The sequence below is a fragment of the Colias croceus genome, chromosome 13 (genome assembly GCF_905220415.1).
Source record: "Colias croceus chromosome 13, ilColCroc2.1".
NCBI lineage: Eukaryota > Metazoa > Arthropoda > Insecta > Lepidoptera > Pieridae > Colias > Colias croceus.
This window is the reverse complement of record NC_059549.1, coordinates 8,315,015-8,459,193: the sequence shown is the minus strand read 5'-3', so window position 1 is coordinate 8,459,193 and position 144,179 is coordinate 8,315,015. Positions and strand designations below refer to the sequence as shown.

Below are 144,179 nucleotides of genomic sequence, written 5' to 3'. Positions count from 1 at the left end.
GAAATATAGAGCCTTCATATTAATAATACTTCTATTCTTATAATAAAAAGATAAAGAGTTTGTTTATTTGTTATTTAAAACGTTAATCTCGGGAACTAATGGTCCGATTTGAAAAATTGTTTTATTGTTAGATTAGGTCCATTTAAGGAAGAAAGCCAAAATCTTTATAATTTCTTTATTTAAATAAACGACGTGGGTGAAACCGTGAGACACAGCTAGTATTGGTATACAACGTTTTTATGTTGTCGAAGAACATAATATGAGAGAGCTTATTCGTAAATCCAAATTCCAAAAGTTATGTCTAAATATTTTTAATAATTAATAATAAATAATAATCGAAAACGATTATCAGCGTTTGCCGTGGTAAATCTCGTTTTCATGAATCAGGATGCTTTATTTCCTGTATTTTAATTATTATTTGGATATTTAATCGCTATCGAGTAATCACAATCTATTAATAGTGCGGATAATTGTTTAGGGAAGTAATTGTGGGTTCCGGTATTGATTATAATATAATATTTTACTCGAAATTCATTATTTATATGATGTAATGTATTTTTATTCAATGTTCTCTTTAATATGCGTGTTGCTGAATAAGGTAATATCCATAGAATTATAGGCATGTGATACTAGACGGCGTTATCACTTAATAGCGATCTCTGGCGAGCCTCGCTTAATTTGGTGAGGTGAAATGATATGGCGTTTATTTTGGATAATAATATAATATCCAAACCCACAACCTTATACATCGATATGTATCTATATTATTTTTGAATGAAGATAACATAGTGTATGTGGAGCCGAGACTCCGTCCGGGACAAATATAGAGCTCTATGGCTATTAAGCTTCCAAGCCTTTTAAAGTTTAAATCAATGAAAAACAATCAAACATTAATTATTGCATTAATTATCAGCGACAAAGGAAATGAATATTATGAAGAGATTCAGGGTATTCGAATTAAAATGACATCGTAAACCCAATTACTAAGTTGCCTAACTAATAACTAACATTTAATTAAGGTTAGTTACGACTAGCCACTTAAAAAAAAGTTAGTCGTAGATAAATCGATTTAAAATCGAACTCTTACACCATTCTATTTTCACCAGACCAGCTGTAGACATTTAAATTAATAGCGTTAAATATAGAATGGGTGAAAGATTAATTTACATTAAACAATTTTGGCAGATTTATGTGTATCATAATAACTTCTATAAGTACTGAATTTATCTGCGTAGCATCACTTTGGCAAGAGAATCTTTCGTAGTGTATAATACAGATTACAGATGATTATTTGAATTCTTATAATATGATCTCTATCCAATATATACAAATACTTGCTGTCATGGTAAATGTTTTCTGCCTTCCTCTTATGTATGTTAGAACGTGGTTGTATTACGTATTGAAATACTGACATAATATTTCGTAGACATCTTCACTCGACTGAAGTCGGTACAAGAATGACTCGCAACTGTAGACGACTTAATTATTATTAAAATAATTAATTAAGTTCATCAATTGATTTTCTTTTAAAATATAATTTTATCGCTAAATGAAACGCGCTAACATGTTTGAAATAGATTTAGACCGATTTTTAGAACTTGGGTAGATCTGATAATCGGCACACAAAACTTCATGAGAATAGAATCAGTCAAGCCGTTTCTTATTTACCCATTTTCTCAAATCTACGTTTTATTTTACAGGGAAAAGTCCTCAATTCGATTGAGAACGTCTTCCGATAAACGATAGCGCCGGGTGCTGTCAATAAATTCAACCAAGGACAAACTTGTTTTATTTTCATATCATTTTACTTAAAACATCGTCAAAAATATGGAGAGAATATCAAAAAATTTAACACCACTCTTAGCAAAATACAAAATTAGACTATTACTTGCTAAAGCATTGATAAAATTATTACATACTAGCTTTCCGCCTGCGGCTTCGCCCGCGTTTTCAAAGAAAAACCCGCATAGTTCCCGTTCCCGTGGGATTTCCGGGATTTAAAACCTTGCCTATGTTACTCGTGGATAATGTAGCTTTCGAATGGTGAAAGAATTTTTAATATCGGTCCAGTAGTTTATGAGCCTATTCATTACAATCAAACAAACAAACAAACAAAGTTTTTCTCTTTTTAATATTAGTGTAGATATTTATAGATATGATAGATGTGCATCTTATTTTAATATATTTTTAAAATATGACAATTAGATGCACTTAGTATTACAGCAATTATAACATATTTGTTCTAATCTATGCAAAACTTATTTTTCCACTGATATTAAATATATTATACAGATTAGAAGAGATTAGAACTTACCTAGCAATATTTCTTCTTTGGATTCTCGAAAGATTCTTAGATTTATATGCGAATATGTTTGTATAGTAAAAGGTAACTTCAAATTAACCCTCACCTTACAAATAACGAATGGTGTCAGTTCTAAATATAAAATAGATTTTATTTAAACGGCGACTCTGTGCCGGATTTTAAAAGGTTTCTTTACAAAGTGTTCAAGTGTTGTGGCAATCACAGAGAGTGCTTTTCTAATCAATTTATAAGGAGGTTTCTAGGGTTTACAGTGAAAATTTTATTATATATTTTAAACTGCTATTAAATTATCCAATTGCTTACATAACTTCCAGATCTTTCTCTAATGGATTTATGATTTAAATATTGGAAGAATAGGTACGCAGAGAGGTGTTTATAGTCTTCCAATGATTGACAATTTTCAATTGCTCTGTAGACTGCATCTATATTCACATATAAATAATAAATAAATAAATATTAGATAGTTGAAAAACTCTTTCATACAATCAAAAAAGTAATTTAAACGCGTGAAAAGACAACCTATAGGTACTTGTACCAAAGATAATTTATCCTAACATCTAACAGCACTTCGAAGTAATTAAAAAGAATTGAAGAGAGCCACCCAGCTGACCCATTTCCGTTCACGACACAGTCGGGTCAAATTACACGATTTAAACTGTATTGAACTCTATTGATTGAATGTTAAAGCACAAATTGGGTTACTAAATGATTTCGCTTAATTGATTCGCGAGACGTTCCACATATGCAAGTCGATTGTGTAATTATTGAAATAGTTTTGCGGTATTTTAATTTATGGTAAAACGTTTTATGTTATATATTAAATAATTTAGCTAAATATATTATGAAATCTTCACAATTAGTAATAGTAGTAGTATTATATCTGTGGTATCTGGGAGACACCTGTTAACTCCAAAAAGTTAAATTTTCAGGAGAAGCAATTTAACATATTATTGGCTGCTAAAAATCGGATATAAGATATAAATGAATTATGTCATATTATAATGAAATATCATATATTAACCCTTTTTTTGCATGTACAGTTTACAAAATTGACGCAGTAGTTTAGCGAATAATGTGACTTATCAGATTTTCACCAAAAAAAAATATGGCAGTGGAATGGACTTATCTCAAAATGAGCAAAATAAAAATAATGATTATTTCATTGCTATTCATTTAATTAAAACAATTTTATGTTATTTTTGTTATATTTCTTTATTTATAAGTTAATTTCACAATGGAATCACTCTTATGGCTAATTTTAATAAAAGTATGGACTTAACAGGAGTGTACATGCAACAAAAATTTAAATAAAGGCACATATCAAATAAATACCAAAACAAAAGAATCACTCATTTGGATACTAATCGTAATCTTCTTCGCTATCTGAGTAGTTTTCCAAAACAGAAGCTGATTGGTTTAAATTAGAATAGAAATCGCGATAAACTGGAACAATGAATTGCATAAGATCCATTAAATCTTTAAACTTTTTGGTTTCAATCGCCAATCCTCCTACATATGCCTGTTCAGGGCGTAATGTTTCTAAACAGATACTTTGCCTTCCTCTTCTTTTCATTGAAAATGTCCTAAAAGGCTCTGATTTCTCCAATGAATACTTACTTAAAACTTACTTCCTCTGATTTTTTTAAAAATTTTAGCCAGAAAATACTATTCCAAGCAAAAGATTGTTTTGAAGTGTCAATATTTTTTTTGACAAAATTCTTAGTCAGTAGTTTCGAAAAACCGTAAAATTCGGTTTGTGTCATAAATTTCACCGATAAATTTTTGCTTGTCATTTTTATATCATTCACCCAATCCTGAGGAACTGCAATATTCGGGTTGTACTCTTTAACAAATCTTTCTATCAACGCATGATCACCGTCACACTCTAAATGAGTGTGACCTGGCACGAGAAACTTGTGGTGGATTTCTTTGAGGGTAGATTTTTGAGCCAATGCAATACAAAAGATAACAGGAAATTACGTTGACAAATTTGAAAATAATAAATTTAAAAAATGGGACTTGCGTTGCTTTTATTTTTTAATAATTATTTTCACATGATTTGGCGCCAACTTAAAGTTATTTGTGAATAGAATAAATTAGAAATAGTAATTGTTTGCAATAATATCCTTATATGAGGCTGGTAAGCGGCAGTGCGAGATACTGCGACTTCTCGGTATCAGTCGGCAGTTAGTTTCTTCTGCTATTAAACGCTACGATGAGCTTGGCCATCTTGGTGATCTTCCGGGAAGAGGCAGAAAAAGAACTGTGAGGATGCCTAGGCTTCGACATATCGTCAAATAAAGATTGACCCGCAATCCACAAGCCAAGGTAATAAAAATGGCTTGAGATTTAGGTGTAACGTTGTATTCAACGTTGCAACGAGTTGTTAAAAATGAGCTCAAGTTAACAGCATACAAGCTGCGAAAAGCGCAGCGATTTGGATGATAAAGATAAAAAAATACGCCTTGAAAGATGTCGCTTACTGAAAGCGCGCTCCGCTGGTGGAGCGTGGAAAAATATTTTTTTCACAGATGAAGAAATTTTTCCGATTGAACAGTCTCATACCCTCCAAAACGATAGAGTTTACTCTTCTAGTCGCCCTGGAGCCACATCAATTATCCACCATCGGTAAAAACCTGATGCAGTCATGGTTTGCCGTGGCATTTGCTCAACAGGAAAACCTCCTCTCGTTTTCGTAAAAAATTCGTTTCGTGAAAATGAATCAAGAAATATACCGACGCGATATTTTGGAGAGTGTAGATCTTCGTTGGAGCCAGCAGCACTTTGGTGACCAACCGTGGACTTTTCAACAGGACTCTGCTCCATCTCACAGGGCCTCAAATGTGCAGCAGTGGTGTATGGACCATTTCCCAGAGTTCATAAGTTCCAAGCCCAACGCCCTCTATAATTATTCATTAGACCTTAATGAAATGGATTATAGCGTATGGTCAATTCTAGAGGCGAGGGCCTGTGCAACTTCACACAGAAGTGTAGACGCGCTGAAGGCTGGAACACTTACTCGTGAGTGGAACAAAATATCTGAAGAGGAGCTACGGAAAATCGTCGAAAACTTCAGGAAACGTTAGCCTTTGTATTAAAGCTAAAAGTGGTTATTTTGAAAATATAATTAATGAAAATAAATAGATATTTACATTAAAATAACACTGTATTTTTGTTATTTAGTAGTCACCGTTATATGTACCAAATTGGAAATATAAATCCAAATCTGATAAGTTTCAATAATTAACATGTAGGTATCTCATTTTTTTGGTACATACGCGGTAACTGGGACTTAACAAGTTTTAATCCATAGGCATAAAGCTTGGAATTAACATTTATGTACTTGTTATATTAGTTATCAGGTTTGGCATCAAAAGTTACTATGATATATTAATGATAATTATAATATATCTTGATTGTAGCAAAAAATCTTGGATTTAACAGGAGTGTACCATTTTTTTCACCTGCTTCCCGTGGTCGTAGAGATATCACGCCTGGATCAAAAAAATCTGCGCTTTCTGTACTTATCAAACATGTATCTAACAAAATTTTGCCAAAAATGGAGTTAACAGGTTTCTCCCAGATGCCACAGATATATTCTTTCTCAGAAATGTGTCAGTTCTTAAATTCATAGTGTATTACATATTTGTAAATAACATACTTAATTTTATCTTTATCGATAGTTCTGCGGTTTCTCGACACTCTCTCTTTGGCAAGTAATTAATTGAATTTGGGATACGAACTTCAAGTGAACTTACTACGAATTAAGGTTTAGCGAATTCAATCTACTTTGAAAATGAATAATCAAATAAGTGTGATATTAACACATATCTAACATAATTAATAGCACATAGCGAAACAATTACATATTATCAAAGCCAATTACTTACATAGACATTTATTGCATAAACACTTCGCCAAAATAATCTTAATATAGTGAGTATAATATTATTCGTGTTTGTAAATTTATCATGACCTACGGCATCGTTTACAGATATTTTGGTCTGTCCTATTTCGAATCCAGGGCTATCTTGACCTTTTGCTTTGACAGTATTAGCACAGATAGTATAATAGTATACTGTATTAGCAAATATGAGGCCAAACTCGTCTAATTTCGTCCAAACTATGAGTAAAGTTGCTGTCATACCGTAATGATGTTGTGCTTGAGGATTGACATTGTTTATGTTACCTAGTTATTAGGAATCTGAAGGACGTAGACGAAAATGTAATAAATATAAGTATATAAGGAAGTTAAGATTACATTAAACCGCATATAATATACTAATTAAATTTATACTTATGTTTGAAATTATTACGAACTATTTATTAGATACAGTAGATTCTTAATGACATTGCAATACATATATGTACTTACTTATTAATTATTTATACAATGTGAGTATTTGAAAAAAATGTAATCTCAATTTAAAATTTAAATAAACATCGATGGTTACTTTGGTTGGATTGGTGTTGATGATTGTATGATCCATTCTTCGAAGTCATCCCGGACAAAGATATGATCGAGCGTTTTCTAGAGGTAGTGTGTAGGCGGCGGAAAATAACTAGCAAGAAACCCTATGAATATGTGTATATGATATTGTGTATATCAAGCAGTCAGGGATAATTTATTCATGTTGAAAAGAATCGGGACTTTCGAAAATATTTTTTGTTTGTGTTAAATATAAATAAAAAATGAGTAACAAATGCTGATAGTTTAAAAATCCGTATAATTTTCAGTAAAACAAACTAACAAAAATTCATTACTGTTAATTCTGGGCATTGCGGAATTATTGAGGAGTAAGTATTTGCGCATACAGATTAAAGAATTTTGGCGTTTGCTTGTTGTTGTTGGTAGGCAGAGAATCGAATTTTCATGTCAGGTAAAGTCTAGATTAATTATTCTTAACTTAATACGTATATTTTCATATTCCCTTTGTTGTTTACCATAAATACGAATACACATTTGTTGTTTTTAGTCCTTTTAATGTATTGGAATAGCATTTAATTCAATTCAAGAGGTTGATTACAAATATATCGCTTGTTAAATTTTACTATCGCATACAGTTTTCATGATTCACTTGTTTTAAGATTTCTGATGAATCACGGCTTACCTTCCATACGTTGCTGATAAAATATTTATGCCTCTGGCTATTTACCTATAACTCTTTAAAATTCAAATCGATACATTCACTTATCGTTCTAGATGTAAACTTGAAGAAAATGCTTAATTTTTGTATGATATTCCAGTTTAAATAATTTTAATATTATGTATATAGAGTACATAACTAATATAAAAGTACATAACACTTTCAGTCGGTTAACAGTCATATATATGTAGGTTTACAGGTAACAGTTATATAAACAATTTTTAATTTCTCACACTAACATAATGCTATTAATTAAAATAATTAAAACGTATAGATACATTATAAAATTACACATCAGCGAGGTTAGAGCTACGGAAGTGTGTGAAATAACCAAGCGCGTTTCAAGAATTTAATTAAAAATAAAATAGTCTTAGATAATCACAACCTACTCAAATATGTATTAACGTCCCAGCCAACATTAAAACGAGTTCATTATCCCGCTAATTTTCGAGACATTATCAAACTTTTCTAAATTTAGAAGCAGAATATTCGCCCTTACGGCATAATAAAAGATTCTTTGTCAAGGTCATATCTTCACATCCCTCACAATTTGTACCTTTCAAATTTCAAAACACAATATCTGGTTTCGTATTCGCTAAGTTATTTTAGAGGTAAAAGCAATTTGTTTGCAAAACGAACGCGACCGAAAAATGTAAAATAAGCTTTCGGAAATGGGCTTCAGTTTTGAGATAGACTAGATGGAATTCTGAACGAATTCAGCACTACGTATGTGCATTTAAATTTCAAAACACGGCAAACAGCGATGTCTGACGGTTTTATTTGTAGTTTACATAATAAGAGTTCGTTATTTTAATAATTAACTAGGTTTTCGCCCGCGGCTTCGCCCGCGCAGTCAAAGAATAATCCGCATAGTTCCCGTGGGATTTCCGGGATTACGTCATTTTCCCACGATAAAAAGTAGCCTATGTCCTTTCTCGGGTATCGAAATATCTCCATACCAAATTTCATGAAAATTGGTTCAGTAGTTTAGGCGTGATTGAGTAACAGACAGATAGACAGAGTTACTTTCGTATTTATAATATTAGTATGGATAAAATAACTATTATGTATTTCCACAATGAAGCAACAAATTTGAAGCTACAAGTAGTATTTTATGATACAAATCTCAGTTTCACGAAGAGCAAACATTACGTAGTGCAATTAATTGGATTCGGGCAGCTAATGACCGAAATCCGTTATTTCCTACCTTTTTCTGCAATCAAATCAGTGCTTTCCGGGTAACTTTGGTTTTTGTAATACTCGTGTTTACTTTCTTTTATAAGGAAATGTGGTTTATATTATCTATTTGTTTCACTTATTATTTAGATAACGTTTATGTCCATAAAAATTTATTAATCAAACTGAAATAATATTAAGAGAGAAGCGTAAAAGATAATTTGGAGCTTTTACTTAGGCGATGTGTTATATCTATCCCTATAAATTAAGTCTATTTCAGGTTATTTGGCTAGTGTAAACTTGTTTGTACGTCCGAAGTCATCAAATCTATGAGACAGTCTTTAATGGTGCTGTCATTAATTATAAGCTTTAATGGGAGCATAATAAATGCGATAAACGTGTTACTGAGAGCGCTGTCGAGTTATTAATAGATACTTTATTAGTGCACACAATTTAAAGGACGTTGCCCGGACCTAATTTTCATCTTCCTTTTAGATTAAAAATGTTTTTAAAATAATACGTGATAATAACCGGAAGGAAGTTAGCGCGGAAAGTTTTTTTTTTTTAATTATTAATATCTCAAAAAATTGCTCCTTAAATGCTCCATCAGAATCAGTAATTGCTCCACTTCTATAATTATTAGTTTATTTATAATTAATTTAAAAAAAAATCCAAATACTGAAAACTTGATTTCCCTATAGAATGAAAAATATACACTTTTCATAAAAAATTTTTTTGCAAAAAAATTGCTCCTTAAATGCTCCATTAGAATCAGTAATTGCTCCACTTCTATAATTATTAGTTTATTTATAATTAATTTTTTAAAAAATCCAAATACTGAAAACTTAATTTCCCTATAGAATGAAAAATATTCACTTTTCATAAAAAATTTGTTTTGCAAAAAAATTGCTCCTTAATTGCTCCATCAGAATCAGTAATTGCTCCACTTCTATAATTATTAGTTTATTTATAATTAATTTAAAAAAAATCCAAATACTGAAAACTTGATTTCCCTATAGAATGAAAAATATTCACTTTTCATAAAAAAATTTTTTCCAAAAAAATTGCTCCCGATTTGCTCTATCAATTACAAAAAAAAATATTTAATTTTGATAATTTTTACAATAATTAACTGAAAAACTATGTTTGCATAGTAAACTACTGCGCTGTGACGTCATCAATTATTGTCGTTGCGACGCATAAGGGCCATATTTACATGTATCAGCACTGCAGCGATATGTATAGACCTTAATGTTTATGTTTTCTTATTTATATTATTCACTAGATTTCCGCCCGCGGCTTCGCCCGCGTTTTCAAAGGAAAACCCGCATAGGTAGTTCCCGCTAACGCAAACGATAGCAACTTGACACCGAAAGATGAAACAAACGACTGAAACACAAATTAATTGATAATTACTTGAAGTTTTAATAATACGAATAAACGTACGAGTTTAGGGATGGGTAGGGAAATGTTTATAAAAATACCTATAATAAGAATGATTTAAATAGGTACATAATAATATCTGTTCCTTGAAATTTTGCTAGATGAAAACTCAATAATTAAAATATGGCGCCTAGATATTCTTAGAGTATAATTAATAGCAACATAAGGTAAGTACTAAGTATTAAATAATAATATTATTATTCCCAGCATAAAACTTATTAATGTCATTTTAATGTAATTAATCATATTAAATAGTTGCTCTTTTAAAATCATGTCAATATTACATAATCTGTAACTTATATCTAACTTCATAATATATCATTTTCATCTTCCATATATTCCTTAATGCTATAATAGGCTCTCTGAACTAATATATTTTTTACATGAGTTTTACTTGAATTTAGCACTACCAAACTCTTTAATACAATGTGGAATTCTGTTGTAAAAGCGTATACCTAGACCCATAAATGAATTTTTAACTTTGGCTAACCGGTAAAATGGCATTTCAATTTTATTTCTGTTCCTTGTGCCATAACAGTGTTTATCTCCTACTCTTGTGTGTAAGTCGGCGTTTTTGTGTACATGCAAAATATTATTAAATATATACTGTGATGGTACAGTAAGGATACCAGTATTCTTAAAGAGATCTCTTAGCGAGTCCCGAGCACGTAAATTATATATAGAGCGAATGGCTCTTTTCTGTAAGATAAATATAGTTTCTATATCTGCTGCCCTGCCCCATAGTAGAATTCCATAGGACATAATACTTTTTATACACCATTACAATTAATCTAATATTGATTGTGTTCATTGGTTACATTTTTAAAATCTTCGTGTTTTATAAATTTATAAAGAATAGAAAAAATTCGATCACGAGGCGGGACTCGAACCCGCATAATTTCGTGATCGAATGTTTATATTCTTTATATTTATAAATTTATATTTATAAAGCATTTGAATGTCATATAACCAAAAATATCAAATTCAATCTTCGTGTTTTGTGAATTATTTAATAAATCATTTACGTGATTCTTTTTTTGTTCGATGCGGGATGGTGTCGAATTGGTCCCATAAAAATTTTATTAGGATAGGCCCAGTATTTTATTTTATGAGCATTTTTGTCTGTATTTGTAAATGTTGCAAGTGCAAGTTTGAAGTCGGTTGTTTTTAACGCAGTTATGTCTTGTTTAAAAAACCTTTTTTTATTTAATTAGCACATATTTTATTATTTATACTCTAGTGAAAAATTTTCAGGTGATTATATAAAAGTAGGGCTCAATTTTTTCGCGACCCCACTTCTAAATAATTACCACTCTTCAATAATTTAAAACTCCTTGACTGAATCCCTTCACACCCTAAAATAAAAAGTGCCTATTAATTTTTCTTATAGTAAACAGAAATTCAAATTCAATTATAAAAATACTTATTACCGATTTAATACTTTGATGATAATTGATAGTAGAAATATTTATTACTAACCTTGATATTGTTGTGGACATGATGAAATGTCTCCATATTATGTTATATGTAATATATACGATGGTATACAAAAATTATTATCATTCGAACCTGCAATCCTAACTTGAAGACTCAATAAAACAAAAATTATAATTATTTCTTATTATTCTTATCATCAGAACCCTTTAGTTTCTGTGATCTGTGATCAGAACCAAATAATTACATGATAATAATTAATAACCTTTTAAGTAATACCATCCTACTAATCTATACTTCTATACTAATATTATAAAGAGGAAAGGTTTGTATGTATGTATGTATGGTTTTCACGCATAAACTACTTTACCGATTTTGATGAAATTTGGCACAGACAATCTTTAGACCCTGAGAAAGAACATAGGCTACCTTTTATTGCGAAATATGTACCACGGGCGAAGCCGGGGCGGACCGCTAGTAATATAATAAATGCGAAAGTTTGTGAGGATGTGTGTGTGTTTGTTACTCATTCACGCAAATACTACTGAACCGATTACAATGAAATTTAGCACACATATAGACCGTAACTTGGATTAACACATAGGATAGGTTTTATCCCGGTAATCCCACGGGAAGGGGAACTATGCGGGTTTTCCTATGAAAACGCGGGCGAAGCCGCGGGCGGAAATCTAGTGAATAATATAAATAAGAAAACATAAACATTAAGGTCTATACATATCGCTGCAGTGCTGATACATGTAAATATGGCCCTTATGCGTCGCAACGACAATAATTGATGACGTCACAGCGCAGTAGTTTACTATGCAAACATAGTTTTTCAGTTAATTATTGTAAAAATTATCAAAATTAAATAATTTTTTTTGTAATTGATAGAGCAAATCGGGAGCAATTTTTTTGGAAAAAATTTTTTTATGAAAAGTGAATATTTTTCATTCTATAGGGAAATCAAGTTTTCAGTATTTGGATTTTTTTAAAAATTAATTATAAATAAACTAATAATTATAGAAGTGGAGCAATTACTGATTCTGATGGAGCATTTAAGGAGCAATTTTTTGAGATATTAATAATAATAATAAAAAAACTTTCCGCGCTAACTTCCTTCCGGTGTGATAATACCCTATTTTCAGCTCGTAAAATTGGTCTGGGTTCTGCAAAGCGCTTTCTTTCTAGAATAATCTTTTTGTGATTTTACCAAACGAAGATGGACCGATTATATTTTTCTATTTATAATGAATAGATATATGTATTTACGATAACATTATTTTTGGTGGCGGAAAAGGATGTTAAACAAGGAAGTTTTTACTTTCGTAGTTTTGATTGATTACGAATGTTAAATAATTTGGTTAAGTAGGTAGACGTAATTCATTGCTGTGATAACTAAAGTTTAAAACTAAAAGTCATTCTAATCTCTTTCATCACTTTAAATATAAATGAAAGCAACGTGCGTTTCACACCTTTTAACAAGTCTAGAAGCTATAAAGAAATTCCCACACTAATAGCAAAATGAATGAAAGGTTAAGGAAGGTTAGACTTGGGAAAGTTGAACGATGCTTTATTAGTTATTACTATTAAGACAATAATGCGATAAAGAGATATGATATAATTTTCTTTAATAAGAGTCATCGTTTAACAAATATTGTAAGTATTTTATGCAGTGTATTAAAACATTGAAAAAAAAGATTGACCGGACAATTTGTTTGATAAAATGTAACAGATAAATAGGTATCTTGTTTATGTTAGATTTAATTTATTTCTTACTCTATATTTGTTATGTGACTATTATTATGATAGCTGTTATCCTGACAAAATGTCGGCCACGCTAGCCGCCACGAAAACTTTACTCTGAATAGTTCATTACGGAGAGCTCAGAAGATAAATTATAGCGGCAGTATGTATAAAACATAGTCTGTAAGGTATATATTCTACGGGTCTGTTTGTTCCCTGAAATAAATGTAATAAATAAGTGCACTCCAATTCCAGTTCTCTCATAGCATGATGACCCGGAAAATCGGACAAGATCGGGAGATCAGGCGAATCCTGTAAAAAATAACTAGGCCAAATAATCTATTACATATAATAAATCTGTAGAAGGGTCAATTCTGTACATTGAAAATATTGAAAAAATAAATACCAGGGGGTGTTACTGGATCGATATTCGATACCAAACCCAAATATGTGAAAACGGTTCGATTTCGATGAAACTTGGTATAATTATACCTTATTATCCTGGGCGTAAAATAGGATACTTTTTATCCTGGAAAAATACGTAGAAAAAAATTAATCTTAATTTTTCAGTTTTATCCATAGACGTTGTTCTGTAGAACCGCGAACACACGTTGCGTATTATTATAGGCCTAGCCGTATTTGGGTCCAATAGATATTTATAAGATATCATTGTCAGAGTTACTCAAAATGAAGAAATAAACCATCCACGCGAAGACCGTCATCCGCGCGGACGGAGTCGCGGGCGGAAACTAGTTAAGCAATATTTAACGTGAATTAATTAAAATATATGTCACTATTTCAAAGGGAGCTTTCGTTTTTCGTTCCATCCTCCTTCGTAATAAATCCAAGACTCTGAATCCTCGTATTTACTTGAAAATCTTTGCACATGTAACCTTGATTGTAGATAAACATGTTGCGTTTGTCGACTTAGTAAATTATATCACTTGATTGAAAGAAAACAAACTCTTGAGCTCTTGATTGTCTTCGCGGGTCAGCAATTTGGGTTTGATTGAATCAACGTTGATTCACGGTGATTCTTTTCATTTGATATTTTTTGCTTCTTGTTTTTTTAATTTATTTTATTCATAGTAATTGTTTCAAGGTCTCTAATATGCACTATGATAGATAATTTTTGTGATGTATTATAATAATTAGATTTCCGGGATTATTGTCTTGATAACAAACTTAAATATTATTTATTTATACAAGACAAGTTAAATGTAAACTTAGGTAGAATACAAATTATCTACAATATATTTTTCTGGTCAAAGCAACATAAAATCAAATAAGTATGTGATATTATGTTAGTAGATGTTTACTGTTACGATGAAACAGGATCTTCTTTGCTTATCACTCTCCACACAACATCTAATACAGTCTCCTGGAGATTATTAACGAAAAATAAATAGTATGATATAAAGTGGAAAATCGTTAGTTTACAAGGAACAAAATAAAGAAGAATAATTATTGCGGTATGTAATATTTTTAGTAGACTTGTATAGTGGGTATCGAAATAAACCAAAGATGACCGAAAATAACGATTTACAAAAGAAGCATGACAGACAAGATATCTAATTATGATAAATTGTATGCAGTTAAAATAGTAGTTAAAATTCGTATACAACATAGAAGTACATAATATGTAGCCCATTAGATGCCCTTTCCGATAGGATATGGCGTCACAAGATATATTATAAGATAGGTATGTAGAAGAGAGGAAAATATAAACTTACTTTTTCTTAAAATAAACTTTTCCTTTAGCAGAGCCTTTATAAAAACACGTCATTTCAGATGGAAAATAGGAATAGTTATTTATGGTGCTCGAAAGTGATTGTGCAAAGTCAGAGCAGCCCACTAGTCCATATAAAGCTTTTAGGGTTCAATCATGCAATATATTAAAGAACCTTATGACTCTGATTAATCACGGCCAATACATCAATGTCAACATGTCATGTTACATGAGAATTATTGATTCATCCTTATAAGATGAATTTATTTTAATATTGAAAATCAGGAACGACAGTCGAGTCTCCGTCTAATGGAAAATTACAATCTGTATAAGATCGAATTATGCATTACCTAGTTCATGACTATATTTTACTTATACTATATATTACTTATAAATTTAAACTTGTTACAATAAAATACAGTCTGAAGTAAATTTTAGAATGCGTTCAAAACTGAAGAGAAATATAAAATTAGTACTAAACAGCATATTATCATTGATTGAAAATACAGCCGCCCTGAGGAAAATCTTTACTCGGAAATTGTCATCTCCAAGAAGGTCATTTCATTCATCCTTACAAGAGAACATATTATCTGGTAAACAGTGGAAAACCATTATAAATTATTCTGTGGCACCATTATTGTTCTTTTATTTCACTGTTCTTTTTCTTAAGTATTTAAGTAGTTCATAAGTACGATACAATTCAAATACTATAAACCAACCTCTAAGCTAACAATACAATGGGAACTTACATAATTATAGCCTTCCGGAGCCTTCGGGTCCTCCATTCGATTTACATAACAAATGAACTTATTTGGACAAACGGTAATTAAAAATCGATTATCTTTGAATGTCCTTGATGAAGAGGGGTTAGAAAATAGGACTCTATTCAGATTAAAAATAACATGGTTTTTCCATCCATTGGAGTTATTTATTATATTCATGACAGTATTAATCTGCTCCATAAATCCTAGACAGCGTCAGGCAGATTATGTTAATAGCAATCTATGAACGGAGGTTTTTCCAAGCCAGTTGGTTCGGAAAGGCTCTACGTAACCGGCCGACTGGAAACTCGTAACCACTTGTATATGTATCGGACGACCTCAAACGCAGTACTATTTTTAGATGAGTATTTTTATGCAATTAAAGGTTAGCTAAATGTTGAGACCGTTTTGGTACAGGGTGTGGGTATAATGAACTTTGGACGTCTGTTGGGTAAAGACTCAGCGGAGACGTAAAAAGTTAAATGGATGAAATTCATAATTCCCGTTATACGTTGATGATTATTTTTATGTTTTAAAAAATAAATAGTACAATCATGTGAAATTATGTCTCTTTTGTAAAATTTTAACAACATTTCATTACTAAAAATTAACATCTCGTCAGGTATAAAATAAAAGGTACATAATATATGATATAACAAACATTACAATAAAATAAGATAATTCTTATAGAAGAGAGTGACGTCTTTCTTTCAATGGTTCTTGTTTTGTTAATAATATGATAATAATTATAACCATGGCTGGGATTCTAAGATAGGAAAGCCATTCAATTTGCATACAGTTCAAACTACTGCTTATCTCTACATGTATGTTACAGAGGCCAGCTTCCAGCAGGGTATGTGTTAAACCCACCGTGTTAATGTGACCTAATTTACAAAAGCGTACTCGACACCCACTTTCAAATAGGGGTATTTCTATATTAATCTCTTTAAAATATGTTTACTAGTTTAAGTGAGTGTTTTCACTCAAAACTATTGAGTGCAAATAATAAGGAATTCTGTTGTAATATGTTTTGTTTTTGTTTTCAGTCTGTTCAATGCACAATTTTCTTTAAAAGCACCTATAAGGATCTCATAGTTCATTAATCCAGGTTCTCGTAGACATTCCAATTCTACACGTACCTATATATATTTCTTCGTAGCTCAATGCCGTAGCTCTCCATAGTTGTGTATTTTGAAATATTATAATTTTCATATAATGCTTCAGGCAGTATTATAAGTATATGCACTACTATTTATTAACTTCATCTATAAACATTAAAGTAAAATAATAATCACTTCCTTCTTACGTAGGCAGCGCTATTGTGTAGAAGATAAGAATATGCAATGACCAATGAAAAATCGATAAAAGGCAGAAATAGTCCACTCCACTGAAGGTTCAAGGTCCAGTCTGACTCACTATCTGATTACAGTACACGTGTAACAATTGTATAATACTTTCATATTAGAGAGAGCTATCTAGCGCAGTGGCGTAGTCAGGTAAAGAATGGCCCGGAATAACAAAATAGGGCCTCTGAACGATGAACGGAAAAAACGCCATGACTAGGTAAGTCGCAAAGTCGCATATTTATGTTGAAAATGTGAAATTTTTTTTGAAACTTCAGTTCTATTGAGATTTTCTGTTAAGAATCGAGGGCCCTGGGGGCCTCGCACCACATAGCCTAAATAGCTACGCCACTGTTCTAGGGTAGTTTATCTTGATCGTGAACTTCCATTTTAGTCAGTTAAATAACATTAACAACTGTTACTAGTTATTGATTTCATGAAATAACTAGTTTCAATATAGAATTATATCAAACTGTATAATTAATAGGCCACATATATGGTTTCAAGGGCTATAGTAAAACAATGTGTATAAAGGTTCTAAAATATGTATGGAGTTCACTTCAGTACTGTAAAGATTGACTATCAAATGAACTTCATCGAGTATTTTCAATTTTAGGTAGATCCAAGTATATTATAAACAACACTAAAATAGAATATAGGATATCTCTAGCCTCGTGTGATAGGAAAATAGTACCTAGTAGACTGAATATCTGTCTATAAATGAAGTCAAATAAAATACAGTCTAATAATCTCGCCGCAGTTCTCGTGTCGTAAAAAGTATAGTACCTCTATTTTGTCTCAATTTTCTAAACGATTAGTATGCACTGCGAATAATAAGACCCATTCCCACGAAAGCATTGCTCTTTGAAAGGCTGTTGAACTTGTACAAAAATATTACTCGTTATTTTTAAATCCTTATCCTCTATACTCAAATACTTATATTTTCCACATCTCAGAATTCAATATCTACCTACTACTATGTTTAAAGTGTTGATATTAATATTTATTATCTATAGCTACGTTATATATTCTATTCTGTTGCGTACCTAAATTTTATCCAATACGATATAATATCCAATTTAATATGAGTTGTTATCTTCTTAATATATATAAATCTCGTGTCACAATGTTTGTCCTCAATGGACTCCTAAACCACTAAACAGATTATAATAAAATTCGCACACTATGTGCAGTTCGATCCAACTTGAGAGATAGGATAGTTAAATAGCGGGCGAAGCCGCGGGCGGTAAGCTAGTTAAATTATAAATACTTTTAAAATAAGTACGAAAATGAATGTTTATAGTGCCACTCTAATTTTCTTGTTCTCATTGATACTTGTTTGGATTATCTCTTCTATCTTTAACTAAATTTAAAATATCAGTAGATACATTTGTGTGGTGATTATAATATTGAAACGACGCAGAAAACCATTATTTTAAGAACCTCTAGAATAATTTTGATATCAGTTTCCATTGAACGAAGATAAAATTTTAATACTTAGTTTTATGCACTTTCTGAAGCCAGCGAGGAATAAAATAATTAGGAAAGTCTGCGCTAAAGCTTCTGAATTATGTATCGCATTCAAGTTTAAAAGTTTTATATATTAAAAGTTTCAATCCATTAGTCGTGTTTTAATTCTTATAAAATTTCCATGTTTCTGCAAACTTCTTATATCACATTTCCTTACATGTATTGGAATAGGGTCAAAAAAAGCTTTTTACTTAATTTTGTATAACCGTGTCCAATTGTCCAGGCTCATGGCCAATTCATTTGGAACTACATAATTATTTTGATATATTTTTCATTTCATTTTTTACCTTTGATCGGATTTAAAAGGTGGTGTTTGCCGGAATTTTCGAGTTCTTTTCATTTCAAGTCTCGTACTTTACATGCTTTACTTTACTTTACATTTACTTTACATATTATATGCAAATAGAAGAATAACAATTAGCAGATTCAATTCTGTACGATATATCAAATTTAGTAGATCGAATTTAAGTAATATAATAAAACAGGAAGATGCGCAAATACACAATTTACTTCGGAGAATACTCAAACGTATCGCAAGAATCTAAAATGTTCCCCAAATTGATTTACTCCCTGGAGTAACAAATATCTCGACATTTCAAGGGCGAACATTGAAAACAAATAAAAGTTAGACAGTACGATTGAAAAGTAAATAGCATAATATCGAACCCACGGAACACTCGACCTGTTTTGATATCCAATGGTTATTTTTGACACCATTTCGTAGAATTTCATATTATGTATAGGAAAAATATACCTAAGCGATGTTTTGAGTAATTGGGGTTCTAATTTTAAGAGACAGATAAAGCAAGAATGTGTTATTAGAATGAATTTAAGAAAATATTTTCGTCTCAAAATACAGCTTCTATGTGTAGTGCCCTCTTATCAGCTAGTGCTTTTAGTAAAAGCAGGAGTCTATTTCATGTACATTTTTTTATTGTATTCAGTGAATAGAAGATAATAATGGGTTTTAAACAAATAAAGTACCTAATACACTATACAATTTTTATAAGTGATATGCAGGCTTAAAATCAGCAGGGTTATCTAAACGCAGCTTTATAAATACCTACCTATATAAATTTTCACGTTTATAATCGAATGGACTTGTCTGTTTTTCCTATCAGTCAGCAATAAGACGGCTCTATTATTATTATTTTAATATTATTGGTTGATTTATCATTTATTCGTTTAGGAATAGAAACAAAAAGATTGGCTTACATTTTCGAGATTACAGAGTCACAATTATATCCAATACTTTCGAAGCCAATTCTTACGAAAGATATTCGAATAATGTTATCCTTACGCTATAATACGCCATTGCGGTGCTTTTCTTTGCCAAAAATATTAAAATTCAAAAGGCTCCGTCCGAATGCGTATTGCATGTTTTATAAGTTCGATGTAAATTCTAAATGCATGTAAATGGAGAATCAATGACATTCATATGTCTATTAAGTATTGATTTATCGGTGCACCTAACAAAATATATTTTTATGCATTTATAAATATAAATAACGTATCTTACGTTAATGTCTTTGTTAATATTCTATTCTATACCATTTCGTACTCAAAATGAATAAAATATATGAAATATTGTATGAAACTTTTGCTCCAAAGTGTCAAATATAGCCGTGGAAATAAATTTCATTCTTATAAATGTGGAAGCTGACTGCGAATTTTTGGATTTCATACTTTTCGATATATTATCACATTTAAGAAACAAATACCTAAAAATTTGTGTTAATTAGGCAGCACTTATTACACTGTATACATATTTAGCATCAGCTTGGTAGTCTTTTTTCAAAGAACCAACCAAAAATATGGCAACGGTTAAAAATTTGGCTCACGCTTTTAAAATTGTTAACTAAGTAAATCATTAGCAATTTGTACATACCTATTACTCAAAGAAAGAAACAATTATCGTAATGAACAGAAAGTAATTACGTAACCTTTCAAGTTCCAAGATTTAACGTTCACCTAGACCCCAGAGAATAGTTTTCTAGAAAGAAATAACCGATGTGCAATTAAAAACGACGCGTTGGACGTTATTAATTTTTCTTCTATTTCCATGCAATTATTTTGGTTTATTAAGAACTAGTCACTTGGTATTGCTAGATAGTATTATCATAGTACATATTTATACTATGGTATTATGTTATCTGTGCTACTAGTATATTACTAGATTTCCGCTCGCGGCTTCGCCCGCGTTTTCAAAGAAAAACTAGCATAGTTTCCGTTCCCGTGGGATTTCCGGGATTAAACCGTGTTAATCCATGTTACCTGTGCTACCTGTGCTAAATATGGTTCAGTAGTGAAAGAGTAACAAACACACACACATCTTCACAAACTTTCGCATACTAATATCTATGGTAATGTTGTACAGATTGTATATGAGGCGATAACAAATAAAGAAATTGGAAATTGTAAGCATGTAAATTTCAAGTAAGCAATTGATTGTTATTGTTCAATTTATTTTTTGTTTATTGTATCTTTCGCCATTGTTTCTGCCCTGTCTGAAACAGATGAATATTTTATATGACACACACTACCTAGTAGGTATTTGTTAATTATATTATGTATCTTATTATAGCCGTCCGATTTCGCTTGGGGAATGGATCACGTTACGAAAAGAAAATTAGAAAATTAACCCATTGAGCCCCAAGCGGCCCGATCGGTCTATGGTTCCGAGGCCTGAGTTACTACAAAAACGATGTGTGGCACTCGGGGACTGCCGCAGTAATGTGGTAATGGTAAAGCTATTGCATGCTATGCCTTCAAGCCGCACCTCCGCCCGTCGGAGTGGGGAGCGTGAGGTTTTTTCGTTTCGGAATTTCTCGATTCGGTCCTGCGCTCAAGGCCCGCGATAGAAGCTATATGCAATGGCTTAAAAAAAATAGTGCTCAGTTCTTTTTACTTATTGTACTATGATGTACAAAAAGAAACATTTTATACCATAGAAAGATACTACCTAACAAGTAAAGATAGCAAACGTCGAATGTCTGAGAAATAATTTGATCCGAAAGGTCTGATGGTCTGAAATGTCTGTTCTTTCACGCAAAAACTACAAAAGCAATTTGGCTGAAATTTTGTATGCGGTTAAATTATGGCTAGGGATAATATTATGTAATAGATTTTTATCAGCATAAAGTTTTCTCTTGTGGGTATATACCAAATTTCTAATTGAAATTCGTTGCTGCGTTTACTACTTCTATAGATGTGTCTAGACAAGTATAAAGTATTATATTACATTCTGAGCATAAGTGTTTGGAAGCTCTTTTTGTCTGTATGTCACTGTCAAGTTGCTATTGAAAGATAAAATCCATGGGCAAAATCAACGTCGTTGGGTAAACTCGAGAAGCTTTTTGTTTTAAATATAAGCTTCTTGGGTAATAAAGGTGCAATCTTATACTGGTTTGTTTTTATTTGCTTTAAGTGTCAATGATAATTTATCGTTACTAGTTATCTACTAAATGAATAAAAATAAAAAGTTAGGCTAAAGTCAAATGAAGACGGGACGTAGTTATAGATAGAAAGGTACGATATAAGTACCTATTTTATGCAAAGCAACGGCAAAGGGTGAAACCAGGAACAAAAACCATAATAAATACGAGCAATGCTATTCCTAAGGGTTAGGTATGTACCATTACGCAAGTCTATTTATTCTATTACTTTGTATTTTGCGTAAGCACATAATATGAAAGATAAAAGTTATTCAAGCAAATGCACGATTTTTCGCTCTTTATACAGAACAGTATAAGTTGATCCGCAAGAACATTTATAATGGACGGGAGAACAAAGGCACGTGGGACTTATCGTCGAGTATAGAGGTCTATGTATATTGGGGACCATTAGTCCGCGTTTTGTTGATACAGCTTTAGCTAAGCAGATGTCGCAAGCGTTGAATGTGGAATACGGTATAAATATGGCTGTATAGACAATTACCTTTTGTTGGTTTATAAATAGAATTTGAAATTTTGTGTACAAATTTTTAATCCCCGTAACACGTTAATAATAATTTTTGTACGGTATAGATATTACCTTTTGTTGGTTTATATATAGAATTTGTAATTTTGTTCACAAATTTTTAAACCTCGTAGCACGTTATAATAATTTTTTCTTGTTTCGGTATACTTATTTCGTTACCAAAGTTTTAGCAACCACAATCAAACTCGAAAATAAAACGATGAATTATAAAATTGCAGAATTTCATTGTATAAGAAAAACAAAACGATTTTCCCGTACCGGGAATCGAACCCGAGCCTCCTGGGTGAAAGCCAGGTATCCTAGCCACTAGACCATACGGGAGTTATGAACTTTGCTTAAATACCACTATAGTTATTGCAGAAGCAACATTAACGTATGATAATAATGTTTATAAATATGTTAATTATTTTTGGTAATAGACATCTTATTTTTTATTACTAGAATTTTAAAGAAATAAACATATTGTATTTTATGAAAATATTAAAATTGAGTACCTAGCGCCATCTATGATATTATTCATGAACTATGTATTTGTAATTCGCAGCGCTGTTTGCGAATTTTTCCTGATTTATTTTAGAACAAAACTTGATTTTGTAGTAATACTATTTATTATCACTAGATGTCACTGTTATCAAAAATCTCATTCTGATTTAGTGCGATAAGTTCATGAATTTCTAGGCAATTCTAGCTGTTGCTAGATGTCCCAGGACAACGACACTTACATCCAGATGTAAGTGTCGTTTTTTTACAGATTAATTAAAATTTCCATCTAAGCGGAGATAAATTCAACGAACCAGAATCCCTTCAGTCATTCGGAACTATTAGAGATTTTTTTTCAGTTTTAAATGTAAAGTTATAATTAAGATCAATAATAATTATAGGTAGGTATTCAAAATAATGATAGCATTAATGTAATTATTTCCATTATTTAAAATTAGATTAAAGATTATTTTAACGCTTGTATAGGTAGGTATGTACCAACTACCAATACCAATAAAATATCATATATTTTTAAATTTTGTAATATAATTTATAATAACATCAGATATCTCTATAATATGGAATACTTTGGAATTACTGTAAAAGTTTTTTATTACTAGAATTTTAAAGAAATAAACATATTAGCTTTAGTATACTGTCATTTCCATTATTCCTTAAATACCTATTATTCGGAAAAATATAGATAGGTACTTGGACGGAAAATAATAGCTTCTAGCTTTTTTGTATCTTTTTTAGGTATATGTATAAATAAATAGGAGACTTTTGGGAAGGGAAATTTATAAAAAAAAACTCATTTAAAATACGAATATCTTTATTTCGACAACAATTTAAGACAGAAGGATTTGTAACTTATCCAAATAATTATATTATTTATTTTCTAAACTTTGTCACATACGTTTTAAATAGGAAAGTCGACGTTTCTTACAAGTAGATAATATTAACTAACAAAGCAAAGTAGGTACATCGAAAGCGTAATTTTTACAATGGAAAGACAAAACGATTTATGCAGTCACTAGGTACAATATTATAATACTGAGTCGAAAAATACTGACACTACCGAAGAGATAGATAGATGAAATATAGGTAGATAGGGTGTTTAATTAGTAATTTTAATCTCTATATAGGAATTTGAATTACACTACGTTAGCAATAGGCCGATCGTTTGATACTATTGTTGTTTGTAACCAAAAGCATTTTTTTTTGTGTTTGACACAAACGATAGTTGAGAGTTTAATAAGTCGTATCAGCACGCATGTGACTTTAATGTAAGCGATTTAGTGTGCGTCGCGTCGCCTCCTGCCAGGACCTCCCGCGAAGTTAGCGGCTGCGATTCCCATCATGTGCTTTGCGTGAAGGGCACCGGAGTAGCCACGGTTCAGGCCGAGGTCCAGGGCACGCTTCTCGCTGTAAATAAAATGTTTAATAGACATCGGGAAGGACAGAGATGTAGTAAGAAGATGCAATGTTGTTAGGAATGTCAATGGTGTTTGAAGACAACAATAGAGAATGGAGAAAGATGGGAATGTGTAAATAGTTATAATGAGTGATACATATGAAATTAGTCAAATTATTGCGGAAATTGCTTTAATTTCGTATTACTTTTTATTTTTGCGCTATATCAAGAAAACGTACATTGCAAACGAAAACTAACAAATTATTTATATATAAATATGTGAATACAAACCTTGAAATGACATCTTTGTAGCTATAAATAAAAAATGTCATTATTATTTGAATTAATACAAGTAGTTTAATAATATGTTTAGAATTAAAGGGCTTAACGTAACAGCTCTATCAAGGATAGAGCAAATTAATTTATTTTGAAATTAATAGTGCAAGAATTTGAATTTTAAATCTGTTTTTTTTTATGTTTTTAATTGAATTCAGTATTGCAAAAAACTTACTTAGCGACTCTGCGTTCAAGCTGGAGGTAGTTGTCAAGGCGGTTAAGCATGTCCACGATTTCTTCGGGCTCGTATGGTCCATCGTCGAGGAAGTAGTTGCCAGCACTGAAAATGTATATTTTGAAATCTGTTATTTCTTTTATAATTATGGTAAAAGAATTGACAACGCTTCTAAATTTTAACAAAATATATAATGTTTATGAAAATTTCATGAGTATTGTAAGTCTTAAGCTAACTAACTCTAAGAGCTTTCTTTGTGATAAGTAGGTAAGTATTTGGATGATGAGCTTTAAGTTAATATAATGTGTTTAATAGTTAATCTTTTAATGTAAAAATTATCATATTGTGTACATCGAATTAACATAATTCAGTCACAACGAAAGCTAAAGTTACAATGTGAAAAAAGCTCTATTTAGATACGTCTTTCTGTTTTGATAGACTTTTGTAACTTTGCTGATATGCATAATTTATGCATTAGTATTTATTATTAGTTTTAAAACTATAATATTAATTCTAAAATATACTTACATCCTGGGATAGCATGTGGCTGGTGTCGCCAGCAGAAGAGCGCCGAGGAGGAAGAAAGCAAGCAAACAAGTGAATCGCACCATTCTGAAACGATTAATATATTTTATCATGTGGTGTTTGCAATTTGCACGTAGATTATGGAGTGAGGGATTTAGGTATTGAAAGAGATTTCATGTTATCATGTGGCCGTTTATCATGATTTTTGTGTACAGCAATTTGCACAAAATTCGGCTTAGATTTAATCAATTTATTTTCTAAATATCTATTTATATATTTTGCGTTGATATCTTTTCTGTTAAGATAGAATAGAGAATAAGATAATACGTGTACATTTTTAATGCACAATTACGGTAATGCAAGTTTCTTGAATGTTCTATTTCGATGAACAATTGACTGGCAGATATGAAACATTTTCCAGGCTATTTTTAAACGACAATACACATGCTAGAGTTAAAATGGAAAGAAAATGTATGTTGCTTATGATATTAATATCATTGAATTATTGTTGTTACACACACACACACACATTATTGTTCCGTATATTTTACGCATCTAAATAGGCATGGCTTTAAGTATATACCGTATATTTGTATTGAACATTTCAAAAGAGAACTAGGATTATAAGCTCTTGAAACTGAAGCTATGCCTAGCTGTTTAGCTTCACAATTACGTAGTCAATTAGCAGGTAGGTCTAGCAGACAATCGGATCAGTGCACTCCACAAGCGAGGGTGGACTTTGTTTGATACGAGTGTCAAGTATACTCGAAGCTTCTAGAACGTTCTATTGCAACTAATCGTGATTAGGATTAAAAATATGTGTAATATTTGAATTGGTATTTGATGTATTATTATTTGAAATAGTAACGTAGTATTTGAAATAAACATCTATGTAAGTAGATACTATTTCGACTGTAGAGCTTTTGAACTTATGAACTATTATGATTTGAATTGAAATGGAGATAAAGGTACATTAAATATATGACGGAAAATATTTTTTCTATATTTCGATTTTTATTTTAGTGCGCTTTATCGCAAAAATTTATCAGTTTAAGATTTCTCCGAGGACTATTTCTAGCGCCATAATATTATAAAGACACTTAAAAGCTTAATGAACTTGTAGAATGCTAATACCAGTATAAATAAGTCAATTAAAGTATATAGGACTACATAAGTGTGCTCTTATCGTTAGATACAACACCTAATACGATGGCTTTGTCTGTAAAAGGTTATAGCTTTTGACATTACCGTGGAAGTATAGAAGATATCTAGCTTTAGCAATCTTAATTCAAGACATTATGAAAGAAGCCTTTGTGCGTTTTTGTTCGTGATAATGTTTATTGTGACGAAAATAGGTATTTTTCTGAACTTTTTGATAAGACGAATTAAAAAAAAAATATAATTCGAAAGAAAATGTGTCGTGAAAACCTTTACGACACTTTCTCAAAATATATATATATATAAATACCTTTTTGAAGTAAGTTTTATAAAGCAAATGATTGATCATCAAGGGACGTTTCTCTTTGCTTAAAGAATAATTAATAGCTTTTAGATCAAAAACAACTGTTTTCAATAAAACTTTAAAACGAAAATCTGCAGCATTTCCTGTTTTATAAGCGTATGAATAAAGTAATAAATAAATAAATTAGGAATGTGACTCGCTGATAGCTTTTGGATTTTTAATATTTTTATAATTTGTCACGTGAGAGATAACGATAAAACCACAACCTTCAATAGTTATTGGCGGCGTAGTATTTTGTTCATTTATTAATAAGACTGTCAGACCGTATCCAGATTTACGTATCTCATATTAATTACGAAACAAAATCTAAAATCTAAAAGTTAACTAACCTCAATTATGAATTAAGCCGTCATAAACAAAACAGAATAAATTTGCGGATCAGAGTCTAAAGGCGCGTAAAGTAAAGTTTTTGGGACTTTGTTAAATATAGACGTAGGGGTCGTAAATTTTATTTATCCTAACTGTTATAAGCCCTTGTTGACACGACATTTTGTTAAATAGTCAGTCGTGAAACTTTTATAATTAATAATCTGTATTTTACTGATTTATATAAATGTTATTTTAATTACTTGATGCCTGAGTTATTTTTTCATTTTTATTTAGTTCTTACCGGTACAAACTAAACAATTGAATTAAATGTACCTACCTAATGTTTATGACTTACAAAATATGAGACATTAGGCATATCTATTGACATCTCTCCCCACAGTAATCTCCATAGTAGATATCTAAATACGATTGCAAATATGTAAAGATCAATTGATTGAACTAATACAAACTGACGCTTGGGTTTGGGTACATTCCCTTGTGGCCGTGATGCTGAACCTTATGTAGATAGTATATGTAAATATTGTTCCTGTAATAAAAATGACTGATCTAAAAAGATGATATAAGAAGGGTTACAATAGCAAGATTTGATTTGTATTTTGTGCATTGTAAGATTCCAACTGACGTTATCATTTATAATATAGATATGAAATGGAAAGACTAAAATATAAGGTAATTTTAATCATAATTATATGCCTTAATACTGGAAAGTCGTAGGTACCCCGGAAAACGAATCGTTTCAAATTGTTTGAAATAAAAATTAAAAATAATCGTAATACTTGTAAGAGTTAAAACTAAGAAAATAGCTTAAATTTAGATTGCCAAAGTTAAGATTAGCTAAAATTTATTTGTTTCATCCTGAAAAAAAAAATCCGTAAAAAGACAAACCGGGCGTTTGTTTATGCAAAACAGCAATTTCATACAAACATCTAATATTACTATTCGATTATCTTTTATCGCCGGTGACCGATCATGCATATAGTTGACATAACCCACTCGATACTAATTAGCATGGCGCTGATTGGACAATCGAGTACGTGTCGATCGATGGACATGCTTACCTTTGTTAATGAAACACTGAACATAAATCACTTGTTGTGAAGTTTGTTTTAGAGAAAAGCTCTTATGTTAGACTAGCTGTTCCCCGCGGTTTCACCCGCATTGCTCCTCTCCTGTTGGTTTTAGCGTGATGATATATAACCTATAGCCTTCCTCGATAAATGGGCTATCTAACACCGAAAGAATTTTTCAAATCGAACCAGTAGTTCCCGAGATTAGCGCGTTCAAACAAACAAACAATCAAACAAACTCTTCAGCTTTATAATATTAGTATAGATATAAGAACGCTATTTTGCTATACGCCGGCTTCCCCAGTGACCAAGGGAATTAAACAGTAGTATGTTCTACTAAACTTCTATCTACACATACGCGAAATAAAGACAAAGAAACTATAGCATAACGTATTGTTGTTGTTATATATAACGTATTGTTATGTTACTATAATACTCCTCAAATCTTAATGAAAATTTGTATGTAGTGTAATTGTATAACGTACTTATTTAAATGTTCCCTTCGTGTATCTTGATACATCGTTGATGCCTATTAAAATGTTCGTTCGTTGTTTTCATATAACAATGGTTTACGTGTAGTGGAACGCACATTAGAATTCTGTGGTTAAATTATGCCTAATGGATGATCCTAGTTTTACTTATTATGTCATCTGTTTAAAATGAAGGTATGTGTAAATTGAGGTAAAGGTGATTATTAGTAGTTAGTAATTATTAGTAGTATGAATAATAAAACATTTGTTTATTAATGACACTAAATAATTCATTTAAAATCAAGGAAAAGTATAGTAGCTTATCCCTCGTGCTTTCAATAGTCGAGCGAAATAAAATTCCAATCGAGAAGCGTGGAAGACAGTTACGTTTCTCTTTGCAGCATCTTTAAAAATTCAAGTCACTTAAAAAATTCAACTTACAGAACAAGAGTTGCCAGTCTTTCACGTAAGGTTTAGTAATATGTCTATGTGATATGACAATGTTTCATTTCATGTGAGCTTTTTAAAATAATTTGAGTATATTTGCCTACAGTAATCCAATTTATATTACCTACAGAATTTCTTCTTATATTTAAATTCAGAGAAGAGAAACCTCATGCAATAAACTCATGTAAATTGTTAAACCATCTGCACTCTCTCAGTCTGGGCTTAACTGGATTAAAAATTTAAACCAAAGAAAGTCATAAAGCCGTGACATACGGAGCAAAGGATGGACATTAACCGTTCGCTCGTTTTATTATTTTGTCGTTGACGTACATTGCCCGTAAGAACGTGTCCACCAGCCTGGCTGGGAGCTTTGCACAATGCACATATTGTTATATAATGCGGTGCAAACTCGAAAAAGTATTGTTAACTATGCTTTAAATGTTTATAACAAAAAGCGCGCGAAACAAAAGGATTTTAGCGGAATTGCTAACGAGATTTAGGTTTGCGACTTGGTTTTATGAAGTGGAAATTTTAATAGTACAATATTATGTATAAAATTTTAAGAATATTTTCCTTTTATTAGCATTGACTGTCTAAGTATATAAAATACCTACCTACGTACTTGACAAAAATAGAACTGATTGATTTTTTTTGAGGCATCGGAATGATAATCAGGTATCTAAAAATACAGTAATTGGCAATTATAAAGAATACTGATAAAAGTAGTGTAATCAAATGGCAATGTAATGCTACACGTTAGTGTGGGTGCGATAGTAAAACATGATTTGTAACCTACACTACAGTGCTAAGAAAAATCAAGATGACCTTTACTCACAACTACGAATACGTGATTATCTTTATAGTACTGAAATGGATTAATAATAATTGATCCGGGATAAATTAGCTTTATTTACTAAATGAATTATTATAATGAATAACGGACAATTATAAAAATCCCTTTGTTCTGTACAAAAGCAATTATCGTTAGAAATGCGAAGAGAATTCGGTAACAAAGTGATACCTTTGTTTATAATTTTTGAGAAGATCGCTTTGATTGGTATAATTCTGTGCCTCCAGTGAATAAGGGAGTAAGACGAGTTATTCCCTTTGGTTTTTATTGCACCATTGGATTCAGCTCGTCAAAATACACAACATATCAAAAGGTCATATCTCTAGCTGCATCCTAACCCAGTTTTTCGAATGACCCAAACGGTATAAGTAGGGTGTGATAAACGGTATAAGTTACCTTATCCATCATTTTAGGCAATCGCAAAGGAACTATTCGTCTCGAGTCAAAATAACCCACGAACACAAAGACATATGTGTAGTTATACTTTTTGAATAAAGACTTAATTTATTTTGTTCCATCCGTGCTAACACTATTTTAGTATAAACGCAGTTGTGTCATTTTTCTAACATGAGCTTATAGGAACAACAAAAGTGTCATTGGTTCAAGTGACGACATGAGACAGTTTTGCATTAATGCCGTGTTACTATTGGTCTATTTGAATACTGCACGGAAACAACGGACACAATTCCTTTTTGCTTAATAATATTTTTCAATCTTTTTTTATTTATCAGTTAACTTGGGATACTAATAATATTTCTATGGAAATTAACTATTTTTTGCAATAGATATTAAAAATACAGTTTTAATTAACACATTAAGTGTTTATATAACTTTGTTTATATAAATACAGAACGATAATTGAATCATCTAAAAAAAGCCAACAAAAATGGTAGACTTATATTTTCTTCTAATATTTGGGTAATTTTTATAAAAAATAACTAGTCTTTAATCTTTTTTTTTTTTATTTAATCTAACTACAATAATACTATAATTATAGTCGCATAGAAAAAAATTTTATAACCGGTCTTGACAATTATTATGAATATTGTACTCTCATATAGCGTTTTAGCCACTGTAATTTGGTGATTTGCCTTTTTTATAGGAAAAAAAATCCGCAATATCGATACTTTTTTGGCCTTGCATTATCGTTAACATAATATTATGGATATTCTGGTACCACATATTTTGAAAAAATTGGGATATTGTCAAAATTCTAGTCTTGTATGTCAAGATACTTCAAAGTGCGTGCCACTTGCACTCGTATTTGCATCCAAGGTGATCCAAGGCACCTTCAAATCTGTGCTTAATTTTTTCATAAAATCTTTGCGGCTCATTGTATTTTCTTTATTTATTTATATTATTTTGATATTATATGATATAGAAATTGTTGAAATTCCATATCATGCCGTAAAATATCGCCACTGACCACCTATAACTTTCCCTGTAAGGTAACTGAACATACATATAGAATATGGATTTCGAGCTTCTCTTATCTCTTTATAGTGCTTGTATCCTCAATGTATAACCACCATGACATACATATTCGGTTTTTCTCCGGACAACATCTTCAGCCACCCAATCCTCTTGCTTGGAGTCCAAATCCAGCGGAGGACAATAATCGTCATTTACTAAAATTGAATGTTTTTCGTCCTAGTATTAAAGTTTTCTGGATCCTATTTTATACTCAATATATAGTATACTAGCTTTCCGCCCGCGGCTTCGCCAGCGCAGTCAAAGAAAAACCCGCATAGTTCCCGTTCCCGTGGGATTTCCGGGATAAAACCTATCCTATGTCCCGGGATAAAAAGTAGCCTATGTCCTTTCTTGGGTATCAAAATATCTCTATACCAAATTTCATGCAAATTGGTTCAGTAGTTAAGGCGTGATTGAGTAACAGACAGACAGACAGACAGAGTTACTTTCGCATTTATAATATTTGTATGGATAATACTATATCATGTAAAACGTGACTTGGAAAAAAAAAAATTCATATAATAATAATCATCTTCATCACAAAATAAAAAATTTGAAACAATCGTAAAAAATACGAAAAGCCCAATTATACGTCAAAATGACGTACAACATCCTCTTTACTACAAAATGGCGGAATTTAGCGGGATGAGCCAACTATGTACTGCTAGGTCTCGACGGCTAATGAGTTGGTTCTGGATTTCGAAGCGATTCGATGGTAAATATAGAAAAGACAAAGATATTTCGCCGCGGTGTACGTCAAATTTACGTAGATTGGACTTCTAGGGTTAAATGCATATAAACACCTAAATGTTATTTTGTTTTTATTATATCTAATAACGATAAAAAATCCGTTGATTTTATTCGTTTTTCAAGCTACGTGCATGGTTGTTCCACTAAAAGGCCTCAATTGAGTCATAAAGTACACAAATTTCAAGCATAATAAGTCGCATCATTTCTATAAAACCAAAGCTGGCAATAATATAAGTCGTGTTATGTGATTATGAACATAGTGCATTAGGGCATAAGTCGTTATATTGCAAAGAGCAAAAAAAAAATTATGTGAATACATTGAGTTATTCCATGAAGTACTTGTTCATAAGGCCACAACTACAAAAAAACACGAAAAAAGTATATTTATGGGGTTGTTACAATATGTGTTCATATGTAAAACTAAAGTCTAACATCATATCTTACCCATACAAGCTTAAAAAATTGAAGTTATAAAGATTTAGTATTGATATATAGTTTTTTGTCTCTCCTGAAAAGTGCTGTTTTTGAGTTATTCCCTTATTCACTGGAGGCACAGAATTTTAGTACCCAGCGGTGATGGATGGCCTAAAATCTAAATTAAGCTGATAAAAATTAACATGGAAATAAGAATATTATGAAAATTAGTTAGTATCTTTTTTCACAGACACGATATGTAAATTTTTTGAGTAAACAAAAAAAATTGGGCCATAATAATAATAAGATAGTCGTTGTCATATTTAAATAATTTTTAAGTGGTCATTACACTTTGGCTACAAGAAAAGATGCAAAACTTAAATTTTCTTCGGTTTGAATCATAATGTTCCTTCAAATACATCTATGAATATAACTCAAATTACATTATAATTCGAGTAAAGCACAGTTTGTTCAACAACTCAAGAAACACAGTTTTACAAGCAAGAAGTTTGTATGAGAGTAATGTATGAACTTTTGTGATGTAGAAAATTGCTTTCGACAAGCAATTAAGACGAATTGCAAGATTGTGTTGTATCCGCTGGGAAGTGGAATGATGAAGGAATATTAATTTATTGATTAGTATTGAAAACAGACACATTTGACATCAAAAAAGTTGTAAACTAAATGGTAGAGCATATTTCGTATGTAGGATAATTCAGAATTTCAGAGGCTTGTTTGGCTATAGGAATCGTATCGATATAATAAGAAAATCATCTTATTGTTATTTATATTTTTATCCGAATAATTATTAATAATATTTAATAATTTTAATTTACATTTGTCGATTTATTCTGCAGCAGCTATGATTTATGGCAGTTTTTTATAGAACAAAGTTATCAGATATAACCTATTTATCTTAACAATTAAGAGAAACGAAGTGAATAATATTATAATATTTAAAAATATTGAAGATAAACTGAAATTTCACGAACAGTTACGACATAGTAAAAATTCTGTTTAACATTCTAATTCTTATTGTTCTTGACTTGTTACTACCAAGTTTATAACCTATGCTTAAATTTGTTCAGTTCAAATATTTTAAAATAAGGAACAATTTATTATATTTTTATGACTAAATAATAAATATTAACAATTTTTACATAAATCCAAACAGTAAACAAACAAATTTTCACTTAAATAACTAATAATAGGTAAAACTTACAACGGAAGAAATAGCATGTAATTACATTTCCTCATTACCTCCTTCACCCTTCGAAAGTGAATACAGTGAGTTTCATATCCTTTGTACTACCAAAGATAATATAATACTATACTAGATAAAGACTAGATACTACTTTTTAAATAGGTCGTAATATATAGAACATTCTTGAATATAAGTCTCAAAAGAGATACAATTTCCTTTACTTTTTAAGGAGGTGAAAAGTAACAAGGTTCTAACATTTTACACGGCTCTATCTCGTATCCCACGTACATTCAATAAATACAATTTCGCTAGCCGTGATCTGCTTTCGATAGTACACTGTGATTTACTACAATTAGTGACCTACTGTATCTGAAAGTGGAAAGGTAAGATTTTTATAAATTAAGAGAAAAATACTGAGTAGGAATTTAAGGTGGCAAAAGTGGTGAAAATTTTTAATTCCTTAGATATGGAAAATTCTTATAATTTTCCTGTTTTCTAGCATTGAATGTTATGTAACAGTATTGCCGTACATTATGTAGATTCGGAATAGGTCATCGGGTAAATATTCCAAGAACTTACTCACTTCAATGTTACTTGAACATTGAATTGTGTAAGTTAAAGTTTAATGTCATTTTTTAAAAGTGAATGTTACCGAAATATAAGTATATCTATTTTTTATGTTCTTTTGCATATCATTAATTCTTTAATACAGACAATTAAATATTCTGATTTTAGAAGTTAATTAATTCCATATTTAACTAAAAACAGGAAAGACGAAACAACAAAAAATCTAGCACTTTTAATAGACTTTATTCTTTACCCATTAAGGCGTTTACAAACGTGCACCTGACACGTTTCTTCAACCTTTAGATGTGTTCCAGATATCGTTTAAGATGAAAGAACATTGTATGGACATTCTCTTAAGATAGCTTTGTCTGTTGTGATTTGAAAAGAAGACAACTACGCTATCGGACTTTTAACGTCGCTATTGTGCCTTACACGTTTTTGACTAACATTTTTCATTTTGTAATACGTTTTTTGATTTCGTGTTTCCGTAGAGCTACCAAATTTTGTAGAAGGGGAAAAGGTCTAATTACAACTTTTATGTAACCGTTATGTACCGTTAAAAAGGTTAGTTCGCATATTATTAATAATAGATGTTAACATAAGAATTTTATAATTCTGAAATCTATGAGTTATGATCGTCAAAATTGTTCCACCAAAAGTGTTATTTACCAAAGAATACAACCGTATATAGTTGCTAGTTAATATTATGTATATTGTATAAACGATGTGTAAATATTTTCTAACGACTTTAATGTCCTTCCCTTTATCGTGAAAAAATAACGTATATTTATACAAGAAAATTGTTGTTATAAGGTAAAGTTAGATTTGTGCCTTTTAGCCGTACATAATATTATGCTCTTTGGAGTTTGGAAATAATTTATTTCTAATTTATCACAAGAAAATTTAAGACTTGTTTTATTTATACGTAAGTAGTAGTAATTGACTACCTGAATAGTTATAACCATTTTGTGGGTTCTTTTGTTTTCTTGAAGATGTTAGGAATAATTAATCCTACTCCTAATTCATCCATATAAATATTATAAATCTGAAATATGTGAGGATGGATGGATGTATGTTACTCTTTCAGGCTAAATACCTACTACTGAACCGATTACAATGAAATTTGGTATGTAGAGAGCTGAAGACCCAGCATAATACATAGGCATTTATCCCGGAAATCCCACAGAAACGGGAACTATGCGGGTTTTTCTTTGAAAACGCGAACGGAAATCTAGTAAATAATAAAGTACCTAAGTCTGAAATTCTTAAGTTTTTACCGAGGTTTTAAAAGGGCAGGAAAAACAATGATAATAAAAAATTCATTTGTGCATGTTGTTAAATAAATATTAATAACAATACTCCAAAGGGAAGTAATTTCTACAGAAAGTGTATTTCTGAAGTTTAATTTCTTAAAAACAAAAGCTACATCGCAGAAAGTGAGAACGTTTTGCGGAATTCGCAATTCTACGACATAATAAAGGTATTTTAAAATATGATTCGTTTCAGTATTAAATTTTTCAGTATACTTTTATATTTTAGTGCAATATTATTAAAAAAAGTAGTTATACGGACTTTTATTGAATTTAATTTAATTTATTTATACCTAGATGTATGAAAGCATTTCATTTATTTCTGTCTATCTCGGTAAAGGATTAGGATAATAACTCTCAAAAAGTTTTTTTTGTCAATCCCATCGTACCTTGTACAAAGATGTATTAACAATCTATATTATTCTTTAAAATTTAAAGTTGAATAGCATTCTAGCATCAGAGTATGGTGCTGCTAGAATGCTATAATATACACCAACATTCATTGTGTTTATTTTAAATTTCGTCAGCAAATCTTTTCTTTTACCATCATTCCGAACACACTCCATGAGGAACTGTTAAACATCGTCATGTTTGTGACAATGTTTAAAATCGTACAAAAAGTATAATCTGGCAGAAGCTTTTCAAATCGCGTGACGTGACAAATACCACACAATCATAAATACGATTCTTCAAGCTTTGTATGCAACAAGATATTTAATCTTTTTAGCCATACATATAGGAAATTCCGCTGTGAAGCCAACGAAGCCGCAGAGATAAACCTTTTGTCATAAATTGTATTGGAAGGATTCGTTATCTGTTTTATGTAAAAGAATTGGACTGTTTGCATTATTTCACAAATTTTTACACATCTATATTCAAGTTACATTGATAGTTAATTTGTTATGGAAATTTAATTGAATTGCTATAAAATTATAATCAAACTAGATTTCCGCCTGCGGCTTCGCCCGCGTTTGCAAAGGAAAACCCGCATAGTTCCCGTTCCCGTGGGATTTCCGGGATAAAAACTATCCTATGTGTTAATCCAAGTTACCCTCTTTATGTGTACTAAATTTCATTGTAATCGGTTCAGTAGTTTTTGCGTGAAAGAGTAACAAACATCCATACATCCATACAAACTTTCGCATATATAATATTAGTAGGATTTCATAATTTCGTGAATTAAAAACTTCAGTACTTACAGTGTTTGAGTGATACTCATTAATAAATTTTCAATGAATATCTAATTTAACAGGCTTTGCCTCTATATAGGTATTTCTATTTACAATTCAAGGTGTCATAGGATATGAATACGCAATAGGGCCAGGACAAGGCCTAAAACTTTAATTCCTTATAAAAGTTAAGACAACTTCATAATCCCTTTGGGATCGAGGGATGATAACCCTTATCTTTAGGCTTGTAACTTGTTGTACATGTGTTCACGCCGTCATTAAAAGGGACACGGATTTGAATAATTGATTTAAACAACACATGTTTGTTTCGAACAATTTGTAATTTCTAAACACCATTTTATATACCTACTGGAAAGGCAAGTTCAGTTATAGGACATAAAATGAACAGGGATATATTAGGCATAGTTTTTATTTACAGATTCATCTGCAGGTATTTATTTATCAAATTAAATAAAGTTTTAAACATGAAAAAATTAATTTTGCCTTTATAAATAGGTATAAAGTATAAACCAATGTGCATATTTGAATCACGCTACACAAGTATCTAGACACGCGGCAGCGTGTCAAGCCGAGTTCAAGCGAAGAGAACTGGCGAGCAGCAGCCGTGTGTATATTTACACGAACCATTTCGAGCCACTTTTCACCCCCTTATAACTCGAAAACTATTTGAGTTAAATAAACCAAATTTGGTACATATCAAGAGGACCTCAAGATAAACAAGAACCTTAAATTTCATAAATACAGATTAAACAGTTGCGTAGATATTAATATCCAAAAATCGCAATTTTTAAGACTGACTGACTTATAGACATATACAAAACCTAACCCACTTCCAGATGACCTAGAAAGTTCAAATTTTGTAATCAGCTAGGTAATAGTGAGTGTACAAAGGAAAAAATCAGAAAATACTGAATTTATTTGTATTTAATTTTTTGTTCAATGACATTAATTTTGTTTGTATGGAAAAATGGAAAAGTTTAAAAAAATAGAAAATAGTATATTCACCTTACTAGTCTTAAAAAATAGATCAAAACTAATCAGTGGCCGAAAAAATTTTTGATATCCATCAATAAATGACTGAGATATAGATTATTGAAGTTTACATATTTTAGGACGAAACATCTGTAGATTCGAAGCGCCTCTGACATCACACTCACTCGCGCTAGTATCGCTAGGGCGGATTACTTCGATTGCATGATTTCTTTATTCAAAACTGTTATTAAACGTAAAATAAAAGAAAATTGTAATAAAAATATTGCCCATAGAGTTAAAAATAATATATAATTTTACATATTCACATTTATTTATTCTTTATTTATGAGTATTAGTTTTAATTTCAGTGTAAATCAATCAATCATCATCAATACATATTATAATAAAATTCTAGAAAAGTCGTGTCTGTACAATCAAAATATATAAAAAAAAATTAGCAGGTGCTATTATTAAATCGATCCCAAACCCAAAACTGTAGTTAAAAATTTTTTTGTCTGTTTGTCTGTTTGTCGGTTTGTCTGTTTGTCTGTTTGTCTGTATGTTCGTGCACGCTAATCTCAGAAACGGCTTATCCGATTAAGATGCGGTTTTCACTAATATATTGTGGTAATCTTCATTTAACATTTAGTGTTTATTTCATGTCAATCGGTTCGTAAATAAAAAAGTTATGACCATTTAAGTATTCACGGCGAACATTTGCTAAGGCATTCTATACACTGTACGATAAAACGTAAGTTATCTGTTACAATTATTATTCCTGTAAATGTCCAAGTGATCATATCGAAAGTGCCCAAGGGTAGGGGGGGGGGGTTTGGTCAAATTAGAATTATGCTTACTTCTAGGTAAATTTTATACATAAAATGTCCTTTAAATTATGTCATATTATATTTTTAACCCCCGACGCAAAGAGATGGGTGATAAGTGTTTGTGTGTCTGTGTGTGTGTGTCTGTTTGTGCCACCGTAGCTCGCTAACAGGTAATCCGAATTAGATGCGGTTTTTTTAGTTAGGCAGCATATTTTCCGACGCTGGTTCTTAGATAAAGTGTATCAAAATCGGTTCATCCATTTATTATACCTAGGTATATAGGGGTAAATGTGGGAATGAAAAAAACGAAAGTTGTCAAATATAAGTACTTACCTAAGTTATATATTAAATGAAAGTGAACGACCTATCAGTAACAAATCGGTTCACCCATTTATTTGATATAGGTATAAAAGTGGTAATAAAAAAAAGAATTTGTCAAATATACTCAAGTGATATATCAAATGAAAGGGCATGACGTGTAAAGTATAATTAGAAATATTTTATCAAAATCGGTTCATCCATTTATTATACCTATATATGGGTAAAAGTGGGAATGAAAAAAAACGAATGTTGTCAAATATACCCAAGTGACCTATCAAATAAAAGTGCACAACGGGTGAAGTACACTTAGTTATATTTTTATCCAATTCGGTTTATCCATTTATTAGATTACAGCGGTAAAAGTGGGAATGAACATAATAATCGAATGTGGTCGAATAATACCTATACTCAAGCGGCATATCAAAATATGAAAGGGCAACGTGTGAATTACAATTAGTCATATTTTATCGAAATCGGTTCATCCGTTTATTACATTTAGGGCTTTTTAGGGGTGACAGTGGGGATAAATAAACCAAATGGAGCATCAAACTACAGGATATGACGTGTACATATAGGTACAATTAGATATGGTTTACATCAAAATCGGTTCTGCCATTTACTAGGGATGGAAAGGGAAGTGTTGAAAGTCTGTGAAAGAAGAGGGGATACGGGAGCGAGAGGATAGCCACACCCTGGAAATTTTGAACTCTACTCAAAGCTACATAGGCCTGGCCCTTGGCAATATTTTTTCCTAAGTATACCACTTCTTTTGCCACTGTGGTCCATTACAATTTGTGCACGGTTACGGCCCAACTTAAAAGATGTCAAGGAGCAACAAACTTATAGATATCAATATGATGTAGGAATGTAATATGGAGGTAGAGGTAGGTCTCGCTCACTTGAAAATATTACATGAAAATAAGAAACCGAAAGGAATAAATAATTATTTTACAAACTTCCCGACGATCTTTAAAATTAAGTACCATATATTTTGATAATGAGGTATATTATGATGATGTTGGCATGGCAGCCCGACGCGACGACTTTGTTTTTTTTTAATAAATATTTAAAATGGTATTTATTTTTAAAAATCTTCGGGAAGTTTGTGAAATTATTTATTCCTTTTTCTATGCACTTTTCTTCGTAGCGCTGTTTTTTTCTTTAATTTAATTTTTATTGCACGGTCTAAACGGTTTACTTACTACAGGCGTGAGACAGGATTCAGGAAAGATCTGATTTGGATTTTGTGCTGGATTTGATAAAAACTGAGTATCGATTAAGCTGATCAGTTGCTGCACGATACATAGTTAAAAACATCCATACAAGGAAGTAAGGAAAATAAATTTGCTCCCCTCCCCCCTGGTGCCTAAAAATAATATGACATAATTTAAAAGAAATTTTACGTAGAAAATTAATAAGGCATTTTTTTTTGTATTGTTTAGCTCAGTTTAGTAATAAATTTTACTTACAGTTCTTTTAATTATTTATGGTAGTCTGTGTTTACTCAATAATTAAGATAAGTAGTAACTACTATGTAGTCACTATTCCACGCGGACGAAGTCGCGGGCACAGCTAGTAAATAAATAAAATCTTTATTTTGCTTTAAACATGGTATTCAATGGTGATACAGTTATATTAATAAAGCACAAACATATTCAGCCAATACAAGCATGCAAAAATAATTAGGTACCATAAATGGTGTAATGGAAGAAGGCTTCGTCGAAGGTCGAAATGATTTAATTTGCGTAATATTAATATGAGTGAAACATCTTTAGGCGCGTTTAGAGTAAAATTTCAAGATCGCGTCATGGCAATACCGTAACGTCATGGAGTAAGGCGACGATTCTTCCACAACGATCTTTGCATCTTGGTAATAGTGTGTGTACAAATTCACGCTGGATGTTTAGAAAATCATGTAATCTTTTAAGCAGAAAACGAGTTTAAAAAATTGCAGATAATGACGGGGCAATGTGCGCTGACATTCATAACATACAAGAAAATATAGAAAATAATACTAAACAAACCATACAGAGAAACCGCAAGAAAAAAAATCGTATATAAAAAGTATTATATTTATAAAGTAAATCAAATTTGCAGAGTAATTTTCTGTACAAAAAGTAATGATATCCCACCAAAAACATAAATGTAAAAATTGGAGCCGAGTTCAATCGTTGACTTAATTTGCCAAAAAAAGAAATGAGATCTAAATGTGTGCCAAGTTCTGCAGACAGTCCAGAAATTTATTTACAAGATGTATTAAGTTCTTAGGTTGACTGAAAACTCAATTGTTTTATTTTCCCTTAGAGAACAATGTTTATTCCAAAATATAACTTTTTTAATTTGAATAATATAATTATTTTCACAAAGCAAACAACTAATGACCTATTGAACCCCACAATTTGATGAGGCTAGTTTTTAGAACCTCACAAAATATAAACAGTATGTAAAACTAGCCTCATCAAATTGTGGGGTTCAATAGGTTATTAGTTGTTTGCTTTGTGAAAATAATTATATTATTCAAATTAAAAAAGTTATATTTTGGAATAAACATTGTTCTCTAAGGGAAAATAAAACAATTGAGTTTTCAGTCAACCTAAGAACTTAATACATCTTTGTAAATAAATTTCTGGACTGTCTGCAGAACTTGGCACACATTTAGATCTCATTTCTTTTTTTGGCAAATTAAGTCAACGATTGAACTCGGCTCCAATTTTTACATTTATGTTTTTGGTGGGATACGTATTTATACCTCAAAGAGTTTTTAAAAATCATAAAATATGATATCCAACACAATAATATAAAGGAAGTTACAGCCAAATTTATCGTCGTGAATGTACAACATTCCTTGGCTGATAATAAAATACCAAGAAAATATCTATGGTTAATAACGGACGTTTATTTCGCCACAAGACATTACTGTGAGATTTGCCCTCTGCCAATATGGACTTATATTTATTGTCTTATATATATATATTATGATTTGTAACCCAAATGTCTTCCATTTTTACTATTACAAGGTTTAAAAACTAAATATAGAGCTTAAAAACTCGTTTAGTCAGAAATCATAATATTTTTTGCTGAAATCGTCATTTAAGAGTTCACAGTTATAAAACTAAATATTAATCAAATAATAATATAAAATAGGAATTTGTTAGTGCATATTATATTAAAACCAACCCCTTTAGGATTTTGTGAAATAATATTAAATATATGCTAGCCATAGGCACAAAGAAATACCGCTCAAGTATTTGGTCAAAACTTAAATATGCATGGTTAAGTTTCACACGTTTGCATCTCGGTCACAAACTACGAGAAGTATGTTCGGCATCCTTTGGAAACATTTGCAATATCTTGTTTCAAATAAACTTTAAGCTTTACTATATTATTGCTAGACAATGTCGCACTGAAACGAGCATTCTAGGTCACTACGAAATGTTCGATGCATAATTTTGTGTCATTACCATCATAAATAATTTCATATTTATAGTAGAGCCATTTTAATAGGCAACATTTGACAGTTCAACAAAATTCAACAACGTAACCTAGTAACGACGACATAGAATAACATAATATTTCGTTTTGTTAGAACTGCACATTTGCTTAACTTTTTTCAATTATGATTACATATTTATAATAATAATGACCGATACAAGTAATTTTAGGATTTGATTTTACTGATAAACCATTCTAAACATAATAAACAATTTCTGATTCAAAGAACTGACGTCGCTACAATTTTGTGTCAATAAACCTTTTTTATTTTTAAATACCAGAGACGTTACTCAAAAAATCGAAATCTGACATCCAGAATCGAATGCATTGATTACTTGGGAATAAAAATTATCATAAATTGTTGACACGTGTTTCAAGTTCGATTGACAAATGTTTCAGGTCCGTATCGATTAATTTACTTTAATCGATGTTTTTAAGCAGGTTACCACCCTATGAAGATAAAATTGATAGACGTCAAATGTTGCCTATTAAATTGGCTCGACTATAGATGCATCTTTTAACTATATATTTACGATTTACATATCAGCCTGTGTTAAATATTGTACCCTTGCTAATCACTTTCTCGACATTAATCTCTAAAATGGAATATTACTATATATTTTTGAATAGAATTACGGCCATTACTTTTAACCTCTAACCGTTTATAGCCAACAAATCTTATGAAGCGTTTTATTTTCTATAAAGTTATTTTTGTTTTCTCCCCGTCGTAATTTGATCATGTATTTTTTATTACCCCGATATTGGGCAAACTGCGAGATTTGATTCCGCGGACGTTGACTAAACAACATTATTTGATGAACGCAATAGTGTAGCAAAACCTCGACTTTGACGGATCGAGATAAACTTATTGCTTCGCTTGATTTATTATCTTTTGACGATTGTTTTGATCCTAATTGAGTTTCCAATCTTGGAAAGGTTTATTTTTTTACGTTTATAGAGTACTTGGTTGTACATATTATAGATGTAAATAAAATAATCTTTACATCTAACGCAGAAAAGAGCATTTAAAGTCAGAAATTGAATGTAAAAATTTAAAGGTTGAAATTCAGTTTGCAATGTTAAGAGCTAGGTATATCCACGAGGCAAGAAAAGTTAAGAAATTAGGTACTACTGTTTTCTATTTAAAGACCCAATTTTGTATCGTAGCTTGACTTCTGGGCATCATATTGCCTTCTAAATTAGTAGGTGAACACATACACACACATTAAGTTATTAGCCTATATATCACAAGGATAGTTTTACTACAACTTTTTGTTTAGTACGTGTTTGATAGACGAGTAACAATTGATATCAGAAAACCCATAGAATCCCGATAATTGACCCTTTCATGTCCCTTCGCACCCAAACAGACTAATATATGTATTGTTGTCCCGTCACGCTTCACCGAGAGACGGCAATAAGGCGACATGTCCTTATCACGACGTGTCGTAATGGACCTTGCGTGACACGTGATAAGAGAAAGATTTGTGAAAAGAGTTTGTGAATAAAGAGGATTTAAAAGCAGATTTTCGAGCTTGGAGTTTGGACAGCAAGAAAGAATATTCATCGCTTTATAATTATATTGAAAAGGCAAAATCTGAACGTGAAAGTTTATAAGTATTCAAAGAAGATGTTTACTAAACAACGAACCATCGCATCGTGGCTAATGAAATTATTTACGCATTCAACCGACATCCAATATTATTTAAACCCTAAGGAACCAACAAATCTTCGTATTTCTACAATATGACTGAGAAATAAATAAAACAGTAGGGGAATTTAAGAAACGTTCTGAGTAATTAAAATATATAAGCTATATTAAACCTATCGTTTAATAGAGGAGCGGTAAATCCTTACATTAATTTAGATTAAACACAGAAGTGTCCTTTCGGAATAACCAGATCATTTGAAATAATTACCTACATTACTCAAAGATTATGAGGAGTGAAAATTTGTCCAGTTAATTCTAATTTATAGACACCGTTTAAAGTTAAATGACTTTGGGCCATGAAAGCTACTTATTACTTAATAAAGCGCTTGTAAATTATTAAACAAAAAATAATAATAAATGAATAAAAAAAATGTAACTACCTACGCAAAAACAGTGAGAATAGAAGGAAATGTGTTTACATAGCATTGACTTAACTTCACTTCTCAAGTTCGCGACTGAATTACTGTAGTATACACGTACATAGTATGTTCCATGTCCCCAAGTAGGGTAAGGGGCAGATGCATTATACATCTGTTTTACTGATCGATTTTCTTTAGAGACAATTAAGTGATCTGTGTCCTGTCAGACCGAGACATTTTTTTTTTCGTCTCCACCGGGAATCGAATTCAGGACCCCTCGGTTTTACGCTCACGCGTCAACCACTGTACCAAGGAGGCGGTCAGTTCTTTACTTGCTGAACCATATTCAAGTTCGAAAATACAACATGTTTAAGCGTATCTCAAAATTATAGTTTGAAGTTTTTTTATCCCGCCCAATAAAGATTAATATAAAATAATCAATGTATTCGACAATGTTATATGCCAACACACTTAAGAACAGCGAATTGCACGCATTATTCAGTAGCTATATTATACTTCATATAGGTATATTTCACTATTTACTGTCTTTTAATAAGAATATAAACAAACAGCTAATAACAAAAGGTATAACGTACTATGTTTTCATATTTTCCTTGTTTGTGGTAAAAGTTCACCGTAAGCTTGAACACACCCCAATGAATAATATAGAGTTATTTCACTTCGTGGTATTATTTAATTTGCTGGTTTCTTTCATTCGTACAGATTAAAAACATTAAAAACATTTAAGGAATGAAGGAAATAATATTATTTTCTTGTTCATATTTTTGTGTATTTCTTTTAAAATACATATATGAGTATTTTGTTAATGGTCTAATTACTAATTACATTGTATATTCGTATAGAAAAACATCATATATTATAATATGTAAAGTTTTATATCTTTTAAATTTAACATTTAAAATTTAAAATTTAACAACCTTAATAATGAAGTAACAAACTTTCTTATATAAATGAGTAAGTATTATTAACACGCTCATTAACTGATATAGGTGTAAGTTAAAACTTTAATTAAATACATAGAACTCATAAAGCTTACTCACAAGGCTTGATAGCGCTTTTATGACGATACCGTGTTGAAATAAGGTGACAGTGGGTGTGACTTATTTTGTTTCAAAAATCTTTGACATGCTTGATACTTAAAAGGAAAACTGACAATTTAAACTTGAGATATTTTTAAAAACTCTACTGTAGTTAAAGTAATGACCACTTTTATAAAAGGAAAGGCTATCCTTATTACCTCTGATATTATGAATGCGAAAGTGCTTGTTTTTTTGTATGTCTAGTCGAAACGGAGCGATTTTATGATTTATTTTTTTAGTACAATTAATTAATTAATTTTTTTTTTCAGGTGGCTAGAGAAACTACGCGGGCGAAACAGCAGTCAGAAAGCTGTTCATAAGGTCTCTGAATTTAAAAAAACAGCTCGAAATAAATGTCGTTTATTTTATTCATAATGAATGTACAGACTAAGGGACGCATGAAGTTAAAAGATTTCATAGTAATATTAACAATATAAAGCCATGTGTATAGATAACTCGAACCCCTTTGTTCTATAAATGTAGGACCCCTCTTTGCTCCATTGCACAATCGAGTGCCATTGAAAATAAGGTTAATGTTTTAAATAAATCATCGCATCACTTGGTAATTGTATGATTTGACATTTAAGCAGCAAAACACAATATTATATTTTCCTGGAATGGAAGAATATTCTTTATTGAATTGGAAATAACAAATGAAGTCGTCTCTAAAATAATAGCATCATATCACAAGATCAAGTTCAGAATATTTTTTCTTAATATGTAGGTAGATATCTTAACAGCCCACAAAATGATGCGAATGTCGTAAAATGCAGGCGCCGACATTGCATTGAATCTATTAGCTAAATTAGTATGCAATTAGCACAAGGAAGTATCTAATTAATGGTGAAATTTATTTATGAGAGTCTAATTGCTTTTGGAGTGGCTTTTAAAATTGCATTTGCTATTCCTGCTGACTGCTTCCAAATAGGCAAAGCTATGGCTATATCAATCCGCAAATTTATTTAGTTAATATAATTTTTAAAAATGTTACTATCCAATAAAAAAATACGAACATACATATTAACAATTTTCACATACAGAAATATGTTTTAGTAAATACCAAATCACTGTTCTTTTGATAACGGTTCAGTAAAAAGAACAATACGAGTTTAATCTGCTAAACTGAAATAGTATTTGGTCTGGCTTTGAAAATCCATTCAACGTTCGACTCTATTTGTGACGATCACTTCATATCAAAAAAAAAATGTATTGTTATAGCTATAGTTATTAAAAACTGTACATGGCACACGATTTCTAAGCAGTTATCTCTTGTATAATGGATATACCTTGTAAGAACATTTGTGAGGACGGCTAGAGCAATTTATTTGTAAGATATTTTATAAGTAACAATGTCAACACCGCTCCCAGGTTTGCACGTCGTAAAACCACCTCTGGAGCGACCTCAGGAAGTGCATTTTCTTTTGCTTTCAGAGCTCTAAGATACACGATAATAGATGATATTTTTTTTTTAATTTTCTTATACAAGTACGGTAGTATTGTCTTGAGAGTTATAGCTTGTATTTCAGATATGTTTTACACGAAGTGTTAGATGATATAAATTATTATTTAATTTTGTGTTCAATCAACTGTAGATAGTATTTAAACTGCGAAATTACGAATTCAGGGGAAATTATATTAAGCAAAATCCTACTGGGATCATTACCAAACATATTCACACTTTAAAGATTACCTGAAAGCAATCAAAAAGTAAATCGCAAAAATATTAAAAATAAATAATAAAGTTCTATGAAAATTGCGAAAAAAAAAATCGCGTACAAAATTGTGACTCAAATAACGCAAAGGAAATCTCACGAGAGCAATTCGTTTAAGCTGTATACACCTCGCTGAAATTTAAATTTCTATGATGCTGTGAAGTGTGCTTATTTTTGCAAATGAATTGTGACAGCAAAAAAAAATATTTTTTATATATTAAAATTTCATTTAACAGCGTGACGTCATTCATAGCAACCGGGTTCATTGAAAAAATTTAAAAATCCATATCTAGTTTCGTTGTTTACAAACTGAATGCGTCACACCTATAGATTTTATTTTGTAAATAAACATGTTATTAGGTCGAAGCTGGGTCAACCAGTTTAGTTCACTAAGGCCTTTTACAACGTAGTGAAGAAAAATCAAATAAAAAAGAGGCCATACTTTATGGATACCTATTAAGAAAATTTCGTGTTGAGAATATTAAAATTTCCAATTCGACTCCAATGAACAGACAAATGAAAAAATTCGTATAAATTTTAATTTATTCGTAATACCCCAACGGTGATTTCTTTTCCAATACAATCTGTGAACTAGTGAAACGAAAATCTTTTGTCTATGCCTGTTTGAGTTTAATCAATAAAGAAAATTTTTGAGTTGGCAAAAATTATTAAGGATGTTTTATAGTTTCACAGCTGCCGAGAAACGTTTATGACATAATTTTATAGGTCATCGTGATATGAATTTTTTTATAAAGGTCTCGAAAAGTAGGAAGTTTGAAATATTGAGCAGCAATTGTAGTGAACTTAATTTTCAGGGACATAAGCGGACTTTAAAAAAAAACCTTTCAGGTGAAAATTTATAAATGAATAACACAAAGAACATTACGTATTATTATCTGATAAACATTTTGCCATTCCTAGCCTGTCTCTAGTTCGTTGAAACACATGTACTGATCACGTTAAAGTTGTAATAGTGTTAATATTTTTATTTTGTGATTCTATTACATAAAATCATTGTGTATCTTGTATGTTATTTTTGTCCATAAAATATATTTTTATGTGCAAAAGAATTACACGCACAATGTAGGTAATTGATTTTTATTAGTTAGCTACATATATGAATATAGGAAAATTAGTTTTTATAACGTTCTTCTTACCAAAAGATTCAACACCATTAGCAATTTTATTTGACAAGACATCTCATAACACGAATTTCTTGCGCACATTAAGTAATAAATCTAACCCCTTTATGGCCTAAGTCACGAGTAAATGTCATATCAACAAAAAACTAATCCGAATTTCAATTTCCTGCATAATACGAACATTTTATGGTACTCCGAGCTTAGATTGTATTTTCTGATTAATTTTCTGTATTGGAATGAGATATCATTTAACAACTGACCGTCTGAAATGGCTGAAGTGATCTCTTCTAAAACTATGCTTTATTTGTTGAAAATTTAAGTTTGTAAAAAATACAATTTCTGAAGAAATTTCTTCATATCAATTTGATATTGAATGTGCTCCTTAAAAACTTATGCCGTAACAGATGCATTTATAAAACATAAATTAGGAATTAAAAGAAAGGAAACACTTTGACGCTAGCGTAAAGGCAACGCTTACTTCGAATCTAAAGAAAACTTTGTTTTCAACTCTGTAAACAGAACTAAAACAATCATTGATTTCAATCTTTAATTAAATATTTCAACAATAAGTTATGGGAGAATATCATGAAGTATCCGTAAGAAATGAGTATGTTTATTTATTTATAAATCTGTATTGTCTAAAATTAAAAAAAGAAACAATAGTATACCTATGTAAAAAGAAGCAGTGTTATGAAAATCATGCTTTTCACAAAAGGCGGCCTTATTGCTGAACAGCAATCTCTACCAGGCAACCTGACAGGACAGGAAATGCAACAAGATAATGGGATATATTATGAAAAGCAGAATAATAAACTAAGACTTTTTGACCACATAAAAAAGGGACGTAAAATATTTAACGTAATGAACGATAAAAGTCAAAGTGGTGAAAGTGAAACAACGTCATGTTTCACCATTTAGCAGTATTTATTTCAGCAAATTTGGTAATGGATAACACGACACCGCACTCCGATGTGCAAACACACATCACTCCTTTTAACGCGCGGTTGGTTTAGTCAGATTCATATAAATTGAGATTTAACAAGAATTTGTTAGCCACGTCACAATTTTACGAGTTTAATAAAATCAAGACTCGTGGCGCCAAAATGGTCGGATAATAAAATAAGTATTTCAGCTATATGTAAAGCTCTACAAAAATTGATAGTGTATTCTTCTCGGTGTGAGTAATCGCTTGCTGAATTATGTATTTAATGAATTAAAATATTTAAAGAACAGTTGTTATCAGTATTTATGGTAAAATGATGCATGAGGTATCTGCGTCTTCAATGTAAAGTGAAAGAATTTACTTTTTCAGATGAATGCATAAATAAAATTTTATTACGTGTCAAAGGTATATATGCCATAATTTACCTTGTATTATGGACTCTATAACATTTCAGATGTGTAATAACTTCGTATTATATGAAATTTAAATACAAATAATTAATTATATAAAGACAAACAAATATCGTCAATAGTGTCATTGTTACTAGCTTTGCATGAAATATAATAATATATTGTGGTTTTGATACAAGTCATCTACAACAAAGTTACATAAAATTACTTTGCAACTATGTTAAACCTAGGTTCTATGTTCCCACGGTGCCATTTGTACTCGTACTCACAAAACATTACCGCACATAACTTCACAATGAAAGCATTAAATATTCTACCTTTGTACGTATTATCAATTAATTATAAATCAACAATAGCAAAGCAGTAGAAGTAAACATTTAGTGTATAAAATCCTATTATCATTGACAAACTTCTCTTATAAATTAAATCGGTTTGTTTGCGAAGGGTGCCTTATCATTCCATGAATTTTAGCGCGGATTGGCTTTCAAGGCTCCGTAATTTATAAGCTTGATTTTTCGTTATTCTGCACAAGTACATCTCTTATTATTTACAACTAGCGGTCGCCCCGGCTTCGCCCGTGGTACATATTTCGCAATAAAAGGTAACCGTTCTTTCTCAGGGTCTAAAGAATGTCTGTGCTAAATTTCATCAAAATCGGTCCGGTAGTTTATGCGTGAAAAACCATACATACATACATACATAACGCCAAACCTTTCCTCTTTATAATATTAGTATAGATAAACTTTAAGAATAATTTCACTGTTAAAGATTTTTCGTGTATTTTATTTCGAATGAAACGTAGGTACCCACTACCCATATTTAAATAAGGAATTAAGTATGGAGAGTACAAAAATTTCCTACAAAACATTGTTATACCGTTCATTGTATTATTCTTCATTAACATAACTTGCTGCACACTAACAAATTAAATGTGCAATACTTTTGCAAAAAATAATAATTGTTTATAACTAGGTACTGGCCAATTTAAACTGTGTATCTCATCGCAAGCCATTTTTCAATTCCAAAGCAACAGTTATTCTGTGAACATCGCGGTACATCTCCGGGGTGAAGTTAATTGGCCTGATAAACATTTAAGGAATAATTTTCTGCTCGCCGACAAACGGTTAACTCTCTGGGTGATGCTTTTTTGGGTCCCCGACTGAAATACCCTTGTAATTTTGTTTACCTAATTGTCTAAGTCCTTAATATTATACGATAATATGTACATGTCGCTTGAAATTTAAATATACCAACAGTAAACGCACTGATGAGTCATATATATTGATGTTTTGTATAATATATAAGATAAAAGTTATTAATCTCAAAGATGTATTTCTTTCTTAAATTGTCATATACTACAGAAGGCGTGTTATTTTTTAATAACCACTCACCTCTGACGCCACCGAGATAATTAAAATTGCGTTTTCTCAGTAACACTGAACCTTGTTATTTTTATATTTGTGAAACTAGTCTTTTAATCATATTTATCTCCATATAAACAATTAAATACTGCCTACATTTTTATTTACACATATAAACTATAGGTACCTATATAAGTATGTGCGCTTTATATTGCTCTATTTAGTGCTAAGAATATTAAAGCGCAGTTCAAAATTTTTGATCTATAATGTGTTAATAAAAAATCACCTTCGCGATTATGTTAAAATTTCATAAAGTATGCGAAACATTGTTCCACGCTTGTTCCACGTAAAGAGATTACCGAGACGCAAACGGTTATTACCGAAGAGTGTCGAAAATGCTAAATGTATACGAAAATCCGCTTACTGTACTTAACATAACATTTCGTAAGAATGACAATCTGAAGCTTATAAACTTGAAGCTCCAAATCATATTACAGAAATAAATACGCGCTTGCAATGAACTGAATGACGTCATTCAAACCACCGCGTATAAGCGACAGATCTAACTTGGGATGCTAGACTAACAAAAAAATTTCAGATATATAATATTAAAATTAATGCATTCGTCCCAATTAGGTACTACACTATTCATTCATATAGATTAAAACAACGATAACTACATCATAATCGATATTCGATACTTAATAACTACGACATCGTAGTATTAATGAAAACAATCGAAACAGCAGTGTTTGATCAATTAAACTTCCGAATTGACTTCTATAGCAACATATCGCAATAAGTCTGTATTATTAGAAATAATTTTCGCGACAGTCACACCCCGGGGCGTAATCACGAACATTTTAAGGCACCCTCCGAGGCTCTATCAAACTTTAGGACTCATTGAAATTATTTAAATCATGATAATTTCGCTATAGAAGTTATGCGTATTAGATGTTAACAGGAAACTTTGTTTATTTTCTAACAAGCATTGTATTTTCGATGTAGGTATCATAATTAGTGAGCAAATAGAGCTTTTGTATATAATTTTCAGGAGCACCCGCTGAATTTTATTTTATCACATACATATTATGAATATATATGATCTACTTCAGATGATAGGCCAACGACACGGTTGTATAGCAGTAAAATTTTACTTTAAAAATTTTAGATATTTTAATTGATATGAATTCTAATTACGCATTCCATAGAAATTATCAAGATTTTGAAATCATATAGCAATAATCCTTTTTAAAAATCAGAAAGCAAACGCAGCCATTAATTATTCTACGTAGTTGAATTTCAATTTTCATACAAAATCAGAATACTAATCACCGTTGTTGTTGGCTTAATTCGAATATTAATCATCGTCCTATAAGTTTTGAAATCTATACATAAATGTATAGAGAACGATAATACAAATATTCCTATCACATTGCAGAAAAAAAGAGAGGTTAATCCCGATGATGGAATAACAAGAACAAATATTATTCGGGAATATTGTCATAGGTTTCGTGTATTTGGGCCTCTTAAATACAAGACACCTTTTGTTTACGACACAAAGGCATAACAAGGATTCCGTGTTTGTCTATAGTTAGTGCTCCCTAAGGAATCGCATGCCTCCCCGGGATGAAAAACCATGCGTATTTTCGTACGTAATAAGACAGAGAAGTTAAATTAATACGAGTAAATCTATCAATGGCTAAACAGTTTCACGGAGCGATTTTCTTATTTATAATTAGAGTTTTAACGCACAAAAATATATCAAATGAATAGCCTAAATGTAAAAACTAATTACTGTTAATTCTTTGAAGCTTAATTTGTCACCAAAAAATATTTGTACACGGCTTTTAACGCCTGCCTAATAATTATCGTAAACTGGTAACTTGAACCTGTAAAGGGTCCAATATCGTCATTCACTCAATTTATATGTAATATTAGATTCTTGGTATTTGTTAGGAATGTAGGATATATATAGAATTTATAAATACAACTCTTCACGAAAATAAAACAAAATCGTTTAAAAGATACTTACAGTTCCAACAAGATAATAAATAGTCAACAATAAAGAAAGTTAGCCTAAAATTAATGTCTTGACTTTTCTTTATAAATAATTCGCCCCAAACATTTTAAATTCTGATATCCCAAGGGCCTCCCAGGTTTATTTTCTACATTGGAACAAATCCTGTTTCTGAGTTTTAACATCTGTTTCAGACATTATATATCTTTAACGACATCGAAACGAAGGTACTGTCTGAATTTGAAATAATTTCCTTTTTTGTAAGAATATCTCAAAGATTCTTAAAATAGATACTTGAGTATCAAATAATTAATTCCAGTATTTTTATGTAATAAAGTTTAAGAACGGTTTAGATTGTTACTACATGGCTAGTAATAAAATTGAATGAGCTCTTATTCGAATTGTTTGCCCGCGATATATTGAGCTCTAATAGAGCGGAGCTTAAACTATACGAGGGATTTCATTTTTTAAATCTCAAATTTTGTCGCATATAACAGATTTTAGTGCATAACCCACGGGAGAATTGGAGATTAAAACTTGTGCACAATAAAGCGGTACGGCAAAATTATTTCCTTCATATTCTTCGAGTTTGCAGTTATATCATTTCATTTGCTTATATGTGACGGAAATATTTAATATTATGCGCCAAATTATGAAAAGCGGATTAAAAAAATATAAAAGACTCATAGACAGACCCAACCTGGCTCATAAAAACTGTAAGACTTGGCTTATAAATCCCAGCATTAATGCAAGAACCTATTAGCATGAAAGACACTGTAAACAATTTAAAAAACAAACTCTTTCTTAACAAATAACCATTTATTTTCTGAGGTACTTTGTAAAGTTTGCCTTAGAAATACGCCGTCAGATTTATGTCCGAAACGTCATGGAAATATAACTTCCACAACAAATATTATACAGTTTTTCCTCTTGACGGATGTACCTTCCGAGTTGTAATACCTGTTTCACAGTTCTCTACTTTAAAATCTAATCAAGAAGTTTCCTTAGACGTGGAATTACAATATTTCTCCGCGGGATGTAAATATTTCACTACAATTGAAAAAGACTTACACCTGACTTGAGGGATAAGAATATTTGAAATTGTGTGAATGTGATTTCTATTCCGGAGGGTTTATGCAAAGTGTCACAAATTCCTGTGGGATTTTCACTTTCTGACTTTGCCACTGCAGAATACATGAGTTTAATACCACATATTCTAGTCTTTAGAGGTTATTCTTGTAACCTTCTTGTAATATTAATAATAGGAACTACATATTAATTTTGCTTCCGAGAGATATTATGAATCTATTTCGTAAAATTAATAACATTCGTGCTTTGAACAATTGAACATACACTAAAATATGAAAGCACAGTGGGCTACGACATTTTCACACAAAATTGTGATCACACATCGATTTTTAATGCGCAATTATTTTTATATAGGTTTTATGGTTATAAAACATGGTTAAAATCTGTAAAGTATGCAGAGTGGTTCAAAAAAGAAAAGTACAGATAGGGATGACATGTACGTATATATACAGAATCTATACAATTGATTGCTTTATTGCCTTTTTTCTAAAAAGTTTTCATTATTTGCGGTATTTTGCGGTGCGGTAAATAACGCATAGGAAGGAAATTCTAGAATAATTGAAAGCTTCCGCTAAAATTTCTGTTAGGCAGCCCATATGTCGCACCCAGATCGTCAATTTCATGCATCGCGCCGGCCAGCTGTCCAATTACATTATCAAATTCACGCGACAGTAAATTTCGCTAACTATTGTTATTTAATGTAAAAAGCTCATAATTACATGTTATCAATTGACCTTAGCAACGGAGAATGTTTAGGGGTTGTAGATGACGTTCAATTCTATTAGATTAACTCATAACTACGAAAAAAATTTATAGCAGTATTTTTATGTATCTAGGTATCTCTATACGTTGAGAACCTTTCTTATATGTCTTAAACGATCACATAACATATTCAAATGACTATGTATGAGATTTATAATTTTACAATAAATCTGCTTGTAACGTAAATTATATAACCAAGTTATTTAAAGAACTCATGGCATCGTCTTATTTTTTTTCCGCTCTACAGCGTGTCTCTGCGACAGAAGTTGGGTACAGTAAGCCTACGTCTAACTTGACATGAAGTAGTAACAAGGGCAAAGAAGTGTCACAATGTTGATTATTTTCATTTTGTTTTGATAGATGTTAGAGATGTGGTCTGATTTTGAATATTTTTTAACTATATTTTTATTGTTTTGTAGGTAGGTATAGTAAATGTTTGGGTCCCTGAAATGGAAGCATAATGGGCTGCTATGTTAATCGAAAATATGTATTTGTTAAGCTATTGCATAGCTTCTATCGCGGGCCTTGAGCGCGGGGACCGAATCGAGAAATTCCGTAACGAAAAAACCTCACGCTCCCCACTCCGACGGGCGGAGGTGTGGCTTGAAGGCATAGCATGCAATAGCTTTACCGCGGCAGTCCCCGAGTGCCACACGTCGGTTTTATTCTGAAAACAATTTTGCGCCGAATATAGAGAAGAGCCGAATCGTATCATGTAATTATGAATAAAAAAGACAAAACATCGATACTGGTGTGATTCTTCTACTTTTTTCATGGCAAAATAGTTCCAAGGGTAAATATTGTTTGATATAAAGCGCTCATTACTTAGATAACAACGAGCTATCTAGTATATGCTTCATTAGGCACTACTATGGCATTAATTTAGGCAGATAGTGTATTCAGGTTTCATGAATTGTATATAAAAGCACATATCGCTTATGCATATTTATTAAAAAAAGAAATAACATATTATTTGTATCAATATATTTTAACTTTAAAGGATCAAAACTTAGTTTTCGAAAGAGGAAATAAAATTAAAATTTCCTACAAAAAAATATTTCTTATTTTATGACGTTTTCCCTGCATACTATTTACTCATAAATTATTTCAAATTATCACCGTAGGTATAATAATTTTCATTTTGCATAATATAACTTCATCCATTCGTTAAAAAATGACACAGACCACGAAGTGTAATAATCATATCTGAATTTCAATAAAAATGAACGGAATTTAACTTTAAACTGTTTCGAATTGAATCGAATTCCATTCATACAGATACATTATGTGTGGAAATTGAAAATGGCATCGAGTCTCGTCGCGATATGACTCATAAAATATTGGCTTTATAAAAAGCTAAGTGAATGTGTGCATTACGAATTTGGACTTTATATTTAACTGAAGAGAAAACTTTAAGGGATAATCCGCATTGTTAACTTGTTTCTAACTCTTATACTATGCTGTATGACCTTAAATTTTTAAAGTAGATTTGAAGTTACTGTGAACTTAATGTATGAACATTTTTCTAACTTTTAAAAAGATTTTTTCAATTTATGAATAAGAACTGAATAGAATATTCTTGCTTTTGTAGATACTAGATAAAAATAACAAATGGAAAAGGGAAAGCTATTTTGGGACCGGTGATAGCTTTTTTGATTTATTTTGAACATATTACCTTGCATTGAAATTCATATCTTCAATTCAATATAAGTGTTTACGAACGGTACGTAAAAAATATAAAACGTTCAATTTTACTTTAAAAAAAAATCTTTTACATTAATATAATTATTAAGTATAATGTAATATTTTTACTACAAGAAAAATACAAAATGTACCTACACATTTCAAAGAACCTCTGGAATCTATTTTATCAAGATACGTAAGTAAATATTTTTATTTTTATCTCCAAAAGTACTCCGCTAATATTAACTTACAAAGTATTACGCCTACAAAAGTCTGAAAATGATCGCGTTGAATGCAAAGCTGAGAAAAGCCGGTTCTTAACGTATATCGAAGAAATCAGCTCATAAGATTATCTCAAACCAATCAATCTAAGCCGCGAGTTCGAGTGATATCTTATAAGTGTTCATTGATTGATCATATTATTATGGATTGTCTAGAACAATGTTAAATTTAATTTCACTAGATCTGAGTTATAATAAAAATGATTCGCCAAACGCGTTGCTTGAGAACGATTCGATCAATTCGGTTAATTTTTTCGTGTTTTTCAGGCGCAAGGAAGGTTTAGGTCAGAACATCGTTGGCCGGGGAAGCTAGTAATATATGAAATTACATTTTATAAATTTAAAATGTATATCCTATTTATGTAATATATTATATCTTTTACATATTTTACAAACATATGATTTTAGAAAGTTTTTATTAAGCTTTGAAACTTCAGTCAAAGTTTTATGTATGAATATTGTGTTTGCGAAGTTGCCTTTGTAGCAGCATACCTAATGACAAGACATGAATGCGCAGCTTTTGTTTTACATTTACGACATTTTTGTTACGTTAATGAGGTTATAATCATTAAAAACACCATAACATATTATAATGTGTAAAAAATGAAGCAGAGTGAAGAGAAAGATTAAATAAATGTCTAATTCTTAAAAAATGAAAGCTTAGGCGTTTAATAAATAATAATACTAAATAGTAAAAAAATGATCTTGTATATTTATGATTTTTCAAATAGCTTAATACTAGTAAAAAAACCTGTTCGCAAACTAAAAGTTTTAGACACAATGTTTATTATAAATTCAAATTTACCAAAACAATTCATTTCAGAAATGTACCAAAACGTATTAAATGTAGCTTACAGAAGATTTAAAGAGGCTATTCTCCTTGTGTCCAGTAAAGGGTAAAATACACTAGCGAGTAGCGTCTCTAAGTGCATCAAGACTGATGTATGTCTTTAAAGTTCTTACGTGTTCACTTACACTTGAACATTTAAGAGATCTCCTGCTCCGAACAAAATCGTGCAATTCAGCAATGAAAATAACTAATGATAGTACAAGAGTTACTTTTTATATTGACAGAGATGTTTTACAGAAATAAAATTTAGTTAAGCGTAGTTTATCGCTTTACATCGCATTAGGATATTTACTTTAAATAATTTATTTAGGTATACAGATATTGTACCTATATATCATTGAAATCATTCAATAAAAATGATTATCATATATAAACTATGAATAAACCAAGGTTTGTAAACTGGTTTTCAGATTACGCATCGGTACACCAATCCAAAAACTTTTGACTTTTATCCAAAGCAAAGCTCTTAATAGAACTTAACTCTCAGAAACTCTGTAGTTTTACCAATTACAAATGAAAAGTTCCTAATACGGGCCCTGTGATGAATGATAATGATATATCTTAGCTAGAAGTTAAGTAATAAAAATAATAAGGGATTTATCAACAACTACTCAATGTCTGGCTTCAGGCCCTTGTCAGATTACTATTTTTCTGTTACCTTTGTGAATATTCAATTTTTTTTATTAAATGACATGTCGTTTGTAATAACTAAAGTATTATTTTACTTATTCTTCTTTATCGAATATAAGCTAAAATTGTTTCATTGGATTAATACATTGTACAAAAAGAGATATTACAATTTTAATCACAAATATAGGAATTTAGGCTATATATCAATAGTAGGTACAATACTTAATTTTTTTTTGTACTAATTTGATACTATAGTTCGTCAAAATATGTTTGTACTTAAACATTTCAAAACAATTATTCACAATTTTTCATTCGGTGTATTAGGAAATAAATTAATGAAATATTATTCCATCTTTTTATATATTTAAGTAATTGAAAATATAATTTATTTATAGATGTTATTTAGAAGTATGGCTCTATACATCTACTCATTTAATCCTACGAATGAGAAAGGTTAAGACACTAATAACGTCCATGTCATTTCAGACATATTTTATTTTTTTATAAAACACGTGTAACATAAAGACTGTAACAAATCAATCTCGTTAGTGTAAGTACGATTTCACATTACAGAACCGTTTTTATAAATAAACGATGTGCGTTTAATTAAAAATCAACACGGGCCTCGATTAGCGTAATCTAATTTACATTTCATTTGCAGATGATATGATAATGTTTCTTACGAAAGTTGCTTAGCAAAATTGTATTTACATATTTTTATAAAACTTGCAGATTCCGCGACATTTTAGGGTAATTTAAATTGCAAATTGAATAAGCTATGGACACCGAGCAGTATTTTTGGATCCATATTTGTATGATTTTGTAAATGATCAATTACTTATAAGCCACTTTTTGATAGGATTATTTTTCTAGAAGTCACTCAGATATTTGCTTTCAAGCTTTCAAGCTTGCCACAAAAAGTTTATGTGTCTTATGCTTCTCGTTTTGCGTTTTATCTAAAAAAGGGTAATATTACAAGTAATAACTGCGTTAAAAACAACCGACTTCAACCTTGCACTTGCAAAATTCACAAATACCTACAGACAAAAATGCTCATAAAATAAAAACTACTGGGTCTATCCGAATAAAATTTTTATGGGACCAATTCGACACCATCCCGCATCGAACAAAAAAAGAATCACGTAAATCGGTTCAGAAACCTCGGAGTAATCGGTGTACATACATAAAAAAAATAAAAAAAACATACCGGCCGAATTGATAACCTCCTCCTGTTTTTTGAAGTCGGTTAAAAACAGAAGCCATCGAAGGAAGAACATCATTAAAGTTTTATTCAAGTGGAATTAATATTCTATAAGTTTTTCATTGCTTCAGCAAATGATAACTTTACCTAACTTGAACTTTGCTCGTAAAGATCCCCAGAGCAATAGTTATTAGCAAAAGTTATGAGGTATTGATATATGTAACGAATTATATCTAGCCAAAGTCGATAGGCAATTACTAATTAATAACCTGGTAATATATACTTTTATCTGTAGTTATAATTATTATTTATTGAGCTTTAATTTGTCTATTGCAATTATTTTGAATGCAAGTGGAAAAGTTTAAATGTTTAACGTTTTTTTTTAAGTTTACTGCACTTTTAATGAAGAAAAAATAAATTTAATATTACACTAATATAAATATTGAGATAAAGCACTTTAAATTGTAATATAAAGTTTATAATTTAGTTATACACCGGAAAATATATTTTCGATTAATATTCGTAGCACCAAAAATATTTACAAAACTCTGCACTCTAACAATCAAATTAGACACTTATTAAGTGAACTTTTCACGAGTTTAAACTGAAACTTACCTGACGAGTTAAGTTGCGACGGCTTCTACGACGGCAGGGCTCGCTGGAGGCAACAAGTGTTGTGCCGCCGCCCGCCCAGCGGCGAGCTTATATACCGCTCTCTGCGCCCGCCCAACGCCGCCTACCCAATCAACGGACTAACATAGTTTGCATTTCAATTTCCAGAATCAAAATTAACGTTTTTATGGATATCTTTAATTTTATGTCTGTTCTAAAAGTAAATAGTATAGACAATAGTTTGCAATAGTTGTATTAGTTTTTCTTGGATGCAATTACACGTTCTTGTGAAGTTAAAGCACAAAAAAATTCAATTTTATAGGAGAAACTTACGTGTGTGTAAAATAATTTAACATGTAAAAATATCATGATATTGCCCGCTTATATTTCATAAGAAAGATTTTACTTCAATGACAATATGTTCGTTTGAATAATGGAGAAACAAGAACACTCTTAATAAATTTAATGAACTTGTTATAATATACCTAATGCTTTCCTTACTAAAAAGCTTTTTTAAATATTAATGTTAAGTATTTGTTTTTGATTTCTAAATTATGTTTTGTTTTAAATAAATGATAGTGCTCTATCTCTCTATACTCACTAATCATCGATACGACGCTCAGAATTAAGTTACTGTTTGATATTTCAATTATTAGGATATCAAATAAGAATGTAGTCTCCAAATATGGCCGATAAATTGAAAACAATAACAATATATTTTTCCTCGATCCGAATAATTAAGAATATATAAAACCTTTAACAAAAGGGCACTATTTATTTGGAAATATGAAAGCAATTTGGTGGATTTGGGGCTGATTTGTGGCGTTTCCGCTATCGTTCATATTGATAGATAGACTCGTTATGAGCGAAATCGTTTTTATACACTTCGTAAATAACACTCGTATAGTTTTATGTAATGTATTCATTATGGCTTTATTAGTTGAATACATGATTGGTTGCTGAACGAAATTAAATTATTAAAAACCATATACTAGATGTTGAACTAAGGTGTATTAATTTTAAATAAAGATTTTTAGTATCAAGTAACTTGTATTGCTTACAAGTGGACGTAAATTAAGTTTATAATTAAGGTCATTATAATATTGAGGATAACATTTAGTTATAAATTCTGTATGTCTTGTAAAAATAAGATAATGTACAAAAGATTAAAGGAAGCAATCACTTCCTTTAATTAAATTCTAAGAGCAAATGCTAATTCAAAATTGCCATGCCATTAATTTCATTCAAAATAAACTAATCTCATTAGGTACATGTTTGAAGTTTAAATAAAAGTACTTATCAAAAGAACCAGCGATACAACTAAAGTGCATAATGTCTGGACGATCGTCTCTTATTCAGTTTGTAAGATGTAAATATTTATATATTACATTTTTTTTCTTATAATACGAAAATGTATTACTGCATTGTTTTCAAGCGAGTAAAACTTCGACGGTTTTTTAAACTGTTTCCTTAAAATAAAATTTTGTTCAAAATTACAGTATATTCTATCATGTCTACCATGCTTTTGTTAAAAACTGCAAACTATATCTAATATTATTAAACTTATTAAGGACCTACGTATTACCTAAATGGTTTCTGAAGATATTTAGTTTATGGTCACATCTACCTACCAAAATGTTTCTTTTGATTTTACTACGAAAAAGATAAGGTAAACGCAGCTATCAACGACCCATCGAAAATCTGAAGGTATTACCGACCTATAAAAGTAATTCGAAATTTAAACGTTTCCAGAACTATTCTAGCTATAGGTAGGCAAAGTTATACACGAATGTATTAATTGAGCATCGTATACTTTAACGTTAGAGTGAGTAACTGAGCAAAAAAGAGTTAAAATGCGTAAGTTACTGCGGGGTAGCGTGGAAGCAGGACGTGTCGTACTGTTCCGTTGTTCCTTCGGGTAAGTACTGTGAGTATCTTTTTAAGACATTTACAAACAAATGACATCTATACTTTAATTTATATTACTAAATGTCAATGCATTTAAGTGTCAACTTTTCATTTCTTACAACATTTTATTAATAAAAAGTAATTTTAAACCATAAAACTTAAAATTAAAATGGGACGGTGTTAGCTTCACCAGTTTAAGTCGTGGCAGGTATCAACGACCCGTAAGTCGGCAATGGCAGCAACGTAACTTTTTGTTTTATTTTCTTTTATGTTATTATATCCCACTAACACAAGTGGTTTTATGGACCAGTTTAAATCTAAGCTATGAGTCTTCATAAAAATCTATTAGCGACTAAACTTTTTTGTTTAGTGTTGTGTCTTTTAGCGTTGTCAATTTATACAAAGTTATGATATTTTCGAGGATCCCTATCGAATAGTTACAGTAGTAAATCATTGTTTTTTTTTTGTTTAAACAATATGCATTTGTTCATATTATGTATGATATTAATCAATTATAATCTATTTTATAGTCTGATGGTCAAATGAATTAAAATAACCATTTTTTTATGGGTCGGTAATACAATTTAGGTTTATACTTACATACTTTAATACCGACCCATGTGGGTCGGCAATAGCAACTATAGGAAGCTATTACCGATCGAATATAGATTGTTTAGTTTCTCATCTACAAATTCAAATTCAAATTGCTTTATTTTCAGAATGTAGAATAAAGATGTTTGTATATACAGATAATATTGATCCTCAAACATTCCGCTCGTAATTGAGCGTGCAAATATATTTTTATTAATTATTACTTTTATGACATAATAGGTGCCTATTAAAAATTATATTTTTTTTAGGTTAAATTAACATAAAACATATAATTAGGTATATTTTTTTCCAGAAATATGGAGCCACGAAAGCGGCGAAAAGTATTCAGTAAAACACAACTCGCCGAAGCAATCAATCAAATAGCATAACGAAATATCCTAGAGTTTGAAATCCTTAATTTAATATATGTACATATATTAATAGTATTATGTTGATTAATTTAAAAGTTTATAATTATTTAGTTCATTACTAAAAAGTACTCATTTGTTTTATTAAAAATAACTACAATAAAAAAATACGAATATATTTGCATTTTTATTTCATTTTATTAAGATCGGTAATCATCATCATCACTAGCTTCTATACATTCCATTGCTGGAAAAAGGCTTCCTCTCACATACGATCGGGAATAGCTGCATAAAAATCGTTAATAGCTTCACAGCCGTTTTTATGGGTCGGTAATAGCAACAATCGACTAAGTCACATTGTAAATTATTTTTTTACAAGATAATCCTTTATTAGAATGTATTTGCTTCAATAAAAACATTTTTTATACATAACACTAGCATATAAAATGAAATTATAAATCTTTAGAAGAACCAGTATACTTAAAAAATATGGTTGATTTTGAAATTGCCTTAGAGGGGTCGTTAATACCTGCGTTTACCCTAAAGGTTTATTGTTATTTTCCTTCCCTTAAAAGTAATTTTAAAGATATACATAAATTCTTTGTAATGTTTTGGCCAACCCAGGCGTGTAACGCGTGACCGAGATATTTTAAAGCGTTATCTAACAGAATCGTTTCAGGCTCAATCTTATAAGCTCGCTAGCAAGTTTATATAGAAATCAAATATTATTTTTTATAATCGATACAATGGTCCCAATGTTCGGAATCTCAGCCTCAGTTTGTTATTTACAGAGCTCTTTAAATCTATTGAAATTATTGAAAAATTAGTCGATTTTGACTATAAATATAAAGCGAAGGGTCCTTCATTTTATTTTCTCATTTTATTAATATTATACCTGCAGAACCTTTAGATTATTAAAATTTGATGTCAGCTATTTATTATATTTTTATCTATATATATATAAAACTCAAAGGTGACTGATATAGTGATCTATCAACGCACAGCCCAAACCACTGGACGTATCGGGCTGAAATTTGGCATGCAGGTAGATGTCATAACGTAGGCGTCCCGTAAGAAAGGATTTTAGAAAATTCATCCCCATAAAGGGGTAAAATAGGGGATGAAAATTTGTATCATGTAAATTTATCTTTTCCACGCAGGCGAAGCTGCGGGCAACAGCTAGTTCTCAATAAAATGTTGATGGCTTAGTTACATAAAATTCGTAGTCACATACATCCCCACAAAAACCTTATTATGTATTTTTTTAGTACGAATACAAAGAAAAGAAACGTCCCGTGTGATGCAGGCTTTAGTTGTGACGAGCCAGGTTTCGTTCCCTTATTGCTGTACCTCTAAAATTTCTAAAACACGCCTCTCTATTATAGATCCCTTGATAATGTAATGTAATACAATGCAGGGTTGAATGTAAATGTTTTAATTATTAGGCTGTATATACATAGAAACGTTACCTTTGAATACTCATTTAAGCTTCAGATATTTCGTTTAGATTCATTTAGGTTTTTTTAAAACGGATTTAAAGTTTACCGGATAATAGATAATAAAATGTACCTACTTGTAAAATCTAATATTAGTAGCCTTTTTTTTTTCGAACAACAGTTCAACCACAGTCCACAACATATTCTATGCCTTAAATAAATGCAGTCTAATTCGATATTGATTAACATTCATACAAATTATATATGTCGTGGTCATATCGTAGATTTGATCATTTCATGATTTGAGTGGCCATTTCACGAAATGGTCGCATATCATGAAATGGCCAATTTAGTTTGGCCACATCATGATGTGGTTTGGGCAGATCAATGATAAGAAATCGTTTCACGATATGGCCAATTAACGCACGGTTTTTTCATGAAATGATCAAAATTATTTGATCATATCGTAAAATAGTTACATTAATCGTTGGTAGAGGCGCTGCAAGCTCTGTGTTTATGTGATAAGATGGCGGCCGCTGGCGAAAATTAAATTATTCGCAGTTAAAAACTTCATAATTCGTTTAATAACAATATTATGAAGAAAGTCATAGCAAAGAATTTACGAAGAAGAGGTACGAGTACTATGGAAAATGTGGATATCTTATATGTATTTAAGAAAAAATGCGACTTAAATAAAATAATTTAAGAAACTACTACTATATTATTATAATTGTTTGTTTTTTAAAAAGCGATCCGCTTCTGGCACTCGCCGGCCGCTGCCGCGGCACGCTCGCTTTGCTCGCTCGGCTTGTGCGTTGTTTATCAAAGTCTAACCTAACCTAACCTAACTGTTTTCTATTGCAAAAACGATTCGCTTCTGGCATTCGCCGGCCGCTGCCGCGGCACTAACTTAAATGACATTAAACAAGTTTTTAGAATATAACTAGTTATTCTGAAATTATTTAATATTTTATGGACTCTTTATATTTTATACGATCTGGCCAAATGTGGATGACCAAATCGTGAAACGTTGACGATTTAACGATCTGATCAAACTATGTTGGCCATTTCACGATATGCGACCATTTCGTGAAATGGCCACTCATATCATGAAATGATCAAATCTACGATATGACCACGACATATATACAATGGAATAACGAATTTTCCTGATTTATTGTGAAAAGATATTTTAAGGACTGGGTGGTAACATAGACGATTCTTTATTTAAGTTTATTAAACTTTCAAAAAAGCACAACATATCAGTAATTTAAATTATTTTATTATTTGCATGAATTTTAAATTGATAACTATGTGTAAGTGTGTAGGTAATACAAGCTGACATTATAAACTCCAGCAAAACTGTAAACAATAATTTTAAACTAAGTTCAAAGATTCAATAATACTATAATAATTATGTAACAATATTTAACAACAACAAGAACACAGAAATCGAAAGCGTAAAATTAAACTGAAGATTTAACACGTTATTAGTAACTTTGCAAGTTTGATACGGGTCGCAATGATACTCTGTATCTAACAATGTCCCGGTATAACAGATAGGATTTCTCAAAGGGAAAAATGGAAGTGTTACTCACACCGTGTCACAAGTGTTACTCTTTTAACTGGGTTTAAATTGTTCATTTTACAATACTGAATTGTTACTAGGAATGTAAGCCTAAAGGATTGTGGGGTTATTTTACGCTTTTAATTTGAATTCCCAAAACTGTTAAAGATGAGATCTATCCACATAAAAAATAACATATTATAAACAGCTAATCGCAAGTTAATATTACTTTTCGGTTTTGTCAAAATTACTCTCGTATAAAAGAAAATATCGACATTCATTCATAGTAAACTCATATAATTGTCTATTAATACCTACTGCATTATAGGTTATATCGAAGGTCGCGCATTGTGCGTATAAACAATTAGTGTGCTAATAAGAAGTTACGTGCGAAAGGTCGTAAGGAGTCCATTGATTAAACAATGGTATCGAGACGATGGACTAACAAAGAAATATGATTGGAAGATCGGCGCCCACTCGCATAGCTTACGATTTGGGTCATGTATGTTGACGGAATTAGTGCCTCCCTGAATGTACTCGAAATAGAGTTATTGTTTACTAATAAGGTGCAATTTTTAAATGCTACGTCATTTCGAAAGTGCATAGTGACTGACGATATTTTGAGTTAAAAGATTATGTTTTACAGAACTCTTATCAAATTTTTAAATGTGATTTACAATGTTGTTGTTGTTTTTAAAATTTGGTCACTGAATGAAAAAAGGGACAGATAAACAGGTAAGTTTTTTTTAATACCATAATTGGCTTTTATTTTTATACCTTTTATTAGTATTTTTAAATAATCTGGCTTATTATGAAACAACAATTTTGTTAGCAAATATTTTCCCTTTAAACAATTCGAAGTCGCTCTAATTGAAAGGTGCGATTTTCTAGATTAATGGGCCTTTTGGAGCTTACTAATTACAATGATTACTATGTTAATTTTGATAAGATTTATATCATTCGTTTCTACGTGAGTAATTTCTATTTTACTATCGAACATATTGAATATAAAAAGATTGCCTATCAGACTAACTTTAATACTACTTATACTATATATACTTAATACTACTGCATTATATTATCTATATAGATAGTTGATACAATTCGAAGTCCCGATTCTTCAAAATATTTTTCTATTTCAGTTTATCAAATTATGAAAGTTATATGCATGACGCAGCGAACAATAAATGCCCATTACTGATATGACAGTCGATTGTTGGTTTAGGTATATCAACAAGTATGTTACAATATAAAGTATTTATTCCTATCTTGTATTTAAATACGTAATAATAGAGTCTATAGTTTGTCGTAGAAACGACATCAGCGTTTTACTTGCGGTTCTATAAGTCCTTCAAAAGGCAATAAACGATTTACTTCCGAAATACAATGTAATACTTTTGAAAATGTATTGCTCTATCATTTTCCAATATTGATTTTACTTAAATTATTTTTTACGAGATAAAGAAAGATATTTAAATTAGAAAATTATGCATTATTAATCAAGGACAATGTATATAGATATAAAATAAAAAGCATTCGGATCTAATTAAATAATGGCTCTTAATTTTTTATTAAAATATTTAGCTAACTTTGTATGTTTTATAGCACTAATAAAAATACCTAATGAGATAAACTATGTGTCACCGCTATCTTAAATCCTTAGGCAGAGAGTTGAATTACTTTATTAAACCTTTGGTTGATTTGTAAAATTTGAGACCTAAATAACTACATTACAATCATTTCCCTACTAATCACATAATTTATGAAAAAGACTTTTTGTAGATATTACAGATTATATAAAAAAAGACGTGTGGCACTCGGGGACTGCCGCGGTAAAGCTATTGCATAGCATGCCTTCAATCCACACCTCCGTGCCTGTCGGAGTGGGGAGCGTGAGGTTTTTTCGTTTCGGAATTTCTGGATTCGGTCCCCGTGCTCAAGGCCCGCGATAGAAGCTATGCAATAGCTTAATAATACTTAAAAACTAAGCGCAACGCTTTAAAAGACGGAGCTCTTCTTCTCAACAAATTGATTATCGTGCCGTACCGTTTATCATTTACATGCCAGAAATCAAACGCATTTCATGCTTCTTTTTAAATTTCAATAAAAATAGCAAATCGCCAGCGAGTACTAAGGCTAGGAGTTACGTAATATACCCGTCGCGTCACTAGTCTAGGCTGTAGAGATCTCAATTGTTAGTAAGATTGGGTTTACGACGCATAAACTAACTTCCAATACAAGTGATCACTCCAACGCTTATTACACATAAAGCTGTGCAAATGAGTTGGGGTGAAGACGTAATTTGGGATCTCGTGTCCCGTTTACTACTTATTCTCTTAGAATATGATGTCATCGACATAGGATGAGTTATGAAGCTATCCTACTACGTCGTTCGTATTAGCGGGGTCTTGTTGATTTCAGGAATAAATATACCGAGTCCTAAAAGGAAAAAAGAACGTGACGTGAACATAAACAAGGTACCGTATAGTGCAAAACGTCTTATTTTTAAAGAAAGTAATTTGCTTCCATATTATGCAATGATATTAGAAGTAAAAAGGTAGTAGGTAGATATGGAAGAACTCCGGAGGTGGCAGGTCGAAATGTAACTTATTAGTAATTAGTCACAAATGACTTCAGTTGTCTCTTTTTCCCTCACGATAATTTAAACATACCATAATACACCATCCACATATACCATCATTTCGATGTCTAATCGTGTGTGGGTTTAGTGTGCCGGTTTTGAAGATCTAATTTTGAACCTTTTATAATTCAATCATGGAAAATATATTTATTTTTATACGATCAAATGTATTAAGATGCTAAAATCTCCGATGCAAAACAATGAATGGCATGCGATATGCTCGGATATAATGAAATATAAACTTTAACGCTAAGAAAGTTTTCCAAGCACGAGATGCACTTTGGTATATTGTTTTCATAGTTTTAACAAGAATATATGGATAGTATCGATGGGATTAGCTCTCTAAACATTATCAAAATAATGAAATATTTTAGAGACTCGCCGTTATCATTTCATTACGCATACACATAAGTATATTTTATACTTATATATTGAAGAACTTGCTCTTTATCGAAAAGAACTTAGAAAATCATATCATTTTGGTTTAAAAATTAAGTTCATTTATTTAAGAGAGCGATATACTTCATTCACATGTATGTTTGCGTAAAATAGAAATTCTCAGCATTACCTAATACCTAAAGATTCATTTCAAATCCTACGCAATAATAGGTCATGTTTTAGTACTAATAAATATTTTTCAATAACCGAAACCGTAAGAAAATCGATACGTTTACAATAAAATGTCAAGAAAAGGTCAAGTAGAATAATCACATTATCTCGTTTATTATTAACTTTAGGTCAATGATGTGTACATATAAACAATCTAGAGCTTGAAAATCCATACAATTTTGTTAAAATTTCAACGTTGAACTGAAAATATTTTTTTTTATTTTAAACTACAAGAAAGAATTATAGATAGAAGATATTCTTGGTCTTATTATGTTTCTTTCTCGTAGTTTGGTATAAGACAGAAATTTCACTACTGTTTTAGTATTGAATTATTTTAGAATCCAGTGAAATCCACCTTCTCTACACTGCTTTAAGATATACAATTTTTATCAGTATCGAACAGGGATCGTATACAAGGCATGTTGTTACTATTCCGCCACGAAAAAGAGATAGATTGTAAGAGTAAGTTAATTTAATTAAAAACAATATTTCTATAAACAGATGAACAGTCGATATAATTACAATTCAAAGAAGAAAGTTCAACATTCCCGTCACTCTACATACCAAGATATTTAACCTCTGACACACAGATAACTTTATTTATTTTACAACGTATTTATATGTATATAACATTGCAGATAGGTTTTTCTGTTTATTTGCGGCGAATTGTTGAAATAGGATACAGTGCAAAATGCTTGTAATATTTTCATTTCTCTTATTTGTTTTGGTAAGTGGATTTCGTATTGTTTTCGCAATAACAGTGAATAATGCTTTTATCTCGTAACCTTATCTAGCAATTGTTGATATATGAATGTCTCATAGGTTGGCAAAATTTCATCGTTCCCTATTTACCTCTATATGCCACTTTTAAATGAGATAAGCCATAAAACATCATCTCAAGTACATTATTTAACTATTAAAAACAAAAAGTTGATTTTCCTGTACTGTATCTAGAGTTAATCTTGAATATACTTTTATTAACTAATTTATATGTATTGAGGACGAGATATTTAATCATCCGATTAATTACATTTATTGATTATTTTAGACTAATATCGTTAACGATTGTTAACAATGACATCAAATCATCAATAACCTAATTTCGATACTGTATGAATAAGGCAAATTGTATCACGCTCGAAATGTTTAATCAGATCATTGTTTACATTTACTGCATTAAAATTAATTAAATATGATATCAATGTGCGGGTCGAGACACGCTGACTTTCAATATACGTGAAATGAGTTGAAATAATTATTATCGTGGTTGTCTGTTGATTTGTGACTTGATTAATTATAAAATAATTGGAACATTGACAATGAACCATCATCTCTTTATATCTATAGTTCGTACGTGAACGTTAAACTTTGTTGGTGAGGTGAGATTTTAAGATTCTTATGGTGGATATTAAATAACGTTCTTTGAGAGGACTAGAGAGTAACCGATCAATGACACAAGTATGAAATGCATCATAAAAAAATGTGTCTACATACAAGAATTCTCTGTTTATTTTATTTGTGGATTTATGCGTTATGGAATGAGTAACGTTACCCTCTACTTTTATTTTTTGACCGTTCCTTATTGAAAGGCCTATATGTTTTTCATAATACCATGCAGATATATTATTTTCTTGTAATTGTTACATGTCAATTCATTTTATTACAGGTTTCCAACGCGGAATTACTAACAGAAGAGCGACATCGTGAAACTGTACTTGTAAGTTAAAACAGCATTATTTTATGACAGAATAATGTTGGCTCTATATCACTGGAATTTTTTAATCATAGCTATTCTAATATCAATACAATATTGAAGAACAAGAACATTCACAAACATACGAACAGATCAATAATTTACTTTAATACTGCGGCATGGCCTAGTTTCAGTTTAGATTTTTGGCCATGATCCATGTTTGGGGTAAATTTATTTCAATGCATTCTTTGTTTTCCAGAAACCAATATCAGCATGCTGCGATATACCAGAATTAGGCGACGTCAAGCCGCTTGCTGAATGTTCCAAACTAGATGGACCGGTAAGTTTTAGTAATTCTTAATATTTTATAAAAAATGTCTTATTTTAGAACATGCATGCCCCGGCAGACGTTGCTCTGCCCTATTGCACCATTATGTGTTTTCTCTCCATAAGAAAAAGAACTTAACAAAAACGTTTAGAAATTTTTTCCGAATTGGTCCAGCCGTTCTTGATTTTTATAGATTTATAACTACAGATAAATATCATTGCAATCCTTGTCAAATACTTTGAGATGGAAAGGCAAAAAATAGTATAAATAATAAAGTTAAAATTTGTACACAATAATTGTTTTCACTATTAATGAACAACTTTCTTCACAGTGCAACGAAATACAATGTGCTTTCGAGAAATCGGGATTTCTAGTCGACAAAAACAAATTAAACAAGGAAGCATACAAGAAACACCTCTTAAAGTGGTTAGAGTCCCATGAAGGATGGCAAATCGCTATAGAGAAAGCTATCGCTGACTGCGTGGATAGGGATATACGACAATACCTGGATTATCCTTGTAAGGCGTATGATGTGTTTACATGTACTGGAATTGCCATGTTAAAGGTAAGTGAGTTAATTATAATTTGAGTTTATTGGTCATTAAGAATAGCAACAAGAAATTTAGCGCCTACAGACAACTAACACATTTTTTCTAAAATTAAAAGGAGTCTTAGCACAGCCATTTTTGTAAATGAAACGCCTTGCATAATAAGTCCATGATATAAAAACTTCCTTTACGTTCTCAGTCTGGGAGTGTTATAACTTTTATCGATTTAATGAAAAGTCTATTTGATCAAAGAACGTTTTTCTTTTTTTTTGCAGAAATGTCCGAAAGAATTTTGGAAGTGTTAAGAGGAAACAAAGCTTCACATATTGTTAATTATTATTATAACTGAGTAATAAAAGTATATTCCATATCAATGTTTATGCAGTTTCTTTTTACAACGGTGATATATTTTTTGAGACCGATCCAATGATTATAGAGATTATAGAGCCACATCTATACATATATAATAAATCTGTAGAAGGGTCAATTCTGTACATTGAAAATATTGAAAAAATAAATAGCAGAGGGTGTTATTGGATCGATACCAAACCCAAATATGTGATTAAAAAAATTTTTGTCTGTCTGTCTGTATCCTAACTAACGTGAAAACCGTTAGTTTTCACGTTCAGGCATCACGTGAAAACTAACGGTTTGATTTCGATGAAACTTGGTATAATAATACCTTATTATCCTGGGCATAAAATAGGATACTTTTTATCCCGTAAAAATGCGTAGAAAAAAATAAATATATCAATTTTTCCGCGCGGACGGAGTCGCGGGCGGAAGCTAGTATAATATAAAATCATACATAAAGCGAATACTATCTAAGAAACAAACAAACCCTCAGCTTACTATTATTATTTCTATTTGTAAATTGTGGCCAGCAAACGATTCGTTGGAGTATTTTAATTCTTCCAAATGATGTATACAGAAAAAATAAGGCATAACAGGAAATATAAATTACAATAGTCTTCATTAGAAGCTAACAATGATTAGTTGAAAGTGAAAGTAAAAAAAATCTATGTACACATATACATAGTTCATTGTCCTAAAGGGGAATTGACAATAAGTAATTTTATCGTAATTTCCTTGAAGGCTTTTGCGACATTCGACACTGATTCAAGCACCATGACGGAGTGTTCGTCTGTCTTTAAAATGTTTTAGGTAGGTAGTAGTTTTTCAGAAATTTAAATACGTTATAATGTATACTCCATTTAACTGGGCCATCTAACACAAGAAGAATTTTTCAAATTAGACCCTACTGGACCTGGTTCCTGAGTTTAACGCATTCAAACAAACAAACAAACTCCTCAGCTTTATAATGTTTTATTCTCGTGAACGAAAGCAACTTTTGTTGTTGTAGAAATTTATTTATAGTGACTAGTGAACAATAATATTATCTAATAAAGGAAAAAAAGCTTGACCAGTTAATTTTAACCAAATTAGAAGCAAACGAAATACTTAAGTATTACCTAACCTAAATAATATATGTATGTGGTATCCATAAGTAATGTATATGTAGTGTAACCATAACATGATTTGAATATATTTTTACGAGAATAACATTGAATCAGGTGTAAATAATTATTCACATTCACACATGTTTGCTCGAATGTAAGAGTTAAACATGTAATTTTAAAAACATAATCACAATATAATGTTTATAAAATACACGCAATTAGGGACGTTCTTCTCCGGTAGTCGTAATCGTTTTATTAGTTTTAAATGAGAATACTGTTGTAGAAACACACATATATACAAGTTCAATATATTTTTGTAATACATAATATGTACCTACCTACTACGATTTAAAATTGTTCGTAAAATGAGTCTAATTGAATACATGTTTTACCTTTTGTTTTATGATGGGTATGATTTGGAGTTGAAATATTCATAGTTAACTTATGTGACTTCGAATATAATTTCACGCTATGGCTGCATTGTTAAAATCTATTGAGATTGATATTCAATATCTGATAGAGAAATTAAATGAAGGAACAACTGATGTTTTATGAAATGGAAGCTAAATGAGGGCTATTAATTGAACACACATTTTTGTATTTTTCTTTTAATTTATTTGTTTACAAGAATTGAATACAAATTTTTCATGATACTTTTTATTGGTTTTAAGATTTTGCGACAAAGCTTCGTTAAAATGTGGAGATTAGTAAAATAAAAACATGTGTGACTAAACGCTTTCATTACAACATTCATCGGACCGAGAAGTTTATCAAAAGTTAAGTAGTTTTTTTTAAGATTTGTCACTGTTGTAGTTTTGTAGAGTATAAGCAATTTGCTATAGAAAAATCAGCGTTTTTATGAATAGGAAGTATGTAATACATTATTGTTTATTTTATAACAAAGATTTATGATTATCCATTTTTCCTCATTCTTTTTTGCATAAACATTATTTTGATCAGATTATTATTTAATTCGTGGAAGGAGAGAAAGCCTGTAATAGAATGGTCAAAGAAACACTGTCACTATGAAAATATAAGATTGTTAAAGAAGTAGTAAAATCATGCTAGTTTATCTGTGCGCGGACGTATGTATACCTATCTGCAAATATCCTTCTGTGTACATGCTTCCTGAATCTGTTTTTCCTGACGAATATAATCCACATGTTATTGTGGCAATAAAAAGAATTCAGCTCTAACGTAGCCCTATAGAATGAGAAGTATTCTTTTTTTGACACTTTGCAGTGTTCTAATTCTTTCTATGTCTATTTCTAATTCTACAGTAAGCACACTTCTCAAATCTCTTACTTAAATAAATCTGCATTATACTTTTTCTATGTCATATTTAATTAAATAAACATGTTCAACATGAATACGACGACACATAAAACTTTTGTGATTTGCCAGTAATCATTTGAACCAAAAAGTTATTCATTATTTATAATAAACGTTTCAAATAATCTATGACAATGCCTTGGTGGTTTCCCGTGTCGCACAATAGTCAGGGTCATCATTGCATGGTATAAAGCTGTGCCAAACCAAACGCTAACGTCACATCATCAAATACCTTTGACAGATACAAGAATGTGGGCATTATATTGTTTTTTCGTATTTCTAACAATACTACAGGTAAGCACAAAAACAATAAGTATATTTTATCTGTTAGCATTTAAATTTTTTAAATACAATCCAATCAACGTGTATCTACACATTATAACGCCTATGTAAATATATTTTCCTGTTTCATGATTACCGAAGTGGATAATTTTGATTAAAAATTTTGTTGATTGATTGACTATCTTCATTTACAAATGATTAAATAAATAATCTTTAAAATTTAAATAAATATTTATATTTTCTTTCTGTTATATATTTGTTATGATATTTTAGGGGGTGTTTTTACAAGAAATGCCACCACCGCCTTGTCGTCCGCCGCCTGTGGTAAGTATTATTTTTTATTATATCGCCGTCCCCGGAGAATAAAATGATAACAGCAAAAACACAACTTTTCAGGAGAAATAAAAAACCGATAATTGTCTATAACTCGCAAAGCAATAGACGTAGAGAGATAAAAAAAGGCTCAGTGGTAGCTAATTTTTTAACCTTTTATTATGTTTCAAAATATTTTTAATAACTTTAAGAGAACTGAAGATAATTAAAATTTAAAAAGTTAGTAGCATTTGACTGAAATGTATATTTACTAATACACACTTATCATTTTATTCTCGTTTATATTGGACATATGCATTAATGGATAATATCCAATGAACTTTTATGGGGTTTTTTTAAAAAACAATATAAGAGTAATCAACTATTATTACATAAAAATGAAAACAATAAAAAGTAATAAAAATCAATCTTCCTGATCATCATCGTGATCATAATGTACATGGTCAATACGAATGGCACCAAAACATATTTTTACGAGAATAAAATGATAATAGGCGTTCATCATTATTTCGCAGTTTCTTTTTTCCGAGAATATTATTGTAAAAGTTATTACCACATAAAGAATGAAGAAACTTTTTCACTATCATATTACTATCTTTTTTTTTCTAGTAGTAATATGTTCTGGGAAAAAGCAGTGAATATTATTGTAATATCCTATAACTTTGTAGATTACAGGAGAAAAATTCCAAAAAAAATTGTATAGATGTATTAGGCTACGTAGGCTTCAAATATCGAATAACAATAAAACTATGATAATGGCGATTATGATTTTATTCTCCGGGGACGGCGATATTAACAAGGAGATAGTTGTGCTGGATGTGTTCAATAGAACTTTTAAATTTTAATCGTAAGATGGGTATCAATTTAAAAAATGTTAATGGATATAAATCACTGATACAGAATCTTCTAATAAAAAAATACTTACAGAAATTATATTTTGATATTTTAGTTTTATAGCATTCAATTGTAGTATACATTATAAACATTCGAAATCGTTCATCTGGCGAAAGACGCGGTCTTGAATCCCGCCTCGTGAACGTATTTTTTTTGTTTTAAAAATTTATAATTTATTTATTTATAACATAAAAAAAACTGCAAAATATTTGCAACTCAGGAATTAAAACATTCTTTCATTTTATTTATCTAATATATAAAAATCAATGCCACTTTTCGTTGTAATTCCATAACTCGAGAACGGCTGAACCGATTTCGATAATTCTTTTTTTATTATATTCCTTGAAGTACGAGGATGGTTCTTATGTAGAGAAAACGTTAATATGTACCACGGGCGAAGCCGGGGCGGACCGCTAGTTTATAATAAAAATCAATGCCACTTTTCGTTGTAATTCCATAACTCGAGAACGGCTGAACCGATTTCGATAATTCTTTTTTTATTATATTCCTTGAAGTACGAGGATGGTTCTTATGTAGAGAAAACGTTAATATGTACCACGGGCGAAGCCGGGGCGGACCGCTAGTTTATTTATATATATGTGCCGCGCGGTTTTACCCGCGTGGCTCCGCTCCTGTTGGTCTTAGCGTGATATAGCCTATATTATTACTCGTGGGTAATATAGCTTTCGAATGGTGAAAAAATTTTTAAAATCGGTCCAGTGGTTTATGAGCTTATTTATTATAATCAAAGAAACAAACAAAGTTTCCCTCTTTATAATATTAGTTTAGATAAGTTCTGAAATCACATTGACTCCTAGCGAAACTTTATAAATACAAACATGAAAAATAATTATGTTAATTTACTTTACAGGAACACCCAGGTGAGTGCTGTAAAATACCACAATTCTTTACTGATGAGGATCGTAAGGCATGTGGTGTTGATATAGAGGAGAGTAAAGAGCCAGGAGCAAGACCTGATGTAAGTATTTCTTTAGTTTTCCGGCAGATGGCGTTTACTGAAATAACTAAATATTTATTTTTGTGTTTTCAATACCTTGTGTTTGTAAATGTATGGAAAATAACAGTTCAAAACTATCTGCAATTTTTTAACATACAAGAAATAAGTAAACAAATAAGAATATTTACCAAACAATATTGAATACTTACTTATTTATAGTAGGCTAGATCGTAAGACTAATCCTAAATTTGTTTATAATTTTTAGTGCTCCAAACTAATTTGCGTATTCGAGAAAAACAAGTTAATGAAAGACGATAATACAGTGGATAAAGAAGCATTTGCAGCATTTGCAGATAAATGGGCTGAAGAAAATACTGAATTTAAAGATGTTGTTGAAATAGTGAAGAAAAACTGTCTAAAAGAAGATGGTCCGAAGGGAGCAAAATTCTGTGAACCGGGGAAAATTATTGGTTGCAGCTTTTTTCATACCTTTGATGTGAGTTAAACTAAATGTATAAAATTAGATAGTTCGTAACAAACAGTAAATCTAAGGCGCTTAATTTAATTTGAAAATATAGGTCCTTTTACCTTAAATCAAGTGCAGACTTTAAAAATATACAACATCCAGCTCTATTAATTTCAACATTAACATACTATAAATGCTTAGTAAGGCGAGGCTAAAGAAATTAATTAATTATCATTCAAACTGAAATAAAATTATAGTTTTAATCTATTTTATTTTTCTTTCAGAATTGTCCTTCTTGGGAAAAGAGCGACAAATGTGATATAGTCAAAGAACACATACAGAAATGCAAAGAAAAGCTTGGAAAGGCCTAAATCTAAACCTGTTTCTTGTACTTATTTAATTTTTATAATATCATAATCGATAAAGCGTGTATAGCAAAACATTGTTTTATTTTACAACTGTTTTATATCAATACAATTCAAAATTTAATTTGTGTTACTCGATGCCGTCTGTACCTACCACAGACAAATATATGTCTGTGGTACCTACTATTGCGTGTTCAATGTTCATAAATTGAAACCGAGATGTTGTTTTAAAGTTTGATTTCTCTGTTTTGAAAACACTGACAGTTCAAAAGCAAGATAAGTGTTAATATGAGTGAGTTTTTAAATGGTAGACGTCATACCGACACGTAGTTTAACACCAAATGAAAAATTCAAAATTGCTGATTTTAACATTGTAATTATGAGTTTAAATAATCTTTTTCTAATTGCAAGTATATGCCACGTCAAAGGTCAATATTATGATGATTTACCATTGAAACCTGATAAATGCTTAGGAACAGATGAATTATTTGTAAGTACTTGATATTATAATGTTTGTTGTTTGGGCAAATGTAATCTATAGAATATGTTTCTTTATTTCTATACGACTATTAGTAATTAAGAAATGTTAACAAAAGTGTTTTCGATGAAATTGATTGTAATAATAATTTTAGAATCGAAAATGTTGTGTCTTCCCTCCATTTTTTGATCGAGAAGTTGCTAGATCATGTGGTGGCATGTTTTCATTAATTTACTTGAACAAAGAGGCCAATATGACAATTATACGAAGAGAGACCACAGAAGAGGTTGGTATGCTTACATTAAATGAAATCAATGCAATTAACGAATGCGTAATAATTCAGTATTAAGTACTCTTTGATGTGACTATTATAAAAATAATATGATATGTTATGTTTTCCACTAATACATGATGTCCATTGTTTTAGCATCCATTAGAAATAAATTTATGTAATTATTTATCAAACTAGCTTCCGCCCGCGACTCCGTCCGCGCGGAAAAATTAAGATTTATTTTTTTTCTACGTATTTTTCCGGGATAAAAAGTATCCCATTTTATGCCCAGGATAATAAGGTATAATTATACCAAGTTTCATCGAAATCGAACCGTTAGTTTTCACGTGATGCCTGAACATACAGACAGACAAAAAATTTTTTAATCACATATTTGGGTTTGGTATCGATCCAGTAACACCCCCTGCTATTTATTTTTTCAATATTTTCAATGTACACAATTGACCCTTCTACAGATTTATTATATGTATAGATAAAGGTCTCTCGTTCTTATAGTCGTATGTCAAATTATATTAAATGTAATATTATCTTCACAGTGTCATTACTGGCAATGTATTCTGGATAAGTACAAGATTTTAAACAGCGACAAAACTGTAAATGAAGAAAAGTTTTTCACATATTTAGACAAATGGACTACGTTTAATCCTGCATTTAGTTCTATCATATTGAGCGCAAAAATTCACTGCAGACAAGTGTACAGGAGGTACATGCCACTAACTACTTGTGAGTTTTTCAGTTTGCAAAGCTGCCTTCGAAATTTCGTTAATGTGGTACGTATATTCATTAAAGTAGATCTTATATTATTGTTCACATACAGAAAATAAGTAGAGATTCGATTCAGAAGTTTTCAATTTCGGTACCGAATCTAATTCGTAGTTTAACAATATGTTGATGACAGGTAATAACAGATGTATTTTATTTCTATTTCAATGTTACTATACATTTTGTATTTGACTGGTTTCTAATAAGTATCCATAATTTCAGGATTGCCCAAAGGTAGTAAACTCAAAAGAATGTTTCGAATGGAAGGAATTCTTTGAAGAATGCAAAGAATTTTTTATTTAAAATCATACATCGTTCTAATTTGAAATATTGCATTTATTCTGGAATGATAATTACAATGAAATGAACTAACTCTAAGTGCTAACTACAATATATTTTTACAGAAACTTATTTTCCTCATTACAATCCCATATTAAATCTAAATTATTTTATTCCATTTAGTATGAAGGTACGAAGAAACACGTTCAACATAATATCAAGGTACCTGCATACCAAAAACAAGTAATACTGTCACGTAAATGCTCGCCTTAACTAAACTTTGATAAATCCACGCGCCAGTATGTTGTATCACTCTCCTTAAAGGAATTCGATAAATTAAACTACACTAACAGTCTATTTTGTTTCAAGGTAAGAGTCTTGGGTTGTATCTTCCTACATATAAAATCATTCCTGACGGGTTGTGCCTGACAAAATACAGGAATGGCCTGTCGAATTTTAATCGCGCTGGCTGGGCATTTCTTGCTGGCAGGCGAGCTTGCCTTGGTCGTAAATGTAATGGTAAATGCATCGCTTCTCCAACGTCATGCGGATCGTGGAATGCTCTCTGATAATCCCTTGGTTCATCCCAGTTTAACCACCTCGAGCTTCTACGTTTTTGTACCTTCTCAACTAATTCCAATGATTCAGGATACTCTTCTATATGATGCTGTTCCCCTATTACGCTTTCGCCACAAGTGACGAATGAATTGACTTGAATCATATCGGATAAGTATAGGTTTTTGGATGGACCGTTAACACCACCTAAGTCAGCGTGTTCTGGATCAAACAAATCTTTTAATCCCATTTTTTTCAAAGAAGATGAGATATTAAATATCGATTTATGTGAGAATCTAGGGATTTGAAGTTCAAGACCAACACGTGGCAACAATGTACGTAATAGGCGATTCCATGTTGGGGTAGCTGGGCCTGACTCCAGCATTCTTTTCTCAAGAGCTTCCAAATCATCTGCGTGTACTATATTGCCTTGTTGGCCAGGCATTAGGAACAATGTACTTATTACTGAGTTTGTATTTCCTAAAGCAGCTGCAGTGGCGTCTAACACTGGATCGTATCCAGCCAAAAAGTTGCTACGAAATACTACTGCCGGCACAGGAACTAATCTTCTCTGGCGTACGTTTGGCGATACAACGAAGTACATCTCTCCATCTCTGCCATCTACAGTTGAACCCGAGCAGTCAGTCTGGAATGGTAACAATAAAACATATAAAAAAAAATATGAAACAGACATTTGTATTATAAATATAACTTTTTAAAAGAAATATTTCATTGATTAAAAAAAATCAAGTGCTTTGTGCCTTAGTTATATTTGATAATTGTACAGATAATGCTGTCAAAATATTAATGTTTGATCCGACTAGTTTATTTATTTGTAAATGTTATGATAAAAACACCCACCTCAAATATATTCGTCGAAAAAGCTGCAAGTGGCGGTTGCATAACTATAGAATTGCTTTTCATATATTCTATGATTTTCCCATAAGTGTATCTTTTCACTAAAAGATTTGTTCTTCGTCGAATAATATCACTTATCAATTTGAAGTTTACTTCTTCTACATGGCCGTTGTAAAATTGCTGAGCTCTTTCTTTGTAGAAAGTTAATATTTTACCTTTGCTACGGTCACTGTAAAGTTCTCGTATAAATGCAGATACGGCCACGCCTGAGGCTGGTGATATATCTATAGAATCGGATATATTTTTCAAGGTAAAATGAGGATTAAATGTTACCATATCATCTAATTTTAGAATTTCGTTCATTTCTCCAGATGTGGCGCCTTTAGCGCCCATAAACATCATAGTAAGCATAGATGTAATAGCATAAGGTGAAAAAACAAAACTCCTCTTTTTTTCTATGTGCCCTGACATATCATTCCAATATTGAAAAGCAAGATCGTTGCATAATTCAATAAATTGTGAAATATCTTCACTTAGATCTTTCGTTGTTACCTCTAACCCTTGATTTTCTTTAGAAAAATCTAATACAATATTTTTATCCGCGCTATTTTCTGGAGTATAAAATCCTTCAGGTTTATATTTGTTACCTGTTTCACTGTGAGATTTTGGAGGAGGCACTGTAGGTATAAGCTTCCAAGAATTATTTCGCTCATTCGATAATTCCTTATCATCAATGTTTATCTTCTGAAATTTCTTTTTGAACTCTTCCATTTTTGGAATATCCGATACTTTATTTAATTTATTGTCCACCTTTTTATTGTCTGATGCATTTATTTTGTTGTCATTGGACGCAATGTTTTTATTTGCATTTATTTTGTTCTCATTAGAGGCAACTTCTTTATTTGCATTTATTTGGTTCTCATTAGGTACAATTGTTTTATTTGAATTTATTTTGCTATCAATAGCCGCAATGTTTTTATTTGCATTTAATTTGTTTTCATTAGAAATGTTTTTATGCGAAGTTTTTTTATTAGATTGTCCTATAGTTTCTTCGTTTTGACCTTGAGATAAACCTGATTGTGAATTACTATTTTGTTTTTTATCAGATTTCTCCGATACTGGAATATGTGGCACAGTCACAACTTTTGTGTTGATGTATTTATGGTCAGAATTATTAGAAGAACTTGAACCAGTTAAATTATTTATTTGTATATTATGTGTAGATGATGATATTGGCACAAATGTAGGCGTATCATCGCTTTTATTTATTCTTTCTGTAGTAGGCGTCGTTTCTTTCTTCACAACTGAAGCTACAACATTTTCCTTTGAAATTAATTTCTTATCTTCATTTTTAGTGGTGTCATTTGTTTCAGTCGATGTGATAATATTATCAATAGGTGTTTCAGTTGTAGTAATATCGATTTCATTGGTATCTTTTACAGGCACAGTCACATCTTGATACTCTGTGTTGTTGCCTTTGATGCCCTCACTTAATTCAGGTAGTTTAAGGTCATCATTGTGATATACAACTTGTGATAATAAATCACCCATCGATTCGGATAAAATAGGATCAATAGTAGTTGTTTCAGTATCAGCAACTGTTGTAACTTCTGTGGGTGGTAATGTAGTTGGCAAGGTGGTGTCTTCTTCAATTTTTGTTTTAGAGCTTTCTTCATCATTCTTTTCTATATTCTGTTCATTGTTTTTAGTATGATCCAACATAGAAACTTTGACGTAGTTATCAGGTATTGTGTTATTTCCATTATCGGAGACTTTTTCAGTATCCTGAGGAATATCAATCTCAATATTTTCTTTACTCTCTATGTCCATATTGTTTTGATTATACTTGTTTGTATCTAACATATTGCTTGTAGTTGGCAAAGGTTCGAGATTGCTACCAAGATCCGACGCGATTTGACTTATACTTTGCGCCACGTCAAATAATGGAGGCAAAGAATCTTCTACTTTATTAAATATATTTTCGTTCATGCCGTCATTGCTCGATGCAGGAATGATTTCCGTCGAAGACATGGTCGTAGATGGAGAAACAGATTGTGTTGTTAGAGTTGTTGAATTGGTATGATCATATTCTGGATTTCTACTCGATGATGCAGGTGTAAACTCTGGTGTTGATTGTGGTTTATTAGTACTAGCTAGATTCAATTCAGAATTATTGCTCAACGATATATCTGCTTCAACATTTGTGTGTAAGGTTGAAGAAATTGACGGTTTTAAAGAAGAAATCTTAGTAGGTTTTTTTGTAGACCTCTCAGTGACGTACGAAACTGTTGATATAGGAATGAAAACAGTATCTTCATTATCACTCATTGTTTTTGTTGCCTGGGTTGTGAGTTCAATCTTTACTATACTTTTATCATCATTTAAAGAATTTTCACTTTGGTTGTTGGTATCTGTTGGCGTTGTTATTATATTTACGTTCGTTGGATATTTATTAGTGTATATTTTTGTTGTGACGGTCGACGGAGGTTTAACTGTAGAAGTAGATTCTTTAATTTTTTCAGTTGTAATAAGCGGAGGTATTGTGGAACTTGTTGGTTTATCTGAACTTGCTGCAATTTTTTCTGTAGTTACAGGTGTGGTTTTTGAATTCTGATTAAGAATAGAAGTTGGTTTGCTTTGATCAACAGTCTCTGTTGAAACTGTAGAATGCGATGGATTGCTACCTTCTTTACTGAATGCATATAAATAGTCACCATTGGAATTATCAACATCAATAGTATCCGTTTCAGGTGTTATGAAAGAGTTGGAAGTTTTTTCTGGTACGATATCCATTCCCGTATTGCCAAATATGGAAGGTAATATTAAGCTCCAAGAATCTGATACATCGGGAGTATCAAAGGTTGGTTGCAAATGAGGGTTATTCTTATGTGCTTCCATTTGAGCTTTTAAAACATTCTGTACATTAGTAACTACATTGTAGACTTTTGTATATGGAGGTTCACTAAAGTTAAACGTCATTGTTGGTCGATCGTCATTAGCAAAAGTTACTAAGCTATCCGTATCTTCACCAGCTGCAACTATTGCCTGAATTTCTTCAAGCGTCATTAGTCTTTTGACAAGTTCACCAGATTCGTCAAATGTGTAAAATTCATATCTATCGGGTGTCAATAAATTCACTGGACTGCCCACTGTTGCCGGCACACTGGATGGCCGCGGTATCTTATTACCAACGGCATCTGCGATGAACGGGAGTTTAGATCGTCTGAAAATACATAAATTAAAATATTAATAAGAATGCAAACAGAAAAATTGATATATAAAGTGCAGTAGTATATTTTATATCACCATTATATTTATTACTCGAAAAGCTTATGTAAACACTAATAGTGCCGTTAATAGTAATAAACAAACATTTCACTGCCCGTGCTTTTCTATATTTGTCTGAAAACCTATGTTAAGTTATAGAAAATATTATAAAATTGTAAAAATCTCATAACAGCTGTAATCGAAGAATATAGCGGCGTCAAAATTGCTCTACGCCTCAAAACATGATATCATGACATAAGTGCTGATTTACACAGGGTCAGTAACTGACTACAAATTCGAGGCAAATCAGTGCTGACCCGAAAAAAAACCCTGTGTAAACAGATTTGAAGTCAGTACAGAGGCTTGAAGTCTATGTAAACAGTTTAAAGTCGACAGTCTATGTAAACAGTTTAAAGTAGACAAGTCAGTCGCGGCGCCGAAATTCGGCGCCGCGACTGACTTGTCTACTGACCCTATGTAAATCAGCACTAACATCCAAATGAAAAGCTTACATTTCTGAAAGTTATTGCAGAACCTATCAAGTTTAGTGTTAGGTAAGGTGTGAAGATATTCATTAAGTAATACAAAAAACGGATATATATCGTGAGACATGCAATCTCGTATTTTTTCTCTACAATGAAACAAACAAAAAATACTTATGTAATAACACTTATATAGATTTTTAAATATATTACCTTTCTTCACTTTCATCAGCAGAAACGCACAACGCGTAGATAAACACGGTGAGTATAATATGCATCTTTGCCTTCCATGCACAGGTGTATCCTGAAACTGAAATTGTTCTATGTTAGCTAAAAGTTAACGAACAAATTTCTTATCTAAATACGTAGAGGGTCTTTCTCTCGCACACATTTTAGGGTCTTTACGTATCGCGGTGATACATAGTATTGTTTTTTTTTTGAGCGAGCATTCGAGCTAAGTTCAAGCCCAAGTTAAGTTAGATGGTGGGAAGCGATCACCACATTCTATTTTAAGGGATTAGTTTATAGAAGATGGATTATTATCTTGGTCTTGCTTGTAAACTTTTTAATTTTTTAACATTTAATCGACATTAAAGAGGTTTTAGTTGTTTTTAATAATTTAGAAAATGGTTTCTGCAGCTCTACGCTAATCCTATACACTTCCTATTTATAAGCTATTTATAACCTATTTATTCAGTGTCCGTATGCACATAATAGAAGCCATCATAACAAACATGACGTCAAATAACATATATTATGTTCTTGCATGAATATGATACAAAAAAAAATTATTTATGGTAAAAAGTCTCTATCTCACACGATCATAAACTACATTTCTGGACATAAATCCGACAAATATGAATCTGAAATATGCCATCACGCGTCTCCAAGCGCGTCTCTAATAAAATGCCGTTTGAAGGATGCATTAACGGACAATGTATTTCATGGCATACAGAACAGACATTCATAGCAGATTGTAAATACGACAAATAGGCAGCTATTAACCTGTATAAAAATAATAAAAAGTATCAGAAACAGTTAACAAAAAGTAATGCACGGTTCGCCGCGTTCTATCCGACGTCTCCGTTATCCGCTGTTACCGTGAGATGAAACTAATTGTTTTGTTATTGCTATCGACACGAGGTTATGTAACGGATGCACGCAATATAGTATACTGAAAATCCGGAATTTATGTATGACAAAAAAAGTATAAAAATTTTGTGTAAAATATCTGCAAGAAGCTTATGAACTCTATCATCTCTACTATATCTTATCCAGAAGGTTCCAGTTTTAGAATAACTGAACTTCAAATTTTGATTCTAGGTAATGTGAATTCCTGCTTCTAGTCTTAAAAACTAAAATTTGAGTTCTGAATGTATTGAATATGCATATGTCAGTTGATTTCATATTTAATTATAGGTACAGATTCTTACGAAACATATTTGACCGAATATGATTCAGTAAATATCTACATAGATGTAATTGATCTTTTAAACCATAAGTTTCATCGCACTCTGTTATACAAAACAACAACTGTGTACTGCTATTCAACTTTAAAGGAAATGCAACGTAGTTCAAGTACTAGTTTAAAATAAAAGTTTTATTACCTGATACTACACAATAAGCTTAACCGCAGAACCAGACAGTAATTGCCATACATTGTGGCGACAAAAACAAAAGTTGCAACTTTTCAAACGATCTCAACGTGAATGGCGTGCTTTAGAGTTATGTATTACTGAATTTAAAAAATCGCTTAATGTATGTCACTGACACTAAGAATTATGAAGACGGATATTGCAATTTGAAATGCAATATCCGTCCAAGATTGAAGAACTCGGATTCGTGAAACTATAACATTTTTATTTTTGTTACTAAATCTTTATGCATAATTAAGGAAGAAAAAGTCTAGCTTTACATACACAAAAGAACACCCGTTTAAGTTATTCTAATTTTAGCGTACCTTTTCTTAAAAATATGTTTAAAAATGATAAAAGCTTAAAAGTCTAATTCAAATTTTCATAATAGCAAATATAAAATATTATGTATAAAAATATTGCATTTTAAGGAAATTTTCCCTAGAAAAGTTAAGTAAACACTGCTATAAAATTCATTTAGTTTGCTTCCTTCGTTCCCAAAGCTTACCTTCAAAGCATTTAGATCGGAAATTCAATCGACAACAACGTTTTATTATGCATAAGCTACAGAACAAGTTGATCTTACAATGAGATGACTAGTCCATCAGCTGAATGATTTCCTAGAAGAAATACTAAAAATATATTGCAAATCCGACTTATGGAATAAACATACCACTTCTATGCTTTAGAAAAGTTTTAATATGGTTCTGTTCCCTAAAATACCTAAGTAGGTATATTTATGAGAATAGTTTCAATAATTATCCTTTTTCTGCAAAAAGGTTCATTATCACAATTTGAATAAAATTTAAATATAAACTTTTCTTTTGAAAGCATTTAAAGCAAATTACCTTCTGTCTTTAAAAGTTTGACCTTTAATGCTTATTAAGCTTATTGTTCCGTTATCTTTGGGAAGATTTATTATTTCATTCTATTCTCTGTTAATCTTCAGTTTGAATTAATTTATCGGTAAAGTTAATAATAATTTTTAACGAGGATTCCAACATAAAATCTTAACAAAAGCCCACATATAATTACATTTATTGCGAAATATTTCATAACGTGTAATTAATTGCTTGATTTTAATTTTAATGAATCAACAAAAAATCTAAATACTTTTTTGAATACACGAATTTTGACATAAAAAAGTATATGGATATTTCACAGTACCTAGGTATATAACGTTCAACAGAACACATTTAAGTCACCTACTTTTTCAGTGCAACGTGAGTGCAACAATATGACCTAATTAAACCACAATTAAAACTGTCAAGTTCCATCGAACGATGGCAAACCAAGACCTTGACATAATTGTAAATGAGAACCTGTCCGTTATGTCAAACAACTAAAACTCCATTTTCGATGTATCTCGTCGAAAGTAAAGGCGAGCGCATAACGGTACCCGTCGTCGTGACAACTAAGGTCATTGCACTATCTCCAACTCCGTATTTGCGGAAAAATTATATACTTAGCGTTCGTTTACTTGATTTTTGTGTGGATATGCAAATTGTTGGTTATGATAGCGTAGATGCTAATAACTAGCAAGAACGACATAACAGTAAGGTGATTAAACAGGAAAGTTAAGATTTAATAATGTATAAAATACCTTCCATTCCAAGCATGGGAACTTATTGTGCGTGTTATCATTGTAAATATTGATCACGGTTTACATCATTTGCACCATTAGTATATCTTTATTAATATCTTTGATACCTTCTATTTCATAAAAAAGTCATGCCCGATTAAAAGTATCAAGGGGTGATTAATAAAATCATAATGTACAATAAAAAATCACGCGAAGAATGTAAAATAAACGCTCTGCACTCTCCTCGTGTTTAACCTAACCCCCTAACCCGGGCACCTTTAATTTTTTATCTTAGCTTTAAAATGTAATACTTTCCATAATAGGAAATATTAATACTAATTAATAGAAAAGTTCTAGCAAAATGTCTTTAGGACAATAGATACGTGGATCCGGCAACTAGCAGTGCTAATTAAATACTGTTCTAAAACGTCGACATCTTTATTTGTTGTGCTACATTCTCGTGTTTGCCGCCGACGTGACAGTAAAGTACTTCCATTTTTGTAAAGGATATTACTAAATAAAGTACCTACTTTCACATAAGTACATCATCAATCTTAGCTTAATAGGCTTTTACATTTTTGTGGATAACCTTTTCCACTTTTATCATGTTAACAACTACAACACAACTAATTTTAGTAAGAAATACCTATTTAATTTTTTATATGGACATTAAGAACTCTTAAAAAATAAGTTTCAAAGACGACTCTCATTAACGTGCATGATATAAAAAGATGTTTATTATTTTATATTTTGACCTGTTTAAGTCGGTTAAGTGTCACGGGCGCAGGTTGTGTGAGGCGCCTTAGAATCCTATTGACACATATTTAACTCAAAGCTACAGCTTGGCTACATTTAATGGATCCCCGGGAAGGCTTTTAGCGTGCACACTTGAAACTCTGTGAATGGCGCTATTGACCAACCAACTTCATATTTAATCCCTCCACACTAGCTATATTTGTGCTTACACCCTATAAATGGAATCCTGAGTGCTGCAGGTATATTTATGGCGACATTTTGATAGAGAAGTCCAGTTAACATGGCAAGAAAATTGTTCTGAAGTGAAAAGTTGTACAGGGAATCTAGGGCTAAATTAGAAGCTAAGACTTCAATCCTCTCCCGGCAGGATATTGCGGTTGCGTCTCGACCTATTGTATTTGTGATGCTGTGAAAACATGTCGTTGTTGTGGTGGAATAAATAGGCCTCTTTGTAACTGCAGTGCAAAGAGCGTGCTTTTTGTAGTGGAAGTGTTACCATCAGCCGGGATTAAAACCTACTTTCCCAATATGTATATTTTTCATTTTTCATTTCATATTTTTATAAAATTTCAATTCATTTATTTCGTTATACAATATCTAATCTTAAAATACATTAACTAGAACTTTATAAAAATTAAAATAATAATCCTCTTCCATGAAATAAGAAAGTCATGAGAATTACGCAAAAAGAAATAGGTACCTTTTGTAAAAAGCTTTGAAGGCAATTTTGGGATGTAACAGAAAGGCAAATCGTCATTCCTCCGTATAAGGTAAAATTTCTTACCACAAAAATGATGTCCATATACAACAGACAACAGTTATGTTTTTACATAACAACATTTCGCGTAAAATAAAATGACACACGATGTTATGGTTCCGGCTTTTTTGGTAAATATGTCGTTTGATATTCATGAGTAAGTTACCGTGATGTAGAGAATGTGTAAGTTTTAATACCCGTACCTAGTAGTAGTTCGTGCGTACATCTAAGTGAGATATTGTAAGTAAGCAGATGTGTTATTTTACACCAGTAATAACAAACGTTATTAAATAGGTACCTGGAGATACTCCGTCGTTATATGCTACTTAAATTTTCAATTTTCGTAACTTTACCACTCATATCCTCGTAGTCTGCACTGACCTTAATAAAAAATACTTCTAAAAGTAAAACAGACTTCATTGTTTCGATGTTGTTCCGTTATATAAATATTGTTAGTAAGAATTTCTTCTACATTCATACTTCATGCGCCGGTTTAGTTTATTCAACGGGTATTCTTCACGGCCGGCATAATTTTTTATCTTGCAGAGAAAAAGTCCCTAGAGATAACTTAAATTTTATACGAAACATGGACGACGCTCAAACAATTCGTCACGTTTCGTCCTTACACTAAAAATAAATTGAATGTTTTACGATCAATTTTAAATATTGAGTTGTTCAAATAAAAATATATAAAACTACTTCTTTATATTTTTATATCTTCGATTATTATAATATGATTAAAAAAAATAAAACATTAAAAGGGAAACTAATTAATTGCTGCTATATCTGTTCGCAATCAAATATAATCTACATTCAAATTTCAAAAGCATGAGCGTAATAATTATTGCGTTCAAATATCATTCGGAACATATAACGTATACAGGAATTTCTTATAATCATTCTGAACATATAATTTATACAGGCATTTTTCTGGATTTTCGGTGCTTCACTGAACTATATCTCAAGTGTTATTTAATTGGGGTTTGATTGTGGAGAGTTTGTCTGATGAATACGTAAAGTGGGTCAGAAGGGAATAAACCTAAATAAATGACCCATACATCACGGCATTAGAAGTGGGCCTGTGTGCCTCGAGAACCGATTTCACCTCCTTTTAATTTAAGACCAATAAACTATCGTCTTATAGTTTTACGATTAAATACAATTTATGAACAATCAAAATATTTTATTACTGAACTGTCATAGACAAGTAGGTGTTGTTTATCGCTTTATAACTGTGTGTGACAGATTTTACAGCGTAGAATATTATTTGTGTTAAAGTTTCATAGCAAATTAATGAATGGATAAGTTTAATTTGACTAATCACTAATGTTATATTATTTATATTTATATTATAGTGCAGTAGGCGTAATATAAACTTATGATAAGAACTATTAATCGATTGAATGATAGATATCTATCTCGCTTTCGAATGATGAAATTAAATTGATGCGTTATCTATTGTTAATTGTATTTAAAGATCCTAAAGTGGCTTTATTGGAAAGAGCGCATAGAAAACAAAGAGCATTTACTTTAGTTACGTCAGAGATAGCTAATAACGTTCACCATTGGAGTGACAAAGCACCATTGTGCAGGTTAATTGAATTTTTGATCGCAACTCAAAGAAAGAAGAAAGTCAAAGCATAAAAGCAAACGAAATACGTTTAACTCACGTGTTCCACTGTTATAGTCGTAAAAGACTTAGAAAGTCCGCCATTCTTTCTTGTAACGAATCGATATTGTCTTAAATGCAGACATAAACACAGATAGCTAGCCTAGTTTAGAACAAACAGACGGTAGATAGGGCATTTGTGTTACAAACATTTATTTTTATGAATAGAAATAACGATGATCAGTCGAGAAAGTCATGCACGTACCTTGTAAGAACAGTTTGAGCATCGAATAATTTGGCAATTATACATATACAGGGTGTAATCGTTAAGTGTGCACAGGCGATTATTCCGTAACTATTACAGATATCAAAACACTTTAAACTGATATCGAAAGTATTAAACCTAATGAGTAAAATGGCCATAATAAATTTTTAAAAATAAAACGAGAAATATCTAAAAAATTAACTTGAAACCCTCCCATACATTTAGTATGAGATACGAATTTCCCATGTACATGGGTTGATCCAAAAGTAATGATAATCAATATTAAACAAGGTCATTACAGTTATAATAATTATGTATTTCTCTAAATAGTCTTCTAACTAGAAAATATACTTCAATATTTTTTTTCCTAAACTTAAAAAAAAAACTTTGACTTCATCCACAAAAACCCCTCCACGCGGCCATCACTTCGCTGTCGTCTTAAAATAATTTATTGCTAAGAAAGTGTTTCTTGTGCCGAGGAAAGAGATAAAAGTAAATAGGAGCTAGATCTAAAAAATTGGGTAGGTGTTCAAGCATTTTTTTGAATGGCAGCCATCGCAACTGACGCTTTGTGATCTGGTGCGTTGTCTTGGTGAAACAGCGTTCAGGTCCGCAGTTTGCCATGTCTCTTTTCCTTACTAACCTACCGCAATCTTTTAATTTGGTCTGTTTACTCAGAGCCCAATAAAGTGGCTACCTTTTTAAAATATTCCACCATAATTATTCCTTCAGCGTCCCAAAAAACTACCGCTTTAATCTAACCTACTGATTTTCACTTTGAATTTCTTCATCGTCACTTTGGAAGCTCGCATCCAGGACATTGTTTGTTTTTTGGTTTCAGCATAAACATGGTGAACTCGGGTAACGTCCATGATCACAAAACGTGACAAAAAATTATCCTGATATCATTAAAAATTTAGAAATTTACCCTCTACATGTCGAATCGTTGTTTCTTCTTTTCGTCGGAAAACATTCTGGCACGCACGGTTCACATTCAAATTAATGTAAATAATTGGAAACGTGGCCTGTTGATATGATTTTTTTGTGATTACTTAGTGAATACATGAGCAAGCAAAAAACATTTATTTTATATTTTTATGTGCACAGGAAATACCCAATTATCATTACTTTTGGATCAACCTAGTACATTTAATATGAAAGATTTTAGCTTTTTCTTTCTTTTTTTTGGTTTTCTGCTTTAATTAGTTCGCAAATTTGAAGGGAAGTTCATTTAGAAACTGTAAATAGAGCTCCTCATTGTATTGCACAATGAGGACATCACTTCGAAAATCTGCTATGAATACAAAATGTATGGGAAATAAAATGTATGGGAGCGTTTAATGTAACATTTTTGGATATTTCTCGTTTTATTTTTAAAAATTTATTATGGCCATTTTACTCATTAGGTTAAGTACTTTCGATATCAGTTTAAAGTTTTTTGGTATCTGCAATAGTTACGGAATAATCGCTTGTGCACACTTAACGATTACACCCTGTATAGTCAATCTCCTCCTTTTCTTTCATACTTTTATTATAAAATAATAAATCCTCCCAGAGCCAACGTAAGCTAGAAAATGAATCTCCGACTTATGACTGGAGAGCTTCAAGAGATTAAATATTTATTTATCTAGCACATCACAGAGGAAGGGAATATCTGCGGAGGAACTATCAACGACTTTGTAGGGGTGTAATCATTTTTATATCGTCTGAGTCCTGAACATTTAATAAATAATAATAATAAAAAAAATTATTTTTCAAGAAACAGGTACAGCATTATGTTCAGACCCTGACCTTCGAACTAGTGGTAAACTGTGTTTCGAAGGCCAGTTTCTTCCCAGTCTTTATATCTATATTATATATGTTTCTGCAAACTCACAGTTTTATGTTTAAACAGTAAAAATAGATAAAAGGAAAAACAAATATATATATACCTTTGTTTATACAAAAAAAAGGACAAACTGAAGTTAATATTTCAATTTTAAGAAGTCATTCCCGTTATAAATATTGTGTGCTTGTATCTGTTCGTATATGTGTGTTTGTGTGTGTGTGTGTGTGTGTGTGTGTGTTTGCGTGTGTGTATGTGTTTGTGCATGTGTGTGTTTGTGCAGAGCATGTGAGTAAGTTAGTACGTATGACATGTGGGTGGGTGGGTGAATACGTCCTAGTGATTTACCATCATTAATTTTTCTGTTTCTTCGTAATCCATATCTTTTAGCCAATCTTTCACAACTCGTTTAATTTTATTATGATTTATAACCCTAACGTTGTATTTACTATTTAACAAATTATACAATTTTGTTGCTAAGAATTCATATTGATGTTGAGCGAATTTGGATGAGGTTGAGGGGATAGGTAGCCGATTGAGTCTTTTTACCTCTGTATTAGAAAGATCTATCATGCGATGTTTTCTGCGGATGCACTGGTAAATATAAGATTTTCGAACACTAAGAACATTTGATTTGATGTATATATCAGTTGTAGGATGTTTATAATTAAGGTAGAACATAACCTTAAGAACAGCCCTTTGTGCCCTTTCTACAGGTAACATTAAAGTTTTGCAGGCTCCTCCCCAGACAGATATACAATAAGTTAGTATACAGTGACAAAGAGCATTGTATACCTGGATTAGCAGAGTAGTGTTGGCAATAAATCGGAGATTTTTGAACACGAATATGAGTCTTCTGATTCTTTTTACTGTGCTATTTATATGTTGTTCCCATCTTAATTTGTCATCCACTATAACACCTAGATATCTTGTTTCATTGGTTCTTTTAATTCCTTCACATGTGCAAATAGTATTCTGAGGAGTTGATGTTAATGTCCTATTGCAGGGGAATGAATGGAGAGTAATTTTGTATTGATTACCAGGCATGGAAGAAATTCTTTTACCAAAACAGATGAAGTTAGTTTAATTTAAACAGCTACATTTGTTTATTATGAACTAGTTTATTGTTTTCTTGGTAGTTGGTATGTAATATTGTATAATCTTATCTATACTAATATTATAAAGCTGAAGAGTTTGTTTGTTTGTTTGTTTGAATGCGCTAATCTCGGGAACTACTGGTCCGATTTGAAAAATTCTTTCAGTTAATACCGATAAATGGGCTATCTAATGATAGCCCATTTATCGAGGAAGGTTATAAGCTATATATCTTCACGCTACGACAAACAGGAGTGAGGCCACGGGGGTGAAACCGCGCGGAGCAGCTAGTATCATATAAAAAGAATATTTGAATCCAATAGGAAAATTTCTCTTGCGGATTTCCACAATGAATTATCAATTAAAACACTTATACACAATATACTCCAATTCCAATATTGTATATAAAGTATCCAAATAGCATTAATGTTATTAAAACCATATCAATAAATAGAACACGGCAAATTTGAAACATTCCAAAAGCCATTCATATGAACATTGTTGCGGCTCGTAATACCTTTTAACACGACATATTTATTACAAAATAACTGTACCAAATAACTGGTACAAACGCATTAAGCTTCCATTAAACAATTGCGGTTTTAGATTACTTTCCCGTAATTTTCTAAATCTATAAATCTATAGAGATGTTATCTACCGGTTATAAATGGAGAGGAAAATATGGGAAAATTGCTCTCTCCAGTCTTAAGACGTGCAATATTTTATTACCTTTTAAGAGGCCTTAGGCGTCGTTCTTGATTATGGATTACACGACCAACGTCTTGTTCATGCTATGTTTAACCCGTCTCGACTATGTACTAAATTATGTACACGATGAAGACTCACCTCACTCACTGCGGCCGGATCAATCACACGCTTTATTAATAACGACGCTAAAATGTAAGATGATTAACGTATACTTTCAGCATAATATTTAATAGGAAAACCTCCATCAAAACCCCTTTCTTAAATAATCATTTCTCATTTCTTTGAAATTCTTTGCGAAAATAATGTGTTTAAAGTAAAAAAATGACTTCTCTTAAACTTTAACGCAATAATTGTTCGTAAAAAAACAGATCCAGTAACTTAAAAACTGTTAACATTTACAATAACACAATTACTTTATCAGTAACGTGTCAATAAAATAACCGTTTACACCATAAAAGTTTCGATTTATGAGTCCCATCAACTTGTGTTTTATTACATTTTTATTGAAGGTTCTGATTTGCCGGCCGGTAAAAAGGTCGTCGAGGCGACAGTCATCAATGTTTATTTTTGGTTCATAATAGAAAAGTATTTTTTCTCTTCCCAGCTTTGATGAAAAGCATTTTAAAAGTTAGTGCAATGGTTAATAAAAGCTCTCTTTTAATAGAAGACAGAAATTACTTTTAAAAAATATCTTTTTAAATTGCTTTTTTATGTAAAATTTTTGAACTCGCCTTGACACTTGATAATAATTACATAAACAATCTTAAATATATATTTTTATCATATAAGTTGGTATCTGATCTTTACACTTATTTACCACAGCCCATATAAATCTTTTTAAAACATAAAAGGATTCATTATAGCGCATACATACTTGACCTATTGACAGTCCAATATACTTGACCATCTCGTAAAGGATCGCCGCTTCATTTCATTTATTTATTTATTTTTATTTATTTATTTATCATAGATGCACCAACAATAGCTCAATTTGTAACAATAAATAAGTATTCGTACATAAAATCCTATTCTAAATTGGCTACTAATTATAGGTACATACAGCATTACATTTCATAAAACATGTTTTCCGTTCCATATAAATATTACAAAACCATACATTTTGAATATCAAATGCATTGTATCTACTACAAATTGTTGAGGTAAAAATATAACTTTGTATTTCTTTCAAAGGAACATTCGAGAAAACAAACTTAATAACGACTTTATCTAAATACCTGTGAGAAAGTTAGCGCCGGGACCGGTGCTTCGGTAACATTTTAATTTGAATGTTAATTGGCAAATGTTTCAGTATTCATTAATAATTCTACTATGAAATGTTAAATACAAAGTTTGTTAATGAAGTTGGTATCGCTTAAATGTGGCATTTTGAGTATTAAGCTCATGTAAAGGTAAATAAAAAGAGCCTTTTATGACTCTTTCAAAAACTTATTATAGAGCCTAGAGGAGAATAATTCGTGGATTAAAATTATTTTATTATAGAAAAATTTCTAATCTATAAATCTTATAAGTGCCTATTTCATTATTAGGTAGGATGGTATGTTTTCTATTAATGTTTTGGTCGCTCACAGTGACTCTAGGTTGTAGAGTTTAACATTGTTTTTCAGTATGTTTACTAACTAACACCCATTAATTTAATTAATGCATATAAGAAAGTATTACAAAACAAATTTATTGCATTAAAATTATCTATGATTTATACCAAATTATATGGTAGAATTAGAAAATTTTGAATAGATTTTATATAGAGTTGTCGTAAAGAAATCATATTCTACACTTCGCTTGAAGACAAAAGTACTTTAGCAAAATAAAGTCTTTTCCCAACAAGTAATAAGCTTGGAGGAGGATTATCCGAAATGAAATAAAGGAATTCTAGTGGCGATTACATTATACAGAATAAGCATTTTATAGACCTGCAAACAAACAAATATTCTGTTTATCTTTTTTATCATTTCTATGCTGTCTTTATTACAAATTGGGGAGTCATAGAAATGTTAAGATAAAATTTCTGATTTGCTTTATTTTGAAAGCAACGAATGTATATTAAAATGAAATGTACAAGTGCCAATGTAAATGTTATTAAGCTATAGAGGTTTAAATAGCATGACTGGGCTTTGAACCCGCCCGCGAGGACTAGAGACCTCTTGTGAAATATGCAAGTAACATTGAAAAATATATAAATTCTTTTGTATCTCATTAAAGTAAAAAATTAAAAAGCCAATTAAAGACATTAGGTTTTTACTTTTTATAAAATGATATATATTTATGTCAAAACTTTATATATGTATATACCAAGTATATACCGTGGCTTTATGTATAGCATAAATTAAAATAATGCAAGTGACAGATAAGGTAAAAACGCAAAATATTATTATATCATCAAATAAGTAGAAAAGATACCTGCAACGCTCAATACATGCAGTGAATGGCATTCCCTTTTACACAAACAGAAAATAAAACTAATTCTTATTGAAATCATTATTATTCGCATATAGCAGAATTACAGGTAAGGCTAAATTACTGAAAATGCTCTTAGATATTTGTCATACCCAAGGTCATACCTAATCTTAAACCGACTTTCGTATTATGCCGCGGCTCATTTATCAAAATACAGTTACAAATTATAAATCTTCTAAAGGGAATTCATTCAATCCTTACTCTCGTACTCAATTGGATTCAAGAGCAATGCTTTACTAGTAATGAAAGGGTAAACATTCGTTACATAGACTTGGCCCTTTGATCTCCTTTAACATCAAGTTGAGCTTTGAATCGTTGCAATTCTACACAATGTGTGCTATGCTTTATATTCATTAGAATCTAGTTTTGAATAAGGTATTGATTGTACCATATTCATGGAAATTATCTAGGACTACAATATAATATTATGTATGACTAGCGGTCCTCCCCGGTTTCGCCCGTGGTACATGTTTACATTTTTTCTCCAGAAGAACCATCATTTTACTTCAAGGAATATTATAAAAATAGAATTAACGAAATCCAGGTAAAGCAAAAAAATTGATAACATTTATATTGTTAAAACAATAGAGTTTATAACATTTATTTTGTTAAAACAATAGAGTTTATTCGTATTTATATACAACAACCAACTTTGATACTAAATAAATTCAAGAAAACTAACAGCTAGTCATAACGAAGTTGCTCTACATTTGAAATGGACCTTATTATTTTGAAGGGCATATAAAAATAGATATAAAAATAAGTCTGAACGAGTCTACTCTCTATTTATTCGCATGTATATGATATTGAAATAACGTTCCTTATTGTATTTTTTCTAAATAAATAACTACGAATCAAATATTAAACTCTACAAACAATATGTTTCTGCAAAATCTTCAATATTACTCATATATTATTAAGATTTATATAACATATAACATAAAGACTGTTATAGCTATATCATTGATTTTTCAACATTCAAGAGTCTGATCCATTTGCATGTAGTAATGGAAGTGCTCTCTTTGATACTCGCGACGAATGCTGCGGTGTTGTAAAACAACGAACTGTGGCCAAAATATGAGTTTTCATGTTATAGTTTATTTATTCTCAAAAACAATATACAGCACATTGGATGGTATTTCATAAAAGTACAACAAAAAACTAAAAGCTAAAGGTATTACATTATGTGAAGACTAACTATATTATATCTGGATATTAGGTAAATTCATATGAGATATGAGTAGGTATTTAATTAAAAGACTTTTTACTGCTACACAGTAATTTACGTCTGAATTTGAATTTTCAACAATATACAATTTTTTCAAGTACAGCCTTGATTGCAAGTATCTTTGTTAATTTGATATGGCTTTAAACAATTGATGCTTTTAGGCATACCGCAGCTTATCGATATTATATCGTAAGCCATTTAAACTAAACGATCCGAAATTATAGGTAACGGATATCAGCGAGATCTTTGATGAGGTAGAAATAAGATAATCTAAGAAAGTTATTGCGTCAATACTTAATTATAATGCCTACAGATATATTAAAGGAAAGAATAAATTAATATTACTGTAAAACTAACGACTGATAAACATCAATTGAATATGCTTAGGAATAATTTTCTACTTATATGTAGGTAGATACCTATATTATTAATGGTAAACGATCATATATTTTTGTTCTATATTCGAATATTAAAACAATTTAAACGCTTCTAATTTCATCATAAAGGGCACGCAGCGAAAAAGTTGATGATTAATTTAAAGGCAAAATGTAAATTGTTCGAATTATAAAGTAGCCCCACGGCAAAACCTCAAAGGGCGCATTAAAACTTAGTCCTGCTTAATAATAACGAGTCTCTCTTCACCTAGTAAAGATACTTTAATAAAAATAGAAATTACCTTTACAGAAAGAGAACAAATGTATCGTTGATCGCAATCACATGTATGGTAAAAAGTGAAAACACAGACGTGCCGTAGACATTGTGACATTAACATTCCTTTATTTATTGGTAAAGCCTTTTGACTGTATAATCACCTTTTCGTGTCATTTAAAGAGATATAAGCCACATGGTATTAATGAATAATATAAACAATTATAAATTTATGCAGTCAAAAATTTACTTTTATATTATCTTGGTATATCTCATAGCAATAAAATCAGTAAACTTCTGCCAAAGAAAATACTGTTATAAGTTAGACATAGTTGCCAATGCATTGCGTGCAATTTTACAAAATATTATAACAATGAATTTGTTCAGTAAAACAAAACATATGTCAAATTGAAATAATTATTCAAAACACTGCCGCTTTCCGAGTCCCTAATTAAGATTACTGATCTGATATGTAATATCTAATAACAACCAACGTATAACAGACATACATATAAAAATATGAACGTGAGAGGCTCACGTAGAAGCGTTACAATCGATTCCATTCCGCACACTTGATTAACGCCTCCAACTGCTTCCAACATCCGCGCCATTTCCCATCCAACTGAATTACATGTGTGGTATGTATGGATGAGTGTTATATGGATGTAGGGAAATAGGAAAATACAATTTGAGCAATCATAACAACAAAAAATCGTCAGTATATAGTTAATATGCTTAATGTGCCGAATATTGAGGATATGTAATATAGTTAAATTTTAAAATTGAAATATTCGTTTACATTCAATAAGTATGCCTACAAAATATGTTGAAACATATACGAGAATTTTCCTACTTATTAGAGTACCAGCAATTTAGGGAAACTTGATAAGTTTTGCAAATGGTTCATAAAATATGAAAGCTAAAGGTTAGATGAAGCCATTAGTTTGGAGGGTTTTACATATTATACATATAATTATAGATATGTTTTATATTATACGTATCATATAGCTGCTACGTTAGATGTTTAATTTATTCATTGTCTTTTCTTAACATCAACACAAAACGAAGAAAAAAATGTATTTTAAAAACCCAGGTTCCCGTTAAAATAAATATTGTTGTCAATGTAATACTACATTTGAATTAAGTATTAGTTTTTTCTTCTATTCGAACCGTATCATCTAGAATCTAGATGATTATATTTTTTGCTTCCAATATATAAGTTTATTAGAGCGAATTGTGGAAATTTGTAAATATTATTACCTATAACTATACAATTAGCTTTAGTTCTTAAATTGTATAAAGGCTTCTGGCCTCGACCAATTAACTAAGAGTACAATCGGTGGTGACTTCGTGAATTTGGATGGAGCGTTAAATTGCATTCAACCACAAGTCTATTGGTGTTGGTCTAACGAAGCTCATTGTTTAGTTTCTCTTGCTTTACATTACGCATATGACTTTTACATCTTTCAATAAAATGGTAACATAACCATCAATGTATATCATAAATCACAATAACACGTTAAAATAGAACTATTCATTGTTAAAATATAGCTTATATTAGTGCGCTGCTTAAATATACATTAACGAGTAAATTTTGATTTGAATTCAATATTAATATATTCATTGATGTCGATGCTTGAATAAGCTGCCTAATGTTGCACTATCAAAATAATATTTTGCTAAAATTGGGTACAAAATTCTCACGTTCCCTATTTAGCGTTGCGTACAGCTTATTTATATTTTCACTTGATAATTCGTGGACGATGATATTATATTTAAAGCTTTGTGTAAACATACTGTTTTTAATTAACTTTTCAAACAATATACAAAAAATCGATACATACTTATACTTTATGTATCGAAAAAATTATGCAAAATACATTACATCAAAATATTTAAAAACAATTAAAAAAGACTAGTATTGTAATTGTATAAATACCAGATATCAAGATGCATTTGCTGACAGATAACACCACTTGTCGAATCCCTTATTATGCCAACTTCACATCACAAAGATTACATGGTTTCCCTATCTACGGGAAGACATCAGGTCAATCGAATGTATGAAATTGGGTCAAACTCAGAACGTAAACTTGTAAGATTTGATTACCTCCAAACAAGCATCTTAAACAGAATTTTTTATAAACAACTGCAACGTGCTAACGTTCGCTTATATGTCATTGTTTATATATTAAATAAAAGAATAAGGGAAAACGTATAATATTTAAGGTGATTTAAAAAATGTGTAAAAGAGTTAGTCCAAATACAGCCTACAGTTTAAATTATCGGCTCCCGTATTTATTAAAATTATCACAAGCTATTAAATGCACCATCTGTTATTTTTTATAGATACCCAAAGTATTGTATAATAAATAATTTATTATTTATATGTACCTATGTGTATGTTTATATGTACCTAATAGTACAATTTCATGTTCAATGTTTTCTATATATAAAATATATTGACATTATAGAAAAAAACATAATAAAAATATTATTTGGCTGACGAGCCAGAGGGCACAATTCTTATAGAGTTTCACTGAAAAAATATTGTGTGATGAACATTATGTTTGCGTAGTAGATGCGTGTTCCATGTAATATGACGTATATGAACTCAATAAAAAACAATTGTTTCTATCAAAATAAACACTACGAGCTTCGGAACTAGCAGAGTTGTATAAAATTACTGGGAGTATTAATATTTATTTATACAAAGACTCAAAATACACAAGCTAAATACTCACAAAGCGAACTTCTGTTTATAATTTATATAGACATTCTGCCTTTTATAACAGATATATTTATATTAAATACAAGGTTTTATGTAGAGAAAATTAGTGTAAAGCAATCACTTAACATAACGGCGAAATAACTGTAGCTGTAGAGCTTAATAACCTATCAAATAATATTACTTTAATGCGTTATCCTCATTAATACCGAAATACTTTTTGCAACCATTAATTCGTGTTGAAACCGGTCTTTATTATTAATGGAAAATGGATTTATTGCAATACACTGAATTTGGTATTATGGCTCCTCTTCACAATCGGCCATGATCGACACTCGTTGATTGTCTATAATCGGCAAGGTAATCGCCACCATCATCGTGCAAGCATCCACACGATCGTCGGTGATCATTAATTAAGCGGCACGCATTCAAGATGGACGTGGAGGTTATAGCTGCAGTTACCATTAATTTAATTTCCGTATACAATCATTTTATCAATGTAAATATTCCTAAAGTAAATATACATATACAACTTAATAGGTGTATTTGACCACCCACTAGTCATTGTTTCGCAATCGCACTCACTATAATTTAAAAACTTAAAAACGACGCGATGTCCGCACGGCTCGCTGTCCTCTGGTAAATGAATGATCGGCGATCGTGTGGGCACACGCTCGCAATTACAAGCGATTCCCTTTGATGTGTGCCCGAAAAACCGCAAAGTTACCATTCACCACGATCACGACGACGATCAACAACGATGATGGGCGACTACAGGCGAGTAGCCCCTCTACACGATCGTGCTCGCGTGTAATCGCCCATCATGGCCGATCGTGAAGAGGAGGCATTATAATTACGGGTTATTGCATTTATATGACAGGTCACTTCAGCAGTTTTATTTGGCGTTATTCACAGCATGTATTTTAATTTGGATTCCATAAATTTTACTGGACTTTTTTCTGCCAATTGCGAACAAAGAGTTGAGGTTGATAGTTGGCAGTGTTCAAGAGGAAATGTCATTAAAAGTCCTGCTGCCTTCGTTAGTGCTTCCTAATCACATCACAACTTCAGTACTTTCTTTCATGAGCAAGTTCAAGACAACTTACCTAGTACATAAGTTTTCATATATACTTATGTACAAGCCACTTTTACAGCTAAATTGACTTCAGTGAGACACGCAAAATTTATTTTGTAAATAGCAAATAATACAAAAATATATATTATAAATGTCATATACATTTGTATATATTAACCTCATAGTAAATTTACGTATATATATGAACCTCATAGTAAATGCTATTTTCACTTTAATATGTAGGACGAAGACGAACACTTATAAAATTATGATAAATGAGTATTTTAGCAGACCTCCTCATAAAATATACCCAACAATTGTAATTTAAGCTAATCTCAAATTCTCTCAACGGATTAACCGTTGTGGTCAACAAACAAATGGGTACATGGAGCGGGCGAAATTTTCACATCATCATACGGTGAATTGAAATACAGTGGAGTGCAAATCTTGAATTATTCATCTGGCAACACCATCAGGGCTCTGGTTTTGCAATCAAATTTATACAATATTTTTCTGGGCTCTATAAATATATACATTAAAAATACATACACTCTGTTTTTTTAACATTTATATAAGACTTTTTTTCGCTATACTGTGTTTATATTTTGTCATAGAAACGAATCCAATATTAGGATAGAGATTGACCCAATGTTGTTTTTGGGATCACGTTCGAGTTATTTATTTTATGTTATTGTAAGATTGTTTACGTTGATGTTACAACTAGTTTACAAACTAGTGTAATACAAGTATTCTCAATAACTAAGATCACTAATTTAAACACCCATTTATAAAGCGATTATCTTCCTATATCTATGTCTAGAGAGATTTAGGAATAACTCGAGGATAAAACATAAATAATAGTTACTAATATTAATAACCTTGTTATTTACTATGAGCCAGTCTGCTTTTCTGTATAGTCAAAATCAGTACGACTAGGTATAGTGGAAATGGAGTGTGAAATCGGGACCTGACTTAAAATATCCCAGCTACATTTGACTAGATTCCATTAGTTTCCTGAAATACATTATTACAGCTCATGCTATTTATATTTCACAATATACTTTAATATTTTCAATCTCTACAAATAATATTAAAGTATAGAAGAAGCTTTACTGTTAAATTGATTTTCAATTGTTTAAAAAAATTTTATCAGTAACGTCAACCAATAAGTAATCATAAAGAACTAAAAAAAACACACTAAAACAAGAAAATGTTATACAATTTTTAAATCAATACTATGCCATAAGAATAATACTAATCCTACACACAAATTTCTTTTTTAACTATCAACAGAAAAAAAATATCTTAATCATATCCACTTAATACCGAACTCTATATTGAGCAAGATGACCTATTTATTGAGACGACTAAAACCAAGTTTGATTAAAGTAACGTTTAATATACAACCGCTTCATTCCCACTTCCACTCCTTGTAATATCTATTATCTAACTGGTATAATTCGTTCCTTCTTTAATAAGTTTACTAGCGTTGGTATTCCAGCAGCCCTCCCAGTTAACGGTAACTTGAAAGGAAACCTTAACTTTGTTGTTTGTGAGGAATTATATTAAGGGAATGCTTTTGATTGGAGATTTGGTATACTTTGTGATTCGAGCTTTATTTAAGATATTTATTTGTAAAGTCAGTAGCGTTAATTTATATGACAATTGGGTTAACGATTCTAACTTTTGTCCCAGGGTACGTTAGTTTTCCCGTATAACTTTTTGACTTTCTACAACTATTGTTGTATAGTTTAGGTACCTAATGTAATAATGAATGTTTTAAGTTTTAAATTACCAACTCAATGAGTGTAGCAGTTATATACCTATATTAGGTTAAATTATTGGTATACAAACCATGTTATTTGAAATCAAGATCGGAAAAGAAACTTTTTATAAATTACGAATTCACTAGAGACGAAGAAAAAGTAAAAATTGGAGTGCTCTTCCTTTTTTTCTTGCGAAGTTTAGGAGAAAACTTTTCTCAGAAAATATCAATAGGCTACGTAATGACACCATAAAAATGGGAAACATAGAAGAGGTGCATCTTGTTAGTAAATTATGACAAAAAATATAGCGTAAAAAATGAATTACAAATGTAATTTGCTAACCTAAAAACTATTCAAATACATAATAGCTCCTAAAGCGTACTCAACGTTTATTTCAAGAAGAAATCCTGAATAAAAATATAATAATCATATTCAAATCGACGTAGAACTATTTACACTTTTCGAAATGGGACCACGGAATCTCCATTCGTCCATCTCATGAATATTTTCTTGGCAACAATTCTTTGACACGAAGTTCGCTACAAAGGAAAAATCGAGATGTTTCCTCTCATCGTACAACTTATATTCGTAAACTCCGAGATAAATTACAATACACAACATTTTGACTTGTTGTGAATATTATATAAGATTAATATGTATAAAGGTTAATACGTAGAACCGTGATCTATAACTTTTCAAAAGTGCATGGTCTCAATTCAATTACTTACTTACGCAGGTGGATTCCCTATGATTTCTATTCCTTTAAAATAAACTTTAGTAATGAGATTGCCACTATTAAACATATAACAGTTCTTAATCTATACTAATATTATAAAGCTGAAGAGTTTGTTTCTTAGTTTTAACGCGCTAATCTCAGGAACTACCTTCTGATCCGATTTAAAAAAATATTTCGGTGTTAGATGGTCCATTTACCAAGGAAGGCTATAGGCTATATATCATCATGCTAAGACCAACAGGAGCAGAGCAATGCGGGTAAAACCGCGGGGCACAGCTAATCCATACTAATATTATAAATGCGAAAGTAACTCTGTCTGTCTGTCTGTCTGTTACTCAATCACGCCAAAACTACTGAACCAATTTTCATGAAATTTGGTATGGATATATTTTAATACCCGAGAAAGGACATAGGCTACTTTTTACCCCGGGAAATAGGATAGGTTTCTATACAGGAAATTCCACGGGAACGGGAACTATTCGGGTTTTTCTTTGACTGCGCGGGCGAAGCTGCGGGTGGAAAGCTAGTACATAATATATACGAGTATCAGACAGATGATTTAAAAGCGCTCTATTTACAAAGCAAGAAAGAATTTCAACAACTAATACTGAACACAAAGCGGTAGATACGTTTAAAATCAAAACAAACTAACGTGGTTGAAGGCTTTTAATCTATGAATATAGCAAACACGTAGAAAGCTCTGGTAAACCAATACTGGAACACGTCTGATATTACACAGATTGGATATGCTAAAACATAACATCAGTATATTATATACATAGTATACTTGCACATTGCAAGTAATATTTATAATTGTATATGAAAAATGAGACTTCATATTACTGTTTAACTTAAATATGCGTAAATAACGTATTCATGTATGAACTATAATTGACTGCACTCACTTAATTTTGATTTTTAAATATTCAAGAAAATAAACAGTAAATCTTTGTCTCTGAACTATCAACTTTATATTCTCATAACACAAAAAAGTCCGTTAATTAAGCACTTACTGTCGTGTATTCATAAAGATTGGTGTGAAATGGCTCAATTAATTAAATCTATAGTTTCTCAGTGAAATAACTGTAATTACCAAGTAGTTGTAGAGTTCCCACACTCACTGAGCAATTTAGGTAGCTTTACCGAATTGAAATGGCAGCGATACGTTTATTTTGTACTTTACGGTATAATAACATGTTTTAAAGTAAGCACTTTCCAAATTAGTAATTTATTATACTGTGTTTTAACTTTTAATTCAAAGTAAGTTATTATTCTATTATTTGTCTATTATTGTCACTTATTACTTACTTAACTAATTGTATCAATATAATTTAATGTAATTTTTCAAGGAACATTTATTAAAGATAAGATATAAAAAACATATCCGGACTACGTAGAGTCAAGTTAGTGTTGTAATATGAACTACCTATAGGATAATAATAGTATTAACATTACTCAAAAAGTCTTGCAATAATAAAAAGAAACTAATTATTGAGAGCTGTCAAATTATCATTACAAAATACACTAATAATAATCATCATTCATTATCATATCTACTTTGGCCAAGATTTGCGTTAGATTGATGTTATAAATCAAATGCCTTTATGAATAGGTAATAAGTGGTGTAATTTGGGCGCAATTGTTTCGACACAAAAGATTCATCTCTAGAAATAAGTGTAGAAGCCGTAATTGTAGTAGGCCTTAGTTATTATCTTATGAGTAGACAAAAGATGTGGAAACAAGGTCATCTATCTCTAAAAATGATAAAAACACTGAAACTTTTATAAGATAAAAATGTTGTTTATATTGTTTGCAACGCTGCAGATATCATTCGTTGGTGTTTCTATATCGCATTCCTCATACTCATCTATCATCCTTTCAGAGAGACAAGATACAAACTAAAAATACTCCTAGGAAAAATGTGTTTACATGAAAAGTGCATTTGGCTAACAAACACGCGGCTCTATTAAAACACGTTCATAAAATAACGCCCAAAAGTATAACCATCAAGAGTAACTTTTGCGGTATTAAAATTTATCTGCACGACCACAAGCCCAGCCCGTCGTAAACATGTTCTGGCTCGTTTTTGCTCTACGAAGTCATTACTGGTCGCTACGTGTTTCCATTATATCTCGACCACAGCGTTTTTTGTTCCGCCTGATGTACGATGCATTTTTACGATAATTCTAAAACAAGTCGAACTCGGGATGGGAAACAAACAATCCCATGATAATTGCAGCAGATGAGCTCACTTTTTAATATTCTTCTCAATATTTTACGGTATTTTAAAATATGGTTCATTGTTTATGCGTGAACACTTTTTGTTCGTTAATCCCCACTCGGTTATTAATGCATTTTCAAAAAGCGAAAAAATGTAGCAACAAACAATACGTAATAATAGTGTTGATAAAATAGAGCTGCAGAATATTGAATAAGCCAGTGCACCATGAAGGTATAATTGTTTCGGACCACTTCAATCAGCCGTGCTAACAAGCTTTTTTATATTTATTCCAATGAAGCAAATTTGTTACATCATTCTAAACAGAGTTTTGTTTTTCATATGTAAGTTTAAAATGAAATGCCTGCTCTTGCATAAAATAAATGTACATTATTGAACGAAAATTATGAGATAATATTTTTTTGAAGCTGTATCAAGTACGTACCTCTAGGTCTAAGTGCCCTTACGCACTAGCGGTTAACCGCGGGGGCGGCTAACCGCGCGGTTATCCGCTTTCTTATTTTAATATGCAACCGCTTATGATTGTACGCACTAATTATAAAAGCGGTTGCATATTAAAATGGGAAAGCGGCTAACCGCGCGGTTAGCCGCCCCCGCGGTTAACCGCTAGTGCGTAAGGGCACTAAGTTTGATGTTTTACACGCATAAAAGCATATCGATACGGTCTAACGGAAGATGACGTCAGATCGTCTTTTCGTTTTGCCTAATAGGAAAATATTGTCCATGTAGATTATCAACTGATTTACAAGAGCCATTGGGACATTTAAATAAAATAAAAATAAATAAAATATACTTTATTGAATTTTTTGAGTACATTAATGGACAACTAAGATCTGTTACGCAAAGGAAAAAAATTGTACAAAAGTTACATTAAGATATTGAATACAAAGAAAAGATTACATTTAATTGTAGTTAGTAGTCTTTAAAACATGTTTCTGTAAGCTTGTATTAGTAAACAATTTCATTCAAAAGTAAAAGAACCTAATGACTTGAATAGTATTTACATTTATTATTTCTATTTATAGCAAGTTATCTAAATAATTCACCATCGCGAATAAAAAGCCATGAATAATACTCTCTATACCACAATTTGTATTGAAATTGTGGTATAGAGAGTTATTCATGGCTTTTTCAAAACAAGTTATATTTGTGTAATTGTATAATACATCTTGACACAATATTTAAGTAAAGAAAAACAGACGCACGGCAATACACAGCATGCACTCGTATCTTTCACGTAATGAGTCTCGTAATTAGTTGCACTACTCCAGTCTTTCTTGTTAAAGTAAAACAGTACATTAATTTTGTTTCTCAGAGCATGTATGCACTCGTATACGATTCTCATGAGGTACACTTCAAGCAATACGTCGACAAATTATTAAACAGAGGAAATTAAAAAAAAATTAGGATATGAATCATGGTTCATATTTTAACATTCGAATAAAATTACTTTACATTTCTAAAGTAATAATAACTACGTGTAACTTTAAAAATCAAACAACATTGTCGTTAACATATTCGAAATATTTTAATAGCTTAAATTCGTGCGATTTTCGGGTCTATTGTATAATTAAAATCAACACACCTTAATCAGAATCACATCCACCGCAGAAGTTTAATACACATAATCACTATTATAAGGTCCTGGGGCTATGTCGTACAATGAATATAACAAGATAGTAAGACGTTAATTAAACCCAGAGGAGCTTATAAATCACGCTCAGCAAACTTATTGGAAACTTGACAAATACGGGCGAGGACTGACCTAATTTTTATAACCTGCAATGCAGCAAGCCTACACTGAATCTTGTACGTACATATTGCATTGTATTCAAATAATTGTCTATTTTATTGCTCATATCATTTCATACGCAATGGTAACCACTTGGGTTATAGTGGCGATAGAAACTGAAAGGGACCTAGAGAGCAGGAAGAAAAAGCTGAATCAGGCCAAGGTTCACTTGTGGTTCTAAACCAGCCTCAGACGGTGATTTTTTTTTATGTTATCAGATAGCAAACGAGCAGACGTGTCGCCTGGTGTTAAGCGATACACGCCGTCCATAAACATCCACTCCACTGGGAAATGGATGTGTTTCTGTCCATAAAAAGGAAAGAGAGGGATATCGTAGGAATTAATTAGGCTTGGCTTGCTGCCGGTTTTTTAGATACTTAAAGGCATGGACCCAATAAATAAAGGTATACTTTTTAAAGGATTCCATGTTATAAGAGTTCGGGAATACCGTTGGTGGAAGGTCGTTCCAAAGCTTTACAGTTCGTGGCAGAAAGATGATGATGAAAAACGGAACAATTTGGTACTAAACTAATCCGAAATGCTAATCCGAAATACTACGATTAAGTTGGTACTTAATCGTAGTATTTCGGATTAGCATTTTATCTGTTGGTCTGTCGTGCGTATAATCCAAATTAATAAAATCAAACTTTGCCATCTGCCTGTCTTGCTGTTTATTCGTACAACAGAACTCAATTAGAGAATTGCATGAATTATGATATCCACGTGGATCTAGCTTTTGAGATAGGTTGAGTTTATAGCGAAAATAAAGCTTATTAAATAGGGAAGAGAACTTATAGCTGGTTTATAAATAAACTTTTATTCAATTGCATATTTCACAAGCTTTTATTGAATGCACTTAACATTCAAGTGTCTATTATACCGATCCTCGAGTTATCAATTTTTAAAGACTCGTCTACTGCAAACTAAATTTAGCTTAAAGGCAATTTTACTGGTGAGGCAATTTTACTTTATTTTATAATTTTAGAGAAGTGAGTTACTAGTATTAACGCGAAAGCGTAGAAGGGAGGAATCCCAGGTTCCATTACCATTGAAGACTTACAATTATTAAGGAACTTGTTCACGTTTAACGAATTTTGATCATCTAGTTGACGGTATAAGTAGTACATCAATCAGTGGAACAGACATGAAGTGCATCATGTCTCACATACACCAACAACGGCCACGGTACAAAACTACAAAGAACTGGTTACATTGTCACAAATAAAAAGTTTTATTAAAAAATTTGTTTCCCTAAGTATACAAATGAGCACAGAAGAGAATATTCACGACCGTTATTTCTTAAATATAAACCATTTTGAATAACAAATTAGTCTCCAATATTACGGTATTACACTTCCAAACTATCGTTTAAAGTTTAAGTGTACCGAAAAGTGATTAAAATAATTTATGTATCGAGTAACTATTCCAAATTGTATACATATACATAATTAGAACTATTAGACGGGATAATAATTATTGTTGTAACATGTATAATAATAATTGTTCTACTATAATATTCTAATTATCAACTTAAATGAAGTTTATAAAACAATAGACAAGGTGTTCACCTATATCCTATAGCCTATATCGTACAACATACGAGAATAAAAAAAACCATTAGTTAAACCAACCAGCTAAATGCGTCTAAAGTGCAATTTATTTAAAAGTAAAATTGATAGGACTTCACACTAATTAATCACATATATTTAATGCAACGCCGTAAATATCCTCAAGCCTGTTTCATTTCTTATTGCCATCTTTAGAAAAAAGTTGTTTACATAATGATTAAAGATAGCAGATATTTTCACACGGCAGTAAGAACGTGACATACAAAGTGACCTTACCACTATTTACATGTCGTTGACTCGAGTACATCTAGTAATAGAATAGACGACATAACTGCATGTATATTACTTATTACGAGGTTTGTTTCTAGTTTTTATCTTGTAAAAATTAATAACAAGAAAGATAAACATTTTCATATATTTATTATAGGTAGGTAAGTTTAATAAACTTACCTACCTTACTTATATTTCGATTGAAGGCTTAATAAGCCTTCAATCGAAATACGGTATCAAACATTTTAAGATGGTTACCGGGAAGAGTCAAATAGATATCAACTATTAATAAGGAAAATCCATATTTGATGTTTAAACATCAAACATTGGATTACGTAAATAAAAATATACATCATCAAAAATAAATATTACGATTTTATATTAAGCTGGCTAAGTCGGCACTTTCAGGCAGAAGATTAGTTTCTTTAAGATATTTATATTATGTCTTGATCATATCACACTAATATAGAAAGAAAGAAGAATTGAGACGTTCCAAAATTTACTATCATTACACACACACAAACAAACTCACTCCTTAATACAAATATCATGGCCCTATATAAAATTCATTTGTATTAAATCAACACAGAGCTAAACGAAACAACGTACAGTTTCTAAGTTTTCTTGAACAAATGTAGAATATTAATACTAGAATATTATATTTTGATTCTTTACATCAGAATGCAGATTTAATCTTAGTTCATTTTATAAGCTCTACGGAAAAATTGTAGAGCTTTACAAACCAATGGCTCAATAAGTTATATCTATTGGTTGATTTTTAACAGTACTGTATCATTGGTGAAATAATGTAAGTATTAAAATACATACACCATGAATATTTAACAAACTTAAAATCCATAAATTATAAATCATAAATAATTTAAATTATAAAGAGGCAAATCAAATATAGAGGTAAATAATATTTTATATCCTTTATTACACTTATGCAATATTGAAAATATCACTGAAATTTATAGGTATAAATTTAAATTCATCAATAATAATTTATTTTATTGATATTGTACTTTCTTTATACGATAATATTACACATATTTGGTACCTAAAATTTTATAATTCCTTGTAGAAAATAAAAAACACTTTGTTCTTGTCATCGAAACAACTTTTAGAGTACAGGTACCGAATAAACGAATTAAATATACTATGTTTTATATTGTATTTTTTTTTATGAAAAAGGCAATTAAATTAAATATACCTAAGACCTGTCTTTTTCCGCTAAAGGGAGTTGTAATTTTATCCAACCTTTGAAATTGTAAACTGGTGCTTGCAAATTGTTGATGTTATTATTATTTATGTAAGCGCCGGGAACCTGAACATAAATTGTACTTTACAATAATTATTAACATCCTAATACTAAAATATATAAAACTTAAAAATATGTTTCATTACAGTTGAATACACACATTAATTAATTCAATTAAAATTGCCATATCAAAATGTATTTATTACTTTACAATTTTTTTTAAAGTTTTTTATAATATGTCGCTCAAAGATTCATTTTGTATTACATATATCTTTTATTATGTCCTTTTAAATTTACCACCAACGTACATTTATTAGACGGTAGATGGTAAAAACTCATGTTGAATCAATATTTGCAAAGTGATTCATATTTATAAGCTAGCGTAAAACGAAAGCTTTTCATTATAATTTTAAACTCAAGCGTCGACAGAATAGTTTGAATCTCGTGTTTAACTTGCAAAGAAGAACACGCTGAACCCAATTTAATCGAATATTTTACCTAACTGCTTTTAGCTTACATTGCTTGTTATCCTAAAGGATAAATGTACGAGCGCTGTTATATTCATAGTAATAGATCAGTGTACTTTGTGTCAAAGCCGGTAAAGCTTGCACGCGAAATGTTTTTCACTCAAATAACTACACGAGTTTGTAAGTTACTTTAACCGGCGTTTGCGGCATACGCTTTTTAACTTGCTGTGCTGTGTAAAATTTTATGTTTTTATTTATCCTGAGTAAAAGCAAATGTACATTCACTCACCACTTTTAATAAATTCCATCAAAAAGTGTTAAAATATTTACAATTTTATTTTAATGTTTCTATAAATATCTATCTATATCTACGTTATAAAAATAAAAATAACTCACCAACAAATCAATCTCTCATAGAAACAGCGTTGATAAAGTTCATAGCCATTAGCGGTAATCACGAAAAAAGCGTAGGTTCGAGCGTCCGTGACGAGCCTCCCGCGCGAGCTTTGTCGAGTAAAGGCAGCGATAGACTGACGGACGCTGCTCTTGCCTGCCCCCGGCTATCACTCCACTTTCTGTTATATCCTCTGATCTCTCCCCCGTGACAAGGCCGATTTATCACGCCGTATCTGGGCTCAGGGAATATCCTTAACACAACACACTCGGCTCTCGGCGCGCCAACACCGAATTCGAATTTCGTAAAGTCACTGACCGTATAATGCCGCGAAAAAAACAAATAAATACAAGAGCAAATTCGTTGCAATCGTTAATTTCTTATATCACGGCTGGAGACTCGAGACGGGGCATTGAACTGGCTTCCATTGATGTGTGAATTGTGTATAAGTTTGTAAACATACGCAAAGCATAACGTGTTTGACCGCTGACCGTTTACTCAATGAATGGGTGCTATATGTTTATTAAAATAATCAGCGAAAGAAAAAATTAACAACACCATGAAACCACACAGCTACAGAATGATAATTTAAAAAATAGAGTTTATACACTGTGATCCACTTTTGATGCCACTGGAATAAAAATTGCACATAATTTAATTTAATATTTCAAACGAAACGAAAGAAGAAAATGTGCACTAGCTCTCGATATTAATAACTTTAACAATCAAACTTTACTTGCATTTATTGATTAATTTAAAATTATGTCAGTAAAAGAAACTATTAATATAACACGATATAGGTATTTAAACTAGAATAAGGCAATCTATTTTTAGCGCTATGGAGATCCAAGTTTGAGGTTAACGTGTCAGGAAATGCATACGTACAGATTTTCTCCTTATGACTCATTTAACGCCTATTATAAATGCAACATTCATATGAAATGCGGTTTTCCGTTATTCACTAAAACCTTTTGTATTCTCTATATATTCAAATAGAAATTATAACAATGTGAAACACCTCGCACGGTTAATATGCGGTCACAACATTGAACTAGAAAGTTTGGAAAGTTCGGAAACATTTAAATAAAAGGGATAAACGTTCACATTAAATTAATCCTTCGTAGAAACGTCTTGTGCCACTGATTGGACGTAAAACGATGCATCATGTAGTTTTAATTAACTATTTGACCTCCAATACCAGAGTTATATTTTAACTTACATTTTGTAGAGCTATTAGCCTCTGATCTCCAAAATGTTTATTTCATTTCATAGAATACTAGCTGTGCCACGTGGTTTCACCCATGGAGGTAAACTGGTAAAGCAAGTGTTTCTTTGACTTATGCTACATCAGTGACAAATGTCATCAAAATAAGTTTAATGGTTTTCGTAAAAAAGGCACAAAAAACATATCTACATAATATATACAAACCTACATCAAATGAAATTATTCTTACGGCACTAGCACCATAGTACTTATTGCTTTACAAGTGCTCCATATTCACAATTCCAATCGATTGCAACTAAAGAGATTAACAAAACATTAAAAAAAATACTTCACCAAACTAATATATAACTAAAATCTCATACATCATATACATAATACAATGTAATTACATATTCACACACATCATCATAGATCTTCATCACAGATAATATAATAGTATCTTCATCCAACTATTTAGCTATAACCCAAATTCATAACATTTATCAAAACAAAACAAGTTCTGTTCTCGGATGTTCAATAAGGGCATGCTACACGATCACACCGATTTTACCTAACGCTTGTAAGACTAGCTTCGCCCGCGGCTTGGCACGCGAGCAACCAGGAATATACAATCGAGAACATAATAGAACTGCATACTAAATTACAGATGAATCGATTCAATAGCTTTGGGTGTAAGGCAACGAATATAATGAAACAGATTTATAATAGCAGTAGGAATAACAGCGTGCATTATCTTACGATGAAAGGAGAATGACACTATCCTGTGAATTTCAACGAAATGTAGAGTCCTAATCTGATTAAAGTTGGCGTTAAATGACATTTACATTGCGAATGCTCGATATACGCCTACAATTCTTTCCAACGTTCTGCTCATCCATTTATGTTTGTAAAATAGTTATCCCAAAAATATTTGTAGGTACTCTAAAATACTAAATGAAATAAAAGCAGTTACTGTATATTCGTGTTCACTAACTTTTAACTCTAGGGATTTGCAACTTATACTCTCTAAACCATACAATATAACACGCAGAGGCGTCAAATAAAAAACTAAAAAGTGATGTTCTCGTTCGCTTTATTTTCAGAAATCGGCTTACAAAAGTTAAAAAGAATCCTGTTCGTTTGTAGCACGACCGTAACTAATCGTCAGGACGTAGGAGTTAATGGAATTTTAAAAAGCGTACCAATGTTTGGTTTTCGTTTGACTTTCAAAGCTATATTTCTCACACAAAAAGCGTTCAGAATTGAAATAAAAAAGGTATAAAACAAAAATATGTAGTGTTAAAACGCATATATGTACTTGAATTCTGTAGGTACATTGTTGTTTATGTTTAGCCATTGTTCATTGGTCAATCCGATGACAAACGATTGTCAATTGTGCATCACTCACTATTATTAATTACTGTTACGATATATTACTTTATTTACGACGCAAGTTTAATTACAGCTTTTCAATTATTATTTCAAAATAGAATGGCATATAGATTATTTTTAATCGATAAAGAAAATGAAGCTAAATATTACCTAAATACTTATTGAAGGTATAAATATAGATTATTGATTTTTCCACCCCATTATTAGGATGCTCCAGACGCACAGCAACTCTACAGTATTTATTGAATCTGCCTTTTTTCGCAAATAATTTCTCAATAATAATAATTTTATAGATAGTACATATCTATATGTAAATTATTATAATATCATAAATTAATGTAAATCTTTATTTTTCCTGAAATAATTTCAGTGTACTGTAAACTTTATATGTATATAAGTTTAAAAGCAAATTCTGTGTGGTCGGAGAAATGAAATAGTACAGTCACATTATGTCTTCACTGATTTCATGGATAGACGCCGATGGCAAAGCGATCATGAAACATGTTGCATAATCAAAGGTAACGTCGCTCGTGACACAGGTTACGGTAATTTTAAAAAATTGCAGTCTCAAACGTACCTTTCATTCTGGCCTGATTTCCAGTGGAGCTTCCTTGTTTTGAAATAAGCATGTTACAATACAATACGTAGATTTATCTTTGTTTGTAAACAGTCCTCAACAATTCCATTATATTTTAGTTCATTAGTATTACCAAAATAGTTATTTTTACAAAAAAAAAATAATGTTCGTAGTTGATGGAATTAAAGCACGATTTATTTTCAATAATTACATAATATATAAAATCAGCCATTCCAGCCATTTCTTAAAAAGTTCAGTTCATACTTAAAATTGTATATTATCTTGTCTTAATCAGCGAATTTAAATCTCCATTCTACGGATTACTGAATATTGGTACAATATGTTTTAAAATAGTCGTCGCCATTTAGACTTAAGCTTTAATATAAGTTATTAAACCGTAAAAGATATTATGCGTGATATATAAGGAAAGAAACTAAGCATTTTTTTTAAGTACAACCATGTTTTCGGATACGTAAATCTTCAAAAACAACAATAAAAATAATAATTCATTCAGAAATAAGCTCAACATCAGGATAACTTCAACAGTCTGGATTTCTTACGTTTGATCAAATTATACCTGAAATTAGACAAAGAAATGTTTTCACGGAAGTTAAACCATTTGTAATTTCATTTTCAGTCGCAATTCTGTCGGGTATAATAAATAACATAAGGGTTGTTATAAATTTCAGTAGAAGATCTTTATGACGACATAATATCTAAGTATACTAATATTATAAAGCTGATGAGTTTGTTTGTTTGAACGCGGTAAACTCAGGAACTACAGGTCCGATTTGAAAATTATTTCGGTGTTAGATTGTCCATTTATCGAGGAAGGACCAACAAGAGCAATACGGGTACAACCGCGTGGCTAGTATCAGAATAAGATGTTATATATGAATGAATTAAATAACTGAAATATAATTTGTAGCATACTGATGCTACAAATTATATTTCAGTTATCGCTTCTAGACAGGAGAATAAGATTTTCTTTTAAGACTCAACAAACAATTTTTTTTAATTTTTTTTTTCGTTGGTAATTCTTCACTGCGTTGTAGTTTTATGTTTGAATGAAATACAATAACGTATATAAAAGTAAAAGTACAGTGATAACAACAATAATGCAAATACTCTGAAATTATTAAAAAGTAGCATTTCGTTTAAGTCTATTCTCGAACTTTAAGCTTTCTTTTTTTAAAGACACAAACAAACTTCATGAGAAGCGATTTGACTGCAATATGACAATCGGTTCAGTCGATATCAAGGTCGATATCAACATTGAAACTAATTCACTAACTTTTCAACAAAGCCATTTAATCGTCATGAACTAAAATTTCCAACGTATTTTATTAAACGCTAAAATAAAGTTTTACGAGCAAGCTTTTAGTACAATAACAGAGCTTACTTCAAAATAACGTATTGAATAATATTATATTGTTTTGGGTGTGGTTGAGAAGTGTAATTTATATAGTCCTCAAAAATATACTTTACTATATTATCAGCTAAAAAATAGGTAATATGCTAAACTTAGCTGATTAGTACAATAATATATATTTTTTGGAATTCACTTATACAAAGAATAAGAATTAAAGGCTTTTTCTATTGGGACATAATATAACTGATAGATACATTACACTTACTCAGTGATTACAGTACCATCCTAGTTACCTATGCAACGAGGAAAATAGGTTATTAAAATTTATTATACTTACTCAAATCGCTCTGCCATCGAACGATACTTGAAGAAAAGTCTGATGTATCCGCGTACTTCTTAAACTGTATCGTATCATACTGGTTTCAAAAATCATGACAACATTAACCTGTATGGTTAGTAGTCTTTACAAGTTGATACTTATCATGAGTGTGTATTGCATTAAGGGAAAATAATATGCATTGAACCGTCGCAATGCGATCAATCATGCATTGTGTATATTGAATGAATCGCTATCATGCTGCAATATTGATAATTCGCTTCAGGCTATGAAAGGCAATAGTGTCAGTTTGTATTCGGTTTGCTTGAATGTCATTTTATTTTGTTCAGTTAAAATATTAACGGATCATTTCCATGTTTTTTGTATGAACCTTTAATAATACGGATTCTGCTTGTTTCGTTTTTACACGCTTTATATTAGCTTCACCTGTATGTTTGTATGTTTGTAACCGACTTCTTTGGGCGCGATTTTGACCCACTTTAAACGGCCAGATTTCGTTCAAACTTTGTAGATTTATTGAGGACCGATGACAATACACTAATTTGATAAAATTTTCTATTTTTTAGTTCGGTTTTCTATAAAAAGCGTGTTTTTTAGTTTTTTTAAACTATTATTATTTTTTATCTTGATCCATGTTTCGTTTGTCTATATCAGAACATTTAATATCAAACTATATTTAACAGTATATTTTTTGTTTGTATATTGTTGTTATACTAACCTATGTCTTAATATATGTATAATATATGTCTACAAGGATAGACGGGGTTAATTTAATTCTGACATTAATTAAATTTGTGTGGTCATGCATAGCAGAATAATAATTAATACCGTCTTAAACTAAAATAACAAATGGGTAATAGGTACACATTTTCCCCGTCACGACTAATATGTTACAAAGTCTCGCTGACGTGAACTGTTAACTTTCAATCGTATCCAAAAAAAACTGTGACAATCCCTTTTTTACTGGAACACGTAAACCACAGTTGGAAATACGGGATTTAACCGCAAACTTTATACCGATTGGTCACTGAGTTTTTTCCCAAACGTCTAAACTTCAATAAAAATATATCGGTACCGTAACGACACGCTCCACGCTTGATTCGGATTTGAGTAATGATTGAGCACAATCTGATTTTTACAAATATTTTATTTATTTTCTATATCACAACTAATATATGCTTGCAATTATTATTGTGATGTAATAAAACATGTACCTATGTTATTTTTTGAATAGCAAATACAAAGATTTCTAAATCATGAGTTCATGTTATATTTATTTTTAGCTATTTGTTATTGACAGTATACCTATCTTTTATAACATATCCAAGTAATTTATTTTGCCTTAATTCTATGATAACTATTATTTCACGTAATAATATCTAATATCGTCCCTTCATCAGTAGAATTAAATGAAGTAATTGTCAAAAACATTTGTAACACTTGCACAAGGTATCGTTTCAACAATAAGTTATATAAAAGCACGTACGAAGAGCATCTAGATTGATTGTCTCATGAGATTAGAATACTTCGCAAGTTCACTTCTTATGTCGTAAAATATTCATAACATTCTTTCAATTTTAATGAGATTTCGGATTTACTAGCTCGATTTAAAAGGGAAAACCTTACGTGGGTAGCAATCAAGTTATTATAAATAGATGAAATGAAGATGGAAGGCTTTTGGTAACTGTAATATCAACCACAAATACGCACATAATACGAGTATGAGCCGTCTGCCTTATTTAATATAAACAACATCACTGGTATCAAAACCCAAATCTTCAACGCTCTTCCAATGTTTGGATGTCGCCTCGTGCATAGGATTCGCAAAAGTATTTCGATTTCAGTTATAAATATTTTCACAACATACCCGCCATTTTGAACAAGTTTTCAATATAATATTTATTTATTTAGTTTTGTTTTACAAACATTTTCTCACTTATTTTTACATCAAATGTGTAATATGTTTTTGTATTGCTTTTCATCAATATAATGTACTAGCTTTCCACCCGCAGCTTCGCCCGCGTTCTCAAAGAAAAACCCGTATAGTTCTCGTTCCCATGGGATTTCCGGGATAAAATCTATCCTATATCTTAGTTACCATCACATAATATGATATTCTGATTATGAGGTATAAATGGACAGCTATCATGTAGTGCAGATTTGAAGCAAATGCATAATTCAAAATCAGAGATACTTTTATTTGAAATGTTATACACTGCTGCATTGGCTACAATCAATGTATCGAGAATTTTAAATCAAAATGACAAACGTATGTATCTAGTTAAATAAAGCAGTGGAAGATGGGAGTGAGTGAATACAGACAAGAGCAAGACTAGAGCTACAGCGTTCTGTAAATACGAGGCCGTGCAACTATGAAATAAAACCGGCTTAGCATGAATTCGATTTAGAATTAAAGGTTCCGTATAATTAATTGTAGTTCAATAAATGTGTATGGTATAGAAAATAATGGAAAAATTAATTAATGTCCTGATTTTTTACTATTTGTTATTAACCGACTTCAAAAAAAAGGAGGAGGTTATCAATTCGGCCGGTATATATATTTTTTTTTTTTTTTTTTTTTTTTTTTATGTATGTACACCGATTACTCCGAGGTTTCTGAACCGATTTACGTGATTCTTTTTTTGTTCGATGCGGGATGGTGTCGAATTGGTCCCATAAAAATTTTATTCGGCTAGGCCTAGTAGTTTTTATTTTATGAGCATTTTTGTCTGTACTCGATGACTTAATTTCAATGTAGCAAGTAACTTTGATTCACTTCCCGATAACCGATTGAGCTGAAATTTTGTATACGAATGTAAATTGGATAGCGATTAAACATTATCATGACATGGAGCTGATCTGATGATGGAATCGGAAGGTGGCCATAGGAACTCAGTAATATATTGACTCAACTTTATCGAGTTTGGGCTCGTTTGATTCGTGTTGAAAAATACACTAAAAAGTATTAAATAAAAATAACTGCGTTAAAAACAACCGACTTCAAAAACGGAAAAGTAAGAAATAAAAAAGATTTGATATTATTAATTACTACATATTATTTTTATGTGCTATTTATTAAATAGGTTTGAAGTCGGTGCCAAACACTAAGCACTTAGTATTAAGCCCATGCACCGACATCAAACCTTTTTAGTAAATAGCACATAAAAATAATATGTAGTAATTAATAATATCAAATCTTTTTTATTTCTTACTTTTCCGTTTTTGAAGTCGGTTGTTTTTAACGCAGTTATTTTTATTTTAAAAACATTTTTTCCTTTATTATTATGCTTATTTGCGATATTAATGCCGACACATCAAACATACTATCTTGAGAAAGAGCACAGGGAATCATAAAAATTATCACGATATCTGTTAAGTATTCGATTTTTGATATTAACAAAATAATTATAATTTAGAATCAGAACCCAAAACGTGCTATTTTTCATAACCAATTCACATAAATTGCAGTAGCAATGTTTTCAAACATGAATTTCAATTACATTTTAATCGACGAACACAAACAATCAAATCAATATCGAGCAATCAAAGTAAAGAAACAAGAACCGGTTCCCATTTTCATTCTTAAATAATGTTAGCACATTTTAACAAAATGATTTATGAACCAAAATGTCAATCAAGGTTCATCGCAGGAGCCCATTGTCAGAGTAAATTAGGCAATGTTCGTTAGATTGCTTCGTGGAATCGGTTTGAGCAATTCGACAGGCCTATACATAAATGCAATAATTCACACAATGCTATTTGTATACATATTTTACCGATGTTCGTATTATGACAAAATAATAATATGTCTAAGGTATTTTTATGTAGGTACATTCATTCTAAAATTGGAAAGATGTGTGTGCTTATAAGTGAGAAAATGTGTGCCCTGTTAGCAAAATGTTAAGTAAAATAGGAATTAGGTACTACAATTATACGCAGTAGCTCTTCGATCTCGAATAATTTTTTTATATGCCAATATACCTGATACGCTGAAGTATGAAATACAGCAATCGCTCGTTGGGCGCAAAATTACCTCACAACGCGTCGTGGTCAAAGTAAAAGATCCAAAACGCGAAATTAATTTTTCGGTACTATTGAAATGTTAAATATTAAACGACGTGGCTGAAACCGCGGGCGGAAGCGGAGCTAGTTAGATATTAACATTCGAAACATCATCATCATAATGACTTCGATTGCAACCGATAGGCAGTTTGAGAGCATTTAATTTAAAAATGGGCCTAATGCGTTGAGTAATTCAACCTTAATATGATAAGAACATTTCATAAGCGCACACTTGTAATAAATAACTTTACTCTATTATTATTCCATATAAAGTGTACAATTTTGTATGAAAGTATTTCATACATTCAACAGCACTCAAATGTTTGCACAATGTACCGCGTCCTCCATTACTTAATGAAACGTAGAGAACTCTAAGACCCCACTTATATACTAGAGCGAAGTAACTATCTTTAACTGCGATCTCTCACAGACTTTATGATCTCTAGCAAACTTTGCCTGCATTTCTTGCGGGATAACTCAAAACGTTTGTCAAACAGTAGAAGTGGGTTTTAGTAGGGATGCCATTTGCAAGCCAAACAAATAGATATGACTCGTTACGTCATATTTTGAATACATTTCATTCGGATTGGAATTTTAACACATATTTGTTATAGCTCAAAAAATTTAATATATGTACGAAATAATCTTATTTAATTAATTAAGCTAGAACCACGGCCTTACGTGTTATCCTGACTATGAAAAACGTATGTTAGCGCGCATCCTAGCGCAGAGGATAATCTTTCTTGAAGAAAATTTTATATTAAAATATATCCAATTAGTTTATTTTTCTGTGAAAAATTCACAAACGTAGAAAATAAATATCAAATAACTCAAAAATACATTTTATGGCTACTAAGCTTTAAATAAGCCTTAGATTCGATGGAAAGGCGTGCTAAAAAACTTATAGCCGACCCGAGTCTGCTCAGCGGCAAACTCTACACTCTGGAGCACAGACGCAAAATTGCTTGCCTTTCAGTCTTCTACCGGCTTCACTTCGGTGAATGTGGGACTGAATTACACCACCTTATACCACCTTCTCCTTTCCAATACAGGACGTCGCGACGAAATACTGGTTTCCACCCCTTCGTGGTCGAGATACCCCATGTGCGCACCAAGCGCTTCGAAAACAGTTTTTTAATAAAAACCGCGAAGATGTGGAACTCCCTACCGCCATCCGTGTTTCCCGATAGATACAATTTGGATCTATTCAAGGCCAAAGTGAATGGGCTTTACCTTACTGATCAGGCATGCTAACCTGAAAGACCGCATCTTCACTTACCATCAGGTGAGATGGCGGTCAAATGCCCGAGCAGTGTGTTCAAAAAAAAATAAAAAAATATGTATGCAACGTGTAAAGAAAGCCGCGAAATAAAGTTTTATTAATATACACTTTCATAATACACGTTACACGTTCAAAATTAAGCTTCGAAATAGTGACAACCCTGAGTATACTCTCCCGAATTACATATTCAAACATCTAAGTTCAAACTGATATAAAATATACATTCTATCCTACTATCTATAAATTATGTTATAAAGTAACTAAATTATTTTATTTCATATTTATTAAGTGTACATAAGCTGAAGCTTATTGTTTTCCATAGAATAAATATAAATAAAATAGAAACACTAACGAAAACAGCTTTAGAGTTTGGATCGTCCAATCTAATCCGAAACTTCTTGCCCGATGCACTTGCTATGTAAAATATTAGATACCTTAGTTAGATACTAATTCGAAAATATATGTTAAAGTTTAATAAGACTTCCTTTAACCGAATCTTATTTTTAAACTCTTATATTTTTTAAGTAAAAGTCATTAAATGTCAGTAGATATTTGATTTTTTAAAAGACGCCGAAGACGCCTATTAGTGAAATATTTTTAGGAAATATTGATCAAAAAGAATTTATTTATTACATTTTTTCGAATTGGAAACTTTAAAAATAAAGGTAGAGGCTTTAATTTTAACTCTATTCGATACCTGCCACTATAAAAAGTCTGCATCCGATTATTGAAAATATTGAATGTAGATACATAATATTATATTCCTGTTTAAAGACCTATAGTCCAGTTTAGCAATATGTATGTAGGTACTAACAATAGAAAGCAGTTGATTTTATATTGTATAAATAATTTCTGTTTCCAATTCCGCATAACTACGGCACATTTAAATCGGTCCATCTGCTCCTTACATTATACGGGACAGATAGAAAGATAGAGGCAGACTTTTTATTCATAAAAGGCACCAAAACGCCGAGGCTCGCCAACTACGCAATAAATTATATTACGAGCGGATCGATTAGCAAGATGTTCCCACAAACTAACGTTTTGTCTTTTAAATGTATGCATGGGTGAAATTTCACTCTTTCATATAAATAATTCATATGATGTGATTGACCATGACCGAAACGTCGCCGTAGTGAATACAAAATTATCGGACAATAGTGTTCATTTCTCTGGCGCAAAATTTCTATTTATATTTATTCATAACAATATGTATGCTGAAAGTGTTAAACGAAATTATCTTATTATTAACAATCCGGAAAGTAGTAGAAGTACATAAACCCGTCGTACGAATTATAATAAAAAATATTGTGTGATGCAGTTAAGAATCAATCTCTCCTATAAAAAGTCATATAAATTCTAGGAACTTTATCCAAAAATATTTTTTCTTAATTTATTTTGTATTTAAAAAAGAATATTGAGGAAGTATAATTCGGAAGTTGCATTTTTCAGAACTCTTAAGAATTAATAGCAATTCTTAAACATAAAATATTAGGTACATCATAACTACAAAGCATTGTAGTTGGAAATCTTATATAAAATTTTAATGAAAAATATTTTATATTTTCTGCAGACGTTGAAGATTAGTGGACTGACGGAAAATAAAACAAGTTCCTTGGAGACAGGCTAATGAAATAACTAGTGTCAGTTCTAGCAATTTATGCTATGTCGATACTAAAGTCGAGAGATAATTCTGAGTAAGTTGGTGTCTTATTTATTAATATACTTTTTATTAAATATATTTACACCGGTATTGATGTTTAATAAAATCATCAGCTTCCATCGAAGGTTTAGATCATTGGTCTTTTATGCGATACACAATACAAATTTCATGAAACTTTGGAACTGATTCAAAATTTATATTTTGACAATAAAAGGCCTATTCATTTCAAAGATTCAAGGATCAATCGAGTCGAGAGATTTAAATTTTCCTTAAAAAATGATTAATTTATTTTGTTTTCAGGCTTGGCGCCAAGCGAGTATCACAATGGGAAGAGTTGATGAGAAAATTTTCAGAATCCCGTAAAGAACAATGCAAGTAAGACGTTTTAAAATATTTAGATTGAAAATATACATGAATCATACATATAATCACAATATTATGATATGTGTTTGAAGTGAAACTTCTTTATCGGGGTTGGAAAAAAATTTAGTGTAACGTTTTTTCGTTACGCGTGACATATTTCCGTTACGCGCCATTTTCTTATCCCTACCACTCGTGATTCGATTATATTCGTGTGTAAAGTTGCATATAGTTAATTATTTTTTGAAAAATAAGGTCATAAAGAAGTTTTACTTCTTACGTGTGTACGCTAGTACACGCACACATTTTTTATTCGAATTTTAATTCAGGGACTCGGCAACACTACCTACATTATCTAAAACGAAGTCGCTTTCTTTGTCCCTATATGTCCCATATGTATGCAAATCTTTAAAACTACGCAACATAATTTAGTAAAAATGTAAGTAACAGGAAATTAATTTACATCGGGATTATGTGTATCAATTTATTAAGTAAAAATTTTACATAACACTGTAATATAACTACTTGATACAAAATTCTATTTCATAAGGTAAAGTGTTTAAGACCAAAGAAAATTCTGTATCCATTATGTTAGATGAGAGTTTATTCTTCATGATGTTATGAAGATTGATGTTACTTTTGCCTCGGCTGAAATATATAAAATAGGTACCTATTATCATTATTTTTGTTTTGACGTTAACAAATTTTATATAAATAGCATGCAATATTTGCTGTCCAAAAAACAATGGTATGTTAAGGCAAAGGTTTTATTTAAAAAATGTCTTCTTTTTTCAAGAATCTTTGATGAATTCATAAACCTTATTGATTTAAATTATAGTAATATATCCAACCCAGTCATGCTATTTTTGAAAATAATTATATTCGTTTATTTAATCGAAACTCGAAACTCACCTCTATTATATTATGTAGTGTACAAATTAAAGACTTTTAAACGGATTTTAAACCTTTAAATATCATCTGTGTGTAGTCGAATAACATGATCAGCGACCTCCGTACCATGATGTCAGCAGTATTATTTCCAAGATTATTTCCAATGTGAAAAATGACAGCGCTATCTATAGGTCGTCTAGCGCAATCACTGTCACATACTGGAAACCACAGAACATGTTTTTACTGTTCTGTGCTGGAAACAATACTGCTCTAAAACATAATGGTAATTTGGTGATGTCCCGATGTCAATAGCGAATAAGTTTTAACGATATCCTATTGTGATCTATCATTCACCCCATTCAACCTCTTTGCCGTTAAAAATGAACCTATTAATTTAACATTTTAAAAATTCTGTCAATTTTAATTAAAGATCTGTGTCCCTGGACATACCACGGGTCCAGCGTTCAGCGAAGCAGTTCCCGACGGGATCTAAGTATGAAGGCACGTGGGATGTGCTGGGTATGAGCGGCTATGGAGTGTACAAATTTCCCAATGGTATTCTTACTTGTGTTTGACCTACATGTTAATGTTCTTTAGTGCTGGTTTTATGAGGAAAGTTGGGTATTTACTATTTTGCAAATGGGATGGAATTATTTCAAAATATCTCCTACAAAATAATACTTATACGTATTGTTGAATATAGGCCTTGCCGCGTCTATCTGTCTGTTTGTTCGTGATTCACTTCGAAACTACTACACCGATTTTCATTTTGTTTTCACCAAAGTGTGGTTCTTGCTGAAGATTTTATAATTGCAAAGCGGGTGGAAAGTTATTTTACTATATTTTTAATTGAATTGACTAAAGTATTGTGAAATTAAAGACTTTTTAGCGGATTTTAAACGCGATTTAATCATTATATTATTTTCCCGACGTTTCGAACACTTTACAGCGAGCGTGGTCACGGGGAGACGGGGAGACAGTCTCCCCGTGACCACGCTCGCTGTAAAGTGTTCGAAACGTCGGGAAAATAATATAATGATTAAATCGCGTTTAAAATCCGTTAAAAAGTCTTTAATTTCTAAATGTATAATACTCGCGTAAAATCAAACCCTAGAAAATACTAAAGTATTGTGAATTTAGATCACTTAGTAAGTAGTACGTAACTAGAACAATGAATAAAAACGTTATCTACTTCTTTTCCATAATTCATTTGAATTTTTATGTGTAAAAATACAACCTAGAAGAAAATTACACAAGCAACTAACTTAATTCTTCTTTTGTGGGGCCGATATTGACTTTTATAATGAAACACGTACTAATTTGTATTCTACCTGCGTACCACAGTTACCTATTTTTTAAAGAGATCCCTGAATTTTTATTACGTTATTATTCTTCATCACATTTTTTTTTTAATGTCTACTTTCGATTTTAAACATATTTTATTCTATACTATTCACATCTACAAATTAATATCGTTTTACATTATTTATCAAAGTGTAAAATTATGTATTTTTAAATTTGATATAAGCTAAGCGATTATTTTCTTTGAGGAAGATCAAAAATTAATTTTAAAACGCATTTGATAAAGTGACAAAATAATTATAGATAGCAGATAGAGAGATAGATATAGTAGATTTTGACGAAAGTTAATTATGAATTTAATAATATTATTTACGTCATAAATATACAGACGTGATATACCAAGGAGAGTTTGAAGACGGGCTGTTCCACGGCCGCGGGGAACTGATATATCCAAGTGGGGAAGTTCTTAAAGGGCAGTGGAAAAAAGGGGCTTTAATTGACAGGAACCTCATATTTTCTGACGGCTTGGAATATAGCGATATAGATTGGAATTACTGCCGCATGCCTGATAGAAGGTTGGTTGTATAAACTAAAAAAAATCAATAAAATTACTACTTATCGATAGCTATAATAGTTGTGTTTTAAAGTACTAAACCTTCTCTCGATATATTTTTTACCTGCGAATCCATTCCGTGAAACATAACAAAAGTATATAATCCAAAAATTAAGTTGTAAGAAATCTTGGTCAAACTCTACCATTACCTAGGCGCTGCCCTGAGCAAGCATTTCATTCCACTCACACACACACGCCGCGCCACAGCTGCAGCCCGACGCCAATCGCCATACGCGAATCATTACGAACGGGCCTCGGCCGGTAGTGTCGGTACACAGGCGTTCACGCACACATGCGTACGTTTTTGGTTTGGGAATAAGAATTGGCGATTTACACGAAATCTATTGATTGGACTAAAAAAATAACACAGTATTATATTAGTATGTTGCTTGTAGAATTATTTGCCGAAAAAACAGAATGATTGCATGTAGTTAAGTATGGTTTTTAAGCAAAAGATTTTTTTAGAGGTACCTTTTTTTTTGTGCCGTGTGGTGTCGGCCTAGAATAGCACCACCCCATCTCTACCCGTGGGTGTCGAAAAAGGCGACTAAGGGTTAACTACATGCAAACGGGCAGCAGCGTTATGCATCATCTCCTCCACCATCAACTGCGCTCGCCAACCCGCCTGCCAAGCGTGGCGAGTATTGGCATTTTTCCCCCCCAAATAGATACACATAAAACAAAACACATGAATAGTGCAACAACAACCAGGCCCCTAGTACCCGGCAGCTCCGCTATTCCTGGCTACGGTAGCGGCCATGGTAACGGCGGGGCAAGGGGTGCTAAGAATCACCGGAAGAGATCCGGCTACCACTCCCGACGACCCCTGGCCCTGGTAACATACAACGCACGCACGTTGAGGACGGACGAAAAGATTGTTGAGCTGGAAGAAGAATTGAGTAAGTTACGCTGGGATGTCATAGGGTTATCAGAAGTCCGAAGACAGGGGGAGGACACGATAACGTTGACATCCGGTAATTTATTCTTCTACCGGGAGGGCGACCAACAGTCCCAAGGTGGAATAGGGTTTATCGTTCGCAGACCCCTCATTAACAACATCATATCCATCGAAAGTGTGTCGAGAAGAGTAGCGTACCTGATCCTCAAAATATCTGATCGATATTCTTTAAAGGTGATTCAGGTCTACGCTCCGACCTCGGCACACTCAGATGAAGATGTGGAGGTAATGTATGAGGACATCAGTAGAGCCATACACACCTCGAAAACACATTTCAATGTTGTGATGGGGGATTTCAACGCGAAACTGGGCAAAAGAGGCGATGATGAGTTGAGAGTGGGGCAATTTGGATTTGGGCAGCGCAACCCGAGGGGCCAGAGGCTCTCTGAGTTTCTGGAGAAGGAAGGACTCTTCATGATGAATTCCTTTTTCCAGAAATCTCCGCATAGGAAATAGACCTGGATAAGCCCCGACGGTAAAACGAGGAATGAGATTGACTTTATCATGACAACAAAGAGGCATATATTCAATGATGTTTCTGTGATCAACAAGGTTAAAACCGGCAGCGATCACCGTATGGTTAGAGGCACATTGAATATAGATGTGAAACTCGAAAGGTCTCGCTTGATTAAGTCAACTCTTCGACCGTTCCGCACCCAAATTCAGAACCCCGAAAGCTTTCAACTCGAGCTCCAAAATCGCTTCGCTTGCCTAGGCGATGACGTATCTGTGGACGATCTGAACAACAGGCTTATCGAAACGATTCGTACGGTAGGGTTGCATCACTGCAAGATTCCCCGTAAGAATCGAACACAAAAACTTTCCGACCATACCCTCAAGCTCCTGGCAGAGCGACGCTCTTTGCTACTGAATACTTCCGATGAAGCGAAGTCATATAGGCAGCTCAATAGACGAATCACAAAGTCCTTGCGAACCGATATCCGCTCCTTCAATACGAAAAACATTGAAGAAGCGATACAGCGAAATAAAGGCTCAAAAGTGTTCGCAAGAGATGGATCTATTGGGCAAAGCCGGCTGACTAAGCTGAAGACGGATAGTGGCAAAATTGTGTCGTCTCAACCGGAGCTACTAGGCGAGGTCGAGAAGTTTTATGGACACCTTTACACCTCCGTGGCTAAGCCTGTTGCGAGTCCGGCGAAAGATCCTAGAGCCCGACTAACCCGACATTACACCGAAGATATCCCGGACATCAGCCTGTACGAGATTAGGATGGCGCTCAAACAGCTTAAGAACAACAAGGCGCCGGGTGAGGATGGAATCACATCTGAGCTTCTGAGAGCGGGTGGCAAACCAATCCTCAGAGTGCTACAGAGGTTATTCACTTCCACCTTACTCGAGGGCACTGCGCCAAAAGCATAGAGCAGCAGTATGGTTGTCCTCTTCTTCAAAAAGGGCGACAAAACCCTGTTGAAGAACTACAGGCCAATATCACTGCTGAGCCATGTCTATAAGCTGTTCTCGAGAGTCATTACGAATCGTCTCGAACGCAGGCTTGATGACTTCCAGCCTCCCGAACAAGCCGGTTTCCGAAGAGGCTTTAGTACCATGGACCACATACATACGCTGCGGCAGATTATACAGAAGACGGAGGAGTATAATCTGCCATTATGCTTGGCGTTTGTGGACTATGAAAAAGCCTTTGATTCGATCGAGACTTGGGCCGTATTGAGGTCTCTTCAGCGTTTCCGCATTGACTATCGGTATATCGAAGTGTTGAGAAGTCTGTATGAAAACGCCACTATGTCAGTCCGGATTCAGGAGCATTGCACAAAGGCAATTCCTCTGCAGCGCGGGGTCCGACAAGGAGATGTTATTTCTCCAAAACTGTTTACCGCTGCTTTGGAAGATGTTTTCAAGCTCCTGGACTGGCAAGGACTTGGCATCAATGTTAATGGCGAGTACATCACTCACCTTCGATTTGCCGATGATATCGTAGTCATGGCAGAATCCCTGGAAGACCTCAATACAATGCTCGGTGGCCTCTACAGAGTTTCACAACAAGTGGGCCTTAGCATGAACATGGACAAGACGAAAATCATGTCAAATGTCCATGTTGTGCCCACTCCGGTATCAGTTGGAAACTCTATTCTCGAAGTTGTTGACGAATACGTTTACCTGGGACAAAGCGTCCAATTAGGTAAGTCCAATTTCGGGAAAGAGGTCAATCGTCGAATCCGACTCGGCTGGGCAGCGTTCGGGAAACTACGCAACATCTTTTCGTCCAAAATCCCTCAGTGCCTGAAGACGAGTCAAGTCTTCGAGCAGTGTGTGTTACCGGTGTTGACTTATGGATCTGAGACGTGGTCCCTAACCGCGGGCATGGTGCACAAGCTTCGCGTCGCTCAACGAGCTATGGAACGGGCTATGCTCGGGGTTTCTTTGCGTGATCGAATCAGAAATGAGGAGATCCGCAAAAGAACTAAAGTCACCGACATAGCCCACCGTATTAGTAAGTTGAAGTGGCGCTGGGCTGGGCATATAGCCCGCAGAACCGATGGCCGTTGGGGCAGAAAGGTTCTAGAGTGGCGACCACGTACAGGACGTCGCAGTGTGGGACGGCCTTCAACGAGGTGGACAGACGACCTGATCAAAGTGGCGGGGAGCCGCTGGAGTCAGGCCGCTGGTGATCGGTCGTTTTGGAAATCTTTGGGGGAGGCCTATGTCCTGCAGTGGACGTCTTGAAAGGCTGGAACGACGACGACCTTTGAGATTTTTTTCTATCGAGTAAAATAAGTTGTATTGTGTTTTCAACACACTATCCAACTAGTTTATCTCCTGAAGAATATCATATATTTATCTGAGATTTTTTACTGCAGTTAATCATATACTTTAAAGCATTATAATTTAGCAGCAAATTCGCGTTTTGCTCTACTAGTCACCTTAACGTTAGAATGTTGAATTATTTAGCGTTTATTGAAGTGAAACTTAGGCGCGTTTCGAGCAAAATTTCATCAGCAAAATTTCAGAGGCGACGATTTTGGTATCTTTGAATCTTGCCAAAGAAGTTTGCACTTTACATACGTGTGCTCGGCACACACGCTATTTTTATAAGGTTATTTTACTCACAATCCGTTATAATTTTAGTAATCTTATTACCAGATTCACAATCGAATACAATACTGGGCTGCAACCGGCTGGGCAATCGTACATGACCCCTGAACAGCCGCCGCGAGAAATACCCATCGGCTATTATGATACCGGCGACGGTTTTTATGATCCCAAAACTAAAGTCGTTTACAGTATTCACGATCCTACTGCTATAATTAGGTCAGTACATTTTCATCTCTAGGTATAATATTATTATCATTTTATTCTTATACTTTTAATGTGAACACGTCGGCAACTTTAAAGAGAAGATAATATGGAAAGGATGAGTTATTTCTAAGGAAGTGTTGGCTATTATACAATGACGGCGTGTCTGCTTTATCTACTATCCCGTTTCGATCGCTCAATAGCTGACTGCACAAGTTATCCATCGGATAATGCTGTCGTATCGCATTAATAACACCTATCGTTGCACGTAGGAAAAGGATACATATCCCGTTCAAATTAAATTGTATTTTTAATGAAGAAGCTATTATGAAATACAAGGGGAATTTATTTAAAATTGTTAGCATACCAGTTACCTCATGTTTTACCTACTGTATCTTTCTGATACAACAATTTTAAGTGGAGGAAGTAGGTGCTTACAAAAAAATAGTATCTTAATCTAAAAAAAACAATCACCCTTGACATATTATTACCTATGTACAATTTCATTAATAATTCGTGCTCTTATTATTCCTTTTTTTTAAAGCATCAAAAATATTTTCTACAGATCTCCTTCAGTTCGAGAACAAAAGTGGATTATAGAAAACTGTAGAACAAATCCCCTTCCTCCATTGGGACCTCGCAAAGATCTATATGAAGAATGGAGGGAACCGCTCCTAAATTTGCGTTCAAACGAACACCATCCCTCAACTGTCATTTCTTCTAAGTCTTTGTATTCCCTTAGCTATCAAGATATGGAAGTAAGTATACCCATATATTATTTTTAAATTATTGAGATAATTAACTATTATTATTAACTACCGCGGAGAGGAAACCGACGTGTCGAAGAATCAAAAGTTCGATGACATCGCCAGCGTCGTAGTACCTACATATATGGCCTGTACCCTCAAAGGAGGCCCGTGTCCAAGCAGTGGGAACGTATATGGGCTGATGATGATGATATGACCGAAATGTAATTTTTGTGCATGTAATAATAGGTCAATGTTTTTGTGTTGAGACTTTAAATTTGAAAATCGCTGAACCTGAAATTTCATATTGGCTATAAGTTTTCATGTATAATTGTGGACCGTAGGTACTAGACATAAATGAAACGCGTAGGTACGATAACACGTCTTAATATTTTAATATTACAATTTCCAGGTAAATAAACGCAAAAATCTTCGTCAGTCCATGTCAGAATCTTGCTCTAGTTCATAAAATACATATCTACATAATATATTATATTAACAAGACCAGTTATTTATAAAATTAATTTTAACTAAACATATTTTTAATAATAATTAAAAGTAATGTAATTTAGATTTAATTTAATATAAATACATCGATAGGATCCGTAACAATTCTGTAAAATTTAAGATTATAATTTTATGTTTCTAACATTGTTATTGTTTTAATAAAAAATATTATGGTAACAATAGTATATTAATGGATATATAGGTAACTCTTATTTCAATAAAATTATATTATACATATTTAACCAATTCTTTGTATAATTTCTGAAGTAGGTAGCTACTCTATGTACCTACCTACCTTACTCCTATCATTTTATTTTTTGTTACTTATAAACTGTGTATATTTTTATTTCTAATTTTTTATTATTTTTTTTACTTTGGTGTTTATTATTTCAGGACATCCACGAATATGGTACTTGCTATTGGAGGAAGCCTTCAGAAGGCGCTTGGAACAGACGTTTTATAACATTCGAGTCTTAGTCATCATCAGTCAGTTTTGGGGCAATATAGTTAGATGCTTTTACTTTATTTGTTTTTAAATAAATGATTATTTTTTATTATATTTTTATTTTCACAAGAATACGCATCAGTCCTTACGTTTATAGATATAATAGTATACCTGTGAGTATACCTAGATATCTATGCATACACAACGAACTTCAACGAAGATACCTATAATAAAAGCGATAAAACTAGGATCAAAGACAGCAATGTGCTTCTTTTTTAAAGCTTTTTATTTTATTTTTGTTTCAAATTATTTCTTAAAAATTTGATATTACAAGATGTAGTTAGCATTTCTCATGGTTATCGAAAACAGTACCTAATTTTTTATAATAAATAATAAGGAACAGGTACCTAGGTATAATTGAGTAGAATACTTACTTAAAAATTGTTATCTGATAAAAACACCGATATCTTTATCTTATATCAGTGTATAAAGTTGAAGAGTTTGTTTGTTTGAATGCGCTAATCTCAGGAAGTATTGAAATAATTGGACTTATTTCAAATTTTTTTTTCATGGCATTCATCTACCAAACCGGACCGCTAGATTTAATCAAAATCAATCATGTTTTGAGTTCAGTTAGTTAGAATTATTTATTAACTCAAAATATGATCTGAAGCTTTAAATTTATAAATTGCATTAACCATATAAAATGTTCAAGCATTGGGTACGGTGTAGGTGTGCCATAAGATTTTAGACATAATATGTCAATGTCACCTCGTTATAAATTTACGAAAAAAGCATGGACGTCGTCTAAAATTTTAGACGAACGTCATTTTATTGCTTTACAAAAGTGCAAATAAGTTAAAGTAATAAGATAAATATATAAATCTTATATCAATGATCTCAATATTTTAGTTCCTATGTGATAAACGAACATTAAAAAGTATTTATACAGTGTTATATGCACCGAATATTGAACTATATTTTCACCCAGGTTATATATGTTTGCGGTCTTGCGGTACTTTATACATTAGTGTTTGTCTTTTTGCTGCATAAAATGAAAACAGAATGAAGTGCCACTACGAAGTTCTGTGCATAGCGCGCGATGCAAGTGCATCTGACATAAAAAAAGCCTACCGCAAACTTGCGTTGCAGTGGCATCCAGATAAAAACCTAGAAAACTTACAGGAAGCGAAAGAACAGTTTCAACTTGTTCAAACTGCCTATGAAGTGCTTTCTGATCCTCAAGAACGCGCTTGGTAAGTTTCGTAATAGCTGTATACATTTTTCTTTCATAAAATCACCATAGCAATACAATAATCAACTCATGCAAATAGCTGAATTTTAAATCATAATTTTCAGGTATGACAATCACCGTGAGCAGCTTTTGAAAGGAGCAGGAAGCTCATACAATGATGACAGCCTTGATGTTTATCCCTACTTTAGTCCGTCCTGCTACAAAAGCTTTGGAGATGATCCACAAGGATTCTATGGAGTTTATTCTGAGGTAGGCCATGAAAAGTATACATTTAATGCATTTTCTTTGTTATGTTATGTAGATTAGTTAAAGTTATTAAATTAATCAATAAAACAGCTTCATTTAATTATTGTATTTATTTTCTATATTTAATTAATATATATAGCAATTATAATAAATAGTTTGTAGTACCAGTCTTTATCATGTTTTTTCAGGTATTTTCCAAATTGGCCACTGAAGAAACAGATTTCCTTGATGATCCTGAAGATCTTGCTAAAATTCCCAAGTTTGGAAATTCCACAACCCCTTATGAAGAAGTTCATGAATTTTATGCATATTGGATGGCCTTCTCTACCAATAAAAGTAATTTTAAGAAATACCTAATAGGTGTTACAGATAACTCATGAATCTATTTATTTTGATACTTGATAAATTAGGAATATTCGTATACCTGTAAAAATGTTGTTTGTAATGTGTTTAAAAACTACAAATTGAAGTTTGAAGTGATAGAAATAATAGTCTTAACAAACATAAAAGCTTAATAAACAACTACAAGCTGAAGGAATCTGAACTGTATTTAAATTTAAGGAACTTATCATATTGTAATGAATTTTTATACTCATTTGTAACTTTGTGTAACAAATACTAATTATTGTAACATCTTTTTCAAGGCTATGTTTGGCTTGATCAATATGAAATATCACAAGGCGACAACCGTCGTGTTATTAAATTAATGGAAAAGGAGAATAATAAAATAAGACAGAAGGCTCGTAAGGAAAGGAATGAAGAGATCAGAAGACTAGTCAGTTATGTTCGTAGACGGGATAAAAGAGTCATTGAACATACTAAGCTACTACAAGAGAAGGCTGAAGAAAATAAGAGAAAGGTAAAACAAATTATAAATAAAAAATGTTAATAAATCAATTTATTTATTGACGTGATAACGTCTTTAAAATCGTTTTAGTCGGGTGACATGTTCAGAAACTTGTGTCACACCAAAACCTCATGAGCGCGATCGCAGGTATAACGAGAGAGATACGGACCGATCTACCGTCTCATCTCGAGCATCTCATCTCATCATAAAGGTACAAGTCCGAGACGGGCCGCAGACTGCAACCGCAGGCGACACTGTGGCTACCGGTTGCGGTTACCGCAATGCTGCCTGCGGTCGCTATTCCAACTGCGGCTGCATGCCGTGGCTGCACAATGCACAGAACCGTGTCTAAATGATATAAACAAAAAAGACAAAGATAGTTTGTCACTTCCGCGCAGGTGGCATTTGCATACTGCAGTCTGCGGTCGCTGCGCGCCGCGGCCGCACGCTGCGCGTCGCGTCCGCAGGCAGCAGTGTTTGCCGCGCTTGGAATCAATTTCATAGATGTTCATAGAAACAAGTGGTGTCGCTTGCAGTTTGCGGTTGCAGTTTGCGGTCTGCGGCCCGTCTCGGACTTGTACCTTAAGACGTTATCACGATCGTAAACATCTCAATCGTAAACCTACTTTACAAACAACCAATTTTTTTTTCCTTCTACTTATTATATAGTATAAACTAGCTGTGCCCCGCTGTTTTACTCGTTTTGCTCCGCTCCTGTTGGTCTTAGCGTGATAGAGATCTTCGATTAATGGGCTATCTAACACCTTAATAATTTTTCACATCGAACTAGTAGTTCCTGAAATAAGCGCGTTCAAACTTTCATCAAAAGTTGTGAAGATAAGAGATGGACAGACTTTTCGCATTTATTATATTAGTAAGGATTTATACTATGTATGCTCTAATTACTTAAAAACGAATATAATTTTAAAGGCAGAACAAGTGAGACGTGAAAGGATAATTCAAAGACAAAAAGAGATAGAAGAGGCTAAAATGAAAGAGGGAGGTTCTTCATTTTTGCAAAGTGAAGATTATCAGAAAAAGTTGAGTGAAATAGAATCTTTGCTAGCTGAAGAGTTTGGCCTTTCTTCCGATGACGATACTATCTCTGAAGGAGGAATGGAGAGTAGCAATGAAGACAGTTCTAAGACGGAAGAGGTAATAAAGTGATAGTTGTAACTATAGATATGGATGGTTATTCTATTTTAAATTAATTGAAGAAAGTTCATGAAATGCAGTACAGTAGCTATATTAGTTACTTTTTTATTAATTGTTATTCTATGTGCATTGTGCAATAAACTGTTTTTTATTTATTTATTTTTGCTCTACTATTACATATTGGTCTGCTTTCATATCAATGTTATTATTGTGTTCTACTTAAATATAATGAATTTATTTAATTTGGCTTCTTTTTCATTTTAGCCAAGTGAAGCATCCAGAGCCACAAAATCTTCACCAAAAGCGAGAGCTGCACTAAAAAATCTCTACTGTTCAGCTTGCAATAAGCTGTTCAAAAATATAAATTCGTTTGAAAATCACGAAAATAGTAAGAAACACAAGGAGAATGTTGCAAATATGACTCTTGATGATGATGTTGATATATCTGACCAAGAAGAGAACAGTGATGGTAAAAACGATGATCAAGTTGATGAAGAAAAGGGCAAGATAGTTAACGGACAAACAGAAGATGAACAAGTGGGAAATTCTACTTCTGATATTGAAGACAATATAAGGGAGACTTTAAGTGATGATTCAGATAAGGTTCAGGTAACTATTAACTCTAACTGATAAAATTATATGCTGCTGTGCATAAAATGGGTATATTATATATAATGGGTATATTATATATATAATAACTTTTTTTCTATACAGTTTGACTTTGATTCATTTGAAATTTATACAAAAAACAGTTTTTCGTTACATAGTTATATCATACATACATTATTTAATTCCATTTCTTACACAATGAATCTATTACAATTCATAAGATTTTTGTACCAGTTCAGATGTTAAGGGAAATTAATCTTATATAAATTAATTTGTTTAATTTTAGGCCCTACCAAAGAGTCACAAGAAAAAGAAGAATAAGAAGAAGTCATTCATTCCAATGCCTGAAAGTGAAGGTAATGATAGTCATGATGAAATGAGTTTCAATGAAATAGAAGGGCCGGCACGCAGCAGAAAAGCGAAGAAATTCAATATGCTCAAAAGTCAGATTCAAGCGAAGAAGGAAGCCAATCTCAAGAAGGGTTCACAGTCACAGACATCCACTGAAAATCTTTATGAAGTGTCCAGTACTACACCTACTGATGATGCTCTAGGAGAAGCTGCTCTACCAAGAGATAGGCCTACTTTACCCAAAGTACAAAGAAATGTAAAGCCTAAAAAACTAGTTGATAGGAAAACTGTACGGACAAAAGTAAGTGAGACAGAGGACTCCAGTAGCGCAGTTAATCTCAGATGTGTTGTTTGTCAAACAGACTTCCCATCCAAGAATAAACTCTTTGAACATTTGAAAAAGACAGGCCACTCTGTCCCACTTCCTCAAACTAGCTTCACTCAAACTCAAAAGAAAGGCAAACGAGCCAATAGATAAACATCAACGTTTTAGTTAGGAATAAATATGAATTATTATCTGAGAATCATAATGATTTTCTTTATCTCTCTACAAAATGTAAAATGACTATCATTCTATTTATTAAATAAAATTATGAATCATCAAACTATAACTATTTGAAGTGTTTTATTAAAAACCAACTTTCATTAAATATTTGTATTATATCTTAAAGATTCCTCTTACAGAATATACATCACAATACATACAAGTAATTGCACTTAATTTATATATACCTACTTACAAAGGATTATTCAAATTCAGGAATGTCTGAAAAACTATATCCTGGATATTCTTTATATGCACAGTATGCTATTCTCATATGATAAGCTCCAGGTAGAAACATTATGCATCCTAATAGGATTATTGGCCATAGGCGGTCAGAGTATTTTGTATCTATATGACCAGTTACTATTAGACTTCCTACAATTAACAATATCGAGCCGACGATAAATAAAAATGCTGCTAATGATATCGCTTTCCATGGTATCTTCTGTGGCGGTGTTTCAAATTGTGAGTCGCAAAAACCACTGTCATCATTTGGTACACGAGTATATCCATTGCCTGGTCTTCCAAACCTGAACCTTGACATATTTATTCTCTGTAAATGCATTAAGAACATTAACTAAAACATGAAAATGGTCTAGTTTAATTAACGAATTGATTTAGCAATAACAGGTATACCTACCGTTAACACTTTATTTGATGAAAAAGATAGATATTTTGTTATTTAAGATTTTATTAATTTATTTCAGAATATAATATTTCATAGCTCAACATAAAATCAATAATAATAACAATGAACTCAGTACCTACTTATCAGTTTCAAATTTTGACACTGACATATTTTAGACCACAGTTAATAAATCATACAGATATAACATTGGCATAGTTAAAATTAAAAGCCAATCCTAACAGACATAAAGAATATTACGTCTGTGTTGAATGGAAACCTTGAATGTTGTAGTTTGATATTTTATCTTTCACAGCCAAGTCAAAAAGGATCAATTAATGCTTAAATTAATGATATACCTAGCACGATTTTTAGAAAATCAATCAAAACGGTCGCAGTGCGGCGACTATAAGTACCACCCTTGTACCAACCTATCGGCCATTATCGATTATTTTGTGATAGTTTTGTACCTTTAATGTTTGTTCTGATAAAAAATTAAATAAAAAAACGACGTGTGGCACTCGGGGACTGCCGCGGTAAAGCTATTGCATGCTATGCCTTCAAGCCACACCTCCGCCCGTCGGAGTGAGGAGCGTGAGGTTTTCGTTACGGAATTTCTCGATTCGGTCCCCGCGCTCAAGGCCCGCGATAGAAGCTATGCAATAGCTTAAAATTATGGCTGTACACTATAATACGTGCTAACATATTGTATTGAAAAAATATTCAATAGACATATTAATATTAGGGATGTAACGATACCGATACCGATATATCGGCCGATATAATCGGCAAGCCGATATATCGGTATCGCCGATTATAAAACAACCGATACCGATATCAAACAATTCAAAAAACCGCGCCCAATGAACGATGCGGGAGGCCGCCCGCGCGTGCGCACTTTGTTTTTTGAACAAACTCTACCAATAGTAAACTTTTATTAGGAACTGATTGTATGTGTATAACTTAAAGTTTAACTGACTTTGCAAAAAAATAATACTAAAATAAATGGTTTTCTGGTTTTTTGATTTGGCATTGTTATTTAAATGAATACGATTTACATTTGAGTCTCTCTTAAATGTTGGTAACGTTTAAGCATAATTCACTATTTATTTTTCTACCAAGCCATCGATATCGGTATCGGTATCGGTATCGCCGATATTTGATTACAAATATCGGTATCGGTATCGTATCGGCAAAATCATGTATCGTTACATCCCTAATTATTATGTTAGTTAAAAAAACTTTGTAGTAGTAGGAAATAAAAATACCTATCATTTATCTCACGCTTATAACGGAAATTAAAAAAATCATAGTATGTACGAAAGGAATATCTAAATATTATAATAAAATCATATTACGTCTAAGTATCTCTAAATAGGTATGTCTCTTTGCAAATATGCATCCAGCCATCCAGCCTTTAAATGAGATTTGAAAAACTGTAATTAATAACAAAAAAAAATGATTCTTATAAAATTTTGAGTTTATGAGTGGCTACAACTTTGCCTCGTAGTTATGTCGGAAATCGTTTTTCCTTTCTTTCTAATAATTATCCTTTTCTTTTCTGCTCCATCTCACTATTCATCCTTTTTTTCCCATTTTTAAAGGATTTCATCGTGTTTAAATTATTTTTTAGTCTTATAAATTCATCATCATCATCATTGTCAGCCTACACTCGTCCACTGCTGGACATAGGCCTCAGTCATGGCACGCCACTGAGCCCGGTCGTTTGCTCGTTGTCGCCAGTTTTGACCAGCAACCCTGCGAATGTCGTGACTCCACCGTGTAGCAGGGCGTCCTACGCTACGTTTACCGAGCCGCGGTCTCCACTCTAAGACATGTGTGCCCCAGCGGTTGTCCGTTCTGCGGCACATATGACCGGCCCACTGCCACTTTAGCTTGCTTATCCGCTTATAACGGAAATTATAAATTATCTGGCTTTAAAAATGAGTTATCAAAAATTCGATTCTTACCTTGTTCTTACCATGCTTTTTTTAATGATTTACATTTTTATCTGATTTGAATTTTTATGGCATATAGACAATTTTAGCAAGACCTTATCTGTTATCGGTGCACTTTAACTGTATAGGTACCCCTTGTATACACTGTACAAAATAAAACTGTAATGACTGTACAAAAACCCTGCAATAAACCCTACAAATTACTAGATATTTAATGTAGGTAGGTACATTTCGCTTAATCCTTGCTGCATATAAAATTCACAAAGAAGATTTTGATCGAATATTTACGAGGCACAAGCACGGCACTTAGTAACTGCAATGCCCTTGACCCAACCGGACCTCCGCAGTATATTTACATAGAAATAAATTCTGTTCTTGCTTCATGATTTTTCAGTTACATGTATGTACACAAGGAAAAATGAAATTATCATGAATTGCATTCAAACTCAAACATTTGTCAAACTCAAACATTTATTTATTCAATTAGACTACTATTTAGTAGCACTTTCGAATCGTCATTACATAAGTATTTTTAACATTTACCACCGATTCGGAAAGCAGTATCTATGGAGAAGAATCGGCAAGAAACTCCATAGTTGCTCTTTTAAAATCATGTCAATATTACATAATATGTAACTTATATCTAACTTATACATAATATATCATAATATGCCAAAGAACTGTCCTGTGGTTTTTACGCGACAACCCTCCATGGGTCTTTATCGTCCATATATTCCTGAATACTGTAGTACGCTCTCTGAACTAGTACATTTTTTATATAAGTTTTAAATTTAGAATTACTAAACTCTAATATTGAGAGGAATTCTATTGTATAAGCGTATACCTTGACCCATAAATGAATTTTTAACTTTAGCTAATCGGAAAAATGGCATTTCAATTCTATTCCTGTTCCTTGTGCCATAATCGTGTCTATCTCCTACTCTTGTGTGTAAGTCGGCGTTTTTGTGAACATGCAAAATATTATTAAATATATACTGTGATGGTACAGTAAGGATACCAGTATTCTTAAAATGATCTCTTAGTGAGTCCCGAGCACGTAAATTATATATAGAGCGAATGGCTCTTTTCTGTAAGATAAATATAGTTTCTATATCTGCAGCCTTGCCCCACAGTAGAATTCCATAGGACATAATGCTATGAAAGTAGCTGAAATAAACCAATCTAGCCGTATCTTCATCGGTGAGATGCCTTATTTTTCGGACTGCATATGCAGCTGAACTGAGCTTACCTGCAGCGGTGTTGACATGGGCTCCCCACTGTAGTTTCTCATCCAATGTTAACCCTAGAAATACAGTAGACTCAGTAGGATGCAATACCTCCCCGTTCAAGGTAATATCTCTGT

General features: G+C 31.7%; 8 protein-coding genes and 1 non-coding gene across 12 annotated transcripts; 6 read left to right on the top strand and 3 right to left on the bottom strand.

Annotated features, from left to right (window-relative positions):
* Positions 1-22,859: 22,859 nt before the first annotated feature.
* Trnae-uuc lies at positions 22,860-22,931 on the bottom strand. Its single transcript has one exon. It is a non-coding gene; the product is annotated as a tRNA-Glu (tRNA).
* Positions 22,932-23,904: 973 nt separating this feature from the next.
* On the bottom strand, positions 23,905-60,674 carry LOC123696991 (diuretic hormone class 2). 4 transcript variants are annotated; one of them, XM_045643397.1, is made up of 5 exons: positions 60,616-60,674; positions 25,544-25,627; positions 25,016-25,120; positions 24,796-24,816; positions 23,905-24,515 (listed from the first exon to the last, which is right to left on the bottom strand). In XM_045643397.1, exons 2-5 carry the CDS (start codon positions 25,624-25,626, stop codon positions 24,386-24,388), a joined length of 339 nt encoding a protein of 112 aa, XP_045499353.1. In that variant the 5' UTR covers position 25,627; positions 60,616-60,674; the 3' UTR covers positions 23,905-24,385. The 4 variants fall into 4 exon arrangements, with proteins under 4 accessions (XP_045499353.1, XP_045499354.1, XP_045499355.1 ...); XM_045643398.1 differs by lacking the exon at positions 60,616-60,674 and adding an exon at positions 48,786-48,805; XM_045643399.1 differs by lacking the exon at positions 60,616-60,674 and adding an exon at positions 47,157-47,216.
* Positions 60,675-70,344: 9,670 nt separating this feature from the next.
* On the top strand, positions 70,345-72,675 carry LOC123696990. Its single transcript, XM_045643396.1, has 5 exons — positions 70,345-70,459; positions 71,399-71,449; positions 71,685-71,765; positions 72,085-72,318; positions 72,577-72,675. Exons 1-5 carry the CDS (start codon positions 70,424-70,426, stop codon positions 72,604-72,606), a joined length of 432 nt encoding a protein of 143 aa, XP_045499352.1. The 5' UTR covers positions 70,345-70,423; the 3' UTR covers positions 72,607-72,675.
* Positions 72,676-75,294: 2,619 nt separating this feature from the next.
* On the top strand, positions 75,295-78,460 carry LOC123696989. Its single transcript, XM_045643395.1, has 5 exons — positions 75,295-75,387; positions 75,649-75,699; positions 77,474-77,581; positions 77,826-78,056; positions 78,311-78,460. Exons 1-5 carry the CDS (start codon positions 75,343-75,345, stop codon positions 78,395-78,397), a joined length of 522 nt encoding a protein of 173 aa, XP_045499351.1. The 5' UTR covers positions 75,295-75,342; the 3' UTR covers positions 78,398-78,460.
* Positions 78,461-78,676: 216 nt separating this feature from the next.
* On the top strand, positions 78,677-80,330 carry LOC123696988. Its single transcript, XM_045643393.1, has 4 exons — positions 78,677-78,881; positions 79,024-79,155; positions 79,698-79,931; positions 80,146-80,330. The coding sequence occupies exons 1-4, from the start codon at positions 78,696-78,698 to the stop codon at positions 80,224-80,226; spliced, it is 633 nt and encodes a 210-aa protein (XP_045499349.1). The 5' UTR covers positions 78,677-78,695; the 3' UTR covers positions 80,227-80,330.
* On the bottom strand, positions 80,242-114,377 carry LOC123696987 (uro-adherence factor A). The gene is made up of 4 exons (XM_045643392.1): positions 114,245-114,377; positions 85,578-85,674; positions 81,619-84,838; positions 80,242-81,403 (listed from the first exon to the last, which is right to left on the bottom strand). The coding sequence occupies exons 2-4, from the start codon at positions 85,640-85,642 to the stop codon at positions 80,567-80,569; spliced, it is 4,122 nt and encodes a 1,373-aa protein (XP_045499348.1). The 5' UTR covers positions 85,643-85,674; positions 114,245-114,377; the 3' UTR covers positions 80,242-80,566.
* A 9,688-nt stretch (positions 114,378-124,065) lies between these two features.
* On the top strand, positions 124,066-124,440 carry LOC123697060. The gene has a single exon (XM_045643478.1). The coding sequence runs from the start codon at positions 124,066-124,068 to the stop codon at positions 124,438-124,440; it is 375 nt and encodes a 124-aa protein (XP_045499434.1).
* Positions 124,441-126,043: 1,603 nt separating this feature from the next.
* Positions 126,044-135,335, top strand: LOC123696986 (MORN repeat-containing protein 5-like). Its single transcript, XM_045643391.1, has 7 exons — positions 126,044-126,165; positions 126,432-126,506; positions 127,813-127,937; positions 129,073-129,259; positions 133,376-133,543; positions 134,094-134,286; positions 135,175-135,335. Exons 1-7 carry the CDS (start codon positions 126,134-126,136, stop codon positions 135,256-135,258), a joined length of 864 nt encoding a protein of 287 aa, XP_045499347.1. The 5' UTR covers positions 126,044-126,133; the 3' UTR covers positions 135,259-135,335.
* A 685-nt stretch (positions 135,336-136,020) lies between these two features.
* LOC123696760 (dnaJ homolog subfamily C member 21) lies at positions 136,021-140,303 on the top strand. The gene is made up of 7 exons (XM_045643125.1): positions 136,021-136,482; positions 136,586-136,730; positions 136,916-137,063; positions 137,372-137,586; positions 138,505-138,729; positions 138,994-139,338; positions 139,625-140,303. Exons 1-7 carry the CDS (start codon positions 136,292-136,294, stop codon positions 140,165-140,167), a joined length of 1,812 nt encoding a protein of 603 aa, XP_045499081.1. The 5' UTR covers positions 136,021-136,291; the 3' UTR covers positions 140,168-140,303.
* Positions 140,304-144,179: the final 3,876 nt, after the last annotated feature.

Coding starts and splice junctions, on each gene's coding strand:
- LOC123696991 (XM_045643397.1), bottom strand. CDS start 25,626: ATGGTGCGATTCACTTGTTTGCTTGCTTTCTTCCTCCTCGGCGCTCTT. Junction 25,121..25,543: donor GCCACATGCTATCCCAGGAT/GTAAGTATATTT, acceptor ATACATTTTCAG/TGCTGGCAACTACTTCCTCG. Junction 24,817..25,015: donor CTTGAACGCAGAGTCGCTAA/GTAAGTTTTTTG, acceptor TTTTATTTATAG/CTACAAAGATGTCATTTCAA.
- LOC123696990 (XM_045643396.1), top strand. CDS start 70,424: ATGCTTGTAATATTTTCATTTCTCTTATTTGTTTTG. Junction 71,450..71,684: donor GACATCGTGAAACTGTACTT/GTAAGTTAAAAC, acceptor TTTGTTTTCCAG/AAACCAATATCAGCATGCTG. Junction 72,319..72,576: donor CTGGAATTGCCATGTTAAAG/GTAAGTGAGTTA, acceptor TTTTTTTTGCAG/AAATGTCCGAAAGAATTTTG.
- LOC123696989 (XM_045643395.1), top strand. CDS start 75,343: ATGTGGGCATTATATTGTTTTTTCGTATTTCTAACAATACTACAG. Junction 75,700..77,473: donor CTTGTCGTCCGCCGCCTGTG/GTAAGTATTATT, acceptor TTTACTTTACAG/GAACACCCAGGTGAGTGCTG. Junction 78,057..78,310: donor GCTTTTTTCATACCTTTGAT/GTGAGTTAAACT, acceptor TTTTTCTTTCAG/AATTGTCCTTCTTGGGAAAA.
- LOC123696988 (XM_045643393.1), top strand. CDS start 78,696: ATGGTAGACGTCATACCGACACGTAGTTTAACACCAAATGAAAAATTC. Junction 78,882..79,023: donor TAGGAACAGATGAATTATTT/GTAAGTACTTGA, acceptor TAATAATTTTAG/AATCGAAAATGTTGTGTCTT. Junction 79,932..80,145: donor TTCGAAATTTCGTTAATGTG/GTACGTATATTC, acceptor CCATAATTTCAG/GATTGCCCAAAGGTAGTAAA.
- LOC123696987 (XM_045643392.1), bottom strand. CDS start 85,642: ATGCATATTATACTCACCGTGTTTATCTACGCGTTGTGCGTTTCTGCT. Junction 84,839..85,577: donor GCTGATGAAAGTGAAGAAAG/GTAATATATTTA, acceptor ATGTATTTTCAG/ACGATCTAAACTCCCGTTCA. Junction 81,404..81,618: donor TTTCGACGAATATATTTGAG/GTGGGTGTTTTT, acceptor TTACCATTCCAG/ACTGACTGCTCGGGTTCAAC.
- LOC123697060 (XM_045643478.1), top strand. CDS start 124,066: ATGGAAAGGCGTGCTAAAAAACTTATAGCCGACCCGAGTCTGCTCAGC.
- LOC123696986 (XM_045643391.1), top strand. CDS start 126,134: ATGTCGATACTAAAGTCGAGAGATAATTCTGA. Junction 126,166..126,431: donor AAGTCGAGAGATAATTCTGA/GTAAGTTGGTGT, acceptor TTTTGTTTTCAG/GCTTGGCGCCAAGCGAGTAT. Junction 127,938..129,072: donor AGTGTACAAATTTCCCAATG/GTATTCTTACTT, acceptor ATAAATATACAG/ACGTGATATACCAAGGAGAG.
- LOC123696760 (XM_045643125.1), top strand. CDS start 136,292: ATGAAGTGCCACTACGAAGTTCTGTGCATAGCGCGCGATGCAAGTGCA. Junction 136,731..136,915: donor TCTATGGAGTTTATTCTGAG/GTAGGCCATGAA, acceptor ATGTTTTTTCAG/GTATTTTCCAAATTGGCCAC. Junction 138,730..138,993: donor ACAGTTCTAAGACGGAAGAG/GTAATAAAGTGA, acceptor TTTTCATTTTAG/CCAAGTGAAGCATCCAGAGC.